The sequence below is a fragment of the Dasypus novemcinctus genome, chromosome 4 (assembly GCF_030445035.2).
Source record: "Dasypus novemcinctus isolate mDasNov1 chromosome 4, mDasNov1.1.hap2, whole genome shotgun sequence".
Lineage (NCBI taxonomy): Eukaryota > Metazoa > Chordata > Mammalia > Cingulata > Dasypodidae > Dasypus > Dasypus novemcinctus.
Window position 1 is genome coordinate 35947804 of NC_080676.1, and position 144179 is coordinate 36091982.

Below are 144179 nucleotides of genomic sequence, written 5' to 3' on the forward strand. Positions count from 1 at the left end.
TATAGCAATCACATTTGATTTGTTACCAATTTTTCTTCAATAGCATACATATATGTTTTTCCCACATTGCTCTTTTCCCTAAATTTTCTGCCCTTGCTACCACTTATATATTTGTACATTGTATACCTGGAGCAGTAAATTTATTGCTACAATTTATGCATTTTTATTTAAGCACTAACAGGAATTAACAAGATGAGTTACACACGAAATAAAATAATACACCAATACTGGCATTTATAATTACTTAAATGGTTAACTACCAAAAGTCTTTATTTCTTTATGCCACTTTGAACCAATGTCAAGGGTCCTTTCCTTTCAGTCTGAAGAACTCCTTTAGCATTGCTTGTAGACCAAGTGTAGTAGTGACAAACTCCTCCAGTTTTTTTAAATTGGATTTAATATATTTGTTTTGTGTTTGCCTTTAATTTTTTAATTAAAGAAATTGTACATTTGCAGAAAAATCATGTAAAACTTACAGAATTCCCATATACTTTACTCCCCTATTACTAACACTTTGCATTAGTGTGCTACCTTTGTTATGATTGATGAAAAAATATTATAATTTTACTATTAACTATAACTCATACTTTAAAATAGGGTGTGATTTTTTCCATATACCAAGCTGCTATGAACACCTTCCATTAGAATGGTATATTTGTTATGATTCATGATAGGACATTTTTATAACTTCACTAGTAACTATAGTCCATAATTAACAATAGGGTTCTATGTTTAACTATGTTTTATCTTATAATTTTTATTCTAGTAACATATACATGATATAATGCTTCCCCCTTTGACCACATCTATATATATAATTCAGTGCTTTTAGTTACACTAACAAATAATATGCTACCATCAGTTACACTCTCAGTAATGTCCTACTATCACCACTATCCATTTCCAAAACTTTATAATCAACCTGAATAGAAAATCTTTACAAATTAAGCATCAATTCTTCATTCTCTAACCAAAATCTATGTCTGGTAACCTGTCTTCTAGATTCTAATGCTATGAATTTGCTTATCATAATTATAATAGTTCATATAAGAGAGATCATACAATATTTGTCCCTTTGTGCCTGGCTTATTTCACCAAACATAATGACTTCAAGGCTTATCCATGTTTTTACATGAACCAGAAATTCTTTCCATTTTAATGCTTAATAATCCATTATATTTATAATATACATCTTGTTTATACATTTATCAGTTGATGGATTTGTGATGTTCCCATCTTTTCTCAATTTTGAATAATGTCACTATGAATATTGATGTGCAAATATTTGTTTTAGTCACTGCTTTCAATTCTTTGGGGTTTATGTCTACTAGAGGGATTGATGTGCCATGTGGTAATTCTATACTTAGCTTTCTGAGGAACTGCCAAACTGTCTTCCACAACAGCTACACCATTTTGATTGTTACAACAAAGTATGAGTGTATCTATTTCTCCACATTTTCTCTTAACACTGGTAATTTTCTGCTTTTTATTTGCTTTTTTTTAATATTACTCATTCAAGTGGGTGGGAAATTGAATCCCATTGTGGTAACTATTTGCATTTCCCTGATGGTTAATGATTTTGAATATATTTTCATGTATTTGCTGGCCATTTGGATATTTGCTTTGGAGAGATGTCTGTTCATGTCTTTTGTCCATTTTTTAATTGGGTTGTTTGTCTTTTTATTCTTAAGTTGAAGGATTTCTTTATACATACTGGATATTAATCCTTTATCAGATATGTGGTTTCCAAATATTTTCTCTCATTGTGTAGTTGTCTTTTTACTTTCATGATAATATCCTTTGAGGCACATTTTTAAAAAAATCTTGGTCAGGTTTCATTTAACTATTTTTGCTTTTGTTGCTTGTGCTTTGGGTGTAAAGTATAAGAAACCATTACATAACACAAGGTCCTGAAGACACATCCCCACATTTTCTTCTAGGATTTTGATAATTCTAGCTTTTTGGTTTGTTCGTTTAGGTTTTTGATCCATTTTGAGTTGATTTTTGTAAATGATATGAAGTAAGGGCCCTCCTTTTTGGCAAATGGAAATCCAATTTCTCAAGAACCATTTGCTTTTTCAATTGTATTCTGAATCTTACAGGGATTAAAAAGTAGAATTGAATATTGAAGATAAAGTACCAATGGTTTTGCATATACTGATTTAGCTACCCTACTGAAGATTTTCATTTCTTCATGCTATTCCAAATCACTCTGCCCTGTCTTTTCTTTTCAAACTGCCAAACTCCTTTTAGTAATTCCTGTAGGGCATGTCTTTTATTGATGAACTCTCTCAGTTTCTGTTTGTCTTTCATTTTTGAAGGGCAGTTTTTCCAGATAAATAATTTTTTGCTGGTAGTTTGTATTTCTTTCAGTACTTAAATTTATCATATCAGTGTTTTTTCACACCTGTAGCTGAGCGTGGGGGTTTTGTCCTCGCTCAGGCCCCAGAGTCGGGGGGGCTTGCTCCTGCCGAACAGCCAGCGGGGGGTGCTCCAAGAAGGAGCACTGGTTCTCCAGGCGTGGGGGACACGCGGTTGAGGAAAAACCATGGAGACCGCTTGAGCGCAAGAACAGGTCTGCTTTATTACGGAAGTACACTTAGCTATATAGGGTTGGGTAGAGGGAGGGGCGTGATGAAGGGAGGGTTGGCTAAGGGACGGCTGTGGATAGGCTGAAGCTGATGGATAGACCAGAGGTAAGCAGTTACTGGGGAAGAGGGCAGATTGTAGGTTGGCAATATGGGCGGGACTGGCGGGAAGGGCGGCGGGGGCTGAAAGGGGAGGAGGGGTGGAGAGAGGCGGTAACAATTGCTCCTTTTGTTTTAAAAGGAAATAGAAGCAACAAGTTTTGGCGCGCACGGTGGGTGTGAATGGCTCGGCATGCGCAGCAACAAAGACAAGGATTATGAGGAGGAGGAGGAGGAAAAGGAGGTTATAGGGACGGGTACTGGAATAGGATGAGGGGTGGGGGGAGACCACGAGGACCGGCTGGCCGTGAACGGATGACATAGCATCTGGTCAGGACGCATGTGCCCGCCATTAGGGTCGGCACACGCCGGCGCCTGGTGCGCGCCGAGCCTTGCCAGCGAAACAGGCTCGTGATGTCCCCGGACCCCCCACCCGAGGGGGAGGAACAGTTGGGGAGAAGTGAGGGGAGGAAGACAAGAAGCTATAGGCATGCGGTCTGGAGTAGGTGGCGTGGGCGGAAGGGGCGTGGTGGACGGCGGGGGGGGGGGACTCAGCCGTGGCGATGCATTGGTAGTGAACTTGTACAAAGGAGAGGACAGTAATAGTGCGCTGGGTCATGGCATCCTCTGGCGGAGGATGGGCACATGTAGAAACCTGTGGCAGCGGGGTTGTGTCCCCCCCACTCATAAGACAGAAGGTTCGTGCGTCCAGTGAGGTTGGCGACATCAGTAGTGAAAGAGGGGGTGGAGGCGGTTACGTTCGAGGTGAGGAGCCTTTTTGTTGCCAGAGGGAGAGGGTCCAATTGAAGGGCTGGTGACTCGGGTTGGCGGCGGCTGGGAGAACAAGGGAAGCCAGGACGAAGAAGATGGCCGCGAGGCTGTATGGAGGCATCATCTGACGGTGCAGTATCTGGCGGCTTGACACAGAAGCATCAGCGAGGTCATTCCCTTGAGCCAGCGGTCCTGGTAGGCCAGAATGGCTTCTGATATGAGCAATGAACCAGGGCTGTTGCCTCGCTTCAAGAAGTCGCTGTACGAAAGCGAGCGCTCGATCAATGTTTGAGTCACCCAGTAAGAAAGTGGCAAGCGGGAGGCTGCGGCACACTTGAAGAGTGTATAGGCTGTCAGTGAAGATGTTGAGAGACTGGTTTGGGTGGAGGTTAAGGACTGCAGCGACAGCTAGAAGCTCGCCCACTTGAACAGAAAAGTCATTTGCGAACAGCAGTTGCCGTGGCTCAGGATTCCCAGGAGTGTATATGATGGCAGCAAACGCCATTTTTGAGGCATCTGTAAAGGCAGTGATGGCTGAAGGGATCGGGTTCCGTGCGGGCAATGGACGGAACGGGTTGGAAAACGCCAATTGAGACATTCCCTGCAGCAATCGGTGATGAGGATAGTGGTTGTCAAAGGAGCCGCGAAAGAGCTCTATTAGGCTTTGCATTTGGGCATTGTTCATGATGAGGGAGGTAACTTCCTTGGCATCTAAAGACCAAACAATAGTGTGTGGCGGGATGCCATACGTTTGTATGGAGAGAAGTACTAAGTCAGTGGCCAACGCGATCCAGGCCCTTGTAAAAGGGCAGATTTTCGGGAGTTTGCTCTTTGACGTATGCAGAAAAAGGAGAGGGCCATCTTGCCACAAGAGACCTGTGGGAGTGATTGGCGTTGGCAAAATTGGAAGGTTAGGGGAGAACCGCTCTAGGCGGCATTGCTGCAGAGCGGCGCTGACCTGTTGGATGGCTTCTCGGGCAGCGGGGGTGATGGTGATGCTGCGAGTGGCTGCAGTTGGTGGGCTATCCTTGGTCTGCAAGAGCTCGAAGAGGGGCTGCATTTGCACTGTTGTGATGGGAAGCACCGAGCGAAGCCAATTGATTTGCCCGCAAAGTTGCTGGAGCTCGGTTAGCGTCATCTTATCAGAAAGGTGGATTTTTGGGCTTGCGGGTTGGATGAACCGATGAAAATGAAAGCCTAGGAATTGAAAAGGAGGCTGGAGGCTTATTTTGTCAGACTGCACAGTAAGCCCGAGGCTGGAGAGGTTTGTTATTATTGCCGAGAGCAGATCATTGAGGAGCGCACTGGAGCTTGCTGCTAAAAGGAGGTCGTCCATGTAGTGGAGGATGTATGTGGGCTCCAGATTGAACTTGGAGCGCAGCGGCTCAATAGCATGGTTGACATACAGTTGGCACATAGTCGGGCTGTTGCGCATGCCTTGAGGCAATACTCGCCACTGAAATCGCTGAGCTGCGCCTTGGTTGTTGATGCGTGGAATCGTGAACGCGAATCGTGGACAGTCCCGGGGGTGAAGAGGAATAGAGAAAAAGCAGTCCTTGATGTCGATGGTCGCCGCATGAAAATGCTGGGGGACTGTGGTGGGATGCAGGCATCCTGGCTGAGGTGACCCCATTGGCTTGATATGCTTGTTGATTTCGCGGAGATCGTGGAGGAGGCGGTATTTGCCGGTGTTCTTTTTGGTAATGACAAAGACCAGTGAATTGTAGGGACTAGTGGACGGCTCTGTATGCCCTACTTGTAGCTGTTCTTTGACGAGGGCAGAGAAAGCCTGCAATTTGTGAGCTGGCAAGGGCCACTGCTCGACCCAGATGGGCTCCTCTGTGTCCAATTCCAGAGGGATAGGGTAAGGTTTTGAGATGGGAGCAGTGGCCCCTAGAAGGGGGGGGGCAGCACAGCTGAAAAGGCTTCTGTGGTGATTCGGGCCTTTAGCTGGCTGAGGACTTCTCTCCCCCATAAGATGGTCTGGACTGATGAGAGGACAAGTGGGTGAATTTGGCCTTCGTGGCCTTCTCGGTCGCTCCAATGCAGAGGCTGGGATGATTTCCAGGAGGTAGCGGCTCCTGTGGCGCCGATGACTTGAGGGCCGGTCTCTAGGGGCCAGTGATTGAACGCAGCGACTTCGAAGGGAACACAGGAGACTTCAGCGCCAGAATCTAGAAGTCCATCGAGCCATTGCCCATTGATTTTGAGCTCCAGTGAAGGTTTCTGGCGGCGTGTGATGGGCATTGTCCACATTATGGCTTGGGAATTCTTCTGGGGGCCTCTTGGGGATGGGGCTGAGGCCTGCCCCGCTGGGAGTTTAAAGGCTGCTGAGGACTTTGGGCAGAACAGCAGTCGCGGGCCCAGTGATATCCTTTCCCACAACGCAGACATGGTGTAGAAGGGCCCCTTGGCCACCGCAACGGCGGGTCTGAGCGAGGCGCTGGGCTTGGTTGGGAGCACTCGCGGACAAAGTGGCCAGGCTGGCCGCACCAAAAGCAGACAGAAGTGGGGCTGGATGAAACAGCCATGGCAGAGGCAAAGGCAGCGGTGAGCGTTTTGACTTGCGGGTCGATGTTGCGGCAAGCAAGGACTCACTGGTGCAGAGCTTTATCACGTATGGGAAGGACTACGGCTCGGAATGGCGCAAGGCACCCATCTATGATAAGTTCTTTGGCCAGCGCAAACTGGGCATCCTCGCTGGAAATCTTCCGCTGACAAACTTCCAGGACGCGGGCGACAAACGCTGGGAAAGTTTCATTGGGGTCCTGAAGCAGCTGCGCGAGCTTGGTGGGCTGCTTGGTGGAAACTAGAGAGAATGACCGCTGGACGAGGACTTTTACCCGATGCCAAAACCCTGGGTCAATTTCGAGATAAGAACGAGGGTTTGCATAATTGTTGGTACCCGTGTATGCGTCGGAGGGATCGAGGACACCGGCTTGGGCATTCTCCACGATTTGCCGGTCAACAGCCGCTTGGTAATGGGCGCGCCATTCAATAAATTGACCCAGCGTCAGGATGGTACGGGCTAGTGCAATCCAGTCATATGGGAGAATGAGTTGGGTCCCCAACTCCTCAAGTAGTTGTTGCGCATAAGGGCTGCCAATCCCGTCTTCCTTTACAGCTTTGCGGAGGGTTCTGACCTCTTCCGCTGTAAAGGGTAACCAAGTTTGGGGTCGCTGCTGTGTGGGCTGAGGATTCAACGGATATAGCTGGGGGGCTTGAGAAGGCGTGGCACTGGGGACTGATGGAGCAGCCAAGGCAGGTGAAGGGCTATTGCCGTACGGCGGCGGCGAGGTATAAGCGGAACACGGGTGAGAAAATGGCGACTTAGCGGCTTCCGGGCGACAACAAAATGGCGGCGGGACCCTTCCGGGCACCGGCCAAGATGGTGGAGCAGCTACATCCGGTGGCGGACAAAATGGCGCGAGGGGCGCTTCCGGTTTAGTGGAAGATGGCGACCATGCAGCTTCCGGGCCCAAACCGGATGCTGACTGGGCAGGAAGAGGCGGGTAGAGGCGGGAGGAGGAGGATACCGGCGGAGAAGAAGCCGGATGTGCACCATCTTGGGCAGAAGTGGGGGAAGAAGGCGGAAGTCCGCCATCTTGGGGAGTGGCAGGAGTGGTTTCTGTCGGCTGCGGGGAGCTCGGGCGGGGAGGTTCGCGCTCAAGAGCAGCAGCAAGTTGGTCAGACAGAGAGTCAGTGTCGGCGGGCTCATTGGGATCACAGTCTAGAGGCTGTTTGGGAGAAGCTTCATAAATGGCCTCGGTTGGAGCGCCGAGGAGACAAGTGCGAATGGCAACGAGAATGGGTAAGAGGCCTGTTGGGAAGGTGCGTTTCTCGTGCTCCATGGCGGAGGTGACTCGATCAATGAGTTGAGAGTATGTGTCCGGGCTCCAGAGTTGGCAGGTGGCGAGCCACGGATTAAAAGGGAGCAAGAGATCCCAGTACTTTTCGAGCTGCCGCAAGGAGACGTGGACTCCATTGGCATCGAGCAGGGCAGCGAGGGCCCTGACCTGCGGCGCCTGACGCAATGACAAAGAGGTGCCCATGACGGGATAGGAACGGGACGACGGCGAGGGGTCCCTTGGGGCTCATTTGGGCGAGGGGTCCCTACCTGGAGAGGAGGACGATCACAGCAGCAGCAGCAGCAGAGAGGGGCCGGGGGAGAAGCTGCCATGTTGGGCGCCAGTTGTAGCTGAGCGTGGGGGTTTCATCCTCGCTCAGGCCCCAGAGTCGGGGGGGGCTTGCTCCTGCCGAACCACTGGCGGGGGGTGCTCCAAGAAGGAGCACCGGTTCTCCAGGCGTGGGGGACACGCGGTTGAGGAAAAACCACGGAGACCGCTTGAGCGCAAGAACAGGTCTGCTTTATTACGGAAGTACACTTAGCTATATAGGGTTGGGTAGAGGGAGGGGCGTGATGAAGGGAGGGTTGGCTAAGGGGCGGCTGTGGATAGGCTGAAGCTGATGGATAGACCTGAGGTAAGCAGTTACTGGGGAAGAGGGCAGATTGTAGGTTGGCAATATGGGCGGGACTGGCGGGAAGGGCAGCAGGGGCTGAAAGGGGAGGAGGGGTGGAGAGAGGCGGTAACACACACCCATGGTTTCTGATGAGAAATTGCACTTAGATTTATTGAGGATCCATTTGCATATGATGAATTGGCTTTCTCTTGCTGCCATCAGAATTCTCTCTTTTTTGTTGGCATATGAATTTTGAATTATGAGCTTCAAAGTAAGTCTATAGGGTTTAATTCTGTTTGGAGTATGTTGTGCTTCTTGTACATGCCATTATTTCCTCAAATATTGTTTCTGCCCCTTTCCCTACCTTCTCCTTCTGAGACAACCATGATGCATATGTTTGGAGTTTTCATGCTGTCACTCAAATCCCTGAGACCAAATCAATTTTACTATTCTTTTCTCTATCTGTTCTAACTTTATGGTTTCAAGTGTCCTTTCTTCTAGTTCACTGATTCTTTCTTCTGCCTGTTCAAATCTGCTGTTGTATGCCTTATTTATTTCTTCTCTTTCTTTCTTTTTTCTGAGGTACTGGTGCTGGGAATTGAACCTGGGACCTTATATGTTGGGAAGCCAGATATCAACCACTGAACTACATAGGCTCCCCTGATTTGGTTTTTTTGTTTGTTTCTTTTTGTTTTTAGGAGGCACCTGGGATTGAACCCAGAACCTCCCATGTGGTCAATAGGCACTCAACTTCTTGAGCCACATCTGCTCCCTCTAGTTTTTTTTTTTTAAACACTACTCTTGTGTCTTTCATCCTAATAATTTTTGCCAAATTCATCTTTATACTCAACACATTCTCTTCTTAATATCTTTAGCTCTTTGTCCTTATTTTCCTTCATCTCCTTAAACTGATTTAGAGATTTGCTTGAACATCTTTGACTAGTTGTTCCAACTTCTGAGTCTCCTATGAAGTTTTAATTTATTCCCTTAATGAGCCATATCTTCTCCCCAGCTCCTACAATTTGTTTAAATTTTCTCCTACTTTAAATATTTCAACACACTACATTCTTTCCTCCATGGTGTCTGATGAATAATTGGAACTCAATCTAATTGGGACACATTTGTACGTATCATGTTGTTTTATTCTTGAAGCTTTCAGAACTCTCTCCTTGTCCTTTTCATTTGAGAGCATGGTCTATATAAGACAGGGTGTAAATTCATAATTTTTATTCTGTTAGGAATTCTCTGGACTTCTTGGATATGCATATGAATGTCTTTTGCTCGGTTTGAAATCCCTCTGCCTCTTTCTCTCTTTCTTCTCCTTCTGGTACTTCCATGCTATAAATATTGATATGAATGATGGTGTGCCAGAGGTCCAGAGGTGTCTTAGCCTATTTTCACCTTTTATAATTCTTTTTTTTCTGCTTCTCAGCCTGACTCTTTTCAAGGTTTTTGTCTTTGAGTTCACTGACTCTTTTTCCTCCCAGTTCCAATCTGTTCTTGAAACCCTCCTGTGAATTTTCATTTTGGTTATTGTGATCTTCGACTGACATAGTTCTGTTTGTTTCTGTCTTAAGATTTCTACCTCTTTATTAATATTTTCATATTGCTCATTCACTATGTTCCTGATATCCTGTAGTTATTTCTTTGCATTTTCCTTTATCTCCTTGAGCTTTTTTTAAGATCATGTTTTTAAAGATGTCCATATTTCAGTATGTTGACATTCTGGTCTTCTTTATTGGTGTATTTTCTCCTCACCATTTTTATGGGCCACCATTTCCTCTTTCTTTGTTTACCTTGTACTCTTTGGTTGCACACAGTACATTTTAATATTTTAAAATGTTAACTGTGGAAGTTATTCCCTGATATGTCTGGTGATAAGACAGAGATTTTCTTGAGCTGTAGGCCTCTTTTCAAGATGGTGGTCTGTCCAAGATAATGCAGAATGGAGGATTTTTGCTGTCCTTCTGAGTCTCTTTTCTGGGGTTTTGTTAATAAGCCTTTTGGAGTTCTCTTGTTTATAGGAGTTTGGTTGTCACTTCTGCTTCCCAGAAGAGAGCCCAACCTCTACTGGGTTTTTGAAGCCTGCAAGCCTTTACCCCAGATTGTCTACCCCTTGATTTCATGCACTTCTTTAGTTCCCTCAAGCTGTTTTTACCTGGGAGGCAAATTCTCAGATAAGGGCACACCAGAAAGGTGTTTCCCAAAACAGTCTTTCCTAGCTGAACCAGAGCCAAGAATTCTCAAAAGAGTTGCATACTAGTTCCAAAGTGCCCCAAGGAGGGGATCAGCAGGGCACCATGCAATTCTCCCACAGTTCCCCAAAGCTGAGTTTCATTGGTCTATCCATCATCTTTTCAACTAACTGTCCCCACATGTATGAGAAAATGGAGCATGTTTAAGTCTCTTCTACCACCACATTTGTTCAGGATGGATTCAAACAATGGTCACTCTCAGAGCTGGACCCCCAGTGATCCAATGTTGCTAGTCAAAAGCCATGAGTACATTTTTTTTAAAAAGAAAATTATGAAAGAGTATTGAAAATGAAGATGAGAACTAAGATTAAATTTGTAAAAATAATGGAAAAAAAAAAGGAATCCCAATGTATTATACAGGCAACAACTTTTTCTTGCAGTCATTTAAATGCACATTATATTTTAATTTAAAAAGAGATTCTGAATCAGAATCTGTATACCTCATAACTAGGAAATTACTTGTGAATTTCAAAGACAAGTGTGGCATTCATTAAAGTTCTAAAAGTTTTGCACTTCAGTAATACAATATGCAAATGGTGAATTATTCCAGTAATCCTTTCAACTCATTTCACAGTGGTTGCTTACTTGACCTCTCGAATTGTCAATAGCATTTTTTGATGAGAGGGGAAATAACTTCCTCTTGAAAATTTTTCACTCAGCTTACTCTGCTTAACTAATATGATTTTTCATTATTGCATATATGCATTACTAATAATTCTCATTATTACAATAGTAACTACTAATAATTTTCTCAAAGTACTAGCTGCTGTATTTAATTATATGCATATATCCATAAAGAAAGCAAAAATAAGCAAATAATTTTAGAGTAGGGCTAGCTCAGGATAATTCCTGAGTTACCATTTGATGCTACAAAAAGTTCATTGTCAGCAAATAAACTAATTACCAGGTTACTTGATTAATTAACATTGTTCATGAAAAGGAATGTCCTTTTAAATTTGTATATAGGGTGAATTTTTGATGAACAGAAACAGAGTCATCTTGTAATTTTGTGGGTTTCTTTTTTTACCTTTCAGCTTATTTAGTACAAACCAGTGTTCAATACATGTTTGTTGAATTAATCACTCAATCTATAGGCTAATTTGATATGATATTGAAGATTGTAGTTTAGTAAGAAGAATGCTTATTTGGAATAAAAATCTCTGAATGTGAGGATTATGAGAGCTTAGAGAAAGCACATAAACTCTTTGATTCTTGAACTCCTCATCTAACAAATGGGGTCAACAACCTTACATCAAGGTTACATTACACATAAAATAAGATGTTTTTTGTTTTTTTAAAGATTTATTTATTTATTTATTTAATTCCCCTCCCCTCCCCCGGTTTTCTGTTTTCTGTGTCTTTTTGCTGCATCTTGTTTCTTTGTCCACTTCTGTTGTCGTCAGTGGCACGGGAAGTGTGGGAGGTGCCATTCCTGGGCAGGGTGCACTTTCTTTCGCCTGGGCGGCTCTCCTTACAGGTGCACTCCTTGCGCGTGGGGCTCCCCATGCGGGGGACACCCTTGTGTGGCAGGGCACTCCTTGCGCTCATCAGCACTGCGCATGGGCCAGCTCCACACGGGTCAAGGAGGCCCGGGGTTTGAACCGTGGACCTCCCATGTGGTAGACGGACGCCCTAACCACTGGGCCAAGTCTGTTTCTCGAAAATAAGATGTTGTATGCACAATTACTTTAGTAGATTTGAACGTATTGATCAATAAGAGTAATGCACAGAACTGACTCCAGATGTTATATCATATATGATACATCATATGATGAGCAATAGATTCTCCCAGTGCATACATGATAGAGATCGCATGGAGAAAACAAAATCAAGGATTTTATGATTTTATGTGTTTTTATCATCACAATATTTATCTTTTCTAATACCCTTACAAACTCTGAAATTTGTATTCTTTATTTGCACAAAAAGAATATTTCTACATGATCCTACTTGTGCTAGACTCTCAAATATTCTCTAATGACCATATTAATTTTAAAATATGTATGTGTATTTATAAAATATATTTTACATATTTTGACTTTATAATAATGAGAAAAAATTTATAACATTAAAATATAAACATATCCAGATTATTTTTCTCTTTCAAAATATTTCCCTTTAAGACCACACGTTTCTTTAAAGGAATGTCACAAGGACCCAATGCTCTCCTCTTTTAGTCCAATAAACTCAAATACCACTGTATTAGTTTACCAGGCACTATGACAAATACCATACAGTGTGTAGGCTTAAACAAAAAGCATTTATTATTTCATGGTTTCTGAGGGTATAAGTCTCAAATCAAGGAGTTGAAAAGATCATACTTTCTCCAGTCTGTAGCATTCTTTTGCTGACTTGTATCAATTCTTGGGGTTCCTTGGCTTACATCTCTGCTTTTCATTATCTGGTCATCTCTCTCTTATGTCTGCTCTTTCATTTTTACTAATTTATGGTTTCTGATTCCTCTCTGTGGCTTTCTCTGGCTTCTATTTTTCTACTTCTCCTTTTTATAAGGCTTTCTGTAATGTGGCCTTGGACCCCCTCAGAGTCAGCTGGTCACAAGTAAACTAATAATAACATCTTCAAAGGTCTTATTCAAAAATAAATTCACATACACAGATACATAAATTAATTTTACATCAAAAGCAAAGTGATTATGTTTGACTATTTTATTAGACTGTTTTAGTTATTAACACAATTTGTTTGCATCATGTATGAAATACATTACATATGATATGCCTATATTTAGGTTCTCTATATTTCCAGGAGAAATCTCCTTTTCCTGAATTATTGCCATCTATGGCAATTGTGAGACTTATAGGATACTGGTGGCTTATAAAACAAAATTTTAAAAGTGTTGGAATCATTAAAGCATATTTATGGCAACAATAAGTCTAAGAAATAGATCTTTTAAATTATACTTGTGTGCTTTGACTTTTAAAGATGAAAGAGTAAGCCATTAAATGAAGAAAATCATTATAGGGAGGACAGAAATGAGACCCAGGGAATATGACAGGAGCTTGATTTCTCTGAATATTTTCTGATTTATAGATTTGAATTTGGAGGCATGTAAAAATTTTACATAATTATAAAATAAAATTAAATCAAAATAGAAAAAATTAAGTAATTCCTAAAGCCCATGAGCAAAATAAAATGGATTAACCTGAGTTGATAGCTTTATCATGCAGAAAGAAAATACTTTAAGTGAATTTAAAGAGCAGTAATCTGATTTTACATATCAGTGGATAAAAACTAAAAAAAAAATACTAAAATATTTATTACTAATCTTGTTAATTATAATTTTGATATCTTTATTCAGAATTAAGTATGTCAAATAAATAATTACATTAACACATAGGAACTAAGAATTTTAGAATAAGAGAAAAGTTTTTAAATAATAAATTATAAATAAGTAAAATCTTTCGATCTTAAATTTTAGGAGGAAATATTAGTATAGTTCTTAACATAAATACTCTTTTAAGTTGTACATATTCCCTGGCTTTTTCACTGAAAAAGTCTGGAAACAATGGCCCAGGCATTAACAATGGGCACCCTAACATCCAGATATTAGGCTCAAAATATTATTTCTTACCAAAACGAGTTATGATGCCTTGGAGAAATGTAAAATTCATGGTCAAGGGATGGAAATGTAGAATGATTCCTGGCATGAATTTTTCCTTCAAACCAAAGGAAATTTGAATTTAAACTTGATCCTGAATCAAATAAACCTGATCTTGAATTTAAAATTTCCTAGGCTTGCATTTTTATTTTGAATTCCTTGTTTCTATCTCCAATCCATTACCAAATTAGAAATAAAAGTTGGGAAATTCAATCAATTCTCAATATATTTGTAATTTTTAAGAAGTAACTGAACCTTTCTAACAAAAATAAATTCTGTAACACATTATCATGCAAAGGATGGAAATACCAAAACACATTTTAATATTAGGCCATAATAAATTATCTAGAGTAATGATGCCCGGTATGTTTTTTTTCAAATTTGACTAATGAATCAGAAACTACATATAATTCGATATTTTATGTGACCTTTTTTCTTTAAGAAAGCATCATATTAAAGACTCTTATTAAAATTGGATTTCACAGTTTGTAAACTTCTTAAACATCACTCTATATATCAAGGGGCCTTACTATAGAATCTAATATTATTTTGTTTCTTATAAAATCATACTTTAGATTGTTGTCAATATAACTCTTAACTTTTCCTTTTCTGCGTAGTTACAGCAGGTTGTTTGGTAGAAAAATAGCTTTCTATGTAATTAATCTTATTTTGTCTGGCAGGTGTTACACATCGGTTCTTTGTTTTCTCCATAGTCTTTTCTTACCCTAAATCATAGATTAAAAATAAAATAACGGGCCCCACACAAAGTTTTGAACAACAAACAGGAGCTGGCAGAAACATCTTCCTTGAAGTTGCAGAAAACAGTTTATAATTGGAGCAACAGAGAGAACACTGAATCAAGAAAAAGTCCACTTAAAAGCAGTAGAATTCCCTCATGACCTGGCTGTCCCTCCTTCCCCTCACCAGCTACACTGTGGTCCCTAGTCCAAGTTACAGAAGGAGTAGAGTAGTAACACATTAGTGCATATACTTGGAGCATGTATGTCTGGACCAATCTCTCCAGTAGTGGTGTGAGAATTTGCCATCCCAGAACTTGTCCAGTGTACAGAAGGTGACTCACCAAGCATTCCTGCAGAAAGTTGAGGGAGAGCAGTCAAGTTATGCTGCCTGGGACATAGTGTGCAATGCATAGGACCATGATTAAACTATTTCCTAGGGGAGAGGGGACATTTGTAACCCTGTCACTGGGGGAAATCGTAGGATAACATGGTCATGCCCAAGACAAGAGGGCAACACAGAAAGGACCAGGTAGACCCCTACATTTTGACCCAGGGCTGTTCTCTAAAATCATTATATGGATAAGCAATTAAGGAAATCACTTGCATGGGTCAATCTGTAAAACCTTTGAAGTGTGTCTCTTATTCCATTTTTTGCTGTTATCTCCTGGCATCCAAGAAAAGTTCAGCCATAACATTAGCTGAATACAAGCTTAAGGAACAGATACCTCAAAGTCTAAATTCTAACAATAACACATGAAAATATCAAAACTTCCTCCACGTTTCAGTAAAAGTTACAAAGCAGACAAAATATTGGAAGTGAAGGTCTAGGCAAAGGAAATTAAGCATTAAAAACCATCAATGAGGAGGACCAGATGTGGGATATACTAGAAAAAGTCTTAAAAAAAGAAAAAGGTCCTAAATATGATCAAATAGTTAAAGGAAAACAGGGGCAAATAACTAAAAAAAATCAGGAAAATGATAGATGAGCCCAAAGAGAATATCAATAGACAGATTAAAAATATGAAAAAGAAACAACAAGAGCAGATGACCACTGTAACAGAAATTAAAAATTCCCTAGAGGGGTTCAACAGCAGATTGGAACTAGCAGAACAAAGAATCAGAGAACTTGAAAATAAGACCATTGAAATCAGTATGAGAAGCAGAAAAAAGAATGAAGAAAAGTGAACACAGTCTGAGGAACTTGTGGGGCACCATCAAGTGTAGCAAGATTCATATTGTGGAGGCCTAAGAAATAGTGACTAAAAACTTCCCAAATAACCAAAGATATAAATACACATTTCCAAGATGTTCAAAGACCACCAAACAGGATAAACGCATAAACTCTTGCTTTGGCATGTTATATGCAAACTATCTAATGCTAAAGATAGAAAGAGAATTCTAAAAGCCACAAAAGGCAAGCAATATACCACATGCAAGGGAACCTAAATAAGATTTCTTATCAGAAATCACAGGGAAGGCAAGAACGCAGCCGAAAATATTTAAAGTACTGAAAGCAAAACATTGCCAAACAAAAACTTCTGTATCTGCCAAAACTCTTTCAAAAAGTGAGGGAGAAATTAAGATATTCCCAGATAAACAAAAGCTGAGGGTGATCATTACAACCAGACCAGCCCTACCAGAGATGCTAGAGAGAGTTCTGCAGGCTGAAAGGAAAGGACAAAAGACAATAGATCATAGTTGAAGGAAGAAATAAAATCTTCAGTGAGGTTGACAACATAACTAAATATAAATACCAGTACTATTGTATTTTTGGTTTGTAATGCCACATTTTACTTCCTATAGGATGGAAAAGGCAAATGCATAACATAAGGTTGAATCAATGGTATTGGGTTCATAATGAATAAAAATGTAATTTGTGTCTACATAAAGGTGATGGGACAGAATTAGTGTATACTATTGATGATAAGTTTGTAGCAAAACAAACAAGTTTACTATAGATTTAGCATGTTATATTTAAGCCTCATAGTAACTACAAAGAGCATATGCAATATCGTAGAGATAGAAATTAGAGTAAAGGATGCCAGGGAGAAGAGTCAGGGAGAATAGGGAGTTAATGCCTAAATTGTAAGGTTTCTGTTTGGGGTGATGAAAGGTAGAGAGGCAACTGAAATATTGTAAATGTGATTAATCCCATTGAATGGGAAAGTTTATGTTGTATATATGATCCCAACATTTTTTTTAAAAAGCAGCCTTGACCCGTGTGGAGCTGGCCCATGCGCAGTGCTGATGCACGCAAGGAGTGCCGCGCCACGCAGGGTGTCCCCCGCGTAGGGGAGCCCCACGCGCAAGGAGTGCACCCATAAGGAGAGCCGCCCAGCTCGAAGGAGGGAGCAGCCTGCAGAGGAATGGCGCCGCCCACACTTCCCGTGCCGCTGACGACAACAGAAGCGGACAAAGAAACAAGACGCAGCAAAAAGACACAGAAAACAGACAACCGGGGGAGGGGAGGGGAATTAAATAAATAAAAATAAATCTTTAAAAAAAATAAAATAAAATAAAATAAAATAAAAAGCAGCTAAAAGAGACAATGATGGATGAATGCAATAAATAATCCTAGATGGCATCTAGGAAAAAAGGCTTAAAGGGGCATTGTTGTGAGAAATGAATAAAATGGAATATAGACTGTAAGCTTTGTATCAATATTTAGTTTCTTGAACTTGATAACTGCACTTATGGTGTTTGCATAAGTAATTACTCTTGTTCTTAAGAAATGTACAAGGTAGTGTTACTTTGATATGGGCTATGGGTGGGGGCTATGTGTCTCTTCAGGAATATTGTGGACTGTGTGTATCAAACAATAAAAACTGCAGCCCCATCTTTCATAAACATGCCAACCACTCCAGTCCTGGAAAGCCAATTAAGTGATATAGGCTTTACAGACTTTAAATATTCAGTAAGGATGCAAACTAAATATGTTAATTCAAGCTTAACTGGAATGTGGGAAATATGTGGTAACTCAAACTTATCTAGCACTCAAACAAAGCACCATTTAACTCTTTCTCTCATATCCTCTGTATAAAAAGAACCCAGAAATCTTATTCAGGGCTTGGGGTTTTCAACAAGAGTTCCTGAGCCCAGCTGGTTGTTAATAAATTTTCCTTCCCAAAATTATTGCTGAGTTCTGGCCTTCCATACATGATCATTGAATCTCTCTGCTTCCACAAAATTTCTGGGCGCTTGTCCAGGATTGCAAAGAAGGCCAGAGATGGTGTCACTTCACGGCTCCTTTTGAATATCTCCAAGGAAGCCAGGAGGGCTCACGTGAACCCCAAATCTGGGCACCCCTGACTCTTTTCAGTACAGAAAGAGGATGTAGGCCCCACCTGAGTCCTCCTGGAACAATCGAATGCAATGGAAGTTCTAAAAAAAATTCTGGATGAAAAACTCAGAACACAAAAACAGTAAGACGGGCGGCGGACTTGGTCCAGTGGTTAGGGCATCAGTCTACCACATGGGAGGTCCAAAACCCTGGGCCTCCTTGACCCATGTGGAGCTGGCCCTTGTGCTGATGTGTGCAAGGAGTGCCGCGCCACGCAGGGGTGTCCCCTGCGTAGGGGAGCCCCACGTGCAAGGAGTGTGCCCTGTAAGGAGAGCCGCCCGGCGTGAAAGAAAGTGCAGCCTGTCCAGGAATGGTGCCACTCACACAGAGAGTTGACACAACAAGATGATGCAACAAAAAGAAACACAGACTCCCATGCTGCTGACAACAACAGAAGCAGTCAAAGAAGACAATGCAGCAAATAGATACAGAGAACAGACAACCGGGGTGGCAGGGGGGAAGGGGAGATAAATAAATAAATAAATCTTAAAAAAAAAAGGGTAAGACTCCTAGGATGGGGGAACATAGTGTCAGGAAAACCTAACTTTAAATGTTAGAAAGGGAGCCTGATCAACTCCCAAGAGCACCCTAGCACCTCCAAATTTTGGGAGGAAGCTGTCTTCTCCAGGTCTGAATGGAAAAAAAAAAGCCTGATGTTTAAGTTTAGCTAACTGTAGGTTGGCATCTGGTTCTGCCTTCACTAAGATAGTGAAGGTTTCATTACAATGGAAAAAGACATTGATGGGTTTAAGTCCTAATGCATCCTGAAAACTTGGTCTGGATTTGAAAAATCTTTATTACAGAAAAGTGGATTAGCTTTGTAATAAAAGCTTGATCTGGATATAAGTTAAACAGTGAAAAGGCTTAGGCAGAAATAAGTCTTTGTTTTTGTGCTGGATTGCAAATCAGCTTGCTTTGTAAACAGCAAGGGTAAGCAAAAAGTCCTGTTCAGAGTTTGGTGTTGGAAGTTCCCTCTTCCTAAGGTTGCAATAGTTGCTTGGGGTGGCCACGCCGAAGAGATAAGAATTATGAGTCATATTGATGGGCTCTGTGCTTCTCTCTATGCTTATTCAATGCATGCCTGTGTTTTCCCTGCCTCCAGATAGTAATGTTAAATTGTGTGATTGTGTAAAATAGTGAACTTTAGTTAAACTGGAGCCCTCCCTTGCCATTGGCAAGGGAGTGGAATGATTGTAGTTTATAAAGAAGACCTGGAGTCTAAACATGCACATACTCAGGAATTCTCCACATCTGTGGTTGCACTGCTAACCCAGGTTTATTAAATCTGGCCCCAGTCAGAATGGTTGATAGAACAGCAGCTTGGATCATGGCCTTGCCAGGACAGAGGTCCCCCAGAGGGGCACCAAGCCCTGGGAAGCTTCTTTGGGCTATTTTGGCAGCCTGGGGCTTGCCTCCCATTACCTTCTCCTGCCTCCTCCCCTAGGGGGATGCATGGCAATCATGGCGAGCCAAGGCCTTACCCCTCCCAGTGGGTCCATACCTTTGTAAACCTCATTCCTGTCTAACCACACCCAGCTACCTGAGAAGAAAAAAAAAGGTGAAAAAAAGTGCCGGGCAGAGCCAACATGAATGCAATGAAAGTTCCTTCTCAGGGCAGTCAGCAGATCTTTGTTAAAATGCTTTGAAATGTTTTAAAAACTGTAAAACTGGCAAAGTGTCTTTGTCTAGGAAAAAAGAAAATAAAACAAAACTATTGCCTAGAACAATGAACCTCAAATCACTTAATGGCCTTTTTGATGGCTGGTTTAACTGGGAAACTGTCTGACAATAAAGTCATGAAAAAACTGCAGAGGAAAAAACAGTTCGGCTAGGCAACATCATGCTAAATTTAGTCAGCCTGTTTTCAATGCCCTGGAAATGCAAACAAATAAAATTCTTTTGTTTTAATCTGTGCTTAAATTTTGTGTTGAACTCTGAAATCTACTTAACTTATTAGTTTGCTTGTGCCTAGAAATCAAATTTAAAATCCACCTGTTACAAGTTGGATAACAGTAAAAGGTAACCTGAAAATAAATCTTTAAATGCCAATACTGTCTTGTTGGTAAATTTAATACATAACTCATGAGTAAAATTTATTTAGTTACTGAAAAAAGCAGAAAAATTGTACAGAATTGTTACTAATAAAATTATTTTAATTGCATAATTGATAAATAAATGTACCCAAATTAATTTTGAGTACTTCCTAGAAACTATGAGTTTAAATCATTTTATAAGTACCTTTATATATACACACAAAAACTAATAACTGAAATTATTACAGTGGAGTAAATGTAGCCTAAACTTCAGCTGTTGTAGTGGTAATCTTAAACTAATTTACCTCTGTTTATGGCAACTTCAAGTTTATCTAGTGCTTACTATAATAATAGTAATTATAAATTAAATTTATCTTATAGTTGTTTTATAACTAATTTCACCCCTAGACTTCACCTATTTTAATGGTAATTATAAACTGAATTTGCCTTTGCTGACAGTTACTGCAGGTCTGGCCCACTCCTTGCCTCTGCTTATTATTCTAAAGCAAAGGAAAAAGTGTATCATTGCATTAGAAACATTTTGGTTATCAACCATTAATTAAAAGAGCCACAAAGGGGGGAAACCATGAACCCCTAACCTGAAAAGCCAGCAAAAGAAAGCCTTCAGAAAAATCTTTCAAATATTGTTTCACAGTTAAACTTATTTTATAAAAAAGGAAGGAAAGTTTTAAGTAACTAAGTTGTGTTTCCATGTGGGGCTATTCATATCTGCCTATTTGCTCAAATTGTTAAAATTAAATATGCATTTACATAAGTAATAAATATTCCTAAAACCCAAATTAGACTAAGTGGTATGGAAAAATCATATAGAAATCTGAATATAAAAACTATTGGGAAAGCTTTAAAAAAGTCCTTATTAAATTATAATGGAAACAAATTAAGTGATTGCTTTATATTCCAAAGTGTAAAAGTCAGTATACTTTTAAAGTTATTCACTGCTTTTAAAATTTTATCAAAAACAAAAAGTTTTAAGCCCCTGTAAAGAAAAAGATACAACATTCTTTGTTTAAACTATAACAATTTAAACTTATTTAACTTAAGTGTTATCTGTTTGGTTTATAAGATGCCAGGTTAATAGGTTAACATTATATGTATTGAATCTTTAAAATGATAGAAGCTTTAAGCTTGTGTTTAATAAAATTAAGTTAAACATAGGACTGCCCTCTCTTAAATGCAGAGAGTAAATTCCATTGGTTGCTAATTGTAATATAAGGTAAATTTGCCAGTCTGTGATTGTTGTTAATTATAAAGAGTTTGTAAAAGCATCTTCCAAACTGAAGCATTTAAATGGCTAATTTTAAAAGGCCATTATTAATTAAAAATCTAAATTGGTATTAATGAAAATAAATAACTTCATAACAATAAAACATGTCTAATGGTCACCTCAATGTGCATATTCAAGTGATGGTAATGAAAAGTTACCTTGATTTCATTGGAAATCTTCAGTTTTCATTTTAAAAACAGGAAAAAGTTATTTTTCCCTCTACTACTAAAGTAAAATACTTGCTAATTAACATCTTCATAGTAAAAGTGTAAAAATAAAAAGCAAAGTACTAAAAAAGTTAAGTTTATTTAATATGTAACACACTGCATTGAAAATGTTTAAAAAGTATGTAAAATCAAGAGATAAACTTCAGCATTGTCAAACTCTCTTGTGCATTCAAACCAGGCCTTGAATACATTGCAGGTTGCCTCCCTTATGAGTTATTGGCTAGTTTGGTCACTGACCCCTAAAACAATAAAAGTATCTACTGCATCTCTGGCCATGCTCCTGAAATGGAAGGAAATTACTTGGCAGTTTTGAGCTCCTGCAGCAGCCAGCAGTGGCTAAGTAACAACCAAATGTACAATGACTATCATCTCCGAACTGGCACTGTTTCATAGTGCCAGAAAGCGCTGTGCACCAGGCTGGTAAAATCCACTCCCTATTTTCTCTCTAGAGTCAACAGTGCTGCAGCTTCTGTGAAGAACATACCAAGTGGAGCCATAATCATCAGAAAGCTAAGGAGAACTTAAACACAAGTTGGCATTATGGCCCGCTCCCATGGAAAGATAAAATGTAAATTATTTCAAACGTGAAACTTAAATCTATTAATTACAGCTCAAAACAAATTATGCATTGAGTAATAAATTAATTAGTATTAAGTACTGTACCTTTATCCTGTTCTAAATATATGCCTGATTTATCTAAATATATGCCTAATTAATTATAGTGTTATCTTTTCTATTCTAAATCATGTGCAAAAATACATTAAACATGTTAAAAGTCCTGGTAAACTTCATTTTCTGAGTAGATAATAAACATGTCTATAAAATAAATATAGCCATCTTGCCTGATAGCAGTGGAACCAATGGCCCTTTTGATCTAAAAAGCCACAAACTGGTTTGGGAGTAACCTTCACAGTCTTCACCCTCTAGCAGGTAAAGAATGTGCTTGAGGCCAGGGGAACCAGTGGCTTACAGGTCACCGGTTAATTAATACCAGGCTCAAGTACTAAAAACTCCCAAAATGCAAATAAAGGTGTGTCAAACTCTCAACCCAGCCTCCCTACTACCAGTAAAAGGCCCAAAGTCAGATCCTGAGGAACCCCTTCTCTACTCCTGCCTTGAAACTCTTAACCAAAACTACTCAAACAGGCCAGACTTAAAAGATAAGCCTCTTGTTAACCAAAACATTAAATTGTTCACAAATAAAAGCAGTTTTATTTTTTTTTTAAATGTAAAAAAGCAAGCCATGCAGTGGTTTCTCAGTTTGAAACCATAGAGGCCAAAGCTCTTCCCCCTGGAACTTCAGCCCAGAAAGCAGAGCTAATTGCCCTTGCCCGAAGTTTAAAACTAGCAGCTGGGAAATGGGCTAATATTTACACAAACTCTAAGTATGCTTTCCTTATTCTTCAAGCTCACTCTGCTGTTTGGCAAAAATAAGACTTGCTTACTAACAGTGGGTCGCCTAATAAGCATTAAACAAATTCTAGATTTAGTAAAATCTGTACTCTTACTTCAAAATATAGCAATTACGCATTGTCCAGAGCATCAGAAAACAAACACTGCTGTAACAAAGGAAAATGCTTGAGCTGATGCAGCTACTAAAGTGGCAGCACAAACCCAGACCTCCCTTCTACCCCTATTCCAACTCCTGTACCAACACTTAAAGTTCCACAGTATAACCAGGATAAAGAAACCAGGGCAGCTAGCCTAGAGTTCACCCTGAAAACTGATGAGTGGTTTGTTAAGGATATTCAGGTCTACCTGCCAGGAGCAGTGCAATGAAAATTCCTTCATGGACTTCACCACGCCACTCATCTGAAAAAGGGTGCCCTATCCAGCTTAGCCAAATGGATTTTCGAAAAAAAACAAAGCCCGGTAAAAACAGCCAAAAATTTACCAGGAGTTATTCAGCTAAAGACAAAATGTAAAAAAAAAAAACAACAACAACAAAAACTTTGTAGTTCTGATCACTCCCACAGTTATTAAAGCTAAAAAATTTTCCAACTTGATGCACTAATCCTGAATATAACCAGCTCCCCAAGAAAGTGCCAGTTCACCAGAAGCACCTGATAAAACACATGAATGTCAATCATTAAGCAGCCTGAAATACATCTTCAAAAACAAAGCTAAGTACCTAATATCATTATCTATTACAATTTCTCTCTGGGAATTAACCAAGAACATAAAATAACTTAAATATATATAGTGTCCCCCACCAACTTTAAAGGGGTGCCATCTTTGCAGGCACCTAACCTTTTCCACCTCTGTGATCCAATGTTCTCTAAAAAAAACATGTATTCCATAATTCAAATTAAATTTATTCTTTCAGAAGGGGCATCTTATTAACCTTGTGAAAACTTCATCCAGGTTCATACAGAACACCAGATCTGTCTTCCTCCAGCCAAAATAAAATAACAAAGTTTTTATACCTTATCAGGTAGGGACTTCAGCCCATGGCCAGCAGGAAGTAGCTACAGAAAAAAGATGATCTCCCTTCAACACCCCTTTAGACTAAAGGTGTAAACTCTCTAAAGGGAAAATAAAAATGAATAGATGGATCTGAAGTCTGGCAAGAAATCCATGTAAACACTGGTAACCCCCAGGATGGCTGCTGGCGGGGTCCCCACTCCCAGGATTCTGCTATTAGGATGAGGACTTCTGAAAACAGAAAAAAGCCCTGGATGTTGCCCAGGGGTTTTGTCTTTAGGCTCTCACTGGGAAATTAATGAGTGGCGTAATCAATCAAAACAACAAACAGCCACCCACCTTATAACTCCAACAATAGTAATGCTAAAGCTTAGCAAGTTAAGCTGTCATAAAAGGGGGGATGATATGGTCTATGAGTGGGGGCTGTATGTTTCTTCATGAATAACCTGGGTTGTGTATATCAAACCATAAAAACTGCAGCCACCTTTCATAACAATGCCAACCACTCCAGTTCCAGAAAGTCAATTAAGTGATATAGGTTCTACAGATTTGAAATATTCAGGAAGGATGCAAAGTAAATATGTTAATTCAAGCTTACTTGGAATGTGGGAAATATATGTTAACTCAAGATTATCTAGCACTCAAACAAAGCACCATTTAAATCTTCACTCCTATATATCCTCTGTATAAAAAGAACCCAAAAATCTTATTCAGGGCTCAGGGTTTTCAACAAGAATTCCCAAGCCTGGCCAGTCATTAATCAATTTTCCTTCCCAAAATTATTAATGCGTCCTCACCTTCCATACATGATCGTTTAATCTCTCTGCTTCCACAACAACATGTTTAAGGAGTATGGTGTATACAGCCTACACTCAAGTATTCAGAAATGGATAGACAGACAGACAGACAGATAGATAGATAGATAGATAGATAGATAGATAGATAGATAGATAGATAGATAGATAAAATGGATAGATAAACAGAATGATATGACAAATGCAGCAAAATGTTAAAATTGGTGATCTAGATATCTGGGAGCACAAGGGTATATTAAGGTTCTTTGTATGGGATTTGTATTATTTTTATAACTGTCCTGTAAGTTTGAAAATATTTCAAAATAAAAAGATAAAAAGATAAAATTACTTTTACACAGCAGATCCAAAGTTTCTATTTCTATTAGTCAAAATAAAAAATCCCAGTACCTATTTCTATTAGCCCAAATCAAAATTAATTAAAATTGTAATTTATAGATAAGAACCTGTCTTCTATATGAAGTAATAAGCTTAATATTGCACAGGGTTTTGTAAAGTGGTTGTTTTATTTTAGCCTATTGTTTCCAAAATTCTCTCAAAGCAAGTTATCAAGAAAGAAGAAAAATCTATTTTCATTTATGTTTACATATACTTCAATTACAATTCAGTTTTCAAAGTGAGAAAATAAACTATGAAAATAAACTTACTCTTGAGAAAACAAACAGAAATGACCTTAATCAGTAATTTTCCAATTTTTCAGTAATATTAGAGATCATTAATTTCAGAGGACTTTATTTTGCAAATTATAAAATTGAGCTTTGATGAAATGTAGACAATATTAACTTAATGTTTCACAGGATTTTAAATAAAGGTATTAAAATATTTCCCAGTGAAAATATTCTAAAAATTACCAAAAAAAAAATTCATTTTCATCTATATTTACCCTAATTTGACATTACTGCTTGAAAGGATGAGATTTAATAATTAGAAGAGACATTTGTTCCCAAGAAAATGCAATCAAAATGAATATACCTGGAATTAACTTCTTAAATATATGTAGTTACAAAAAAAATCAAAGACATTAGAGATCATTGAATGCAGAGGGCTTCACTTTACAGGTAATAAACCCAAACACAGAAACTGAAGTAACTTATTTGTCTTACATTCTAAGACCTCACTATCAGCTAAATAATATAGAATTCTTCAATTTTATATATATTATGTATAGTTTAGGTATAAAAAGAAATAAAGGTTTACAAAATGGCAACAATTCTTACTTTCAAGTGATATGTGCATACATCTACATTATAAACACAGACATATATACATTTATATACATTTATATATGCCCATATAATGCAGAGACACACATATTCATAAATATATTATAGAAATAAAACAACTGAGACTGAAATCAAGATTATCATTTAACATCACTAAAAATATATTTTTGTAAGTTCATAACAATTGGAGATATGGAAATATAACAGGTTAAATACAAACAGCAATGTCTACTGTACCCATTACATAACTGGACAGACTTCGCTTTCCTTTGAAAAATTCCATGGCCGCGTGATTATTTTTATAAGGAAGAATAAAAAACAGAGGATTTTTTATTCTCTACTGAAACAGAGGATTAAGAGTTTTAGGAAGCACTTTACCATTCAGCTACCTTACAAACAGTTTCTCAAGTGGAATAGAATATGTCACCAAGATATTTCCTGTTCTAAATTGAAAAGAACAAGAAGGTACCGAGTATTATGGTAGAGTTAAAGGCTAAAGGCATACAAACAAATTGGTTTGAAGTCAGGAGTGATTTGAAATGTAATTTCATTATACCATTGACAACATTTAGACAATTTACTACTACTAATAATAATATTTAATATTTGTATACTTCAAAAATAAAATACTAATAACCTCATTTGATCGATGAAACTTCTTGATAAAGAAGAAAAGACAAATAGCATTATCTCCATTTGCATATTAAGAATTAGCCTTAAAGGGGGTAAACTGGCTTCTTTTAAGATTCTATACAGAATATAATGTTAACCCATCTTATTGAAAATGTATTACAAGCATTAAAAACCCAGAGTCGAATGTGTTTACTCCTGGAGACAGAGGCAATGGATCCCAGGCCCGGGTCATGTGCACCACTTGTGCCAGAGTTCCCAGCCGAGACCAGCTGTTCAAGGAGCAGTCCATGGGCAGCTTCAGAGGAAGAAAGCTGGTGACCTCTTGCAGTCTGGGGGCCATGTAGGAGAAGGACCGAGGGCAGCAGAGTGCTTGTGCGTGGGCAGTTTGTGCAACCCAGAACTCTCTGGTGGACTGCTGCTTTCAAACTAGGTGCCACTGCCCTTCCCCTCCTCCACGCCTTATAGGGGGATTCAAGACGCCCTGATGGACTGTTGGAGAGAGGCGATTATCTGATCTCTTCCCATTAGGTTGTAGCTGGAGACTTAACTGGGAAATCTGAGAGGCTCTGTAGGAAGTAGAACCAAAGAAGGGGAAGGAAAAGGAGGACTAAAGACAGGGGACACTTTCAGGCTCTATCTCCATAGTCTCCAGCTTTCATGGACAAGGACCAATGGCAAAGCTTTTGCTGACCAAAGGCAAAAAGCTGGCCACCCCTGTTAGAGATTTCAGAAGAGGGAAACGGCGCAGCAAGAGGGTGTTTGGGCAGGAACCCTAGAGGGAGAGAAGGAAAGAGAAATGTGAAGACGGCCATTATGGAAGTGTGATTTGTGACCACTGTGCAGGGGAGACGCCAGGAGCCTTCTCCTGTGGCCTTTGAGGAAAGAAACCCACGATCCATCAGCCCTGCCTCCTTACTGTCGTTTATGTGCTCCCTGTTACCACTTTGGCGATCTCTCCCCAGATGAGTAGGCAGAGGTGCCCTGTGCCTCTTTTTAGGTCAACAGGCGAGCATTCCCCAAATTCCTTCTCTATGCCAGGCTTTGGGCTGGAAGAGTCAAGGGTGAATAAGCCCAGTTCCTACGGGGAAGGAGCTCTCAGACCAGGGCAAAGTTTTGTGCCACACAAGATGCCAACCAGATTGGGGTCATTGCCCCAACCTTGTCACGCATTTCCCAGAGGTAGCAGAGCAGAGGGCCTTGGGATGCTGGGGGTGGCCAAAAAATGGTGTGACAGTGCACTGCTGCCTCTTAGAGGTTACCACAGAGACTATGAACTGCGCCAGGCAGAGGAGATGGATCTGGGAGGCCAGGGCAGCTGGGCAGGACAAGGTGAGGACCTGGGCATGGCAAAAGAAGAAAGGGAGGAGAAAACTTATTTCTGGGCTCAAGGACTAAAGGGTAGTTCCTTGGACTGTGCTGTGTCTTGGAGCAAAACAACATTGAGAAGTTTCTGGAGGTTTGATGGTGAGACCTGAGACTGGCACATGAATGCGCAATCCTGCAGCACCAAATAGGTATTATTTCTATTATGAGTATAATTTTTATTCTATAATCATGGTTCATGATGAAGATCTGTGCTTGAAATACCAAATGGACAGCCCTACATTTCCACACTAGGGATTTTCTGGGTTGGTAGTGGACATTCCATTGATGAGTCTGGTGATGAACTGGGATAATCTCTTGCCCCTCCCCACCTCCTACCTACTATTTCTCCCCAGACCTGGGTGCAGAGGGACCCCTGAGGGAGACCATGCCTATGTCTCCTGGGCCCAGGAGGCCCCTGCCTTCTCTGTGGACCCTGTAATGCTAACAGCTTCCTTTGAAGTTTGTTATTAATACCATTGTCTCTCACTGGCCTGGTACAGTGACCTTGAATGAGCCTCTTGTGTCCTTGCCACACTTGGCATCATGCCCAAATTCCCTTAGAAACTCAGGTGATACAGCCACCCACTGATAGTCACCATACCATACTCCCAATCTAATCATAACAACCAGATCAATAGGAAAGGAGGGAAGGAAGGTGGTGAGCTGCGTGCAGGCCAGCAGCTACCCAACAGCTCCTCCCTTACTGCATCTCCACCCACATTGAAACTGATCATAGAGCTTCATTCCTCTCCAGTCCCAATGGTCCTCACAGTCACCTCATGGCCCTCCAATTTTTCATCTGAATTCCAGATAGGAAGAAGGGGACTGAGCCAGTGGAATCTACCCTTCTTTGAAGGAGTTTTCAGAAGCTCTGCCTCACGACTGCTGTTACAGAATTCAACTACTTAACAGTGATTTGCATGCAGATTTAGGTCAGGAAATCCATATTTGCTTTGATTTCTTGTAAAAATTCAAGGATCTCCTGGCTACAAATCCTGGAAAGAGAGCAGAAAACCACCTGAGAGTTTTTCCAAGCCAACTCCTCCTCATTTTATAGCAAACAATTGAACAGTCCCAGAAAAGGAAAGTGACTGGGAGACCGTCTGAGTCCCCTTACTCCCAGAGAATTTGCATTCCATAAGTGATAGAGTGAACGATGCTTAACCCAAAGAAGTACACTGGTACATAGGGGTGAGGGGGTGAGAGGGAGGGTCTCAGCAAGGATACCTTTCTAAGACCACCCTTATAATCATGTCTCCTGGAGGCCAGTGGCCCTGCCCACTCCTCAGGCTGGGGGAAGAGATTCATCCACAAGTTGGGCACTTGCTAAATGTACCAAGGTAAAGTGAGATCATCCCAACTCAAGCCTTGGTTGTCAGTCAAGTAGCTTTTTTCTTATATTTATCTGCTGTGAGATAGTATCTCCTTCTGGGCCTTTTACCATGTGCTGAAAGGAGCCCAGACTTCTCCCACTCCATCCTTCTGGGTTCAAATCCTAGCCTCTTCCACCTGAGCCTTGGTCCTCACACTTGCTGCCAGGACATCACAAGCTTCCACCACAGAACAAAATGGGCATCATATTCAGCACAGAGCCTGGCACAGTGTGGGTCTTGGACAAATGCAACTTCATTTTCCTACAGAGAACTCTTTCCAAGTGGAGTAAAGGTGCTTCTCTTGGTCTCTGCCAACATGAACTGGTGGAAGCTTCATTCTGAAGTCTTAGGCCTACACAGACACCTTGTCTGGCCCTTGTGCCCAGATCTCATGGTCCTCGCACATGCCAGGCCATTGCCAGTCCTCTTTCCCTGAAACAGCACCTTGCTGCCCCTGCATCACCCACACCGGCCAGGCCAACTCAGAGGGAGCAACCACAGCAGGGACACTTTGTTTATCCTTTCCAGTAGCCAAAGGGCTTTAAAGCCAGCCATCATTTTTCTTGGTTTCAATGCACAAGAGAAACTTCCTATTCCAAAGTAGGAAGAAGAGGAGAATTTATTTTTAAAGAGAAATTAAAAGTCAGAAGCTCATGGTCAGAAAACCAATCTGTCATCAGAGCACCCAAAGCCTTAAAGCACAGTCAGCAGGATTCAGCATCCTCTCACGTTTGCCTCTTGGTTGTCATGGTGACTTCAGAACTGTTAACAGACTAGCAGCCTCATTGGCCTCTAAGATTGGTACCCAACCCTCTTGACCAGAGGGTCTCAACCACACAAAGGGACATCGGATCTCAAAAGGACACTGAACTTCTGGACTTCCTATCTGGAATGTTTACTTCTGAGCTCAGTTACTAGGAACACCAGCTAAATCCATTTCAAGTACCTCTGTGGGAATGAGGAACACAAACTGGCAGCCCTCTTCCTATTCTGATGACAAAGGTAGGGAAGGGGTCATAATTGAGGCCCTGCAATATTGCCCTTACTCTCTCTAAACGTCTGCTTTAGGGAGTCAAGATCTTGCTCCTAGATACTGCTCGAAGCTTAGCAGCCTCCCTAAAAGCAACCAGCTCTTCTGTGAGTGGGTATTTAAAATTCAAACCCAGGGATGATTGACTTCAAGTATCTAATTCTTTCTACCACTCCATTGAACATTCATTTAGCCTCAGTTGCTTTGTGGGCTGCTGATACTTTAGGCTGCTGGGAAGCTCATTGAGGGAGGAGGTGAATGGTCCAGGGCAGGGACAGCTAATCTCCTCCCCGTGCCCACTGCTTTGGAGGATTTATTCGACTACCACCAACATCAGGAGCCAGCAAAACCAGGATAAAGTGCCAGAGATGGATGCAGGTGCTCACTGTCTGCCTGCCCACCCCCAGGAGACAGGTTGTCCCTTGCAGGGACAGGTTGACAGCATCTGATTTTGTGAAGTCACTGCTTAGAGAGTGACTGAATCCTTCTAGAGAAAAAAGAGGTGCTTTTTCTCCAGAGACAGTAGTTGAGAATGTTCTAGAATTTTTTAATGGAGAAGGAGTTAGAGGAGGTTGTATATATGTGCAACCATGGTATGTGTGTGTGCGATTGTGGTGTTTGTGTATACACTTGTGCGTGCACACTTTAGAAACATCTTCATCTAGAAACATAGCTGGGAAGCCTTTGTTTCCAGTGCTGGACTTCAGGGTAACAAAAACCACTAGCCTCTGATCTCCAAGGACCTTGGAAAGGCTACACTGGCCCCAGGATATTTTCCTTGAGGTCCACTGTTCTACATCTTGTGAAAGCATCTGACATTCTCTCCGGGAAGAAGGCCATTGAACCCTCAGACCTTCATCACCTGGGAATTTCCTTAGGCTGGTTTAGAAATGAAGCCCTCTCTTTTTCTTGCATTGACAAGCAGAGACAGCAAATTGTCTGCTTGTGAAGGAAGTCTTAGCTCAATTCTAAATTGGCCTATTTCTTTCTTGGTTCTTAGTTTGTGTGTTTCAGAAAACAGTGATATTTGTAGCATTTGTTGAGTGCGTAAGGTACCAGAAATAAGGAAAATGACGTGTCTAGCAACAGTTTGGAGGAACATATACTTTCCCCCCCAATTTCGAGTCCAAAAGATGGCCTTCCCATGCTAAAGCATCAAACCCTGATGCATTTGTTAGTTTCATTTGTCTTTTCTTTCCAGGGAGGGCTTGGGAGCCAGAGGGTCCCAGGCCTCCTTGGAACCCACATGACATGCCAGCCCCACGCTCGCATATTACCCTACTTTCGCACCTGCCCACACTACCCTGAAGGCTGCTGTCCTGATACTGCCTAGTTGTTTATCTTGATGGAACAGTGTGCATGTGTGTGTGAGTATGCACATGTGTGTTTGTGTGTTTGTGTTTGTGTATGTGTGTGTGGGAATATGTAGATGCTGCTTAGGTGGGTTTTGGTGTCACAGGCAAACTAACTTCATTGTTCAAATGCTCTCTCCTATAAACAGTGCAAACAAGGAACAAAGCCACTCTCCTACTATTATTTGTGATCATAAAATATGCATTTGCAATAAGTTAAGCATTATGGAAAGGTAAACAGCATTGGAGCCAAATGACAGTCAGGCAACATGTGTGATATTTCATTCATAGCAAGTTCAACCCCTACTCACGGCCTTCCCTGCTCTGTTGGGAGGTACATGAGAACCCAGATAGCTTCTTTTCGGATGTTTATTTTAAGCTATATTGAAGTTTTCATCTTCTTCCTGTTGTTCAAGTTGGAAGTAACCATGTTTAAAGGTAGTTTGACATCTCTGTTCTTGTTTTATGGTGTGTTTTTTGTTTCGATGTATCTGTTTTACGTTTGGAAATAAAAGTATGTATTTTGGTTTATGAAAAAAATGTATTCTGAAACTTAATGTATCCTATTATCAATGGAAATTTCTTGCAGTTTCATAATCATAACATACTGCATCAGGAATATAGGCATTTGCTGACCTTGCACCGAGAAATGAAGTGAAAGCAAAACAAAGCAGAGTAGGGATAATGAAAATTACTCATTCTTTATATTAACTTAAATTCTGGTTCCAAATCAAGATGACAATGAAGCATTTCTAAGGTAATTTTCTTCTTGAGAATATTAAATCATGTTATAACAATAAAAATCATTATATAATGAGCACAAACTGGAACTTCATCCTACCCCACAAAGTACTCAGCTTCTAAATCTATATGATTATGGTAATAAGGTCACAAAGCAGACATCTATTGCATACAAAACTCATAACCTCATACCTCATGTACAAACTTTGTTCCCAGAAGTCACATTCAGAAACCAATTGATTAAACATTGGTCTTCATTCCCTTAAGCCAAAAGGTGAAACTTTTTCCCAGTTGTCCTTTTGTGAACAAAAGAACTGCCTTTATTAAATTATCCAATAATTTAATAAATAATAAAATTATTTTTACCTTGCTTTAATATCAATATATTTGAAACAGCTTACAAAATGTATCCAGGAAGATAAAAATACATTAAGAAAAATCAGGTGAAGAAATAAAACAAGGTTATTAGGGTTAAAAATAAAAATTATATGCCATGAACTTATAAAAAGTTGCTAAAGAAAGGCTACAAATCTTTGAAATTCATAGTTAGCCATAACAAAGTAGGAAATATAAATGGCTAGCTAGCTTTACAACCATAAGATAAAAACCAGTTAATTAACAGAGCACATTTTCACCCAAGAATACTCATGAAATTGTTATTATATATCATAAAGGAATATTTTTAATGATAAGCTTGCCGAAAATACAACAAAAAACATCATAGGGTCATTATCTGAGACAGAGTTCAGCAGATGTGAAACATAAATGACTCAACAAGCAACAATCTTATCATCTGGCTGAACGCAAGTTTCACTTTACACATATCTCAAAAGGGACAGCTGCATTTTCTTCAGGTTTTCCTCTCTAAATAATATTTTTCCCAGTACAGCTTTTGTTAAGGTCGAGCCACTCTTAAGTTCAAGGTTATGTCCCAGATGCAGGATTATACTACTTTCTAAGAATTTTCAGGCCACAGTATTAAAATATCAATAGCAAATGAACAATTGAAGGTCTTCTACAGCTAAATTTACTTTATTCTTACCTTCAAAGATTTCCCAGGATTTTAAGTGAGAAAATCGGAGATACATAGTGTATATATCATAATCTTAGAAAAGATAAAAAGTTATTAAAAAGTAAACTAAATAAATAACCCATTGCGTGCATTTTTAATTAAAAAGCCTAGCAGTATATTCAGTGATAAGTGAAAAGTAGCTCTCTCAAGCTGGGAAGATTACAGAAGTTCCTAACAATTTACTTTATTGCCTGATTTAAAATATATATATATATATATTTTAATATCTTATGAAATCCATTGTAACATGGTGTGAGCCATAGCACACAGATCCAAATAAAACCAATACGATATATTGATAATAAGTATTGAAAATTTGGCATATATTTACATATGCATTTAAAAATTCTTTCTGGAAAATTTCCAGAAGTTGTGGAGCAAGTTGCTATATGGAATTGCCTGTGGTACAGGAACACAGGATCAGGCAAAATAGAAACTTTCAGCAAATGACTGCTTTATTACATATACAGCACAAAGGTTTTCGATTATTTCCCCTAGAGAAGATGACTGGCTGAAGTAGAGATGGAAATTCTTCCTTCCGACTCCTAACATCCTAACTTCCCCTTTTTTAAAAAAATATATTTTTTAATCTTTAAAGTTTAGATTACATAAATGTATCACTTCTCCTTTTAAGGCCTTCATCTGATTAGATGAGACATGTCTCATTGCTGAAGACAATCTCCTCAGTTGATTGTAGATTTAATCAGCCATAGATGGAAAAAGTAAAAAACTTACTAATGATTTAAGTCCAAAAAATGTCCTCACAGTAACAATTGCCAGTACTTGCTTTACCAAAAAACCGAGTATCATTACATGGTTAAGTTGACGCAAGGTCCTAACCATCACAGTGGGTCATATTCACTCTTGATCGCTCAGTTACAAACACTATGATGTACTATAAGAAAATTATTAAGAATTGTGAATTCATAAGCTTTCTAATCAATAGTCTCTGCTGTTTTAGCCTAGAAATGTGAATGATTAACGTGTCCTTTGTCCTTTGTGATGCTATAATGCTGCTATGCAGGCAACCTCATCATCCACTACCCAAAAAACAAATGTCTAAGAAGAACTAAATACCAGATGTGGCATTTGCATGTTCTGTATTCCCTGTAAAACTAAAAGCTGAAAACCTTCATGTTCCTGTTCAGTGTACCATAAACAGAACAGAAGACCCCTCGAGACACTGTGTCTCTCCTGTGGAGGGCTGGCCACCCCCCACCAGATGGACTTGGTTACTTCCAATGAGGTCATTCCTCAGGAGTTGCAAGAATCATTGGAGTTCTGAGGTTTGGAACCCCTTAAAAGGGATGGTCCCCAAGCTGCCAGTTGAAAACTCACCCAGGAGGGGATGCTCTGCCTGGGACCATTTTTCCAATCAGGACTTGATGAGGTGCAAAAGAGACTTCTCAGCCTCTTGAGAGATCATATGTTGTGTTTTTCCCAATTTGGTGAGTGGTTGTATATACTTTCATTCTTTCCTATGTCTTTAATCACTTACTCTTCTTTTCTATGATTGTTCAATTGTTATAATCATTTGATAAAACCTGAAACTCATTTGATTGAATAAAGCTGCCCTTGCATAGGATTTAGAGTTTCTGTGCTTCTTAAGCAGAACACCCTATCTCTCCAATCCAAAAGGAGAGATGATGCACAAAGTACAAAGACCTACATTGTACATTTAGAATGATATTTATAATATTTTGCTGGATAATAGTTTCAAATTTGTTGCATGCCACCAAAAGCCTTAAAAGATTGCCACTGGCTACATTAATTTTTAATTTATAATTTCTTACTAATTGAATATACTTTAAAAATGAAATAAATTTATGAATACATGACTTGCTCATGAAAGTATGGCCTTAATAACATGTCTTCATTTGTGTGAGCTTTATAAAACAGGTACAGAGTTAGAACATTGTATAGCAAATGATCAAATAGTGCTTGAATGTGTTAGCCAAAAGTGATATTTTGAAAATACGCCAAATCTTAAAGTTAAAAAAAACACAATATTTACAGAAGTGTGATGTCTCATGATGATGGAGGAGGTTGTTGTTATGGGGGGAGGAGTGGGGTGAGGGGAGTTGAGAGTCTATGGGGACCTCATATTTTTTTAAAGTAACATTAAAAAAATAGAGACAAAAAAAAATTCACCTAATATATCTTTAAATATATTTGATTAGGTTATTTAAATTTAGTTTTGAAAATTCTTTATTTTACTTAAAAGTATGAATATTCAAATAGAATTTGAATTTTATGATTCCCTTTTAAAGGTATATATGACATGTAACTTTAACCCCCAGAAAATGTATTTATGCAAGCATTTTATTTTTAAAAATTATTTTATAGATTGATTTTAACCTTTACATTAAGAATATTTAAAATTATTAGGACTACTAAAAGCAAAAAGTATGAAATATTAATGCCTAATTTTGACTATATGCTATAGAAGTTCACCAAAAATTTTTTTCAAAATTTGTAAATCTGTATTTAATTCCATTTCTAAATATTAAGTAGTAAACTTATTTTATGCTGAATGCATATTATTTAAAAATAAAATAGTCAATAACAGTTTCCTCATAATTAGAAATGATACCTTTTTATTGATGGATTAAAATCTTGATAAAGGGCTGCATATAATCTAGACTTTTGTTATTTGTTTTTTGTTTTAACTTTTTGACTGATATAGATATACTCCAACCAAAATAAGGAGATTGATTATTGTTGTTTCCATTAATTAATATACTGCATACTTTCTTTTACCAAGGCATTATTAGTATCTTATTTCTTAATCCACAAGGGTATTTATTTCTAATTTTATTTATGCCCAAAGTTAGCAGGTACACTAAAGATTAGTGGCAATTTTATACATCACAATGTGCAATTTGCACTAAATATGGTTCTAAATTTTCAAAAAGTATAGAATTAAATAGAAATTGTTAGATAAGAACTTTAAGACTCAGCTGCAGTTTTTCACCAAATGGGTAAAATGTTTCAAGTTGTGTCTATAGTCTACAAAGTTCTGTGGTAGCATAAAGGAACCAACAAATATCTGCTCCAGCCTGGGAAGGCATTTATTTAAATGCTTTCTATTAGAAAAGTTCAAATATCTTCCATTACTCCTAAGACCTTATGTATCTATTTAGCTTAATTTAATAGTACATTTTAAATTCTTGTCTCTCTTATTTTTAAATTCTCTTTTATATTGACACATTTGAATTCGTTTCCAATTCCTATCATTACACTACCTTTGCCATTAATTTCACTTTTACCTAATTTTAAAACATGGAAAACAACAATAAGTAAGGAAATCTTTCATGAAACACAATATTTGAAGAAGAAGCATTCAGATTTTTTTAAGTACAATTAGACATCATAATTCATTCACTGTGAAAAATCCTATAAATTTCTAGGCCCAGGCTATATACTGGGAAGACAAAAATAAAACACTTCTTTCCTGCCCTCAAACACTCCAAAGTCTAATTCAGAATTGAAATAAAAGCAGGTGATGATCACCTTGTACAAAACAGCTGCACCTACCACCAGACAATCCCATTAACTTCTCTCTGAAATTGTATCATTTATATGCATTTATATCATTTATATGCTGGTTATTTTATTGTCTCTCCTACTAGAATGTAGGCAGTACAAAGGCAGACATTTCATAACTGCCTGTACTGTCACAACCCATGAGAGTGCCTGGAACTCAATGATACTTAATTTAATGAATAAAAATTCTATTAGGAGCATTTTCTAACATTACTGTAATCCATATAAGGAGCATGTGGTCAAGACTAGGAAAAGATCATTTCAGTAGGGAATGAAAGTTTGAAAGTAGGGTAAGATTTAACTCTAGAATAACTAGCTTATTTGTTGTAGGAAGTAGGAAAATAGTTAAGTCTAACTTAGAGATGTGGGAGAGTATGGTGCTTATCAGAGAAATGTAAGCACTTGGCACTTGACAAGGAAGGAAGGTAACAGTGAAAGTTCATACGTCTTGCTAAGGATGGTGATTGTTTGTCTGAAAGCAACAGGAAGCTACTGAAGCATTTAAAGCATGGGAAGAAGGCAAATTATTAGATTACGCTTTTAGAAAAATTACTTTGGAAATAATGTAGAGGATGAATTAAAGATAGAATGACCATGCTTCTCATTTTGCCTGAGAGAGTCCAAGTATATCATGTTGATCAAGAATAATTATTAATAGCTCCCCTTGAGCTGTCGAAAGTGCTCAAGTGTAAATAATGCTTTAAGATAATTAAGTTAAAGGTGGTACATTTGGGGTAGGGGAGGGTAAGCCCAGAAGTAGAAAGATCAATTAGTAGTTGAATGCATTAATAAAGGTAAGTAATGGGAAGTGACTGAAATAGAGCATGGTACATTTGATACAATGAAGGTTCTGTACAAAAAATAAAGATGAGAATGTTGAGGTGGGGTAGAAGGTCATTAGTGGTCTTGTCAATCAAATTAAAATATTTAGATTTAAGGGAAATGTAAAACAAATGAAGGGCTTGAGAATTAGACATACATGATTATATGTGTGTTTTAAACTGAACACTTTGGCTTAAGGATGGAAATAAATTTATGAGAATAAGACAAAAGGCAGGGAAACTGTTGAAATGTTGAATTCATTTAGAAAATAAAAGAATAATAGACAAAGGTAGAAGTACTGGAGATAAAGATCTAGATTTATTCAAGAAAGTTCTCTGGAAAAAAAAAAAGGGATTTAGGGATCAACTGAAAATGTTAAATTGAGGGGAGCAGAAGGGATTCCGGATTACTCTCAGGATTTTATCTTGACTAACTGTTCTTTAATTGAGTCACTGAAAGGGAAAACCCTGGGAGTAGAACAAATTTCTGAGGTAGGTGATGACTTCTATCTTTGAACTGTGGTATTTTAGATGCTTTCAAGACATATGAATGTGGAAAACAATTGAAAAAAGAGATACAGAATTCTGGAGAGATGTGAAGAATACATATGTAATTATTTCGGTTATGAGCATACAGAATGAAACAGAAGATCTATGAGGGAACGGGATTGTTCAGGAATGCCTTTCAAATGGTATATAATTAACCAATGAAAACTTCATCATTGAGATGACTGTATTAAGAAAACAAACTTAATATGAAACAAACAAAATTATACTTGCATAAGGTATTACGTAAATTTTATACTTACATAAGGTACTCCAAACAAATTGAATTCTAGTAACCCAAAGACTGTTCCATGTGCTTTCACAAAACATCATTGTCTCCTAAATAATTGCGCTGCATATTTTCCACATCCAGCAAAAGTTGAACAAGAAATCATCATGTCTCTTTTATTAGGATTTTTATTTCAGAACTCTGAAAATAGAATGACATCAATGAATAAGAGCTACACTCTGGTTGTGTAGACAGGACTGAAGATAAAGAATTCCTAACATATATATTTAAGTTAAATGTTCAAAGCTTGATTGGAAATTCTAGAGGTTGTTATTGTTTTTAATGGCTTCACAAGGAGATTTTTTATGTTTTTATTCTTCAGCTGCATTTTCAGATATGTCAGCATAGAGAAGTTACGTATCACAGAAAGAGGAAACATTATGAGTAATGCCTCACACTGATGCAAGGACAGCATAATGTTCATATTAAGTATTAAAGATCAATAAGCCAGGAGAAATGATTTTGTGTCAGATTATGGGGAACCTTAAATATGCTTAAGCTTTATTCTGTAGATATTTTGGGCCCATTGAAAACTTACAATATCTATTTATTCAACAAGTATGCATGGAACAACTGATAGGCAACAAGTGTTCAAAGTAAATATTTGACAAAATGATAGGTAGGTACATAGATAAAACAAAGTTTATCATATAATGAAAATGTTGAAGCTAGGGGATGAGTAAAATAAGTTTATTTTGCTATTTTTTCTTATGTACATCTTTCAAAATTTCACAATAAAAACTTAAAAGTTTTTTTTTTAAACTGTTAGACACTAAAGAAGATTGTAAAAATAAATAAAGCAAGCCCTTGGTCTTTAATGAGTTGGATGTCTAATGGAGAAACGCTCTCATACAATACCTGATGAAATAATTACTTCAAGTAAAACAACCAACAAAGAATTATGGTTAAAGAGAGAGAAACAGTTATCATTTTTTCTAATGATGGGTAGAGAAAGATGGCATCCAACGAGACATTATAAGGAGTTAGAATTTAAGCTGGGATTTCAATGGGCAGAAAAGGAGAGAAAAGCTGAGAAGACAGCTAGGGGTGACAGGGACATTCCGTGTTCAGAGCAGAAATTGTTCTGGAAATATTCTGCAGAGTAGAGCAAAGTGGCAGAAATGTGAGACACAGAAAGCAGTAGGGGAACAATTAAAGTAATCTAAGTGAGTAGCAATAAGTACTGAATGAAGGTGATACAGTTGAAGAAAATGATAAATATTAACCAGTTTGTTAAAACTTATTAGAAAGGATATAGTCAAAAAATTGAAAACTATTTGCAGTAAAAGACTTGCAATTCAAAAGACCTTCAAAGGTCGTTTTATCAAATACACATCTAAGGGCTGAACCACTGTGAGGTCCTCAGCATTGATAAAATTATTTAGAGAAAACCTTCAGAGCCAAAACAAACAAACAAACAAAAAGCAAATCAAATAAACAAAAACCAGTACCCTGATTCCTCTGTGAATTCCCTTTTATCTCTTTATCTTTTGAAATCTGATATTCTCACCAAGGCAGCTTACCCAGATAGGCAAACAAGACCTTAGGTCATTATGTTTGACCCCATACAAAATAAAATCCATGTCTTAAACCCACCCCTATAGGACAGACAACACCTCATCCAATCACTAGAAGTCAAGCTAACTTTCTTTATATGTCTGTAAAAATCATTTGCCATCCCTAGAACCCTGAAGTTACTTCCATTCTTCCAAGTGATCTGGTTACCTTTGCTGCAGCAAAACTTTCTTGTCCTGATTAAAATGCTGTAATCTGCATATTCCACTCTGATTTGTCTTTAAACAAGTTTGAGATATAGAAGTTGCCCTCTGGGGCTGTGAGCTCTCCGTCCAGCAGCAAATGAAGTGATGCACCCAGGAAAGACCCCTTTGTGATTGCTATCTGATTACCAAGACTCTGCATCCCCAGATAACCCTTTCTCATTTATGAACGCCACAATTTGGGATGAGTTCAATTGCTTTTTTATTTAAGACTTTGGTTTAGGAAACTTTGGTTTGGGTTTGGTTTCAGTTCTATTGTCAGATCTTCCATTTGGTTTCATTTCATTTCTCTCTCCAGCTCTCTAACTGTCTCTCTCTAGAAACACAGGATTTAGGAATACATAAGGGATGCTAAACCAACTCCAAACTTGGGTCACATGGTGTGGGGTTTGCCAGTCCTCTTGGTCCTGTGTAATGGTCCTCCTTTCTATCCATTATGCTGCCTGTGCTCAGTTCCAGACACTTGTCTGGAACTTCTACTCACTAGGGGATTCTGCTAAAGTCAAAGCAGTATCCAAGTGGCTGAGCACACAAATTACTATAGAAAAGCTTTAATCCTCATGTTAAATATTAAATAATAACCCCATTTGCCCCATCTGACAAGAACAAAAAATACGATAAAAAAAAAAAGAAATATGAGTGGAGCAAGGAAGGAAAACCAGTTCTTTTATAATACATAAACTAGGGAGTTTTTTGTGTTTTTGTGTTTATGTAGTGAATTATGGTTGAAAAAAAATCTGATTGAAGCTAAAGCTCTTTATTTGTACCTGTCAGTTTATTTGATATATATTTTCTTACTTCCAGATTATAATACTAAATTAACAAATAAAAGTCCCAAGAAAAACTCTATGGAAATTGAATAAAGGTAAATACGGGGTTATATATAAATTAATACTCCAAAAGTCCCAGAAATTAAGAAAACAAACCCCAATACTTCCAATATAAAAAAAAAAAAGTATTGTAGGATCAAATTGAAATATTTTGAAAATTCAAGTGCACACAATCAAGGTAAACTCTGGCAACAAGACTAGAGTAATATTATTAGTTAAAAAAAAAACTATGTCTTCTGAATTATCAGCATGAAGTACGATGTAAGCATAAAGTTTTATTCTACTTTTGTATGTTCTTCTTAAATTTATTTAGGTTTCCTAATCAAATATACTAGCATATATCTCCTAGATGTTTAAAATAATGAAAATGTACATTTACATTTAACCAAATTGAGTTATTTTTCTGACAAACTTTATTTCAAGAGTTATTGTGTTTTGTAAGATGTTGGCTTTAAGACAATTTCCAAGATTGTTTTGGGAACTTAAGATGCAAGTTATGCACGATGCATTTTAATTAAGGAAAAAGTGTAGTTTTGTCCTAAAGTAATTTGCCTATGTATTGCAGAATGAAATACAGAAAGTATTGGACAAAATCAAAATGGATATAAAATGTTCTAGAAGGTTAGTAGAAATGCATTTTACTTGTCATGATCAATGCCACGATTTGATTGGCTTAGAAATTTCTAAGAGCTTTCATATCAAAATTACATTCATGCAAAACTAAAATTTGCTTTTCTTTCTGTTAAAATTAGATATTTTCTTGGATTATTGGTCTGCCTTTAGGGAGAGGTTATAATCTGCCTAGAAGGTAAAGATTCTGTGGCATATCAGAATTTATTCCTCACAGATACTTCTATTGATTTTATTATCCTTTGTCCCGGCCCACGGGACGGCAACGAGGGCTCTAAACCTGCGAGAAAGAATGGTGGGACAAGAGACACGAAGAATGACAGCAAGACAGTGTTCTGATCAAGCTGCGAATTTTATTGAGGGAACAAAGCATATATACTCTTGGGAAGGGGAAGGGCGGTGGGTGGAGGTGGAAGCTAGGGATTGGCTACTTCTGTTGCTGAGGTAGAAGGCGGACTTCAGTTTCACGTCTTGCGCCTGCGCACTATCTTATCAGTCTGGGCAGTGGCGGGAAACGGAGAACAAAGGAGCAGGGAGGGAGAAGAACAAGGAAGTGACAGGGCAGATTTGAGTTCTGCCATGATGTGGGACCCGCCATGTTGTGGTGAACTAATTATAGTTTACTCAAATGAGAAAGTTGGCTCCTCTCTGGCAGCCGTGCTGCTGGCTCTGCTGAGTTCAGCGTGTACTTTATTTTGACTGCTCCCAACAATCCTTTGTTTTTATTTTTTGTTTTATCCTTTGATTTTATTTTATTGTTTAAGAGATCAAACTTTTTACTTGGAAAAAAAGAAACAATTAAATTTTTGTGTACTGTTTTACACTCTTGTTTCCTCCTGTACTTACTTTTAAATTCTTTTATTGTTATTTCCATTAGGTAGGCAACCAACTATTGTTTATCAGTGATTTATAATCCTATTTAGCCAAGTGTTCAACTCTCCCAAAAACTCTTGACATTTTCCCTTCTCAAAATAAAATCCTAAAGGATATTATTATTTTTTTACTTTATTTTAAACTCTTGGATTTTCCAGGGTGTATTTGTTCTTTCACCTTATAAAAAGAGAAGTGCTAAAAATAGTTAGATTCATTTGATATGTTATGAGTTGCATAGGAAGTGTTGTCAAATTAAATGTGTTTTCTAACCTACTGCTGGTTAAATTTGTATGGGTAAAATATTATTCATATACATATTTAGAGATTATATTAAATTTTTAAAGATGTGACAATGCTGTCATTGTCCATGGTATGCCCTGTACTAATCTGCATATTAGATAATAATAAAATATTATTGATCATAATTTTAGTTATTCTTTAAAAAGAAAGCTATGTGCCACAAATTAATCAAATTTCCTTTTCAGTTACATTATTTTACTCTGATGCTTCTCTGAATGTGCTACAATTCTGAGTTTCATCTTTAGGGAAAAAAAAAGAAATTTAAAGTAGAAGCAAGGTGAATATATAAATTATATTCTCATCAGTTAACATAATCCTGGTCTATTAGTCAGGGTCCTCTAGGGAAACAATAAAAATAAGACATATCTGTAAATAGTATAAGATTTTATAAAACTGTCTCACAGGACCATGGGGATTCACAAGTCCAAATTCCATATGGGAGGCTGTAAGTCAGTAGTTCCAGTGAAAGTCCCCAGAGGACATTAACTGTCTGAAGTAGAGATGGAAATTTTCTCCCTCTGAAACCTGAAATCACTTCTCATTTTAAGGCTTTCAACTGGTTAGATGAGCCATCATTCATTACTAAAGGCATTCTCCTTAGTTGATTGTAGATGTAATCAGCCATAGATGCAATTAACTCACTGATGATTAAAGTCCATGGAATGTCTTTGCATTACAATAATCCAGTGCTTGCTTGACCAAACAGCAGGGTACCATTACCTGGCTAAGTTAACAAAATAGCCTAATCATCTCTATCCACCTCTTGTCAACTTGGCAGTCATACATATCACTTTAAGCCATACATAGTCTCTAAATAAAAACAGCAGCAGGCATATGTTTTTTCCTTTAACAATACTCAACTGTCCTGAACCAGAAATGCACTAAATCCCTCCAGAATAGGTTGTGAGTCCTTGGTTAATATTTACTACTAAACTTGACATCTTTAAGTACTATGACATGAAACTAATACAACTTACATCATATGACAAGGTGATAAGATAGGGAAGAAAACAAAAATATGTACATAAACAAACATCATTGTAACAAAGCAAGGAAGAAATCTTCATAACCATTTCAGTCTTCATTTCTGTAACTAGTCACATGGTCATTACTAACTTCTTCCACTACCTATCCATGTTGCCTTTACTCTCAGCAAGAACATCAGCTTGCTATGGTTTTTGCCTGGTGGGGAGACTCAAATTTTCATTCCTGAGGAACTGGGGCCATTGTTAGTCCTGCCAGGATTGGGTTGTTGTAGTTTTCCATTGACTTTAAAAAAATAGGGCATGGTAGTACTGAAGCACCCTAGGGGACTTTCTGTATTCCAGGCAAACTGTTCTTTACCTTCATTGTGGAGATGCAGTTCTATTTACACTTGATATTTAGGATCAATTACCCCAGCCAGTAGAATAATCCCCTTCTTTGCCTTTGATTCAGAGGCCTGAGGAGTCCAAAGTGGCTAGGTGGCTGGCTTAACTTCCAGCTCAAAGGGATCATTGTGGTATGTCTCGAAGGAAGCACTCCTCCTATTGAAACTAAGACCTTTAAACCAGCAAAGCTTAAGGTTTCAGGGACAGGAGGCAACACTTTCCTAGTGGATTACTAGGGATAAGAATGAGTGGTGTCATTCCCATTTCCACCTCTTGATTCCTGGCTATGGGAGAAAGAGCACCAAAGAGTGGACACTGATTTAGAACACTGCCCCAGGCCTTTAAGATATTGACAGTCTCCTGGAGAACATTGCCCCAGCCCTTCAAGGTATTGACTCCTAATTGGTGCCATAATTGTGTCTTCAAAAGACCACTCCACTTTTCTATCAATCCAGCTGCTTTAGGATTTGGGGGAATATGGTAAGATCAGTGGATTCTATGAGCAATGCTTCCTTTGATCAGAAGTAATGCTGTGTGGAATAACAGGATGATGGATAAGACATTCAGTAAGTTCATGGATGACAGTTTTGGCAGAAGCATTGCATACAGGAAAGGCAAACCCGTATCTGGAATATGTGTCTATTCCAATTAGAACAAACTGCTGCCCTTTGCATTATAGAAGTGTTTCAATAAAATCAACGTGCCACAAGGTTGCAAGCTGATTACTTCAGCAAATGGTGCCATATCAGGGGGCTGAATGTAGGTCACTATTGCTATAGATTGGGAACTTAGCAGTCACATAGCCAGGTAAGCCTTACTGAGGGGAAGTCCAACTTGCTGAGCCCTTGTGTAACCTCCATCCATACCACATGGCCACTTTGTTCATGACCTGACTGAGCAATGACTAGAGTGGCTGGAGAAAAAAGGCCTTTCTCCTTCCAAGAAAAATGAGCAGCCAGGTGCACTGCTCAAAGTTCTTCCCCTGGGAAGATTCCCCCTCACCACTGTCCTTTAGAGGTGTCCCAGAAAAGGATTGCAGCTCTGTTCACTTTTAGGTGGTACCTGCATATTGTGCACAACAATCTGCAAACCAGGCTTGAATCTTCTCTTCCTCAATCAACTGATTGTAAGGAACTCCCTAAGATGCCATAGTTGCAGACTGGGAATGAGAAGGTAATTTTTCAGGAGTGGTGGTCATGGACATTTGTGCCATGTTCTCATATAAGTTACTTGTGCCTTTAAGACCTGTTTGAGTCCTAAATCATATATACCACTTCCATTTTATGATGGAATGATTCTGTGCTCAACCAACTTTATGGATTGGTGGGTCAGACAACACCCAGCTCTAATCAGTTGAAGCATCATGGTAACTTGGTGGCCCATAGCTAAGCATTCAGTCTCTAAGGCCCAGTAGCAGACCAAAAACTGTTTCTCAAAAGGAGAGTAGTTATATGCAGAGGATGGCGGGATTTTGCTTCAAAACCCTAAAGCTCTGTTTTTTGATTTTCTTATAGGAGCCTACATACCTAGAAATTTCACTGAGGTAGAAGTCCCCTAAATTTTTGTTGTGTTTATATCTCATCATCTTACATGCAAATGCCTTACCAATAAGTACAGAGTAGTTGTTACTTCTTGTTCACTAGGCCCACTCAACATGATATCATCAATATAATGGACAAGTGTGGTGTTGTATGGGAGAGATAGATAATCAAAGTCCCTGAAGACAATATTACGTCATAGGCCTGGAGAGTTGATATACCCCTGAGGTAGAACAATGAAAGTATTTTGGCTGGCTTTGTCAGCTGAAAATAGACTGTTTCTGGTGTCCTTACTTACAATGATTGAGAAAAAAGCCTCCAAATCAATAGTTGAATACCAAGTATAGGGCATATATTCATTTCATCAAGCAATGATGCCACATCTGGAACTGCAGCTGTAATTGGAGTCACTACCTGGTTAAGTTTATGATAATCCATTACCAACCTCCAAGATTTATCTATTTTCTGCAGAAGCCAAATAGTAGAGTTGAATGGGGATGCATTGGAAATCACCACCCCTGCATCCTTCAAGTCCTTGATGGTGGCACTTATCTTTTCATTCACTCCAGGAATATGATATTGCTTTTGATTTACTATTTTGCTAGGTACAGGCAGTTATAGTGGCCTCCACTTGGCCTTTCTTACTATAGTAGCCCTCACTCCAAAAGTCAGGGAACCAATGTGGGAATTCTGCCAGTTGCTGAGTATGTTTATTCCAATTATGCATTCTGGAACTAGGGAAATAACCACAAAACGGGTTCAGAGACCCCCTGGACCTACTTTGAGAGGGACCTGAGCTAAAGTTCCATCGATCACCTGACCTTTATAAGCCTCTGCTCTGACTTGTGGACCAAAGTGACATCTTGTGTCTCTTGGAATTAATGTCATTTTTGAGATGTCTAATAATATTTCCTTGTCACAAGGCTACTGCCTTCACAACAGCTAGGAAATTCTTAGACTTTGCTTTTTCTACCTGGGGAATTTCTGCTTTATCTCAACAGACACACTTTCAATTTACTGGAACTGTAATCAAGGAACTTTGCCCATCAACCAAAAGCTTTACTGTCCCTACCTTCCTCAACAGTTGGGGAAGGGGGAATGAACAAATAGTATCTTAAGATTTAATTATCTGAATCTTCTTTCTCTACCTTGGCTTTTGGTTCTTCCTTTTGTCTTGATGGCTATTAGTTCTAGCCCACTGGGAAAACACTGGCCAATCCCCTATAAAGTCATAATGTGAACATCCTTGAGACTTATTATTGCTCCTGCTTTATCAGGCTCCAACATATTATTATATGAAATAGCTAATTATTTCAAGGAGCTAATCACCTATACCCAGTTCCTCCATTCACAGATCTAGCCTGCCTTCCCCAAGATTGCTCTACAGCAGTCTCTACGTGACATTCAACCCAGAGCTTTGATATATTGGAAGAGAGGTCAGTGACAGAACTGCATTAAAACATTGATGAAAAGAACCTTATTGAGTCCTATTGACCAACACTACAGCAGTAAAGTTACAGGGAATTGAACCCTGGGTTCGCCTGTCATAAGTAAAATGTACTTCAAGCCTTTAAGAGGTTACTTCCATTTTGGATCTCAAACTAAAATTGAAATAATAATTCTACAAGCAGATGATGCAGAAGATGTAGGCAGATTCTTCCCAAGATGTTAGAACAATTAAATGATGCTGTGATCACATATGAAAACACACCTGAATTTTCTTATCTTAGTCTGTTTCTTCCTCTTCACCATCTGTGTAAACATTCTCTTATTCATTACATTCCACTTACAATGCCCAATATTTATCCTCAATAATAATACCCTATCTTCACCATAATTTTCTTTTATCTTCCCTTTACCCTATTTCTGCTATGTACTCCTACCTTGAACATAATTCCTTAGTCCTTCTTGTACACTATATAGTGAATAAAACAAATCAGAATCACTGCTGGGTCTATATCTATCCCCCACTATATTAGTCAGCTGATGTAAAATACCAGAAATCAGTTGGTTTATATAAAGGATATTTATTTGAAGTAAAAGCTTACAATCCCACTCAAGGTACCATAAAAGCTACTTTCTCATCCAGAGTCTGTTGCCATGTGTTGACACAAGATGGCAGATGATGTCTGTGAGGGTTCTGTCTTCCTTCTCCTCCCAAGGCTCCCTGGTCCATCTTCTTCCAATCTCAGCCACAGGCTGGGACAAGTTTCATCTCTCTCCTAGGACTCATTCCTCTCTGGGTTCAGTTGCTCTGTTCTCAGCATAAGGTCAGCTGCAGACTATCAGGCTCTTTCTCTTCTCAGGACTTCTACCATATCTGTGGAACCATCCCTATTCCTCTGTGTTCTTCTCCTATGTATTTACTTCCTGGGGCTCTAGCTCAAAACTCCAATCTCCCTTCTCTGCGGTGAGGCTTCTCTGTAAGTCTCTGCCAACCAAGGGGATAGGAGACTCAACATCCTACTGATGTGGCCAAATCAAAGCCTTAATCATTATTTAATCAAATAAAAGTAAAACCTCTGAATCCAATACAATCTAATGTACCCAGAGGACCAGACCAATTTACAAAGAAAACCCAATATCAAGTTTTGAAATTCATAAATAACAACAAACTGCTATGCCCACTAAATCATATATCAGGAATTCTTCTAATAACCACCCCTCTCTTATAGTTAGAGACTTGCACATGACAGAAAACATTGTATATCCCATGAGATAAATCTCCTTTTTGGAATGATTCTGGGCTGTGCCTTAAAAGCCGGAGATTATAATGTGCTCTCTACGAACCAAAGAATGTGATATTTTCACTAGAAACCAGACAGAAAAAATTGTTACTTTGTAGGACATAGTAAATATTCAGTTTCTGTATGGCAAGACTCCTTTTACTTTCATGAGCCAGAAGTACACTGTGGGTGGAAGACCTCCTTTAAAGACATCATTTTTCTCCAAGTACTCAGAGAGTTTAATAACATAAAAAATTTTATTCCACTCAAGGCACAAGTTTCTGGTGTGCAAAACAGGTCAGGAAAAGGAAATTGTTGGTAAATGGGACTAAAGTATCAGATAACAATGATGATGATAATGACTATGAATCTTTTTTAGGAATGTATACCAATTAGCTCTACTTGCCAATATTCCATTCCTTAAATATGGTAGGTAATTGTATTAAACTCTTCAAGGCTACTGTTTTTTGTATGAGGACAAAAGACTTACAACTCACTATCCATTAAATGGGTTAGTTCCTGTTATACCACTTATGCTAGTCCTCAAATGGCTATATATAATAACTTTCAAAGGTGAAAGTTAGAAATATGAAGGCTTATATGACATCTTCCTATACCATTAAAAACTCATGAAGAGACTATTGCCAAATTAGAGACAGCATTAAATGGATCTTGGAAAAACCAATAAATAAGGCTAAATTCATGGGGTATTCTATTTTTGGTATTGTCCCCCTTGTAATTGGGGCAGGTATCTGTCGCATTTGTAGATATATTATGAATACAGATGATACTTTAAAGACAGATAAATCTACTTCCCATCTAGAGCAGACGATCAGCTCACCAACTGATGAAGTATTGGAACTTTGCAAAATGACTCTACAAAATTGATTAGCATTAGACTATGTTCTAGCGTCCAAAGAGATGTGTATGCACAAGCAGGGACCCAGTTTTGTGTTTTTGTAAATGGTAGTTAAGAACTTGTTTGCCAATAGGTATGGGCAGCATAAGCCCTTGCTAGAGAATCAATTAGGTTTACAAACATTCTGAATCTAATTGATCTGAGTCTCTTCCTGGATGGCTTCTAGGGTCATGGGTACTCAGGCTCAGAGATGTCCTAATACTGGCATGTATTATCCTCATAACCATATTCATAATATCTTTCAGTCATTTTCTGATCTCTCTACTCTCAAATACTACTATGCAATCACAAACTTGAAGAATGGTACAACTGAGTATGCAAGACCACTGTGAATGTAACAATGACTTTCTCCAACTTCAGCTAAACTGTGAAATCAGAGGTGAAACACGAGAGAATTTTACTGGTGACTGAGAGACTAGCAACACCTTTGGTCAAGTCCTCATAACCAATGAATGACAAAAGGGATAAAACTGATAAATACTGTATAGAGAAATCCCTGAGGATATCTCAGAGTCAAAAAATCATCCATATTCTACTATGTCTGTGAATTCTCTCTTGAGTTTTCTCTTTCTCTTTTGAAATTTGAAATTCACATCAAGGCAGCTGACCCAGATAGACCATCATGACCCTAGTTCAATACATTTGACCCAATAAAAATACAGCCCACTTGCCTAAACTCACACTTATAGGATAGATAAAATCCCATCCAATCCATAGAAATCGAGCTAATTTCCTTTTTAATGTCTGTAAAAATCATTTGCCATCCCTGGTACCCCAAAGCTCCTTCCATTCTTGCAAGTGATCTGACTTCCTTTGCTGCAGAAAAATTTTGGTGTCCCAAATAAAATGCTATATTCTACAAACTTGACTCCATTTTGTCTTTTTGACAAGAATATATCTAGGAGTAGGCCTTTTGGGATTTGTACTGTTTAGCATGCACTGTGCTTCCTGCACATGTATATCTATCTCCCTCAATAGGGTTAGGAAGTTGTCAGCTGTTATTTCCTCCAACACCCTTTCTGTCTTCTTTCTCTTCTCTTCTCCTTCTGGAATGCCTATAATGTATATGTTTGTGCATTTTGTGTAGTCATTCAAATCCCTAAGTTTCTATGTGAATTTTTTCTATCTTTTTATCTATCAGTTCTACTATCTGATTTCAGATATACTGTCTTCCACATCACTAATTCTTTCCTCTGCCTGTTCAAATTTGATGTTACTTGCTGAGAGTGTAGTTTTGATTTCTTGGATTGTGCCATTTATCCTCATAATATCTGTTATTTTTTTATGTATGTTTACAATTTTTTCAGTATGCTCTCCCAGTGTTTTCTTAATATCATTAATCTCTTCTTTCATTTGACTCAGTTGGTCCATGATATTTGTTTGGACAACTTTGATTAGTTGTTCGATGTTCTACTTCTCTTCCTGGTTTTTGGTTTGTTCATTGGGTTGGGCCATGTCTTCTTGTTTCTTGCCTTAGTTTGTATTGTTTTTGCAGTCTAGTCATCCTTTTATCTTGAAGGGTTTGTTCAGCTGATTAACTTCTCCCTCCAGTCTAGGGTTGTATTTAATTGCTGTTTGTGTGTTTGTGTTACATTTTCTCTTTGACACATTGTTCTTCTTATTCTATTTCCTTGTTGTTGTCTAAATTCCCTTGAAGGAAAAAGATTAGTGCCAGGAAAAGCAAAAGAAATAAGAAAGGAAAAAGGATAATAGTAGTATTGATAGTAAAAGTTAGCAGAATAACCACATAAGTCCTAGGGAAATTAATATTTAACTCATGTAAGCCACATAGAGTTATAAGAATAAAAAAAGTGGAAGACCTACAATGAAATGGGAAACTGAATATGGAGAAGTATATAGTATGAATTGATAGGCCAGAGTGATGAAGAGAGAGGGAAAAAGAAAATAAAGGACAAAAAGAGAAAGAGTTAATAAAAGAAAGAAAACAGAATAGAAGAGTTAGAAATAAAAAGCCAGAAAAATTGGGGGTTTAACAAAGAAAGGTAGAATGTAAGAGCTACAATAGAAAGCAGAAGGCACAAAGATTTAGGAAGGAAAAGAGTTAGCATTGCCAAAATTATTTTACATGCAGAAAAGAGGAAATTGAGTAAGAGTGAACACAGCAAACAAGAAACAAGCTGGCAGCACCTAATTAAAAAAAGAAAATAAAAAGAAGAAAGGGAGGATAAAGAGGAAAGAAAGACAAGAAAACAAACAAACAAAATCCCAGACAAACCCACAAGCAAGGAGTCAACTGAACACTAAGGAAAAAACAGCCTTCCCTCTTAAGCCCTTGAGGAGCATCTCAGGCTGCCAGTGTTTAGCAATCGATTACTCTGAAGCTTTCTCATTGCAGATTTTGAAGTGGGTTTTAGTGAGTAAACTAAACTAAATTACAAAACAAAGGTAACATGTTTTTTTTGTTTTTTTTTTGTTTTTTTTTAAGGAAAAATAAGAGACCCAAGGGAAGCTAATACAATAATAATGTCCGTGTTTTCCCTGTCCTAAATTATCAGCTAGATGTTTAACATCCCAGTGCGCTAATACTCTAAGTAGAGCTGGGAATCAAACTAAAGACCTTGTATATTCCAGATAGAAACTTTTCCACTGAGAGAAACTTTCTTGCTGGTTTGATTAGTTTTTCAGAAAGCTATCATCCCTTTCCCTTGGGCAGGATTGACTCTATGCAACTGGATAAACTGCTGGTTAGGAATCTGTCTTTCCCCCTTTTTATTCTAACTGCTTTCTCTCCCAAGGCAGCAGGACACATGAGATTTCCCTTTTGAAATTCATATGGGACCCTGTTGACTTAACTCACCACAGAAAAAAAAAATGTGTCTCAGCCTTTTTGAGAGCACCCACTCCTCTCAGGGAACCCTAAATATGCTCTTGGGAGCTTATTAAGCACTTCCTACTGACCTCTCCTTTAGGATAGTTGCACAGGATTAGTTAATTGCCTGACTCCACCTTCTCCCAGACCAATTTTCCCTATCCCAGGATGGTTAGGTAAATCAGACTGCCTTAGGAGATTTCCCTTTCTCTTCTTCCTGGTTTCTCTTTGAGCCAGCTGGTGTGTTCCTCAAAGCTCAAAAAAGGGAGTCCAGACAATCAAACCCACACAAGGTAGACACCTCTCCACCCTTCACCAGAACCCTCTCACTCTCGGAGTATGCCTCTGCTGGCTACATGTCACAAGAGTCTGGGATCACCACAGCTTCCTCCCCTGAGGGTGGGGCTTAGCCATTCCATAGTTCCAGCTTCAAGTGCCAGAAACTAATGGTTTTACATTGATCAGTCTTTTTGTCATCCTCTCTCCATATTGATACCCTGCAGCCTCCTCCTTTGTGGGTTCCCAAAACAGCTCACTCAAGCAGGATTTTGCGCCCACTCAACCATTTTTTGTAAGAGAGATGATGTGGGTGCACTTAATCAAATGTTATCTTCAACATGGATCTTCCAGTTTGTCTTTTCACATCTTGGAGAGCGCTTTTGACAGGAGCATCACTATGTCCTGTGGTTATTCATTTCACTTTTCAGCACATTTCCTCAGAACTCACAAAGTCCCACACAGTCCTGTTTCTTTTCTCAAAAATCACAACAAATCCAAGCTTCTTTTACATAACTGTTTCTCAAATATTTTAGAATTGTCTTCACATCCTGCCATAGCCATCCCAATTGCAGACATTTTTCATATTTGTGTTTAATAGTTTATGGTTTACTAACAGATTCTAAAAAATTCAATAATGTAAAAATTTTAGGTGCCAAACAAAGAACCTAAGTAAAAAATTCCCCTTATATTTCATATGCTTGAATGTCCTAGTGCTTGCCCCAGTGCAAGAATTCCATACAGAGTTCTGAAAATATGACTTCCTTAAGGATAATTTAGAGAAAGCAATACTGTTACACAGTGTGTTTTTACTCATTTATAGAATATGGAACAAAAGGAAAAGTTATTTTCACTTTCAACTATAATGTTCTCTATGCCACAAATTACAAATATTATTTCCTACTTTGATTTATTAAGGAGATAATCACAAAATGATGAACACCAGAATGGATATGGCCTTAAGATATTATATAATCTAGCCTTTATTTTCAAAATTAACCAAATATCACAATTTTATTTTCACAGTTGAAATTACAATGGCCCAGAGAATTGAAAGATACAATTAAGATCAAAGAGTTGATGGTGAATCATGCTCCCTAGGATCAATTATGGGTCCATGCAGGGCCATCCTATTCCACTTAGGTAAATTAAATTATAGCCAACTAAATTTAATTATCTGTGTTTCAGTACTGGTTTTTAAATTCTTTCCCCCCAGTTTTCATTTTGAAAATAATGAGCCCCATTCTAATTTTCACCCCTTTACAATCTCCTCCCATTCCTCTTTCCACTTCTACTGTGAGAGACCACTAATAAGACTCTGAGCTGGGAGAGGAGGAAGAAAGAAAAATATGCCATTCCCTTTACTTCCACACTCAGGTTCTGTCCCAAGTAAACAGGTATCTTTTTCTTTTATGATTCTTACTGGCTAAAAAACATTGTGAATAATCATATAATTGCATTGCTTCTACTAACACTAGCTATTATTAAATTTAGCTGCTTAGTGTATTCTTTAAATATAACTTGTTAATTCATTTTTCTTAAGGATTTATTTTATTTATTTATTCCCTGTCCCCTTGCTACTTGTGCTTGCTGTCTGCTGTCTGTGTCCATTCACCACACATTCTTCCACTTGTCTTCTTTTCTCATCTTCTTTTTTAGCAGGCACCAGGACCTGATCCTGGCACCTTCCGATGTGAGAGAGAGAGAGAGACACTTAATCACTCAGGCCACCTCAGCTCCCTGGTTTGTTGTATCTCTTTTTTGTTGCATCATCTTTTCACATCAGCTCTCTGCATGGGCTAGCCCTCCACGTGGGCCAGCTTGCTGTGCAGGCAAGCTCACCTTCACCAGGAGGCCCTGGGAACCAAACCTGGGACCTCCTATATGGAAGATGGGAGCCCAATCACTTCAACCACATCTGCTTCTCTAATGTATTTATTCTTAAAGCCATAAATAACTATTGTAGTGACATAAGTCAATACTACTAATCAAAGAAACATTACAAGAGTGACCTAAAATAAATGTATTTCCTGGTCATATATATTTATGAAAATACACAAAGCATGTACTTCTTGGAAATTCACAGTGCACATTAGCATAGTAGCATATGAAGATGAAAGAATTTTATAAATTCTTCTGTAATAAACCTCCTTAATTCTTTGTAATTCAGTATTTTGTTAACATGTTGAAACACAGAACATCATTTTATTAAGTCATGTCAGTGTGCGTGCATATAAAAATTTTTGGTTTGCTTGTATATTTGTTTGTCAGAATTTTTGTTGTATTATTCCCCAAACCTAATAATGCCAGTTTGGTCCACTGTTCACATCATAGATAAGTACAATAATAGGTAGATATGAATGATTAAATAATAACTATTATCAACATTTAAGAATTTATGTTGTATTACTTGATTTATCATGTTTAGCAGTTTTCTTCCAAAGTTGTTATTCTCTCTCCTACAGGTGACTAAATGATGTCTACCACCACCACCACCACCACCGCCACAAGGAAGGCACGATCCCTTCTCAGATACCTTTATTTGATTGCATAATGCTTACTTGCAACCAAGAAAATTGTCTTTCAAAAATAAAATGAATTCTCCTGTCTTAATTTGTCAGGGTTGCTATGACTAATATTGTACAACTGGTTGGCTTAAAAAGAAAAGAATTATTGTCTCATGGTTTTGGAGGCTAGAAGTTCAAAATCAAAGTCATGATGGATATTCCTCCTCCCAGGGTCTATTTTGTTCTGGTCCTGGCTTGCCACAATCATTGTGGTTCCTTGGCTTTCATCACTGCCTCCTCAATCGCATGACTTTTCCTTCCCTTTCACAGGCATGTGTTCTTTTCTTGATTTCTTCTCCTTATAAGCACTTCAGCCATATAGATTAAGGCACATCCTCTGTCAATTTGACCTCATCTAAATAGGATTTATGAAGATTCTTTTCACATATGAGTTCACACCTTAACTAATAGTACCTTCAGAGTACTGTTTAGAAAAGGTTTCACTCCCACAATGTGGTAGTTGCAACACTATTTACCTTTAATCACTCTAGCCTGTACAGTCATTTCTTTCTTTGCCAGTGATTCAGAAGCATTAAGAACCCAAAGAGGCGGCGGACTTGACCCAGTGGTTAGGGAATTCGTCTACCACATGAGAGGTCCGCAGTTCAAACCCCAGGCCTCCTTGATCTGTGTGGAGCTGGCCCATGCACAGTGCTGATGCATGCAAGGAGTGCCCTGCCACGCAGGGGTGTCCCCCGCATAGGGGAGCCCCACATGCAAGGAGTGTGCCCTGTAAGGAGAACCGCCCAGCGTGAAAGAAAGTGTAGCCTGCCCAGGAATGGTGCTGCACACATGGAGAGCTGACACAACAAGATGACGCAACAAAAAGAAACAGATTCCCGTGCCACTGACAACAACAGAAGCAGACAAAGAAGATGCAGCAAATAGACACAGAAAACAGATAACCAGGGTGTGGGGGGGCGGGCAGAAGAAGAGAAAAATAAATAAATAAATCTTAAAAAAAAAAGATAAAAAGAACCTGAAGGAACCAGGTAGCAGTCTTAACTTCCAGTTCAGTGGAATCATTGTCGTATGTCCTGGTGAAAGTGCTTCTCCTTTTGGATCTAAGCCTGCAGACCAACAGAGCTTAAGGCTGCAAGGACAGGAAGCTAAAATTTTCCTAGTAGATTACTAGGAGTAATAGTGAGCTGTGCCATCTCCATTTCCATCCTTTGATTCCTGGATATGTGAATCCTGGCTATGGGAGAAATAGCAACATAGAGTGGATGCTGATTTAGAGCATACAGAGTCTCCTGGAGAACACTGCCCCAGCCTTGCAAGGTATTGACACTTAATTGGTGCTATAATTATGTCTTGAAAAGGCCATTCCACTTTTCTATCAATCCAGCTGCTTTATGAATTTTGGGAACATGGTAAGATCAGTGGATTCCCATGAGCATATGCCAATTCCTGCTTATCATTTGCTGTGAAGTGTGTTCCTTGATCAGAAGCTTTGTTTTGTGGAATACCATGGAGGTCGATAAGACATTCAGTAAGTCCATAGATGGTAGTTTTGGCAGAAGCATTGCATGTGGGAAAGGGAAACCCATATCCAGGATATGTGTCTATTCTAATTAGAACCAATTGCTGCCTTTTCTATTATGGAAGTGGTCCAATACAATCAACCTGGCACCAGGTAGCAAGTAGATCACCTCTGTGAATGGTGCCATGTCAGGGGCCTGAGTGTGGGTCTCTGCTGCTGCAGCTTGGGCACTCAGCAGTGGCTGTAACCAGATTGGCTTTGGTGAGTGGAAGTCCATGTTGCCAAACCCATGCATAATCTCCATCCCCACCTTCATGACCACTTTGTTCATGAGCCTATTGGTCAATGATGGGAGTGTCTGGGGAAAGAAGCCAACTGGTATCCACAAAATTGGCAATCTTACTCTAAGCCTTTTGTAGACTCCAGTAAATTATGGTCTTAATTCATTCTTGTGGGTATGAATCTATTGTAGTTAAGAGTTTTTGATTAGGTTCAGTTAAGGATCTTTTGATTGGATTACTTCAGTAAGGCATAGCCCATGATGGGTCTTAATTCTCCCACTTAAGTCCTTCATCAATGGGATAAATAAAGAGAGAGAAACAGAGAGAATCCCACAGATGATGCTAAAAAAATTTCTGGGAGTCAGAAGCTGAAATCAACAGCATCCAGGAGAGTGAAAGGCAAAGGAGCAGAAAGGAAGTGAGAGGAAGGCAGAAGCCGGAAGCAACAAGACCCAGAAGAGAAGGGAGAGACAGCAGACACCACCATTATGAGTGCCTTGCCATATACCAAGAGTCCAGGATTAGTGGCAGCCATGTGTCTGGAGAGAGAGCGTTGCCTGATGCCTTTGTTTGGACATTTTTCTTAGCCTCAAACTGTAAGCTTATGAGTTAATAAATCCCCACTGTGAAAGTCAACACTTTTCTGGTATATTGTAGCTTTTAGCAAACTTAAATGCACAAGAGCATGGATAAGACTTTCTTTTGTCTTTTGGGGAGTACATGATTCAATTGCAACAGCTCCATTCTAAGCTATCAAGGAGGAAAAACACCTCATTTATTCATGATTGTTGAACAGTGATTTGCTATTCATTTCTAATTTATTTAAGTCTAAAACTCTTACTGTTTTAATTTTTTTTCACAATTTGCTTTTTTTCCCATTTTTAAAAATTTATTGAATATATCATTCATACATAAATATACATAAACAATAAGCATATAATAATAGTTGTGAACTTACAAAACAAACATATATAACATTGTACAGGACTCTCATAACTCACCCTATCACCAATAACTTGCATTGTTGTCAAAACTTTTTAACTAATGATAAAAGAGCATTGTCAAAATATTACTACTAAACAACGTATTTCCCCCAACCAATCCTATTATTATCTTTATATCATTTATATATGAACATACATAAACAATTAAATGTATAGTAAAAGTTGTGAACTTACAAAGCAAACATGCATAACATCATACAGGGGCCCCATACATCAACCCTCCACCAACACCTTGCATTGTCATGAGACGTTTGTTGCAAATTATGAAAAAATATTGTCAAAATCTTATTACTAATCATAGAATATTTGAAATATAATTAATCATTTCTCTTATTTTTCTAACAACACATGACATAGTTTTTAATTCCCTTATGACTTATTAAACTTATCAACTGTCAACCATTGTTATATTGCAGTAATATCATAAAAAATAGTTGAAAAATATTTACTATTGGGACTCAAATAAACCTATGCTGATAACAACTCTTGGCGCCCTGCTTTCAAATTTTCATGTTTGCGTCTTCATTTTCCATTTTCTTCAGTTAACTATAACTAACAGTAATCATGAAAAAATCTTTCCATGAATGACTGCGGTATGTTTCCCCAGTTTTCCCAGCCACAAAACAGTTGGGGGTAGGGTAGGGATTGACCCAGTACCAAAACAGAGAATGTAAGATGAATATATAAAATAAGATTGAGATAGTTTGGGAAGAGGATTTGAAAGGCTCTCCCACGCATAGACATATTAAGATATTTGATAACAAATATGGTGTGGGCACTGCCTAAAGAGTACAATATCAGCCACAGAATTCAGTATTCTGGAGACCTCCATCAATATCCTATGGCTTCAGCATTAGTAGGAGGACTGAGGTTCCTTGGGTACATGCAAAGTGCAGCTGCAGGTAACAAGGGCGTTTGGGCTACCCATCAATCAGTTAGGAAGTCTTTCAATACATTAACCACTACTGTGGCCAAACCAGTATGAACCAGCTGAGTATCAGGACTGCTCTCTTGAACATAAACATGGGACATGAAGTTGGTGACATCTATTTTGATTGCTCAGTCATATACATATAACAATTTGTATATCTGTGTGTGCTTTTATAAATATATATTTCTTTTCTTTTCTGATAAATTTTGAATGACAGAGGTGTTGAATAAGAAGTCTTCAGATATTTTATGCATTTCTATTACTATTTCTATTATTAAGTGAGTTTACAATAGTATTACTGAAATATGCATTTTTATATATTAATTATAACATTATTGAGAAAAACATATCATGATTGCCTTTGAAAGTCAAGAATTGTTTTATAGTTATCTGAACAACTGTTTCTATTAAGGATTTTCAAAATAGATCTTAAAGTAACAAAAATTACAGACATATCCATTTCAATTAGAATAATTCTTTACAAATTTGCTTAGTCCAGTAAGAAAATATAATTAGATTATCATGAATACTGGTTATTCAGATGAGATCATTCCACACTGTTAAAGAAAGCACACTCACAAGGTGTGAAAGACATATAATTCAGATTTTTGTCATTATGTCCTTTCCTTCAGTCTTTAACAAAAGTTGCACTTCAGACTGGTTTTTCAGCTGCTTGTCTTGTTTTATTATGGAGGTTAATGTCATACCATCAAAATTGTAAATACATTAAAGAAATAAATGGTGCACACAAGAAAACTTAAATTCATTTCTAGACTTGAATTCCTAAAAGACAATCAAATCATTACATGTAATATTTTTTGCTTTTTATTTTTAAAGAAGCATTACATATATGTTACATAAAAAATATAGGGGATTCCCATATGCCTCACTCCCCAACATGTTTTCCCAAATTAACAACATCCTTCACTAGTGTGGTACATTTGTTACAATTGATGAACATATATTGAAGCATTGCTATTAACCATCAACTATAGTTTACATTATAGTTTACACTCTATCCCACACAATTATGTAGGTTATGACAAAATATATAATGATCTGTACCTGTCATTGTAATGTCATACAAGACAATTCCAGTGTCCCCAAAATGCCCCCATATCATATCTTTTCTTCCCTCTCCCTCCCCTCAGAACCTCTAGTGGTCACTGCCCTTATACCAATAATAGAAGTTCTTCCATTGCTAGAATAATAAGAAGTCTATAAGAGAATAATAATAAGCCTACTTTTGTCCATTGCTCATTCTCCAATCTTGAGGAGTTTGGCTTGAACTCACCCAGAACAAATAATTAGGAGATGATGATGGACAACACTCATCGCAAGGAACAAAGAATATCTGCAACTGCAAGCAATATAGTTCCATCCATCTGATCCAGGGGACCGAAGCCTCCTCTCAATTAGAAACACCATGGCCATCACCATCCCATGTATTTTAATTAACTATATTCATTATATGTCATCTATGATAAATATTCACAGTCATAATAAATAAATGATGATTTTTCTGAGTTATATTTGTCCTATTCTTACTCTATAGTGGAATTCATGTACACAAAGATAAAACAGTTTTAAAAAACATCCTAACCATTTTATATATATATATCAATTGGCTTGGTTCATCTCTATGGCTATATGAAATTAATAGAGCCTGAAAAGTGTTATAATTTTTGGAAATAGGAAGAAGTTGCCTTTACTTTTTGGACAGCACCTTGAAAGAATAATGTTTTTATTGCATATATACATACAGTTCATCTAGTTACAGCCTGAATATTTCCTTCTCTAAAGTTAAAGAGTCAAACTTTCATAAGAATTTCTTAGTCTTTTTTACAAATAGCAATCATTTGCTAATACAAATTTTAAAATTTCCATTGTGTTCAGATTTTATATTTAATGAATTTGATTGTAGAACTATTTAATGATCTATTTTTTTCTATTTTAAGATTTATTCTGGGAAGTTAAATTGATTTGAAATATATAAATCATGCAGTTCTTAAAAAATTTGGTCAAGCAGAATTAATATGGCTGAAAAGAATGGTTGTAAGAGGCTTTACTAGATTAACATAAGTAGGAAGAAGAGCCCATTATGTGTTTCAAAACCCTTTCACTATTTCAAGGAGTAATTCCCTGTGACTTAAAATATTAAAATAAATATACAAAGTTAGTAAAAATGTAAAATCTATTCATAAAATGCCTGATCAAAACCAAATAGAACATTTTTCAATTACTTGGATCAATAAAGTTCCTATAAATTTAGTATTAACTTTATTTTTGTATTTCTTAAAAGCTAAAACAAAATGGAAGATACTTAAGATATTAAATTATCATGATTTTAAAAAACATTATCCTGGGCAGACAAATCTTTTACCCTAATATTGTGATTAAGACATTTATATACATGGCTTGTCATGTAAAATACAGTGACTAATCTAATGGATAATACTTTTGGCCTCAGTTTTACAAAGAATACAGAATAGTCCAAGAAAAATTCTTACATCATCTCTCCACAAAATCCAAGTTCATAAAAAGAAACAACTCACTAAATGATTTTTGTGACACATAAGATGATACAGTAAAGATGGTGTTTTCTGAGGATAAAACTAGAAAATTGGAATAGAAGACAGGAAATATAGAACACGTGATTTTTTAAATTAAAATAATTGGTTCCTATCTTGCTACTCACACCACTAAAACACAGTTACAGTGTAGAAGGTCATTTTAGATTGCTTTTAAGTTTTTCACTGCTACTTCCTAGGAAATACCAGGTACACACAAGAATAAAACCAAACAGAAACAGCCAACCATGTGTGTATCACAAGACTTTTGCTCCTTAAATGAGCAGTGAATCCCTGAAGTGTCCTGGATATTAAGATAGGGATCCACAAATTTCCAGTAATGAGGGATCTTCTGGTATGAATCAGTTTTTTTGGCCCAGGTAGCAGAGGAAGCCTGTCAATCAGACACACACACTTTCCAGGCACTTTGTGACATCTAGATTGATTATTGTCCTTTGTTCTGCATAAGAAATTCTCCAATCTCTGCCTTTCATACATTTCTGTTAATTGCAAGAAAAGTCTTTAACTTATTCAATCTATTTCCCAATATATGAAGAAGTGATTATGGTGCCTCACTATCCTATGGGGCTATTGTAAAATGAAATAAAATAATCTACTTAAGAGTCCAGTGGCTTTTTGTGCTTTTAGAAGATGCTTAGTAAATATTAGCTTTCTTTTTTTCTTTTTTAACTTATCTCCTTCTGGAAGCTAATTAGATAAAATCAGAATTTAATCCAAAGCATTTTTAAATCTGGAAGGAAACTTAAAATTATGTATCTGAAGCTGGGGATAATCTCTTATTCATCTTGTGTTACTAGAAAACAATCAAATTTAGTTTCCTTAAATAATATTCCATAATTCAAATCTTATTCTTATTCAAAGAAAACTTCTCTTGAGTAAGTACACATTACTTATAAAGGATTTGCATATTTAAAGGCTTAATTTTTATGCATCACTAGGGATTAATTCAGGTTTTAGTCATCAATAAAAAAGGATACGGACTGTTTCTTTGTGCAACCTAACTGACTCTCTTTCCCTGTGTCATTGGTACTTGTAATGTAACTCTCATAAAACTATTTTAAGAAAAGGAAATAATGACAAGTAGATTCCATTATTTGCAATATTCATTTCTGTGGTTATATAGATGAAACCATATGTAAAACTTAATCACACTGAACAATATATATATAAGCTATACTTTTCAAAATATATTAAATACGCATTTTTCTAAAAGTAGTCCTTTCCTTACTATTGCTCAAAACCTACTCTTTGTGATAATATTATGCTTGAAGTGTTTATAATACTCTTGTATCCTAATATTTTGTCAGATATCTTGGATAGGAAACTGAGCCTGCTAGTAACAGGACAATTATTGTCTCCTATATAATAAATGCAATTGTAAACAATTCCATTTAAAATTTACTTCAAATTAGAAATCACCTTAGCATGGCAACCATGATTTTCTTTAAGTAATATAACTTCATAGGTGTTCACAGAGAAAACATATATTTTTGTTTCCTAGGATGCTTAAATAAATGGTATGAAATGCCATGTAATATATTGCATATAGTAATGCTTGTATGCATCAAATAATTACACAAGGAAATAAGTCAACTTATTAAGGGGGAAAATAACAACGTTTTTAAAAATTAAGATATACCATTATTACAGAATTTAATAGATTGTAGGAAGAAGACATGAAATGCAATATAATATCTAGAAAACCAAAGTGTAGTTTTCTTAGAATGATAATCTCTGTAGATATTTCCTAATTTTCTTTTATCAGATTTTTTCCTTTCTTTAATCAGAATTGTTTTTAGTGACTTAATATAATGCATCCATATTAAATGATATAGCAAATGATTTATATCATTTACATATTTCAGAATTTTCCATTAATTTTTAGAATATAAAAATGTCATGCTTCTAAAATAGTTGGACTAATAGCTAATAATTATTTAATGCTTATGACCAGATACATTGGATTTCACACGTGTTAGTGGGAATCATTAGGTTAAGCAATTTTCCTATATTTTATAATTGATCATGTTTAGAAATTATATAATTTTGATGGCAGATAGAACTTTAAATCTCAAGGAAATGAATTTGCTTGATATATAATAATTATGATGTAATATATGATATGTCAGGCAATGCTTCTCAGGTTAAGATCAGACAGAGTTTCCAGTTTGTTTAGTGACAAAAACCATATATGAACGTGTTCCCCAAACCTATACTTCACTGAGAAGTATGGGTGAGATTTTTAAATAATGATCAGAGTAAGCTAGAAGTCCAACGCTAGTGTCAAACTTACATCATGAAATAAATAAGACAAATTGCACACACACGCACATATACTTATTCATCTTTATCTTAAAATAGAGTTTCTTTATATAACATGTGGTAGAGATCTGTCCATCAAAGATTCAAAAATCAAACTACCTACTCTGTATCTCTCCTAAGAGTCAAAAAGGCAATTCAGACTGACGGTTCCCAATATCCACCCACCCACCCAAGTCAACCAAAACTCTGATTTGAACCTCCAAGACTATCACATTAAGGCAATTCACTTTGCTTATTGCAATAGAAGCCTATCCATATTCATTGCTTATGCAGTTGCTCTACTTAGATATTTTCCTACACAATGATCAGATATCATTCACCTGCCCAAAAGCCATGTTGTCCACAAACCATTGCAGTTAGAGTAAAAGCCAAAAACTTTAAACCGGCTTCCACTGACCAGCACAACCTGCCCAAGCCCTTTTTTTTCATTATGTCATCTAACAATCTCCCTCTTTACCAGTGACACAAACCAAGATCATCCTAACTCTTTTATCTGTGTCCTTGCTGATCATTGTGTCTGGAAATGCTCTTCCCCAGATGCCTAAATGTCTCACATACTACAGGTCAATGTACGTATGTCATCATGCCAAAGAATTCTCTGCCATTTTATACTCTATCTGGAGTACATGTATAGGAAAGACCATTACTAGGTGACTGGATCATTTAAGCTTGAGCCTTGATCCATCTGTAAAAGACCACACTCTCCTTTTATGTCAATATTTCCTATAAGTGTGTCTAGAAGAAAGATACGGCAGAGTGAATTAAATGAGAAGCTACTTTTTAATACAAACAGGCCCTTGGAAATCACCAAGATAGGAATTCTTATAACTGAGAGGAACAATATGAAAGAAAGACAAATTCAGTAGTTAGTACTAAAGTCAGTTAAGTGAAATAGAAAATTTGGAAGTTATCTGTGACCAAACAGGAAATAAGCCATGTTGATTATTTTGAGAACTTGTTAAATTTTCAGAATTCATTCTAGAGTTAAGAATTGCCATATTTAAATGCATAAAGCTTTTGAAGACTATTTTTTCCCACAGTTATTGCTAATACAAGGACATTAATGGATTTTAGTCATCAGTGAGTTAACTGCATAGAAGGCTGATTATATCTACCACCAACCAGGAGATTGCTGTCAGCTATGAGTGATGTTTTATCCAATCAGTTGAATGCCTTAAAAGGGGAAGTGATTTCAGCATTTGTGGGAAACAAAGGCATGTTGTTTCCATGGAAGCAAGTTACTTTCTGACCACAGGGTCATGCTGTCCCTAGAGATATATGTGCAGGTGGCTAATCTCTCTGGGAAACATAACATTCCAGCAGAACCCAGGCTTCATATCTCAAGTAACCTGGGCAACAAGATTAATGAGTATATTTGTTTCAATAATATAATAGAACATTATGAGCTTTGGTAACTATCTTATCCACTGTGCACTGTGTTATTTAGAATGAGGTAATGGGAATAGTTAGCTAGAATAGTGGCTGGTTCTCACAACTGCTTGGGGTATATAAAGAAGCCCCTGAGATTAATAAACTTGTCTAATGAGCTTGAGGCTTCAATGCTCGCAGATCTCCTGAACCCAATCTTTCTTTGTCTTTCATTCCCGATACCCTCGGGTCCATCAACTCTGACAATTGCATTCAGAGAGAATTTCTCAGCTTGTCCTTGGGCAGTCAACATCTCCCAGGAGCTCATAAAGGATATTCTGTGGACTATCATTGGAGCCCCTGGTTTGGAACTTGCCTGTGGAATCTGGATGTATGCTTCCCTACGGTCATATGAGTGAGTTCTTTAAAATCTCATACTATTCCCAGGTATCTCCTTTTGATTCTGTTTCCCTAGAAAACCCTTTCATTTAATTAGGAAAATTATCAAATACAGAAAAGTTGAAAGAATTTTGCAGTAAAAAGCCATATATCCATAACCTAGGTTCTATAGTTAATATTTTACTGAATATGCTTTATCACATCTCTCCATCCCTTTATTCATCTTTCCATCCTGTATCCATCTCTCTTCTTAGTATCCATACATCAATCTGCATAATTATTATTTTTAAGATGAGATGATTATATTTTAAAATATCCTCAAAATAAATGAAGGGAGGATTTTGAAATAAATTGTTCCTGTACAAATGGTTATTTATTGGAAATAAAATAGAGTTAAATCCTTATTTTGACACACTAATTACCATAGTAAATTGAAGTTGGAAGGAAGAAAGATAAATAGCATACAACTTCTAGGAGAATGTATAGATTAAACTACATAAGCATAAACCAAGATGACTAATATAAAGAAATAAAATATTGAACACTATTGATAGATTCATGCTCAATAAATATTAGATGTCAAAGACATTATTGCAAAATGACCAAGATTTGAAAAAACTAAGGAATCTATTTAGAACATGAATATAATGTATGGCATGTTGGACATTACAAATCATAATTATGTACACATTTATAATATTTTAAATAAGGGTGAAAATATTAAGAAGTTAAATGATCAAATAATGTAAAGAAATGGCTCATACAGAAAAAATATAGAAAACTTGCAAATGTTAAAATATGCTCAGATTGATGATAAAGAAATTTACTTCCTGGATGTTAATTTCTTTATCATCAGTCTTTCAAGTAATTTAGAAATATCCAGGCGTGGTAAGGAAGTGTTAAAATAGGGAAACTGGATTGCCAGTGAAAGGTGTCTTATTCAAGTAAGGGTCTTACTATTTGGTATGTTTTGTTTCAAGGATGCATCCACCAGAGACAGATCTTCCTTGTTAAGAGAACAGACTTCCAGGAGTAGGAGTTTTAAGCAAAAGGGCTGCCGATTCCTTTGAGGTTTAACTATTATTATCATCATTTTTTACTGGAGTCAATAGAATGTGATGCCTAAGGGAGTGCCTTTGCTTTAGACAACCCTGGGTTTGAACCCTGTCTCTACATTTTTACCACCACTGTGACTGAGCTAGTTACCTAAGTTCTGTAAGTACTTACTCCCTCATTTCTAATTTTTAAAATTATTATTATTTTAACTTTATTTTTGAAAAAGTTTTAGATTACAGAAAAGTTACATCAAAAATATAGGAGATTCCCATTAACCCCACCCCATTCATCACCTTCTCACATTTTCCCTTATTAATAACATCTTACATTAGTGTGGTACATTTGTTACAGTTGATGAACAGATATTGAAACTTTGCTACTAAGTATAGTTTATAATTTATGTTATGATTTGCTCTTTACACTGTAAAATGTATGGGTTTTTATAAAATGTATAACAACCTGTACCCATCATTGCACTATCATGCAGAACAATTCCAATGTCATAAAAATGCCCTTATGTTCTGTCTATTCTTCCCTCTCCCTCCCCTCAGAACCTCTGGTAACCACTATTTTTACATCAATGTTACAAGTTCTTCCATTACTACAATAAGTCTCCTTTGGTCCACGGTTGCATTCCCCCCTCAATCCATATTATTTAGTTGCATTTCAATGTAATTTATACATATCAGTAGTACATTTTCCCTTAAATATTTAAGCACATATAAAATTAAGTAGAGTTTAACATTTGATCTGGTTAAATTTTTCCTTTCAGGTAACATTTACATACAATAGACTGCACAAATCTGAAGTGGATTCTTCCATGAGTTTTAATGAATGTGTGCACCTGTGTAACCCAAACTCCATTCACTCAGAACATCACTATCCCTCCAGAAAGAATACTTTTATCCTTTACTGAGTACATTGTCATATCTGCCTCTTTATGTTCAATACCTGACAACTGGATAGTTTATGTTTATTCATTCTGAACTTACCCCACTACGTCATTACCCCTCTTTTTACATGAGTTTTTCATAATGTTAACTCTATTCATGGTAAAAAAAGGAGAGTTTAATATCTAATAATGCTGCTATTTTCCATATATAAACCTGTACTCTTATGATTATTTTTATTTCTTTTCCTTTCTCCCTTCTTAGATTTCTTGTTTTTTATTCCCTGCCAGAAATTATCAAAAGACTTAAATGACAAAATTTTACACTGAGGATAATGTAGAAGCACTTTCATGTTTGATATAGAAGTACCTGCTAGAGGAATAGTAGAATCTCATATTTTGTAAAAAGAAAAAAATAAGTTTGCCAGAAAGGGGAGTAACCTGTGGCTTTTCTACATTTGATTTCTAAATAACATAAGGGCATTTTTATGACATTGGAATCATTCTGCATGATAGTGCAATGATGGGTACAGGTCGCTATACATTTTATAAAAACATGTAGGCGGTGGACTTGGCCCAGTGGTTAGGGCATCCGTCTACCATGTGGGAGGTCCACAATTCAAACCTCGGGCCTCCTTGACCCGTGTGGAGCTGTCCCATGTGCAGTGCTGATGCGCGCAAGGAGTGCCCTGCCATGCAGGGGTGTCCCCCGCGTAGGGGAGCCCCACGCGCAAGGAGTGTGCCCCGTAAGGAGAGCTGCCCAGCATGAAAGAAAGTGCAGCCTGCCCAGGCATGGCACTGACCCCACGGAGATATGACGCAGCAAGATGATGCAACAAAAAGAAATGCAGGTTCCTGTGCCACTGACAACAGAAGGAAGCGGACAAAGAGGACGACGCAAATAGACAAAGAGAACAGACAACCAGGGTGGCGGGGTGGGGAAGAGGAGAGAAATAAATAAATAAATAAATCTTAAAAAAAAAAAAAACCTATAAAGGTCAGACACATGTTTGAAACCAAGAAATGGCAAATTAAAACTCATATATAAAAGGGGCAGAATAGTCATATGTAGAGAACCTCTAAATGAGTCTAACTTTGTTACACTGGGGAGCATAAATTCCAAAGTAAGGCCTACTAACATGGTTCCAAATTCCTGAACTGTCTTCCCTGCTAATAGTTTCTGGATATCTCTGAGCCCTCAGGAGCCCCACTATTTGAGGCACTGCTTACTGTGGCAGTCAATGAGATCCTGCTGAGATTTGCATAAGTGAGTAGAAATGACCTCCCTACTCACTTTGAAATCTCTTAGCCATAAAAACTCATTTATATTTAGCACTATACTTGATAAATATATGTCCCAGAGACTTAAATCTTTGGTCCATCCATGTGCTAGTTGAGCCTTGAATTTCAACAGAGTTGCAACATCTACTCTCCCATTCTTTGGACTCACCCAGGACAACTAACAAGGAGATGATGATGACAATGTCCATCCCAAGGAACAGAGTGTCTGCAACTGCAAGCAAGATAACTACTTCCATCTGTCCCATTGGATTTAAGACCCCTCTCAATTAGAAGCAGAGTGGGCATCACCATCCCCAAATCCTCAAGATTGGGAAATGAAAAATGGACTAAAGTAGACCTATTAATATTCTACTATAGACTTATTATTATTCAAATTATAGAAGAACTATTATCACTGATGAAAAGGCCCTGGCTGCCACAGGATCTGAGGGATGGAAGAGGAAAGAATAGGTGTAATATGGGGGCTTTTCAGGGCATTGGATTTGTCCTGCATGACATTGCAGTGACAGATACAAGCCATTGTGTATTTTATCATTACTTACAAAATTGTGTGAGACAAAGTGCAAACTATAATGTAAACTGTAATCTGTGGTTCATGGCAATGCTTTGATATGGGTTCATCAATTTTAACAATGTACCACACTAATGAAGGATGTGGTGAATGTGGGAAAGTGTGGGAGGGAAAGGGAGTGGGGTATATGGGAATTCTTTATGTTTTTGTGTGTGTGTGTGTGACATTTATGTAATCTAAAGTTTCTTTAAAAATAAAATAAAATAAATTATTTTTAAAAAACTCATAAACTTATTGTTACTTTTTCTGATCACTTTAAGGCTGAATGGACTATCATTGTCTTCAGCAGAATAATGGATGTGAGAAGATGTTAGTCCACTGAATTTTTTAACATATTGATGATAGACTTTATATCTTTTGTTACTGGGATCTGAAATCTAAAAATCATTAAGATGTATTATAATTATTTGTTGAACTTAGACATTTGTTAGTTTCCAATGGTCATGTGTTTATTAAACATAGAATATTTATGTCACACACTTGTTGTACACAATTAGTGAATTATCTATAGCTAAAGGAACACATTGTGGAATATATAAGAAATTATCATAAGTTTTGAGATTTCTAGAGTGAGGTGGGCATTCAGTATTTTCTTTAACTTGCTGGTCAGGTTGTAGATTAAATTATGCTAAAACCTAAGTACCATTTTTGAATTCATATAAACCTGAATCTATTGGTTTATGTTATTGGTATCTTTTAGATAAATTTTTGTTTTAGCATAAAAATAAACAAAGTATAAAATTATTTTGCTTTACATGATTTTACAAATTAGAATTCCCTCTCAAAAGCACACTTACTTTTAAATTGATAGACTGTTCCAGTCATTAGTTTCTGCTGAAATTCAGATTGCTTGAACTGAGTATTTACAAATGTAATCTTCTCTTCTAATTTCATTCATCATTATGTTTATTTTTCAGTTCAATGTCTTTTCTGCATACTCTAAACATAAAACAGTCTTGAATGCATTCCTGTATTTTGGCAATTTAAAAATATTATTTGATCATTTTCACTTGCTAATTTTAAGGTACAAAAGTATTCATATAAGATTTTGGCAGTTTGCGTATAATGAAACACTCACTGTCTTCAGATAAATTAACTCTCAGAATGCAGGGATAGTTCATTTGTTAATGAATGTTTTTCTGCGTGGTGAATTTAGATTGAAATAAGTAAAAATGAATGCAATCTTACAAAGTATAGGATGTATATGAGGAGGTATTGTTAAGTGTCTTGACATAAAATGGCCACTGAAATGGATATAAGAAATATAAAAGTTTTGCGAGGTTTATGTAAATATAATGACATTCTACCTGCTATGTAATAATTGATAGTAGTATACATGACTCATGTTTGTGGTAGAATAGGAAAAAAAGCTCTAGGAGTAAAATACAGATGCTAGTTTTAAATGTTGATGCTAACATTGTGTAATAGATACAACATCTTCTGGAATTTCACTTTCTTTGTCTAAAGCTAATTTGATTTGAGTAAATCAATGGCTTTCAACTGGAGAAACTCAGAACCCTAACATTTCATGGGTGAGTTTCAATGAAGCCCCTAACACTGTATGCAAAATAGTTTGTACATGCATTTTTTTACAGAGGAGACATAGCCATTACTGGCATCTCAAGTGTTAGGGGTTTCAAAAGGAAAAGGAAGGAAGGGAGGAAGAGAGGAAGGAAGGAAGGGAGGAAGGGAGGAAGGGAGGAAGGGAAGAAGGAAGGAAGGGAGGAAAGGAGGAAGGGAGGGAGGGAGAGAGGGAGGGAGAAGGGAGGAAGGGAGGGAAGGAGGGAGGGAGGAGAAAAGCAAAAACCTTGAAATAGATTATATAGTACTTTTTATTTTCAAATTTCTGTGATTCAGTTCTAAATGGGGTCCATGAACAACCTCTGTTTTGGAAATAGCATTAAACAAGCATTGACATAAATCTGTGTTATAAATGATTTACATGTGTAAGAAAAATCTACTTTGGATCTTTCTGACTTCAGGTCTGTTGCTAATTAGCTTTTTTAGGAGTGGTAGAGCAGAAACGATTGACTGTCTGACTTTGTGTTATGAGAAGCACACTGCTAATATCATTTCCAAACAAAGTAGGTGAATTTATCCTGATGACTTTGGCTTCAAGAATTTCAAAGATAATAGATAGGAAAAAGAGCGAAAGGGAGAGAGAGAGACAGCGTGAGCACTACTGTAAGAACGTATAAGTAAAAGAATATGTCAGAAAGTAGATGTGGCTCAAGTGACAGGGCCTCCCCCTACCTTATGGGAGGCCCTGGGCTCAATCCCTGAGGCCTCCTGGTGAAATAGAAGAGAAAGCATGCCTACATGGTGAGCCAGTGCCTGCAGAGTGAGCTGAGTGTCCACGTGGTGCGCTAAATGCCCAAGTGAGTGCCCACGTGGCAAATCAAGTGCCTGTGTGGTGAGACAAATGCCTGCACGAGGCCCATGTGGTAAGCCCAAGAGGGGAAGGGGGAAGGGGGGGGGAAAGGGGAAAGGAGGGGGAGAAGGGGGAAGGGGGGAAGGGGGGAAGGAGTGGAATAAAGGGGAAAACTGTAAAAAAAAAAAAAGAATATGTTGTTTTTAGAGAAAAATCTACCTTACTAAGACTTGTAGTTGTCTTTTGGTCAGCTTTATAGACATGATTATCTGCAAAGAAGCATCAGGAGAGGAAAAATCATTCCATGGCTGCCAACCGCAGCTGTGCTATCTACACATTCCCTGCTTAAGCATCACAAAGCATTGCATTATTTACCATTTGCTATTGTGTCAATCTCAAATTTTCACTTAGAGTATCATTTGACCAAAGACACTGAAAATTCACATTGCTTTTTCACACAAAATATGCTTTATCATGAATTTCAGCAGCGTTTAGTAATTAGAAAGCACATTTTTAGGTAGAGAACCAGGGACTAAATTGCAATTCCACCTCACTGGCAAACATACAGTTTAGTTAAAATATCGAAGCCTCTGTTACAACAGTTGAAAAAGAGTTATAACCTTATCTACTTGAAGCAGTTAGTGTGATAATACATGTAAGGGTTAGCATGTTACAAGGCATATGATATATGATTAGCAATTGATAATCATTAATCCAACACACATACAACTAGAAATTGGAACATTTCTGCAATCATACATAAACACTAAGTTGCCTATATTTATTGTCCTTAGATATATAAGTAAATAATAGTCAAGGTGCTAGTGGTTAATTTTTGCAAATTACTTGTTTTTAAGGGAAAATACATTCAGAGCCAGAGTCTCGTGCTTACACAATCTATAATACATTCATATATTTATAGACCATACTTTAATGAACAGAAAGAATGGCCTTTACTAAATAGAAGAGATTTTATAGGAGAGGAATTTAGTGTGAAAATGCACTGATTATACATCTAAATTGAAATGAGAATAAATGATAGATATTGAAAAGCAATACTCTGTATACTTTGAATGTGTTCTAAAGAGACAAAAGCAAAATAAAACAAATGGGACATGGGTGATCATCATTTAAACATTCAGTAAGCCTTTCTTTTAAATTTCAGTTGAAATTCATTCATTTTCTAACACTTCTCATATTAGGTGTGTGTGTCTATATGGGGTGTGTGTGGCATGTGTGCATTTGTGTAGCAAACTCTGGTCTTCTATCACACTCCTCACTTCAAAATAGTTTAAACATTTCAGATACAAATTACATTTGCATTATTCTAAAGTAAACAATAGGAAACAAAATGGTAACCTCTTTTTTATATGTTATTAAAATTGGCAATTTAATTTCACTAGATATATAAATCTTTACTTCGATTTCTAATTTTAGTAATCTGACTGGCAAGATATATTTCATAGTTTACATCTCAATTTCTCTTTTAGTTCCTTTAAATGTATTTGACCTACAGGACTGTCTTTGCCAATTAGATTATGCTGTGAACATTTTACACTAATCAAATGAACTAAATCTTTAGTTACAGTGTTTTCATGAACTTATATCTGAGTCATGTGAAAAGATAATCAAATTATTAAAATAGTAATTATTTATTACAATTAGCAATATTTGTGTTTTTCAACCCCTTCTGAGAATATTGTGTTAAAGTATATACCCCTAAATTGAAGTGCCGTTTGCTAAATCTTGGCCAGGTGTTATTGGTGAATTTCCTAGAATTGATAAGCTGAATGACTCTATTCAAAGAGTAACAAATATGCTTGAAGTGAAGTATTTTAAATCATTTTCTTTTCACACCCACAAAAAGAAGGAGTACAGAAAATTGCTGAATGATATTTAAGAAAAAAGAAAAAAAAAGAACTCTTTTTGTATATAATTGCATATTTAATATTTGTTTCTTTTTAGTTCATTTTACTTGTTACTCAGGAAAGTTTAAAGAACAGAGTGACCTTTGCTGTAACAAAATCCTTTTAGTCACAGGATTTAAGCAAACCAGAACTTCTTCAGCTAGAGGCCTAGCTTGCTGGATGAATGATAGTTTTTATAGAGCCATAGCATAGCCAGACTATCAGCTAGCATGTGCTTCATGAGACTCCAAGGATTTAGTATAGCCTGGGAAGCAAGAGAAGGCCCAGCAGAGGCTAAACATGATTCCCTTCCAGCTCCACAGATTAGGGAATCAGGGTGTGTTAGGGAATCAGGGTGTGTATTTAAGCTGTTTAAAGGAAAAATACAGAATGCAAATATGTGTAATTTTTTTTAGAGGCCAGAGTTAGCATAAAAATCAGATTGCTTACATTCCTTAATTAGAATATATTAGTTTAAAAACCAGCAGTGGTAAATGAAAGTGGCCATAAATTTTTCTTTTAAAGAAGATTTTGTTATTTTACAATATTTCTACTCTTTGATGAGTGAAACAAGGGAATTATACCTCTGCCTCTCCCAAAAGTGACTCCAAAAATTATTGATATATGAAAATATTTGCTTGCACAGTCATGTATTTGGACAGTGAGAGAAGTCATAATTTGGAAATTCAATTGAATTGCCATGAATTGTCTCTTTTATTAATTCTCTGTCAATATGCAGAAATGTTGTCTCTAGCTGTCTAATTTTGCCTTTGCACTCCTTTCTAGACTTCTGTCTTAAAAATGTTTGTTCCATTGTACTGAATTACTTTTTTTACAACTACCTGATTTGAAATACCAAGATTCAAACTATTTCATATATCTGCACACTATCACATACACATGCATACATATGTATATATTACATACACACGTATGTGTGCATGTAATATATTACAATTTAAAAATAAACACAAAGAGGAAATGATAAGTAGTCATAATTTTGTGCTATTTATAATCACTTAGATTTATCTGAAAGCCCCTAGATTTCCAAGTCTTCCAGCAAACTTGCCATCAAAAGTCCAGGAATCTGCTAAGGAGAAGAACATAGCAATATTCTTTTGGTTATTGTGGTTATTCCACCCACAGAGACAATGTCTCATGAACACTTGAACATATCCATGTGTCTTAGAGGCATGCCCCAGATGAACTCCTTCCCATTTGTCACCGTATCACTGACATCCCACACCAGTGATCCACCTCCACCACCATTCTGTGATCCAAAACCTCTCCAAAAATGAAGCCAACAAAATAACCAAAAAAAATTAAGAAAATGAAATAATAATTTTTAAAATAACCAATAAAAGTTAGAACAAAAAATTAAGCGTTGTGTCTTTTATCACTGTAAGATTTGTTGTCTTATATTTACAGTGGCATTTTCTTCCATATATTCCCCAGTGCTTTTTTTTTTTTTCATTTTATCTTCAAAGGATCTTTAGGATACAGAAAAGTCACATAGAGAATACAAGTGATTCCCATATACCCAATGCTCTCCCCCTGTTCCCCTCTCCCTTATCAATATCATTTTACATCATGTATTGATTTTTTATCAAAAAATCAGTTTAGAACAGAAATAAAAAGGCTAGTGTTTCTCAAAATGTGACTTGTGAAACACATGACATTAGATAAATGGGATATGTTTATTTATAGTGAAATTCAAGGTCATTCACCAGAGGGGAATGAGGCCCCAGCAGCGATTTTGAGCTACCCGCATTACCATGATACTAAAGTTGGAGAACCACGGCAGTGAGGAAGCCTACTAGTAAAAGTAATCTGAAGACAACTAGGTTGATTGTTCTTTAGAAGTTTTAGAATAAAGCTAGTGGTAAAGGTATGTTCCCATTCCCACACTTCCAACCAAGTCTAAAGTTACCTCATCAACAATTTAACTGTTTTAGAATGTGGGAACGGGGAGAAACTGTCAATGAGAAGAAAAAGAGAGATGTGAAAAGAGGTACGGGGGATACGTGAAATTGTAAATGGAGGGGAAGGGGGAAGAATGTGAAAAATATGGAGCAAATATGAAAAAGGTAAAGAAGCAACAGAAGAAGAGGGAAAGAGGCAAGAAAGCAAGAAATTTAAGCATGGGAAGAGACACAGTGAAATGTAATAACAGAAGCATTTATTTGGAAATCCTGCACTCACACAAAGGGGAGAAATTATGTTTATTCTGCTAAGGACAATCACACCCTTTGTTTTTCATTTACCACTACAGCACTTGTTCTCATTTTACACATATTGTATCACAAGAAAATATGCACTTTAATGCTTCTGTACATTTTTAGTCTTATTGGTGAAGTGGATAACAGAAACAATGCAATGAAACTCAATCTGTGACAGACTTTTCACATGTGGCTAGTGGCTACAAAATTGGACAGTGAGGTCTATAATATGTAGCTTATTATGTTAAAAGAGCTGAATAGTAGGCTCCACTGACAGTTGTTTATATGTTGTAAAATATTTATTCAAATAGTGCAACAATAAATATGTAGTATGAATAATTTAATAAACTGAAAATAATTGTCAGCTAAATTTGCATAATGCCTTTCATAGAGCAAAATTATGTGCATTTTACAATTTGATAGGTACTGGAAACTTTCATAAAAAGTTTCACTTTTCAAATGGTCTACAAAATTAACAATTTACTCATACCCATCTCATTACTGACTGTTATCACTCCTTATATCTCTGTCAAAAAAAGAGGGAAATGTCCTAATATTATTTTCGGAACATTAGTGAGATTCAGTAATTCTTTGGGGAGAGTTCGATAGCAAATTTCATAGATGCTGCTTAAAGGACAATGTAGTTCTAGAAAAGGAGGGAAAGGGGCAGCAGTCTCTGGGAATGACAGTGCTGACAATAGGCTCAGGGTCCTAAAGGTGATGGCAATGCAGTCAAGTTCAGACGCATTCTATGTGCATAACACAGCAGAATCGTGGAAGCCATGGAAAAGTAAAGTCTGGACTGAGGTTCAATGAAGTGGCCACACAATATAATGAAGATAAAGCCACGCAAGGGGGTGACTTGGTTGGATGACCAGAGGGTCCATGGTAGGACCATTTCAAGAAGCAGCATTTGCCTTGCCTGTAAGTAGATTAGATAAGCCTATGTTTACTAACCCTCCAGTTAAGACAAAATTTGGATATCATATTATTATGGTCGAAGGGAGAAAATAAAATCATATGGAAGACTGAAAAAAAAACTAATTCTTTGTTTGTTTTTAACCACTTGGGTATTCTTTTGCCTTATTTTCCTATTCATGCATTATTCTTATCCACCCTTGCTTAAATTTGTAGAGCCTAGTGAGTTGGAAGATTTACAAATTTAAGGGTCTTTCAGATAATTTGAAGTGATTTAAAATAATGCAAAAATACATCTCTTAAATTTTCTGTTTGTGCTTATCTAAATAAATGACGTAATTTTGAAACAATCATCATAAATCAGGTACTTTTGCAAAAAAACAGAAGTTAATTAAAACTTGTACACAAAGTTTTAAAGTGCTTACATATACAAAGAAATGCATAGGCAAAATCTGGAAAAAAAAAGAGAAAAGTCCACATTTTGATGGGATAAGAATAGTGGAAAGGGTTGGATGGGAGGAATTAGATTAATAAAATAGCTAATTCATGGTAACTAGAGGAGTTTCCAAATGTTGGCTTCATTTGGTATCCAAATACATGACTGACTAGGCAATAATTTGCACATGCCAATCTTTGGAACTATTCCTGGGAGTATGAGCATACTTGAAACTGATTTTTTTTTTTTTTACTCACTCATCAAAGAGTAGAAATAATAAATAACAAAAAGTCATTCATAATAGTAAATTTTTTCCCAAATTTTTTGTCTTTATTTTTTTAATATTACATTCAAAAAATATGAGGTCCCCATATACCTCCCAACCCCCTCACCCCACTCCTCCCCCCATAACAACAATCTCCTCCATCATCATGAGACATTCATTGCATCTGGTGAATACATCTCTGAGCACCACAGCACCTCATCGTCAATGGTCCACATCATAGCCCACACTCTCCCACATTCCACCCAGTGGGCCAAAAAATTTATGTCCATTTTTATTTATCAGTGTTGCTGGGTTTTTTATTTTATATTAACTCCTGAAAATTAAAAGTTGCCAATTATTAAAATATAATAAGAAAACCTATAATCCAATAAATTTAAATATCTCTATTTTTGGGATATTAACAAACTCTTAGCTTATGAGTATAGTACCTAATGAATTCTTCAAATCAGTTATTCTTAGCCAATCAGCCAATGTTAATCTAGAAGAATGTAGAAGTTGACAATGTTTAATAATGTTTTCAGATAATATATTTATAAAATTGGTCATCTGAAACCATCTAATATATTTTGGCAACATATATGTCATTTATATGACAGCACAAGTATCCTGGCCTTTTTTTGTGTGTGCGTACAAAACTGCATCTTCTTTATTTGGTCACACTTTAATTTCAGAACAAAATAAACAGAAAAATACAATACAAAACATCCAACCCCATTGTCAAATGGGACAGAGCTTGAGGCCCTTGCATCCTGCCTTAGACTCAAGGATGGGAGAGAGGGGAAAAAAAAAAAACAGTAGATACCAATAGATGGTACCAGAAGAGACAGGACCACTGAGGCTACAGTGGGACCCAGCGGGACACTATGCAGTGGGGACATGTTTGTGGATAGAAACTCCTCATCTTTGTTCATTCAAGATGTATCTTCATCACCCTCAAGGACATGGCGGAGATCTCATCAGGGACAACAGCACTGGCTTTCTCTGCTTTCACTTCATATTCATCAATGCCTAAGCCTATTTTGATCATGCAGGACATGTGGTTTGACTGGGTCTGGGGATCCTCAAAGGAGAAGCCAGAGGAGAGCAGCACAGTTTCAGACAATAGCTCCACCAGGTCGTTGACTGCCTTGCCATTCTTGTCTACCTCAGCATCCAGCAACAACAGAGCCTCCACATTAGGGTGGTCACGGTTAGTCTGCAGGTGATGTTTGGTCATCATGTAGCCAAAATGCTGGGCTTTCATGATCTGCTCCATGGTGGTCATTCTTATATACATGCTAGTTACAATGCATGGGTGAAGACACAGACGTAGGAGATTGTCACTTTCTCAACCTTTTTATTCAAGGTTTACTTCATGAACTTGCAGAGGTTCTCAAACTTGGCCTTGCTCTTCTCCATTTTCTTCTTCTACTTTTCAAGCTTAGGTAGCTCCAAGCCCTTCTTGGTAACAGAGACCAGACTCTTCCCATCAAACTCCTTGAACTGCTGCATGCAGTACACATTGATAGGCTCAGCTTCCACACTCCACAAAAGCAGAATTGGCCACCTGCTCTTTGCTCTCACCAGTGATATAAGAGATGGAATTCTGGGTATCTTTGATGCAAGAGGCAGACTCAGAAAAAGAAGTCATCTCATCTCCAGACTGGAAGGTATGAAAGCACAGAAACTCAGAAAGGCTTTGCTGGTTAGGGCAGTACTCATAGATTCCAAGCTTCAAATTTTTAGAGAAGGTCTCATAAAATTTCTTGTACTTATCCTTGTCTTCCACCAGCTCAGAAGAGCTCAAGGCACTTCTAACAATGTTTTCATGAGTGACTTTCAAGATTTTGCTTTGCCGCAACATTTGTCACCAGAAGTTCATGGGCAGGTCCTCAGCATCAACCATACCAAAAATGAAGTTGAGATACTCTGGTATCAATTCATCACAGCTGCCCATGGTAAACACGTGATGGATTTAAAGTTTGATGCTGCTCTTTTTCTTTTGTTCTCACATAGGTTAAAGGGAGCACAGTGAGGATTAACAGTAATTCCCTGAATTCTAACAGACCTTCCATAGAGAAGTGTTTGCCTGCCAGCTGGTCTTCTCAATCATTGGTAAGATTCTTGAAGAATTTTCCAAATTCCTCCTCAGTGATGTCATCAGAGTTACTCGTTCAAACGGGCTTGATCTTGTTCAGTTCTTTTGGATCAATGTATTTCTCCTTGAGCTTCTTGGGTTTTTTTTTTTTTTCTCTTATCCTTCCCACTATCATTCTTCTCACCTGAGCCCACCTCTTAAATCTTGGGCTTCTCTTCATCATCCTTATCTTCTTTCTTATCTTTCTATTCTTCTGCCCCATCATCACTGATTTCTTTCTCTCCTTCCTTCTCCAATTAAAGGGTGATGAGGTAGACTGTGAACTGTGTATGCTTGTTCACCACTCCTCTGACCCATCTTTCCTTTTGGGTGTGTGTTTAGAAGGATTTTATTGCAACATCTGTTACAGGAATATTGCAAATCCAAGTCTGACTACAAAGCAGGGTCACATGTTCAGAGGTAAGAGCTGTGTTTATGTCCTGAATGCCTCCACCACGCCATTGCTGCTCCATAGTCTGTACATATTCAATAACATAGCTATAGACAGGGCACCCTGTGAACAAAAGTACACCAACCCATGGACTGCATGCAAACTTGCAGTTTGTCCTTTGGCAAGAGAGGGTGTGGTATTGTCACAACATCATGGTTCTTTTCAGTTCTCACAAACTTAAATGAGTAGCCAATGTCCCATGCTATCACAGGAATGGACATTCATACCTGCTTTAACTCCATTAGACTGAGAATTGAAAGTTTCTAATTTAACACTGGATATCCAGTGGTGATTATAGGATTGGAAGCACTACAGGTACTTAAATATTTGTCTGCTTAAGAGACTGTAAGGAACAGGGCTAAGAGCACAGACTGGGGAGAATGACTAAGTTAAAATATCAAGTTTAACCCAATTCAAATCAAGTGAGATCGAATTGAAATTAATTAATTATGTGACCTTGGGGATATTACTATATTGTGATTTCCTTATCTATAAATGAGGATGACAGAATCTACCTTAAATGGCTACTAGGAAGACTAAATAAGTTAAAACATATAAAGTACTAAGAATAAGGTTTAATACAAAGTAACCACTAAGGCTTTTTTGTCTGTTTGTGTTTCAATACAAAATATTCATATTATAAAATTTGGGGAGCAGATGAGACTCAAGTGGTTGAGTGCCTGCTTCCCACAGGAAAGGTCCCGGTTTATTTCCTGGCGACTCCTAAAAAAATTTATAAATAAATGAATAAAGTACAAAACCAGCTCAGGAAAGCAGATGTGGCTCAATGGTTAAGTGCTGGATTCCCACATATGAGGTCCCAGTTTCAATCCCTGGCTCTGTTACCTCAAAAACAAGAAAAAGAAAACAAAACAAAGTGAAATAAAACTTGGAAGCCAAAATTTAAGCATGGTTTGCACACATTTTTGGAAGGACATACAGAGTGAATATAGCCAAAGATATTAAATGGTTTCAATTACCATCATTGAAATAAAGTTAGTGAAAAAAAAAAAAAAGCCAAATATAATTACACAGATCTAGGCTCTTAGATCTTAAAAATGACTCTTTAAAACCTCTTGCATTGTTATTCCAAGTGAAAAGTGACTTTAGCCTTTTCTTGCTTCTTGGTTAGTATATCATAAATCTGACTCTAACCTCTCAGAGGAACAACATGAACATCACAGTAGAAGGTCCCATTTCAGACAATCTGATAAAAGAGAAATCACAAGTCAGTGTCAAAGGAACTATCCTATGGACACCTTAGAGCACTGGTACTTTGTAATGGATAGTTTTCCTAGAATAAAGAGAAATGCTGAGGGCTCCATCCATTTCTCCGGACACAGTTCTGGCTGTGGATTGCTCTATCCAGATATTCAGTTTTTACAGTGTGCTCAAAATGAATTCAACTGAAACCTAGATTTGAGGACTGGCAAGTCGAGAAACAACCTGCCAACCTGCCACCTGCCCGTGCTTTGCTATGGCAACTTTCAGTGGGCTCTACAGCAAGTGCAAGTTTGCTAGAGGTTATTTAGCTTATGCTCAGACTGTGATTGGAGACTCATTTAAAAAGTTTTTAGACTGAATTGACTGATCTTGGCATTTTCAAGTTTGGATTTAATGTATGGTGGCATTATATATGGGCAAATCCAGTCACACATTTTGCTGATCTCTTGATCATATTTTTGCATCTAGAAGAAACCTGATACAAAGATACCATCTTATAAATGTAAATTGAAGGAATATATTAATATTTATCCATCTATATTTAGTTTTTGATTAGACATAATGAATTAATAAGTGAAGTACATAGAACATGACACCTATAAATTTTTAGTCCATTGCAATTATGTTTGATAATTTATAATTCTTGACAAAATTATCTAAAGAATTGTGATCATTCTAATATTTTCCTTCATGTCATATCTTGGCAAAAGGCATGTTGAAGTCTGAATTCTGAGTGGCACCTGAGATTCTTTCCTGTTTTTTTGTTAACATTATAAGAGATATAATTTGTATTTTATAATATTCATCCATTTAAAAGTGTACATTTCAATTGTTTTTATATATTCACAGAGTTGTGCACTGTCATCACATTCAATTTTAATTTAAAATATGGTGTTAACTTACATTCCTGGGCAGAATTGAAATTGGCACAACCTCTAAGGAAGATAACTTGGGAATATTTATCAAAATAACATAAGTACGTGTAGCCTCTGTTCCAGCAATTTCTACTGTTAAAATTTACTCTGAAGTTATTAAGTCATAAATGTGAAATAATCTGTGCATATTTATTTATTGTAGAAAAATAGCAACCTAGATGTTTATCAGTAGATGACTCAGCAATTAACATATACTTACAGAAGAGACTATTTTTCCTTTTAAAAAGGAGATAATCTCAAAAATATATTACTGAATTACAAGAATAGACTAAGAACTGGGTATAATAAACTAGTTTATCTAAAAATGATCTTCAGCAGGATATAAGAGAGAGTGCTAACATTGATTATTGCTGGTGGGTATGGTGGGAGGAAAATGTTTTACAGAATGTTCTTTGTACTTTTGCATTTATTAATATTTAAGTGAATTATTGATTCAAGTATAAATTAAAATAAAGTAAAACATGATATTAAAAAACTGGTTGAAATACTGCAAAAATAGATTGGTCAGTGTTTAATAAAGAAGATCTAATATTCAAGACGCCAGCTTTATATCATTATGGCATAGTGGGTAAATAACTAGACTGTGATTCAGAACCCTGAGTTGGTATCCCAGCATCATCACTTCCTAATACACAGACTTTGATAAACTTCCTAACCTCGATGAGCATCTTCATATCTAGTTGGGAATTACAACAGCCCTTGGGGCCATAAGATTACCAAAAGAAGTAAATACAATAACACATGCTAAGGACTTACAATTGCTGGCATTATGAAGATGCTAACCAGATATTAGCTACTTTTATTATTTTATTTTTAGCTTCCCTGAAGACAAGTATCTCACATTCCTCACATTTATTTTTAAACTAAAGATGGATTTTTACATTTTTTCCTTCAAAACGTCACATTATTCTGAGAATTTTTTTTCTGAGATCATTCAGACTTTAAAAAAATTTTTGTGTAATATTCACTTAGTAACAACAACCTGTCCTCCAGTGTGATTTTACTCCAACTGTTAGAACAACTGAGAGCAAAAAAGAGTTCTCGGCATAATATTTGAAGAAAAGTCAGATAAGCCAGAACAGCTGTAGGGTCTAAAGAGGACAATAATGAAGATATTTGAAGAATCAGACTAGGGAAACTCTGTAATAGATGTTTAATGATTGAATACAATTTCAAGTGAAGAGGAAAACTTGTCAGGGAAAGTGATCCACACTAGGTATTAAATATTCAGAGTGCCAAAGTCCCGAGAAAAATTCTTTGAGCATCTGAAGAGTCCCTCCATTAAGCCATTAACCCAGGGCATTCCCTTCAGGCCTGTAACCCTTTCCCAGTGCATAAAATATAACTGCATCTTTAAAAAATGGAATTTATTTGGATTATAAGAATACCAGCATAATTTCCATTTCCTTTAAAATGTTACTTGATTACCCTATAGTTAATGGTGAAAGCCCCTTCTTGGAGTCCCAAATTATTTTATTGATTATGTATATTAAGTTTTAGCCTATAAATTTGCAATATAAGATAAAAATAACAACACAGACAGTTTAGCTGGATTTGTGTCTATGGACATGAGACACTTTAGTTTGTTCTCTTCAGACAAAGGTCAAGTTTCTAAGATCTAATTTATTGTAATTAGTAATCTAATTATTTATGGCAACACAGTCTTTTTGCTGAATGATAATATAGCATGAAGGCATCAAAGAGAGACTCAGAATAAGATCTCCCTATTATGAAATACTCGGACCACACAGAATTTAACTTAATATACTGCAATAAGTCCCATGAATGGTCATTTCTAGTTTGCAGAGTACAAAAACAATTGAAAACATATTTTCTAAACTAAGTATTTCCAAAGCTGACATGTAACAGTTAAACTAGGACACTGGAGCAAAGAGAAAATGAAAGTCGGAAAAATGAGAAGAGGTTGAAGAAAGTTTATGAAATACAAGACCCTGAAGAAAAACTGAGAATGGGCTATAAGGTTGTCATTTTCTGACAACCAAACCAAAGATTTGCATTGTTAACTGTGTCTGCAATAGCAAACAATCTTTCTGCCCAAAAGTACCACAGATATTGCTGGAACTATTTCAAAATAGTATTATCTTTCCCAACTATCTCAAACTACATCGGAAGAATTTCTTCCAGGAATTAATAAAACAATGAGAATCATAGAACTGTGTATTTTAATCCTGCTTATAATGATGGCATAATACCACAAGACAGTGCAGAAAGAAATCAGTTTTGTGAGAAACCAAAATGCCATACCAGGTATGCAGCTGTTTTCATGCAATGGCCTAATTAAGTCTCAGAATAGAGAGAAGACAAACTGAATATCCTTCAACATTTCTTTATAGTTATTATTTTCCTTGTCAAAGGGCAGGTTTCCCCCCCCCCCACTGATGGCTCCCTTGTCTGTTTGCTTGTTGTTTTTGTTCAGTGGCTGTTGGTTGTTTGTCTTCTTTAGGAGGAACAGGGAACCAAATCAGAGATCTCACGGAGAGGGCAGATATTTTGATGCCCCTGAAGTGCATACTGTTATGTAAACAATCTATGCCTTGGAATAATAATTTCTTATGAAAATTGGGGATGCTTTGATGGGCTGCTCCTGAATCTAAGAATATCCTACATTCACTCAGAAGTAGTCTTTCCTGGGCAGAGTAAAGATTTTCCTCAAAACATTTTGGATCTTTTTCAGCTTACATAAAGATGAAAGACTGAAGTCCCAAAGTTATATGCCTTACAGTATAGTTATGAAAATAATAGCTGGAATTTTTTAAAGGCCTTACCAAGTGATTCCCTTGCCAATTATAAAATTTATGACTAAAGCATTGATAGAAAATGTAAATAATGACTAGGAAACTGTACCCATAGTTCATGAACCATTTAGATTTTTAGTTATAGTTTATTTGAATATGGGACAACATATTATGAGAATTTTATTTGTGCACTTGAAATTGTTGAAAAGAATCTTTCTGGCAGTAATGATACAGCACTAACTTGCTTTTCAGTTAGCCCTATATAAAATTTCAAGAAAAATTGTTATATTATCCAGTTGTATTAGCCAGGGTTCTCCAGGGAAACAGAAACAACGGGATAGATAGATAGACCAGACAGAGATATAGGTATAGATATTAAGAGGTTTATTATAAGGTATTGGCTCACTCAACCATAGGGGTTGGCAAATTTAAACTCTGTAGGGCAGGCCTCAAATTGGAAACTCCAATCAAGGTGATGTTCAAGTCCTTATTTCCCAGGGAAAGCTGGCTAGATGGAAATTCCAGCAAGAGCCAATGCTGCCTTTGAAGTAGAAATTTTTCTGACCTCTGAAACTATCTATTCTGGCTTTTAAGACTTCCAAATGAATGGATAAAGAATCTTTCCACATTGCTGAAGACATTTTCCTTTGTTGATTTACAGATAAATCAACTGATTATAGATGCAAATCCCCTCAAGGAAATACCTTTGCAGTAACAAACAGGTCAGTACTTGACCAAACAACTGGAAAGCATAACCTAGACAATGAAATTAACCATCACACCAGGGTATCTCAATCTCAGCATTAAAACATACCCTTGAGGATAAAATTACACCCTGCTCAAAACTACTTTATTATAACAATATGTTAAAATAAAAATTCTAATTATAATTTTAATTATAAAAAAAATTCCTTTCCATTTCCCCCTAAAATTTATTTTATACATATATTATTCACAATTTAGGTATTCAATGAATTAGTGGGATCAATGAAAGTATAGTAATTTAATGAAAAAATAATCAGTAATACATATTTTAATTGTTCCAGAAAATATATTTTACTGGGAAATTGTTTTTAAAATTATTCTTATGCTTTCGAAAAAGGAGATTAATCCTACTCTATAAAATTAGCACACCAATATAAATTTACAAATGTAATACGACCCTTTCCAGTTGAATAGACCCAAATTTCTATTAATCCATTAACATGAATTAAAGAATGCCGAAGTAAAGTGTTCCTAAAAATTCAAAAGAACAAAATAAAAGTGACAAATTACTTCATAGATGCCATTTTTTTCCCAGTATTTTGGCTGCCAGTATGATGGTTGCGTGAACATATAAGTGTATACATTGGCAGTTGCCATCATTTTATTGTTCTGTTATCAAATCTATTAATAGAAAATATAAACATCTTCATCACAGAGATTAAAATTTGTCACGTCTCCAAATAAGGTTACCATGGATGACTACATCCAGAAATCTTAGTTAACGGTTAATTCCTTTGTCATTTCTTCTTTATTCGTTTTTTCCAGTTATGTTTTAACAGTTTGTAGATTAAAGCAACTGTGCTTAAAACATAGAAGATGTTTTCCTTTCAGAAAAACAAATTTTATTTTCTTAAAGTCTCATTTAGGATGTTTAATGAATAAATGAATTCAATGTAGGAAAAAATGCCATTAAGAGAAAAAGAAATATTTACTTGTGAATAAAACCAAACTGTTTCATTTTTAAAATTAAAAAGTTCAGTTTTTCAAACTAAAAAACTATATTAACTCTTCAGCTCAAATTTGTTTTGCAGCAAACTGGGAGAAGAAACAATAAACCTTTCTTTGAAATTTCAACAACTGATGAATTTAAATAACTAGACATATATTTCTTTGTATAGTTTGGAGCCAGACAAGTCTGACATTCTCAGTTAGATTTGTTGACTGAGGGCAGGTTGTTCTATTTACCTCAAAAAATCTCTCTTTCAAAATATAGAGAACATAGATACTTTCATAATCACAGTTCCGTGATTCATGATGGCTGTGTTCTTTCAGCTATTCATATTTAGGATGGAGTTCCAGTCTCTAAATCTACTACACATGAATTTCAGAATATGTATTTTGGAATACATGAATATAGCGTAAATAAAAATTACAACAAAGAAGAAAAACGGGCGTAGGGCAAAGCAGAATCTGACATGAATCTAAAACTTAATCTACCATGGTAAATGATTGGTCCTTTAACTGGATGTAAATTTGGTAAACCTTTCTTTGTACCAGCCAATTTGGAAACGGACAACTTTGCAAACACACAATTCCCATTGTTCCCGAGATTAAAAAATATATTAACTATGCAGAAGAATTATATGCATAGGAACAACAGAAAAGAGTCTTTCTCACATAAAAGAAATAATGTTCTATAGTGAAAAACAAAATAAAACAAAACAAAATGGTCTTTTCAGCATTCCTGAGAAAAGCACAGCTACTTTCATGATTTTTTTTTCCTGTATAATTGAACTCTATATAAACCAGTAGTATTCACCAGGTGTATTTCAGAACTATTCTGAGAACAATAGTAATGTCCTACCCCTATTGATCTGGATCCCATAATACCCTGCTCATCAGATATTTTTACAGACCTACCATACGGCACTCTTATATGTGTTAGTTCTGACTATGTAACCTGCAAGACTGCAAGCTCCTAGAACGCTGTAACTGAATCTTAATACAGTCCTCGTAACTCAGAGACTTGAAAAGGGTTGGGAAAATGTTAAATAAATGATAAAAAGATATAAACTCATGGATGTTTAATTTTTTTAAATATTTCATCTAATATTTGATAATTTAATATGTCAAAACAGATTTGAGTTTTTAAATATAAATGGTTATTGATTAATTTAATAACTTATTTTAGGTCATTTTAAAAATGAAAACTTGTTTGCTATGCCTTGGATTTCAACCACATAATTTAACAATCTAGGGAAATTTAGCTTTTCTTGACAGAACAAGCCACACTCTGTCATTCAAAGTCCAACTTATCCTTATACGATGAATTAATTAAAAAGATACCTTCTTTCATAATATTTTTAACAACCAACACCTGGTTTTTGTGATCAAAACAAACCTTAGTCTTTGCTGCTGCTGCTGCTTCTCTATCGTTGCTCACTGCTAGATGTTGATTAAAGGTAATTTAGTTACAGATTGGGTCACAGTAACACTGAAACATGAAGCAAAACTGTCTAAATTAGCCTGAGTATGGCCCTTTAATTATATCACATCTATCAGCCTTGTGTACTTTTTAATCAACTAATATTTTCAATTATGTGTGTAGTTTCTTTATTCTGATATCATCTTTGAACTTCAAATTTTATGTTTTTAATAGTTTTGTTTTCCCAGACAATTTGGAAGGGTGTGTGTTATGTTTTGAAAGCAATGAACTTGGGAATATATTTAAGACTCACATATTTATTCAGATATTCAGATTATTTATTCATGCCTGTCACCCTAGAAAGAGATAGACTCTATTAAATATCACAAGCTTCCAATACACTTTCTCAAGTTTCCTCTGAAGACAGAGGGATTAGCTGAAGATTGTGAGACTTGATCTGAGTGAGTGGGCCTTTAAAAAGGTCAGAAAAGAACAATAAAATACATCTTGAGCACTAGGTTTATTTTAAGTTTAAAAATAGTTTTACCAATTTTGCAAATGATCTGTTAGAAAAGATGACATTTGAGCATTATCACATCACTGCAATTCCCTTTTCTACCTACGTAATTACACGTTTTTTGTTAGCTGAATATTGTCCATCCCTGACATCTCTATATAAAATCACCATACTCAGTCCATCATGCTCCATCTCCTTTCCCAGCTTTAAAATTCTTCAGAGCACTTATCATTACCTGATATTATATTTTGTGTTAATTTGTGTATTTACTTATTTTCTGCCTTTTCTTATTAAACATATCTAGTAGGGCAGGGATTTGTCTTCTGAATTTCATTATCTCTAACACTAAAAACAGTCTGGAAGACAATATTCAATAACGTTTTGTTGAAAGAATAAACACAAATCACTCTTGAAGTCACCTCAATGCACAATTGAAATTTCTTTTTATTTTAACATTTTTAATGAAATATAAAGTGTGCATTTTTCGCTGCGTCAAGTACTCTTTTTCACCAAATTTTCTTGTTTTTTAGGTACTTATCATGAATTCTTTAAAAATTCTGCAATAAAACTATAAAATATTGTTCAATACAATTTTAATATGGTTGAGTACTCATTTTCTTTCTCATTTTATGCAATGTCCATTCTGATGCTCTCGATACACACAACTCAGCCTGAGCTGATTGCTTCATAGGCCAGATGTACAGCTGTTGTCCTGATCATATTGGGAATTCTATTTGCCTATTTCTCTGCATCGTATTCCTTGATTCCATAATGCCATGGGTTTGTCTTTTTACCTTGTTGTGTGATGCATATGCTCTATTTTTTCTTGAAAAATAGCCAATGGTAAGTGTGATAGAGAGACTCTAGGGTGACCCCCCAATGAGCCCTATATCTTAGTAGTCACAACTTTGTGTAATATCCTCCCTTTAATGTGGACAGGAAGTGTGACTTACTGCTCACCCATGAAATATAGCAAAGATATGAGATAGGATGTACATTAATACATACAATTGTAGAAACAATCATCCTGTTTTTGTCTTTGTCTCTTTGCTTGGTTGAGGATATAAGCTGCCCTTTTGGGGAAACCTATGAGGGAAGAAACTAGGTGGCTTTTAGGAACTGCATGCCACGACTAGGAACTGAATTCAGCCTCTGGCCGACAATCAGCAATAAACCGTGAAGCTCTCAGTTCTACACCTGCAAGGGAGTAAATGCTGCTTACAACCGTTTGAGCAGGGAAATTGAGCTTTCATATAAGAACCAAGCTCTGGCCAACACTTTGAGTGCAGTCTTGTAAGACCCTGAACAGATGACCGGTATCCACCAGGTCTAGACTTCCTACCAAGGGAAACTGTGAGATAATTGTGTGTTGTTTTAAGCTAATAATTTATAATAATGTTACACACACCATAGAAAAATAATGCAGTAAGTAACCCTGTGAGATCTATCCCAGAGAAAGATCCATGAGCACTTGAGAAGTAAGAATAACCTGCTGATTTGAGATGCAACCTTCGATATGTCTGTTAGGTCTAGCTCCTTTGTTATACTGTTCAAGTTCTCTGTTTCTTTGGTTATCTTCTTTCCAGTGATTCCTTTATAATGATGTGAGTGGTATGTTGAAGTCTCCAATTGTGGAGATGTCTGTTTCTTTTTTCAGTTTTGCCAGAGTTTGACTTATATATTTTGGGGCATCCTGGATAAGTGCATAGATATTTATGTCTCTTTCTTCTTCATAGTGAATTGTCCCTTTTATTAATATATAATGGCATTCTGTATCCCTTATAACTTTTTTTGTATTTAAAGTTTGCTTTGTCCAATATTAGTATAGCTACCCCTGGTCTATTTGGGTTATGGCTTATATGGAATATCTTTTTCCAACCTTCTACTTTGAACCAATTTGTATGCATGAGTCTATGGTTAGTCTCTTGTAGACAGCATATGCATGGCTCATGTTTTTTGTATCTTTTCTTTTAGACTATATCTTTTAATTAGGAGGTTTAACCCACTCACATTCAATGATATCACTGTAAATACACTGTTTACTTCCACTGTTTTCTCCTTTGACTTTCTTATGTCATATCTTATTTTTGTCTTTTTACTCTTTTGGTTATCCTTTATGCTATTCTTCCTTCTATATTCTCCTCCAAGCCTTTCTCACCTGTCTTTTTCTTTCTGGCTTTAAGGCTCCCTTTAATGTTTCCTGCAAAGGTGGTTTCTTTTTATGAACCATCTTAGTTTCTGTTTATTTGTGAATGTTTTAAACTCACCTCCACATTTGAAGGACAATTTTATTAGATAAAGAATTCTTGGGGGACTTCTGGGAAGGTGACATCACAGTAGGTAGGCAAGGCTCAACTCTCTCATAAAAACAACAGATGAAGGGCAAAATGCTATCCGAGAGCTGCTTTGGGGATCTGCAAACCAGGAGAGTGTTACACATCATCCAGGAGGGAGAGGGATAGAGAGACAAAAGAGGCCAAATGAAAACCATAAGTTACTCACCCTTGCAGCTGGGAATGACATATATATGCCATCCTCAAGAAGAATAACCTCAGTAAAACCCTTGACTCACTGCAGCCAACAGAGAGGGAAATGGGACCCTCTTCCCTGGGAGAAAAAGGAGTCTGGAAGAGGGCAGAGTGATTTCTCTTCAGTGAGTTTGGCCAGATGAACCCACTTGGATCTAAGCTAAAGCCAGCCTAGGAAGTGGAGGTTGAAAGAAACCAATCTGTGGGGGAGCAGAATAGTTGTGGGACTAGTACCTAGTAATTTCATAAAGGAAGAGATATAAGTGTGAGGAGAGATAGGGTGGGCAAAGCAGAGGTAAAAAAAAAGACCCCAGGTAGAACTAAAGTGACCTCAGGGGTCACAGATTTTTGCTGAAGTGATCAGGCAGGCTGTCATACCCATCCATCCTGGGAGAGAGAACTAGATTAGTGAGGGAGTAGGTAGACAGGTGGCTAATAGCCCTGGAGAGAAGGAAGATAAGAGAGATAGCAGGCAAACTGTTAGAAGTCCAACTCACCTGAGGGGAAAGAGGACAGGGAGAGCCAGATAAGTTTTGGAGCTGGTAGAGTGGGTGCAACTCAGTAGAGGAATGCCAGTCTCACATATACTAGGTCGTGGTTCAATCCCCAGTACCTTCTAAGAGAAGGGATGCAGAGAATGATCCAGTGGGTTGTCAGGCACACAACTAACACCTCATGACAGGAACTTACAGATTGAATTTTTTGTTTTAGATTTTTGATCTGTTATTTTCCATTTATTTTTTGTTTTTATTTCTTTATTCTTTATTTTATTTGCCAAAACCAGGTACCTTACTTCTGGAGGGCGGGCTGCAGGGTGATTGACTGACACACACTGGCTGCTTAAGATGGTTCCTAGGGACCTAAGAAGGAAGCCAGTTTTCCTGTGTTGTTTTTGGTATTTGCTTTTTCTCTTCTTTATTTCCCTTTTTCTTTTCCTTCTTTTTTTCTCCTTAGTTTATTTATCTCTTTTCTTTCTCTCTCCTTCCTTCCTTCCCTCTTCCCTCTTTCTTTTTCTCTCTTTTCCTTCCTTCTTGCCTTCCTTCCTTCCTTCCTTCCTTCCTTCCTTCCTTCCTTCCTTCCTTCCTTCATTCCTTCTTCTGTTACTTTATTTCATTCCACATTCTCTTGTTTTGTCTTCTTTCTTTTCTTTTGTTCCTTCTAATCTTTTAAGTCCTATATTTTTTTTTTCATTTGTTTATTTTCATTTTTGTTTCATTTTTTATTCCACCTTTTAAATTTATATTCTTTTGTATTTTTTATTTTTCACCCATTATGTATTTATTTTCTTGGCTATTTTATGGCTTCTTTTCTATCTTTTAAAAATTATTACTTTATTCTTTCTCCTCTCTTTCCTTTTCTATGGTCTTAATATTTTTTCAAAGAAACATGGACAGCTACAAGGATATAGAATAAGTGGAACCAAGTGACAAAGAGGAACCTTAACACAAAACAAAACAAAATAAAATCATGGAATAGAAAGAGAAGCTAAACTTCTGAGCTAGCCCATCAAGATAAGCACAAGCTTAGACACCAAGAAAATTACAAGCCATACTAAAAAACAGGAAGACATGGTTAAGTCTAATGAACAAATTAAAAAACAGAAGGGGATATGGAATGTGGAACAACTAATCAAGGATGTCCAAATAAATATCAAATTAATGACTTGAAAGAAGAGATAAAGGATATCAAGATATGGCATAGCCAAAAGAACAAAGGAAATATCTTGAAGAGATGCAGGATTTAAGAAAATTAATCAGTGATAATCGCACAACTCTCCTAAATCACATCAAAGAATTTAAAGAAAATATGACTAAAGAAATAAAGGGTATTAAGAATACACTGGGAGAGCATAAAGTACAAGTGAAAGCCCACAAAGAAAATAACAGACTTTTTGGGAATAAAAGTCATGATGGATGAGATTAAAAATACATTAGAGGCACATAAGAGCAGACTTTAATTGCTTGAAGATAGAATTAATCATTTCAAAGATAGAACATCTGAGCTGGAAAAGACAAGGGAACAGAAAGGGAAAAGAATGGAATAAATGGAACAGAGACTCAGGGAATTGACTGACCATGCAAAATGTACAAACATTATCATTATTAGAGTCTCAGAAGGAAAAGAAAATGGAAAATAGGTAGAAAGAACATCTGAAGAAATAATTTTAAAAATCTTCCCAACCCTTATGAAGGACATAAATATGAATGTCCAAGGCAGCACACCCCAAACAGAATAAATCTGGATACACCTACACCCAGACACCTACTATTCAGAATGACAAATATCAGAGATAAAGAGAGGATTCTGAAAACAACAAGAGAAAAGCAAAGCATCACATGCAAGGGAAACTTGAAAAGGCTAATTGCGGACCTCACATCAGAAACCATGGAGAGAAGAAAATGGCATTACGTATTTAAGGTACTAAAAGAGATAAAATGTCAGCCAAGAATTCTGTATCTGGCAAAACTGTCCTTCAGAAATGAAGGGGAATTCAAAGTCTTCACAGACAAAAACTAATAGAATATGTTACCAAAAGACCATAATAAAGAGGGTGCTGCACCCTGAAAGGAAAAAAAATGGGGCAAGAGATTTGGAGAAGAGTTTCAAAATCAAGATTAGCAGGAAGGGTAAACTAAAGGATAAGAAGATAGACAGTGTTGATATGACAACAGATAGCTAAAGGGCAAAATGAATGAAGTAAGCAATTCCTTTACAGTAATAACAATGAATGTTAATGGACTGAACTCCCCATTGAAAAGACATAGACTGATAGAAAGAAAAAAAAAAAACAAAACCCAGAGCTGTCTACATGTTCTATACAAGAGACATACCACAGATGTAAAGACAAAGCCAGGTTAAAAGCAGAAGGTTGTAAAAAAAGGTATTCCATGCAAATAGTAGTGAAAAAAGAGCTGGAGTAGACCAGATAAATATAAAATAACAGTATTGTATATGAACAATAATTACTCAGTGCAACTGGCAAATTGTTTCTGGTGATCAGTATTCTGTAATTATTTTCATAGAAAATAAACACTTGCTTTTAATTGAAGAGGGCTGAAAGAGAGTTAAATTTTTGGATACTTCATTTTTCTTTAACTTTTTCTTATTCATACTCTTTAATTAAAATAATCTATCTGGCTCAATAATGATTCAGCATGACTACTATTGAACAAGATTTTGATTTTCTCTGCCTCATAAAATTATGAATTGGCAAATTGCTATCTGCTGTAATTCAGTCCAATAAGATGTGATGAAATCCCAAATAGAAATTTAATTATCTAGAAAGAATTGTAGTATAAATGGACATTAAATAACTAAACCAATAATTTATTTCATTCTTAGAGATTATTATGTCCAATAGTTAGAGCTATAATATAAAAATTAGAATTATGTTATAATTAATTTATATTAAATTAGAATTATTATTTACATTTATAAATGTTTGTTGCTTTGCTTTCTATTTTTAAATTGATTATATCAAATCTAACCTGGCCTTGCCCTCTTTAAAAATTTGTAATTTCTTTCAATCTATTTTTCTATTTATTTTACAAATTTTACAATAAAGGACTTTTTAAAACCTAAAAAAGAAAAGACTTGATTTTATACTATGGAAAGATCATATGGTATGTGAACATATCTTAAGAAAACCGCTTAGTAGCATTTGATATTGCTCATGAATTCCAAAACTAGATATTGGATTATGTTTGTAAACTGGTCTTTCTGAGTTTCACTTTCACTTAATTAAATTATGATTAGGGCTTTGATTGGGCCACATGAACAGGGTGTTAAAAGATATGACGAAAGACAGAGTGGCAGTTTTTGATCAGAGACTAGGAAGTAAGTACACAGAGGAGCAAAGCAGCTGATCCTGGAGAGAACCAAGCCCCGGGGAGAGAGACAGAGCCAGTCGCCTGATAATCTACAGCTGGCCTTGTGGAGACAGGTAAAGCCTAGAGAGTTTCATAGTCTACAACTTATCTTGTGGCAAAAACACAGGTGCTGACCCTGGAGAGAAATGAGCCATGAGAAGAGAGGAATCCAGGAAGCCTGAACCCTGACACCCATCCTGCTCCAACCTGAGGCAAAAGACTTTGGTGAGGAGAGTAAATTATACATTATGGCCTGGTAACTGCAAACTTCTACCCCAAATAAATATTTTATAAAAGTCAACAGATTTCTGTTATTTTGCAACAGCACCCCTTTGACTGACTAATACAGTAAATAAATATTGTGCAAGAATAGTCAGAAATAACCATTATGTTCAGATGGGGAAACAGAGAGGTTGAAAGGTGAGGAGTTTTCTTATTTGTTTGTCTATTTTTCTTTATTATTATTATTCAAATAATGAAAATACTTTAAAATGAGTGATGAATGCAGAATTATGTGATTATACCAAATACCACTGATAGTACACTTAGGATGAATTGTGTGCTTTATTAATATGTATCAATAAAATTGATGTGCTTATAAAAAGAAGAATTTTAAAGTATACATAGCAAAATAGCAGATCTTATGGGAAGGAAAGCCATAATAAATGAAATAGAAAATACACTGCAGGCATATAACAACAGATTTGAGGAGGTAGAGGGAAGGATTGGTGAGCTTGAAGACATGGCCTCTGAAAGCAAAAATACAAAAGAACAAATGAAGAAAAGAAAGGAAAATATTGAACCAGGCCTTAGGGAACTAAATGATGGCAAGAGACATGCAAACATACATGTCATGGGAATCCTGGAAGGAGAAGAAAAGGGAAAAGGAGCAGAAGGAATATTTGAAGAAATAGTAGTAGAACATTTCCCAACCCTATTAAAGGACATAGATATCCATGTCTAAGAATCACAATGTACTCCCATCTGAATAAATCTGAATAGACCAGCTCTGAGACACATGCTAATCAGAATGTCAAATGCCAAAGACAAAGAGAGAATTCTGAGAGCAATAAGAGAAAAGTGATGCATAACATATAAGGGATACCCACTAAGATTAAGTGCCTATTTCTCATCAGAAGCCATGGAGGCAAGAAGGCAGTGATATGATATATTTAAGATACTGCAAGAGAATAACTGCCAAATAAGAATCTTATATCTGGTAAGATTGACCTTCAAAAATTATAGTGACCATAGAGTATTTATTCTTTTGTGTCTGGCTTGTTTCATTCACCATAATATACTGCAGCTTCATCCATGTTGTCGTATGTTTTAAACTTCATTTCTTATTACCACTGCCTAATATTCCATCATGTGTATACTCCACGATTTGGTTATCCATTCATCATTCTAGTAGTTTTGTTGTGTATTTCTCAGGATTTTCTAGATATAGGATCATGTCATCACTGAATAGTGAAAGTTTTGTTTCTTCCTTTCCTAGTTGTGTGCCTTTTATTTCTTTGTCTAGCCTAATTGCTCTAGCTAGAACTTCTAGTACAATAGTGAATAATAATGGTGATGGTGGGCATCCTTGTCTTGTTTCTGATCTCAGTAGGAAAGCTTTCAGTGATTCACCATTGAGTAAAATGCTTTATGTAGGTTTTTAGGTATGTACTTTATGTTACGTGAAATATAAATATATTATGTGAAATATGAATATAGAAAAACTGCATTATAGGACCTCTTATCCTTGAAGCTGAACAAATGTAGGTTAATACCACAAATTGTAAATATCAGACAAAAAAGTTATAATAATTGATGATGACCAGACACAGAGTACTACATTATTGTATGATTCCATTTATATAAAATATAAATATAAATCATTTTATAAAGTTGAAACTAAATTAATAGTCATGTAAGGCAGGGAAGGAATTCTATGGAGTATAGAGTCTTTCTTTTTGGGGTAATGAAATTGTACTGTATTTCTTGAGATGATGAATATACAATCTTGTGATTATATTAAAAGTCATTGATTATACACTTTGGATAGATCATATGGTATGTGAATATACCTCAATAAAACTGCTTAATAAACAAAGAAATAATTGTGCAAAAATAGCTAGAAATAGGAGCTATGTATAGCAGGGGAAACAGATTGAGAGGTGAGGAATTTTCTTGTTTGTTTCTCTGTTATCTTATTATTATTACTGAACTATCAAAAATGCTCTAATAATGATTGTAGTGATGAATGCACAATTATGTGATTATACCAAACACCATTGATTGTACAGTTTGAATGAATTGTTTGCTTTATTAATATGTATAATAAAACTGAATTGTTTAAAAAATGATGAGTTTAGAATATTCACAGATAAACAGAAACAGAGTTTATAACAAAGAGGCCACATTTACTGGAAGTACTAAAGGGAGTGCTACAGTCTGAAAAGATAAAACAGGGAAAAGAGGCTTGGAAGTGTGGAAATAAAGATTATATCATTAAAAGTAACTAAAAGTGTCAAAAGAGTGGTGAAAATAAAATGTGACAGATAAAACCAAAAGGTAAAATGGGTAAATTAAGGACTCCCTTTACAGTTATTGAATGTTAATGGCTTAAACTCCCCAATCAAAAGACACAGAATCATGAAATGGATGAGAAAATATGAGCCATCTATATGCTGTCTGAAGGAAACTCACCTTAGACCCAAAGATGCCATTAAATTGAAAGGGAAAGGCTGAAATAACATATTCCACATAATGTGTAGTAACCAAAAATTTTTTTTTAATTAAAAAATAAGCCAGAGTAGCTATGCTTATAGGGATGGAAAATACGGGAAGACATTATATATGAATAAGAAATAACAATCATAAATGTATATGCACCTAACAATGATAACCCAAATTACATGAGGCAAACACTGACAAAACTGAAGGGAAAAACATATCTCTACAATAATATTTGGAGACTTCAATACACCAGAATATCTGGAGAGGGGATCAATAAATAAGCAGAGGGCTGGAATAATATGATAAATGACTAAACCTAATAGACATGTACAGTACATTGCACCCCAAAACAACAGGATATACATTCTTTTCAAGTGTACATGCACCTTTCTCTAGGATAGACCATATGTTGGGTCACAAAAAAGATCTCAATAAATTCAACAAGGTCAAAATTTTACAAAACACTTTCTCAGCTCATAATGGAATAAAATTGGAAATCAACAAAAGATGGTAAAAGGAAAGGTTCACAAATATATGGGGACTAAACAACACACTCTTAAATAATCAATGGGCCAAAGAAGAATTTTTCAAGAGAAATCAATAAATATCTCAAGATGAATGAAAATGAGAACACAACATATCAGAGCCTATGAGATGCAGCAATGGCAGTGCTGAGAGGGAAATTTATAGCTCTAAATGCTTACATTAAAAAAGAAAAAAAAAAAAACAGGTAAAATCAGTGACCTAACTAGACAGCTGGAGGAATTAAAAGAACAGAAAACTAATCCTAAAGCAAATTGAAGTAAAGGAATAACACAGATTAGAGCAGAAATAAGTGAACATGAGAATATAAAAAAGAAAATAGAGAGAATTAACAAAACCAAAAGTTGGTTCTTTGACATGATTAATAAAATCAACAATCTCTTAGCTAGACTGACAAAGGAAAAAGAGAGAAGATGCAAATAAATGAAGCAAAATAAAGAAAATGAGGACATTACTATTGACCTCAAAGAAACAAAAGAGATCATAAGAGGATACTATGAACAACTGTATTCCCAAAAAACTAGACAAATAGATGAAATGGGAAAATTTCCACAAATATGTAAGAAACCTATACTGACCCTAGAAGAAAGAGAAGACCTCAACAAACCAATCACAAGTAAAGAGATTGAAACACTCAAGATTTAATACCAATCTTACTCAAGCTCTTCTGAAAAATTGAACATGAAGGAATGCTACCATACTCATTCTATGAAGCCAATATTACCCTAATACCAAAGCCAGAAAAGATATTACAAGAAAGGAAAATTATAGAACCAATTCCCTAATGAATATGGATGTGAAAATCCTCAACAAAGTACTAATCAAATCCAAAAATGCATGAAAATATTCATCATCATTAAGTGGGTTTTATACCAGGCATGCGAGGATGGTTCAACACAGAAAATCAATCAGTGTAATGCGCCACATTAACAAATTAAAGAAAAATCACATGACCTTATCAATTGATGTAGAAGAGGCATTTTACAAAATACAGCACCTCTTATTGATAAAAATACTATGAAAGAAAGGCATTGAAGGAATCTTTCTCAACATGAAAAAGGCCATATATGTAAAAACCACAGCTAAAATTCTAATCAATTTTGAAAGACTGAAAGCTTTCCCATTGAAATTAGGAACAACACAATGATGTCCACTGCCACCAATATTGTTCAATGTAGAGCTACAGGTACTAGCTAGAGCAATCAGGCAATAAAAAGAAATAAAAGGCATCCAAATCAGAAGAGAAGAAGTAAAACATTTGCTATTTGCAGATGATATGATCCTTTACCTCGAGAGACCTGAAATATCTACAACAAATCTATAGCTAACACATGATTTCAGTAGAGTGTCAGAATACAAAATCAATATGCAGAAATCAGTGATGTCTCTATATACTAGGAATGTGCAATCTGAGAAGGAAGTCAGGGAAAATTTCCATTCACAGCAACTACTGAAAAATCAAAACTTAGAAAAAAACTTAACAAAGGATATACAGCACTTGTACTCAGAAAATTATAATGCATTATTAAAAGAAATTTGAAAAAGACTTAAATAATTGGAAGAAGTTTCCATGCTCATGAATTGGAAGACTAAATATCAATAAGATGTCAATTCCACTCAAATTGATATACAGATTCAGTGCAATTATGACAAAACTTCCACCAGCATTTTAAAAATAAATGGAAAACACGATTATCAAATTTATTTGGAAGGGTACCTAATAGACAGAAACATCTTAAAAGTTTTCCCTTTTAAGCAAAGTTGGAGGACTTACACATCCAGTCTTTAAATCATATTACCTAGCTATGTATGTAAAAGCAGCATGGTACTGGCTTAAAGACAGACACATAGACCAATGGAACTGAACTAATTGTTCAGAAACAGACCCTTACATCTATGGCCAAGTGATTTTTTTGACAAACCTATCAAACACATCCAACTCAGCCAGAAAGTTCTATTCAACATATGGTGCTGAGAGAACTGGATATCCATAGCCAAAAGAAGGTAAGAGGACTAATATCTCATACCTTATACAAAAATTAATTCAAAATGGATCAAAAACCTTAATATAAAAGCAAGAAACATAAATCTCCTAGAAGAAAATGTAGGAAAACATATTCAAGATCTGGTGGTAGGGGGTGGATTCTTCAACCTTACACCAAAAGCATGAGCCATTAAAAAAAAAACGTGGATAAATTGGACCTCCTCAAATGAAAATGCTTTTGTGATTCAAAGGACTTCATCAAGAAGGTGAAAAGGCAGCCTACTCAATGGAAGAAATTTTGGAAACCACATATCCAATAAGGATTTGATTTCCATGCTGAATAAAAATACCATTCAACTCAACAATGAAAGACCAAGTAATCATTTAAAAATGGGCTAAATACTTAAATAACATTTCTTCAAAGATTAAATACAAATGGCCTAAAATCACATGAAAAACAATTTCCATATCACTGGCTATTAGGGAAATGGAAATCAAAATTACAATGAGGTAACATCTAATACTGCAGAGAAAGGTCATTATTCAAAACAAAACAGTAGGTACTGGAGAGGATGTGTCCAAATCGGAACACTCCTTCACCATTGGTGACAATGTAATAATATGGGGCAGCTTCTGTGAAAGACAGTTTGGCAGTTTCTCAGGAAGCTATGTAGAGAACTTCCATATGATCCAACAATTCCTCTCCTGGGAATATATCCAGAAGAATTGAAAACTGTGACACGAATAGACACCTGCACACCAATATTCATAGTGGCATTATCCACAATCGCCAAAAGATGGAAACAACCCAAGATCCATCAATGAATGAATGGATAAACAAAATATGGTATATACATATGATGAAATACTATACTACAGTAAGAAGAAATGAAATTGGGATGTATATGATAACATGAATGACTCTTGAAGATATTATGCTAAGTAAACCATACACAGAAGGACAAATATTGTATGGTTCCATTAATATGAACTAAATACAAAGAATAAACACATGGAGTTAAAACTATACTAGAGTATAAGTTAGCAGGAGATAAAAAGAGGGTTGAGAAGGATGACTGATGCTTAATATATGTAGAAGTTTTAATTAACTTGACTGTAAAAGTGAGGCAATGGATAGGTTTATTAGTAAAACATTATAGTGAATAGCAGCTGGTTTATAAATGGGAATGTGTGTGGAAAGGGTGGTTTAGGAATGTAAATGTCAACTGAAGGAAAGCTAGAGAATAACCTAAAGTTGAATGAGAATCGTGGTTGATGGTACAGATGCAAGAGTCTCTTTCTGTGAGCTATAGCGGCTGTATTGCAGGGTGGCGGGACTGCAGAGGAGCATGGGAAAAATACAACTGGAGTGACATATATACTGTGGTTACAGTAGTAATGTAATATTCATGCATCTATGCCAAAGATGTGCTGTGTTGACAATGGGGAAGTGAGGAAAAAGTGTGCCAAATGTATGCTAAGGGCCTGATAATAATCTGACGATATTATCTCATAATCTGAAACAAATGTTCCACCACAGTGTGGCATGTTGAGGAAAGATGTTTTATGGGAATTCTGAATATGTGCATGATTGTTTTATAACTTTAAAACTTCTGTAATGAAAATGTATTTTAAAAATAATAATAGGGTGGGTTGGGAGGGCAATACACCAAATGTAAGATAAGGACTATGGTTAGTAGTAAGATTTTCACAATATTCTTCCATAATTTGTGACAAATATCTCACAACAATGTAAAGTATTGATGGTTGGTTGATGTATGGAACCCCCATGATGTTATGAATATTTGGTTTGTAAATTCACAGCTTTTACTATACACTTATTTTTTTAGGTATGTTCATGTATAAATGATATTTTAAAATAATAATAATAGAGTGGGTTGGGGGAAAGATTTTGGTTAGTAGTAACATTTTGAGGATGCTCTTTAATCATTAGTTTAAAAAGTTTCACAACAATGCGAAGTATTGGTGACTGGGTGAGATATTAGACCCTGTAGGATATTACATATGTTTGTTTTGTAAGTTCACAACTATTGCTATATACTTATTGTTTATGTATGTATATGTATGTGTGATATACTTCAATAATTTTTTTTAAATGGGAGATAATTCGAATATTCACAGATAAATTGTTAGCATTTGTCAACAAGAAATCTTCTCTGCAAGAAATATTGAAGGGGGTTCTGCAGGTTGAAAAGGAAAAAAAAAGAATCAAAACAACATTTTACATATGTAAACTTAAAGAAAAAATGGCAAATTTAAGTACTGCCTTGAGAGTAATAACATTGAATATTAATGGATTAAACGCTCCAGTCAAAAGGCCCAGACTGGCAGAATGGATAAGGAAATAAGAACCATCTATATGCTGTCTAAAAGAAACTCACTTTAGACCTAGGGTCACACGGAGGTTGCCAAGGAATGGCTGGGAAATGATTTCACATGACAACTGTAACCAGAAAGGGCAGGAGTAGCTATACTAATATTGGACAGCTTAGACTATTGCGAGAGACAAAACTATTGCAAGAGACAAAGAAGGACACTATATATCAATAAAAGGGGAAATTATCAAGAAGAAAGAACAATCATAAATATTGGTACCCCAAAATGCATGAGGTAAACATTGGAAAAACTAAGTAGAGAAATAGATGCCTCTGAAATTGTAATGGGGAACTTTAATACACCAATATCACCATTAGTCCAAACATCTCAACATAGGGTCAATAAAGAAATAGAGATCTTGAAATACATTAAAGGATCTAAATCTAATAGACATATACAGAACATTACACCCAAATACAGCTGGGTATACATTTTCCTCAAGCATACATGGATTATTCTCCAGGCTAGACCACAGAACACAGGTAACAGAACAACTCACAATGAATTCAGAAACATTAAATTATATAAAGTGTTTCCTCTGATCCAGTGGAATGAAGCTGGATATCAGTAAGTGGCAGAGAACCAGAATAGGCACAAAGATATGGAAAGTAAACAATACACTCTCAGACAATCAGTGGGTCGAGGAGGAAATTGCAAAATAAATCAATAACTACTGTGAAATAGATGAAAATGAGAGCACAATATATCAAATATATGGGATGCACTAAAAGCAGTTCTGAGAGAGAAATTTATAGCCATAAAGACCTATACTGAAAAAAGAAGAAAGAGCTAAAATCAAGGACCTAACTGTGCATCTGGAGAAACTAGAAAAAGAAGAAAAAACTAATCTCAAAGAAAGCAGAAAGAAGGAAATAACAAAGAAGTGTAGAACTATATGAAATTGAAAAAATATATATTAGAAAAAATTAACAAAACCAAAAGCTGGTTCTTTGAGAAGATTAATAAAATAGACAAGTCCTTAGCTAGACTAACAAAGAAAAAACAGAGAAAATGCAAATACATAAAATAAAAAATGAGGAAAGGAATATCACCACTGATCCCACAGAAATAAAGGATCATAAGAGGATACTTTGAAAAATTGTATGCCAACAAAATGGATAACTAGATGAAATGAACAAATTTCTTGACATATAACAGCAATTTACATAGATGAAAGAACAAATTAATGAACTCAACAGACCAATCACAGGTAATGAGATTGAAATAGTCTTCAAAAACTTCCCAACTAAGAAGAGTCCAAGACCAGATGATTCATAAGTGAATTCTACCAATCATTCCTGAAAAAAAAACTAATACCAATCTAGCTTAAACTCCTCCAAAAAATAGAAGTGGAGGGAACATTGCCTAACTCATTCCATGATGCTAACATCACCCTAATACCAAAGCTGCGTAAAGAAGCCATAGGAAAAGAAAACTACAGACCAATCTTTCTAATGAAAGTGGATGCTAAAATTCTCAACAAAATCCTTGCTAATCATATTCAACAACATGTCAAATAAATTTGACACCATTGGCAAGTGGGTTTCATCAGTAGTATTCAAGAATGGTTCAACATAAGAAATTCAATATAATACATCAGATTAACACTGAATGAAAAAAATCACATGATCATCTCTATTGATGGAGGAAAAGCATTGGACTAAATACAACATCCCTTCTTGATAAAAACATTTCAAAAGATAGGAATCAAAGTAAATTTCCTCAACATGATAAAGGGTATGCATGAAAAACACATATTTAAAATCATATTCAATGTTGAAATAGTAAGCCTCTCCCTCTAAGATCTGGAACAAGACAAGGATTCTCACTATCACCCCTTCTGTTTAACATTGTGTTTAAAGAACATGCTCAAGCACTTAGACAAGAAAAACAGAAAAAGGCATCCAGATTGGAAAGGAAGAAGGTAAAATTTCACTATTTGCAGATGACATGATCCTATATATGGAAAGCCTTGAAAATCTACAGCAAAGTTTCTAAAGCAAATTAACAAATTCAGTAAAATGGCAGGATATAAGATCAATGTGCAAAAATCAATAGCATGTTTGTACACCAATAATGTCAATCTGAGGAGGAAAACAATTTCATTTACAATAGCAACTAAAGTATCAAATATCTAGGAATAAACTTAACTAAAGGGGTAAAGGACTGTACACAGAAAATTACACAATATTTTTAAAGGAAATCAAAGAAGACCTATGCAAATGGAAGAAAATTTCATGTTCATTAAGATGTCTGTCCTAACCAAATTGATTTACAGATTTGACACAATCCCAATAAAATTACTACAGCATTTTTCACTGAACTGGAAAAACTAATTATCAAATTTATTTGGAAGGGCAAGGGACCCCCAATAGCAAAAAACATATTGAAAACAAAATTGGAAGAATTTTAAATTTTAGTATGATTTTAAAGCATACTAAAAAGCCATGGTTTTCAAAACTGCATGGTTTGGCACAAGGATAGACATACTGATCCATGGAACTAAATTAAGAGTTCTGATATAAATCCTTGCATATACAGTCATCTGATTTTTGACAAGGTCACCAAGCCTACTCAACTGGGATAGAATGGCCTCTTTCAATAAATTGAGTGGAGAAAATTGGATGTCCATATCCAGATCATTATTTCAGGCGCTATACAAAAATTAACTTCAAATGGATCAAAGATCTAAACAAAGCCATAAATGTCCAAGAAGATAATTTAGAGAAAGTTCTATGAGATCTTGTAATAGGAAATGGTTTCATAAACTTTAATACAAAGTTTGAGCAACAAAAGAAAAAAATAGATAAAAAGGACCTCCTCAAAATTAAAAACGTTTGCGTTTCAAAGGTGTTCATCACAAGATTGAAAAGGCAGCCTGTTCAATGGGAGAAAATATTTGGTAACCATTTCTCCAATAAGGGCCTAATATTTAGCATATATAAAGAAATCCTAAACCATGAAAATAAAAAGACAAACAACCCATTTAAAAAATGGGCAAGGAATTTGAATAGACACTTTTCCAAAGAAGAACTACAAATGGCAAAAACTTTCATGAAACTGCTCAACATCACTAGCTATTAGGAAAATGCAAATCAAAGCTACAGTGAGATATCATCTTACACTAGGTTGGCAGCTATTAAAAATCAGAGAGCAAGAGTTAGAGAGGATGTGGAGGAAAGGAAACTCTCATCCACTGCTGGTGGAAATGTAGAATGGTGCAACAATTGTGGAGGATGATTTGGCAGCCCCTCAGGAAGCTAATTATAGAACTGCCATATGATCCAGCCATCTCACTGAATAGACTCACAGAGCTTAAGTCTGGAAGATAGGTTATCAGGAGGCAGAGAGGGAGTAATGTGACAAGCTAATGCTTAATATGGATAAAAGCAATTATAAGGTGGAAAGGGGTGGTTTGGCAGTGGATGAGGGTGAGAGTGCTGCAAGGATGTGAGTGTGGTTGATGGTGCTGGAGTGTGAGGGTGAGCAGGGTGGGAGGGTTGGTTTGGACTCTCCATGGACCTGGGAGGAGGGCTGGAGGAAGGAACAGGTGAACTCTGGGGATTTGTAAGTCTGTGGTTAAAGCTACAATTGTGGGAATGTTCTTTTAGCAAATACGGCAGGGGTGGATTATTGTTGCAGGGTTATTGTTCCAGAGAGATATAGGCAATAGGGTGCACCTGATGCATGCTTCTATGAAAGTGTTCTTCTTGTCAGAGGATGTTATCTCAGTGGATAATGACCCCTGCAATATAAAGCAATTATTAAATTCCCATCCTGGATGGAATATGAATGTGTTCAAGTAGTCATGGGGTATTGACTTGGTGGGTAGAGATCTACACAATAACCAAATGAATACTGAATTCCCATCCTGAAAAGTTCTGCTACATTCTGTAATAGAGTGGCAAGAATCCCTGGAGTACATGGGCAGTGCCTAGCAAAGGAGGGTAGACCAATATCTGGGCCCTTGCTTTGGGCCCAGATAATGAATACGTTATTGTGGAATTGAAACTTAGCCTAATAGTATATATTTCCTAAAAATTACCTCCTTAAAGCCTCCTTGCTGCTCATGTGTGGCATTTCTCTAAGCCAAACTCAGCATATAAACTCACTACCTTCCCCCTAGCATGGGACATGACTCCCAGAGATAAGTCCCCCTGGCACTGAGGATTATTAACAAGTGCTAACTAGCAATACATTAGAAAAAAGACCTTGACCAAAATGGGGAAATATTAAATATAAATGAGTTTTTATTGCTAAGAGATTTCAAAGTGAGTCAGGAGGTCATTTCAGAGGTTATACTTACGCACATCTTAAGAGGATCTCACTGACAGCCATGGTCCCTCAAGCAGGGAGGACTCCTGAGGCCTTTAGAGACATCTAGACACTAATTGTAGGGCAGACAATCCCAGGAATTCAGCAGGCTCTCAATGGACTTTACCTTGGAATATATGGCAACCTATCCCCCAATGTATCAGAGTTGGACTCATTTATAATATAATGTGTTCATCAATTGTAACAAATGTACCACATTAATGAAAGATGTTGTTAATGGTGAAAAGTGTGGGAAGAGGAGCTTTGAAAGCATTGTTTCATTTTCTTTTAGCGTTCATTGTTTTTGAGAAGTTAAAATAGCTTTATGTATTCTCCACTCTACTAAATTTGTAATTACCTTCTTATTTACTTCATACCCTTCAAAAAGGTTTTCATATCTCTCATCCTTTATTGCCTCTCCTTTTGTCCTCCTTATTCTCATGTGTTTATAATATTTTTAAATTTCGTTACTGTTTTGAATGAGAATGAAGAAAAGCACATCTTTTCAATTCCTCTGCTTAACCAGCTATTTAGATACTACTTTGGGATATTTTATTTGTTTGTCTATCTGAGTCCTATTGGATGCTATAATCAATTTCACTTTTCTTATTAGCAGGGGGAGAAGGCTACATTTCAGGAGATGAGTAGGACATTTTAATGCCTTGGTTGTATTGACATAACTTATTGTCTAGACCTTTTACTTTGAATGTCTCTGTCATTGACCATCCTGTTTACGTTCTCATACTTATTTTTGCCTTTCTCTCTTTGTTTCTTTCTTTTCATTTTGAGTGTATCTTTCTTTCTATTGTACACCAATGAGAAGAAAGAAGCTTGTAAAAGCACATACAGAAGACAGGAACACTCAGAGAACAAGTCCTCCTTTTTGTTTCAAAGATTTATTTTTTATTTACTTTATTTATTCCCCTTTTCCCCCAGATGATTCACTCATCTGTCTGCTCATTGTTTGCTTGCCTTCTCCAGGAGGCCAAGGGACCAAACCAGGGACCTCACACATGAGACGCGAGTGCCAATGGCCTGAGCCACAACTGCTTCCCTTGAGCTGCAGGTTCTTCTGGCTTGTGGATGTGATGATAAGCAGCATCTAGCTCTATTGTGGCAGGAGGTGATGTCTAGCTCTGCTGTGGTGGGAGGTGGCATCTCCTCATCTTCTTTTAGGAAGCACTGGGACCTGAACCCGGGGACTCCCATATGGTAGGTGGGTGCCCAAGTGTTTGAGCCACATCCACTTCCCTCACATTCCTAATAGTCATTTCTACCTCAATAGCTGTGATTCTGAATTTCAGTATAATTTATTTTACAAACAATTCGGAGCTGTTAACAAAAAGAGACTCTACATGTGCTCATTCTAAGAGAAAGGAAAAATAAAGAACTTTTTCTTTTTTGAAAGACTTGAAGTTTTGAATGTTTTCCAAGTAGTCCAGTCACAATTATCCATGTTAAATGGAATAATGTTATGGTTTACCTAAATGAAAATATTAAACAATTTAAGATATTACAGTTATCTTTGTGCTTTCACAAGAATAACAATTAATTCTTTTGTGCATGTACTGAAGGTAACCAAAATATGAAAAGGAAATAATGTGTAGATATTCCATGAAGCTATTAAAAGTGAAGTTGGAAGGAAAAGTAGAAGAAAGCCATAAATACTTCACATGTATAAAGTCAAGTCACATATCCACAGTATGAGCATAAATTGGTCACAAACTTCTCAAAGTTAAGTTAGTACTGTTCTCAATGGTATGGATAATCACCTAACTCTAAGAAAAATTGCAGTTTTAGTTCTTGATCTGTTTTTCATAAATTATTTGGATGCCAATGGAAAATGCATAATTCTTAATATTAGTTGGGTTCCTTTTGTATACAACCTATTTTGAATGTTCAGGAAGCACACTATTCTTATACCTGAATAAAATATTGATGTAATACATGAAAATTCATGTAGCATGATTCGAGATCTCCAGAAACGATTTTGTTTACTAAATGTTGACGTTTAGTATCTTTCCACCTCTAGTTGGTCAAATATTAGTTTTATACTTATGTAAAATGTATATGAATATATATTTATATTCATTCCATCCATCAAGTTTTCCTCAGGTTGTTATGAGTTTTTCCTTTTAGTCTAGATTGCATGATAAAATAATTTCAAAGTATGGACCAAATAGCATAACTACTATTGCATTTTCTCAGCTTATTTTGCCAAAGAGTTCAGATGTGAAAATATTTGACCTAAGTCACGCAGTAAATTAGTGAACCAGGCCTAAATCTGTGACTCACATTCCTGATCCATTATATCTAACCTTTTTAAGCAATACTTGAGTGCTTTAAACATTTTTTTAAATGTTCCATTCTTTATCAGAGCATTCTACTACTTATCTTCCCCAAACGTTATCTGTTCCCTATCATTAAAGTCTGTAGATAATTACTACTATATGCAAAAGCTTTGTTTTACTGTTTTTAAAGAGGATTCCTTTGTGGGTTATATTTGATTTTCACTGCTGTGACCTTGTCTTTTCTCCACAAATGTGCATAGATGCCATAAGTCATTCTACACCCTTTCTCACTAAGTATATTGCTGTCTTTCTAATTTCTTTCTATTGTCAAGGACATTTCTGTATGTCCTTTACAGTAATGAAAAGAGTGTAAAAAATACTGAAATATAAAGTATATATAAATAAATCCTTTTAATCTTTAGAATTTGTAAGCAGTAAGGAGATACAGAGCCTGCCTTTTAAACTATGTATATTTTGTATCTCAATGTTTTTCATTTGTTGAGTAAAGAACATGTAAATAATTACTACATTGTTAAGAAAAGTATATGATCACTTCCCTAACTTTTCAGTGCATGTACCTGCCAAATCCTAAAAGTAGTATAATATAGATGCATAAACTAATTTTTGACAATGAAATTAGGGAAAATCAAAGAACTTAGAATGATTTGAATGTGCCCTGCCATTCTTTGACCTTAATTCATAGGCTAACCTGGAGCAATGTAAGTTATACAGAACTTAGTGTAACTGTTAAGGTAGTAATATATTTTGTTTTGCTGAGGAACAGATAAAATTTATGAAAAAAAGTGTAGAGGGTATGTTTCCTTCTTTTTGATGCTAGTATTTCCTGATATCAGTTTAAGCTTTTCTGCTTGGATAGCAAGGTTATCCAGTTTTCCCTAAACATACTCCACTCTCAAAATATGTATTCGCCGCTCTCTTGAGGCCAGATTCTAGACCCCCATTATACTGGAGTGAATATCTGGTATTTTTTGAATCCCTAACATTCTCTCCATTTGGGAAATTCATTTTTCCACAGGAATAGTTGTCAATCACATCCATGCCATCAATTGTATGGCCCTGGTTTACCCAAACATGGACTAAACATTTGACAAATATTAGTCAATCAGTAATTTCTTCCTGGACACATTGCTTGGATCAGAGTTGTAAATTGATCCAAATGAAGTTATTAGACATCTCCCTACTGTTGCCAAAAAAAGCATGTATGTTTTCTTTCCTCTGAGATCATTAACCATATGGATAATAAAAGCATTGAGATAGACATACTTCCCATCTACTGCCATATGGAGAAACTTGACTGAACAAAAGTAAGGAAAGCAAACAGCTGAAAAGAGAGAAAGATCAAAAAACTGATGGCATCCCTTGACTCCCTGAATCTTCCTTTGTATGTTTCAGTTATAGGAACAAATAGATTCATACATATTTTGTGAGCTTAAGACAGTTTGAGTTGTGTTCCTTTTACTTAGCAATCAAAAAGCCCTAACCAATTCTTAGAGGGAATAAATGTCCTGGGTGCACTGGGACAGTTTCAATTAATAACTGTTTTCCTAGCATTCCATCCAATTCAGTATCCCTTCCAGATTACTCATTTTCTTTAATACTTGCTCTAACATTCACCAGAAAAGATTTGGCAGACCTCCACTGTGTGCTTCCCTCTTTTGCTGTCGACTCATCATTTAGAATGTGAGATGCCTGTACGGTGTACAGTTTTGTACTTTCACATCTACTTGAATTTGAAAGATGATCAGCCTATATCAATTTTCTTCTGTTTTCCAGACACAATGAAACCCAAACTTCATTTTCAAGGGCAGAACACATAGCTATAGCTGTGGATAAAGTCATTTGACCACAGATCAAATGGTTAGCAAAATCTAACTACTTAACTCTCCAGTGTTAGTGAGACAAGAATTCAATAGTGTAACCCCTGCCAGGCATTGTGCCATTGCCCATATTATGGTTTGCATAAAATCTGAGATACCACTGGGTAATTCTGGAAATTCTAAATGGGATGTACAAGATATATGTCCTGGAAACAGAGGCTCAGCCATTCAGTGGTACAAGGAGTCAAGCTGAACATTCTTAATATAATGCTTTATTATCTCTTGGTATCTATAATTATTTATTTTATTTAAATTATCCTGCGTAAATTGCAGAACACTTTTTTTTTTCAATTTGAGGGAAATACAATGGACTCAAAATATCCTAACTATCTGTTCAGTGAAAAATTAAGTATGCTAAGTTTCTATTCTATGATTTTGCAATCTCTAAATTTACCATTCAGTAGAATCATAAATAAACCAAATTTACTTCATGAGGTTTGTCCTCTAAAAATATTCAAAGAAGAAAGCCACTCTGAACGAGACAAACGACAAAAAGACAGTGCCCACAAAAATATTTGAGCTGAAATATTTATAAATTCTAATACGAACAAGTAGAATTGAGTATATCTTCCATTTAGCAGAATTGGCTCTGAGCATATCAGGTTCCTTAGAATCTGTACCAAAAGCATTTTGTTAATGAAAAATATTATTCCCTATAGAAAAGAGTCAATGAAACTGTCAGCAATTTCAATTTTAGAAAATAAAATAAATATTGAATGAGACGATTTTTTAAAACCATCTTCAAAAATTATTAGTTTCATAAAGTTAGTGACAAATATAGTTAAGAAACTGAATAAAAGATGTAAATCTGTACCAACAATAATTATATTGCATATATACATAGCTGGTGTTCAAATAATTAATATAAGCATGCATACTTTATTTGTAAATAAAAACTCAAATTCTATTTCTGAAGATTATATTTGAATATAGCTATTTTATTGGGTCTTCAATATGATAAAACTAATGTTTTAGTCAATAAAAATTTTTTTCAAAAAATACTGTATAATTTTAATTAATTTTAGCTTCCTCTTTCCTGCCCCTTTCATTTTTAAATAGCTCTTGCCTTCATCAAATGAAATTGTCACCCTACAAACACTGGGTGTTGCTTATGTTGCTTCCGTTTCAAGAAGTGGCCCATATGTGGAAATGTTACTCATACTAGCTTTATGAGATTTTTTAAAAAAATAATTTTTATACTTTTTCATGTTCTCCAAATTATCTGAAATATACATGTATAACTTCAATGTTCAGGAAAAATACTCTGCAAGATAAATATATAAATCCACATTTAGAGCTTAATCCATGCTGGAGTTATGCAAGCCCTTCCTTGTGAAAAGTGGAATTCAACAATGTATCCAGAACTTCTCTTTCCAAAAGTCATGCACTGTTACCATACTTGATCTCAGGGGAAGTGGGGAAACTGATTTGGTGACCGCAGGAAGTTTCCACAGAAGTGATATTTGAACTACATTTTAAAGAATAACTAGAAACAACACATTCAAGGAGAAGAATGTGAAGGAGGAAGACCATTTTAGATCATGCTGGGAAAAAATACAAGGTATGAATAAATAATATTTATTAAGAGTAAACACGCCCATATTTTTTCCTCCATAGTTCCCTTCCCTAAACCACTATCCCTTACTAGTAACCCCAAATATGAGAAAATTGGGCAGATTTTTTTGCTTACCATCTGGGGAAATGGTGGCAGGGAGGATATAACTCAAATATTTCATCTTGACTTTTTACTGCCTAAAAAGCATAAACTCTAGAGACAAAAGAGTAAGACACAGGATTTTTTAAGAAGACAGATTGCACCTCCCCTCTATCCCACACCTTTGGCTGGCAAGCTAGAAAAAAAATTTGTGGAAAAGGAGAGACATAGAAGAAGCATTAGAGACGTCATGCTTAGGCACACCTCAGCAGGATCCCAGAGACAGCCAAAGTAGATAGAAGCCCAGGTACTGGTACTCCTGAGGGTTCAGAGGCACACAGGTTCTATAGTAATGGCAGTTGACCATGGAGTTCAGTGCCTTGTCAGTGGGCCCTACTTTGGAATTTGTGCTCCTGAGTGTGATGGACTTGGACTCAGATGTGACCTTTCTACACATGCCTCTCTTGTCACTTTTCCTGAACCTGTGGTTGGCAATGGGGTTGGTGTACACCAGGAGACTTGAATCTCTGGACTGGCCATGTGCCAGCTGGACCCTGAGCCTCAGTAGAGTTGCAACTCCTATTCTCCGGTTTGTTGGACTTACCCAGGTCAACTAACAGGAAGGTGAAGATAGTCAACAACAACAGGGAACCGAGAGTACCTACAACTCCAAGCAGGAGAATCATATCCATCAACCATGTGGGATCTAAGCCCCCTCTCGATATAGAGGTGTAGTGGACATCACCATTCCAGGGTTCACATGATGGAGGAATAAAATATGGATTAGAGTGGACTTACTGGTATTCTACTATAGAACTATTGTGACTAATAATGGAAGAAAATGTAGCATTGATGTGGAGAAAATGGCGACAGTACTTTTGAGGGCAGGGAGAGGGAAGAAGAGTTATAATGTGGGGGCATTTTTGTTACTTGGGGTTGTCCTAAATGATATTGCAGGGACAGATGGTGGGCATTATATATCTTGCGATAACCCACTGAATGTAGTGGGGAAGAGTGTAAACCGCAATGTAAACTATAATCCATGTGGTGCAACAGTGCTCCAAAATGTGTTCACCAAATGCAATGAATGTGCCACACTGATCAAAGAGGTTGTTGATGTGGGAGGAGTGACGGGGGTGAGGTGTGGGGTATGTGGGAACCTTATATATATTTTTAATGTAACATTTTTTGTGATCTATGTAACTTCAAAAAATTAATAAAAATAAATTAATGCTCAAAAAAAAAAAAAGTCAAGGCATTTGTTTCATATGAAAAGGCCCTGCTCCTCTGCCTTCCCAAGAAGGTAGGACTCCCAAGGAGACCTCAAGAAGCTGAATGGTATAATGTTGTTTTCAGAAAAAGGCTTAGGACATCTCACAGACATTTCCCATGACCCAGTGTAACATGAAAGGGGATGTATGATGTCCATGTCTTCAGGCATAGCAAGCTGTAACAGAGATTGCCCAGACCTCATTGGGCAAAATGGAAGAATAAAGGACAATTTGGAAGAGACTTTCCAAAAGCCATAACCAGGACCAAGGGAAGATGCATGACTGAGCAGATGCATGAAGGGACTGAGAGATCTACTGCCAGATGGGACCGCTACAAGTGTCTTCAAACTATGAAGGCCCCAGAACTTAGGCATAGCATTGGAGACCTGAAATTGTTACACCTGGCATTCAAAGTTATGTCTCAAAATAGAAACTAAACAAACTTGTGATAATACATTTACATATTTGCACATGAATTTGTGGCCAGGCTTTATGTGAAAAATAATATGTATGTTCTGTTCAAAAATATGACCATTGTATAATGTGTGTGAAGGAATTACAGGAGAGGAGGCTAAAGAAATAGTGTGTGGGTCAAATTGAGATGGGCTTTACAGTGTTCTTCTAATCTTTAGAATTTAGATAGAGGCAATTAATGACCTCTTGGGGATTTTAAGTAGCTGAGTGATGTTGTTAGAATACTGTCCTGATGGACTATGTCATGGAATTATATTTAACTATTATTATATATTTTTCTCTAATGTTTTACACATGGAGTAGAATCATCTTAGTTTTATGGGATAATTATATTTTTACCTCTTGGAATATACATTAAAAATTTATCCTTGTCCTGGTTTGAGTCCTTTGTGAAGCCCAGAAAATTACACTGCCCACATCATTGAGGACCCATTGACATGATTCCTTGTTTGCTTTTCACTAACATATGCAAAACTAAGGAAGCAGGACAGAAACCTATGGGAAACTATCTTCTCATATGATAAAGGCATAAACAATCCAGTTGAGAAAATTCGTATTTATAATCTGCTGTCCAGAAAATTAAAATGTATTTAGTTTCTGCTTAACAGAAAAAAAAATTTTTTTAAGTAGAGTGAGAGATTGCTCCCCTGGGATGAGTTTCTGGTAAATTACAGGTAGTTTTTGGATGTAATGGCAGTTTTCTTGGATGGAAAGTGAAATTCTGTCACTGTTACAGCTGGGCATTTGCATACTAGATATAAACAGTTCAGTTATAGTGTCCTGCCTCATCATTTCTATGAAAGGAAGAAGGATTATTTTTACCATTCCAAGCTTTAGTATACCATGCTAAGCAGAAGAGATGAGACAATCAATACATACTTTTGGATAGCTGAGAAATATTGCAGGAATAAAATATCTAGACAATAATAATAAAGAAACAAATTAGTAATTAACTTGCTTACTTCTACCATTATCTTCTGTGATTTATGCCAGCTCCTAAGAGGCACTGATCCCCAGATAATAACTCTAAAGTAAACAAAATTGAAATTAAATGTCATGATGCCAAACATCTAGATTTGGCAAGTAAATGCATGTAGAGTGTGGTAAGGGCACTAAAATAACTTGTCAGTGATTAATGTCACAGTGCCCATCCATTTCCTCTTAGAAACATATGATTTATTACACCCTTTCTATTTGGAAAAGCAAGACTTTAAGAGTCTATGTTCATTTAGTCCATTGTGTTAATGCTGCAAGAACAGGAGCCAAATTACATATATTGTGAAAACCCAGTTCAAAAAGAGTAGCTAGTACAGTATAGAAAGGGCACTGAACTTGGAGCCTCTAGAACACATTCTAGTTCTATTCCCGAGTACCTGGGAAACACAACAAGAATGAAAACCAGTAAATTACTATTAAAATGTTTACTGTAGACTCGATATGAAGGCTTGTGATGAGAGGAACATTATAAGGGTGCAAGAATTAAGCCATTCAAGCATTAATTGTGAGGATCCATGAAGAAAAGAACACTTGTTTCTTCCATAAAATGAGTCCTACACTGCTTGGGTCAGCCAGGTTACCAGGGAGAGCTTCTCAGGAACTCACAGAATTGGCTTTTTTAAAAGGGAGAAGAAAACCCCTTTATCCTCGCCTTGGATTTACATATCCTATGTCTTGTGGCATATTATTTCTCTTTTGAGTTTCACAGATCTTTTAAGAAAATTAATTACATATTTACCCCCTTTACACATACCAAACTAAATTGCCACAATTTCCATAAAATTTTGACAATTCTTTACAAGGAAAATAATCTCAAATTATCACTTACCCTTTATGAGCTTCAATATCACATTTTCTATGTATTCTAACCCATTAGCCTTTTATATCACCAACCCATGAGTTGTAAATTCTGTCCTGCCATAAGAATTTGTATTTATGCCCATATTGAATGCTCTCTTTTTTAAAATTAGACTTTGATATACTTATAGATATATCAATCACTTTCCCCAATATGACTAAATATTATCCATATTCTTTTAAAATATTGTTTATTAATTATCTAAACCTTTTTTACCACAAAATAAGAATAAAGAAAATATGTATCATCGTCTACTTAAAATACTCTATACCTTCTCTCAGTTGTTTTAGGCAGATCCTAATCTTATTTATACACAACTGTGCACTTTGTGCTATTTGCATAGGCATTTCCAAGTTTTTATCGTGTTAATTATAATATGGCATTTTTTGTATGTTACTCCTTCTTTAATTGCTAGGAAATATTTTTGGTTCAAATATAATTTTTTAAAATTATATGTGAAAAATAGGTGCTTTTTTTTCTTTTGAGCTACATATGTGGGCCATAATACTAAATGAGGAATTATTAGGCAAAAAGATCAATTATATACCCCTTTCAAGGGAAAAGTATATTTCCTTTCCCACATTTGTGCATCCCGTAAGCTGCTTTAAATATTTTCCTACTTTAATAAGTGTTCGGATTTAATTTTAATTATAAGAGATTTTTTAGTTCTGTGCATATTTTTTCAGCTATCTAAGCAAACTTCAAAGATGGTTGTGGCAGTTGATATTATTTATGATTTCCAAAAAGAGATATTGATTATGTTTGTAAACTGGTCTGTTTCTCTGTACCCTTTGATTGTGTTAAATTGAAAGGTTTTACATTTACTTCATTAAATCAAGATTAAGGCTTTGATTCAACCACATCATTAGAGCATGATGGGTTGAGTCTCTGACCCATTGGTGGGCTATATAAAAAGACATTCAATCAAGAACAGTGAAGTAGATATGCAGAGAACACAGAGGAAGAGAGATGACTCCATAAACATGGCAGAGGGCCCAGGAAGAGAGATGAGTTAGCAGCTAAAGAAAACAGAAACTGAGAAGCCCTCAGAGATGTGCCTTATGCCAGCCTATCGCTCAGATTGGAAGAAGATGGGACCACAAAGCCTTATGAGAAATAAGGAAGGCAGAACCCTCACAGATATTGCCCACCATCATGATTCAACACATGGAAAATGACTTTGGGTGAGAAAGTACCCCTTATGGTACCTTGAGTTGGACTCTTTAGGACCTTGTGTCTGTAAGCATCTATGCCAAATAAATACCCTTTATAAAGATCAACTGATTTCTGTTATTTTGCATCAGCATCCCTTTTGGCTGACTAATTCAATGGTCCTAATTATTTTAAACATGAATCGGATCATATCATTTCTGTTTTCCACTGCAATTAGAATAAACAGATTCTCATTTCTGTAACTTAAAAAAAAACAAACCTGAAATGGCCTATGCCTATCTTTCCCCCATTATTTCTTCCCCTCTCCACTTCAGTCTCACCAGAAAACCTAAAAGCTTCTGGAAGAAATATATCTAAAATGGGTTGGCTTTCACAATGGGGATTTATTAGGTTAAAAGCTCTCTTCTGGCCTAACTGCTTTCTGCTTCTAGCTAAATTGGTTTCCTCTCATCTTCTGTGTTCCATTAATTTCAGCATCTTGGTTCCTCTCTGCTGCTGCAGCTTTTATCTCTATATCTGTGGCTTCTTATTCCTCCATTTATGGAGGACTCCAATAAGAGGGTTAAGATGCACCCTTAGTCACACAGTCTAATCAAAGGCCCTTAACTGAAGTGATTTAATCAAATTCTCCCACCTTCAATAGGTTTACATGCACAGGACTGGATTAGCTTTAAGAAGAAGTATTTCTGGGGTCCACAAAAGCTCCAAACTGCCACAACTTGTAAAGAGAAAAACCTATCATCTAACTATCTGTAATAAAAACACAAATTAAAAAGTTCATGGTGGAGAGCAGATGTGGCTCAAGCATTTCAGCACCTGCTTCCCACCACGATGTCCCGGGTTGGGTTCCTTGTGCATCTGAACAACAAACAAGCAAACAAAATTCATTGTGATTATCTTTTGATTAAAGAATTATATATATTATAATTTTGTATTTCCTTTTTCTCAATTTCTATTATAAACAACCATGTGATATATTTGACATTAAAATTTGGGAGTCTATATGAACCAAATACATTTCAATTCAAAATAGTTTACATAACTTTATCTAATAAATTTATCTGTATATATTTATTCAAAGCTAAGTATTTTCATTTTTTCTTCCCAGAATTTATTCATAATTTTATATATGAGGTTTAATCATTGTATATTTAATAGTTAGAGTTTTATTCAAATTCAGTTTAAAGACTTTTAGATATTACTAATCTTTGTTTTAACATGGGTAACTATTACTTAACCATCAGGTAATTTGTAAAAAATTATGATAAATTATCAGGAGCAATATTGGTAGGTCAAATGTTAAATAAATTTTATGGACCTTAATATACATTGCTCAATTGTACATGTTTCTTTACCTAATGGCTTTGTGTTCTTTTCCAGCCTCAATTTATAGTAGTTTTGACTTATTATGACAATGATTGACATCTTCACAATTTCTTCTTTACCACCACATTGTTTTGAGTAAGAAATATCTCTCACCTAGAAACTTTTAAAAGTGTCATTTCTTAAGTGAGATGTAATATAGTTCTCCCCTATTTTTTTCTTAGCATCCAAATTGTGGATGATCTTAATTTATTTTACATATGTAAAATTCCCTTGTAAAATACTTGACTAGCTGATAATTTAGTGTCCTCAGTTTTGCTACCACGTTCAAATTATTTTCATTTTTAAATTAATACTAAAAATGTATTAATTTATTTTATTTCTGTCTAATGAGTATTGAAAATCTCATCTTTTTCAGTTTTCTGCTTTGTATTTGTCATTATTTTTTTCATGTAAATCAATAATCAAGAATGGAGAGCTCTATACTCAGTCTCTTCTTTCTTTTGTGTGCTTTTGTCTTTCATATATTTTTTCATTAACATTATCATAAGTTACTGTCATATATTATTTGATTTATTTCTTTTATCCTGATTGAATTCCCATAGTACACTTTGCGATGTAAATTCAGACCACATTGTACTCCATTTGTTTACTTATTTCTGTTTCAGTTTGATATATATTGATCTGAACTCTTAAGATTTCCTTCTTCCAGAATAGTCAGTTTTACCTCATAATTTTCTTTAGCAAGTAATTATAAGACTACATGCTAATCCTCCTTTCTGATTTCTTCTATCTTGAAAATACATAACTGTATTCAATATGACTATATCATATTTATTTTTCTTTTACTCCATTGGTAAATATTTGTAATGTTGACATTTTAGGGTCATCACCAACAAGATGAATTTTTTTTTTTCTGGAAATAACTGTTTGGGCCTGCTGAAAAGCAAGGAAAATAAAATTTGTAAATATAATAGAATTTATAAATATTTATAGATGAGTTCGTGAATTACCATTGCCAAGAAAAATTAAAAATCCATTTTCTTGGCCAGTGTACTCTATGATATAGTTCCTTACTATCATAATTTAGACTGTAACATTATCTGTTCAACACATTCCTTCTACAGAGAGCTTTGGCTAATAGCATACTACAATTTCAGGTTGGAGGTAATACGTACATTGATATAACAAGAGCCAAATATTTTGTAATTTTAAGTTCCTCACTAGTTTTCTAATTCTGGTTTCAAAATGTATACAATGTTAAACTAAACCTAGATTTGTACATCCATGCAGACATCCCATGAAGAGATCTGAAAAGCAGATAGGTAAAAGTTTCCCCATAGTCCATCTCAAAATAAATTCAACAGCACATGTGCACACACACACACTAAATTTTGGATATAGAATAATACACAATTTTGTATTACGGAACAGCAAAGTTGGAATTACTTGTTCCAGAACAATGATGTTCAATTATTGAAAACAAAGAAAAATCAACTGAATTAAATCCATGTATATTTTGTTTTAATAACAAGATGGTTATGTTTGTCAACTCATATTTTTTTTCCAAATCCAAAAGAATGTTTTCGATTATTAGGGCATCTCAACCAATATGACTCAATATTATTGAGAAGTAATTTAATGTACAACAGCACTAACACGAAAGTATGCTTTTACGAAGTGAACCTATAACCAATTTTAAAAGAAATTTACTTTTATTTATTTACTTATATTGTATTTTTTACATTTAGAAAAACTAAGGATTACATAATAAGAAATGACACTTGACTTTCTTGTTATCTTCTGAATTTGGTTCTTAGAAGTGAGATAAAAATAAGAGAGAAAAAAGAAAAAAATCTATGATTCAATTATCCTGTAACAAACACAAGTTAGAATGTTTTTAATAGCATATTAAGAACTCTCAGAAATCATACAGCTTAAAAAATGTTTCATCTTTTAAAATCCAGTGTTTTCCTTTACCAAATAAGAAGCAATCTTGGAGAATATAAACATCTGCACAGTACATATGTCCTTCGTATTGTAACAGATTCCTATAACAATAGTCAAAGAAACAGAATGGAATTATTATTTTATATCCCAGGGATGAATGGACTCTAACAGATGGGAAAAATGGTCCAGCTTTCAATTGCGTTGAAGAAAAATGGACTTTAGTTCAAAATAGTCTAATATTTTTCCATGTTACTCTGAGATATTAGTCTTCTATTACTAAAATGGTGTGGTAGTTTATGATTGTTAGAAAAATAAAATTCCAAATGTATGAAATTGTGGCTAATAGAAAATATCATTGTAGAGTTTATTAAATTTGAATATACAAATAATCTGTGCAATACAAATAATAAAGCTAGGAATTTCAGAAAATGGTTCCTTTGTCTCCCCCAAATGGTACATCCTAAATCTAGGTAGAATAACTAAATTTTTAGAAGAGGCATGTTCCAATATTGTACTATTTAAATTCTTTAAGCCAGTAATTCTATTCAATGTGAACAGTTATTATTATGGAAAATAGATTTCATGGACACATACTTTTAGAAATCAGTTATATAAACAAAACTTCATAAGGTTCAATACTTCAGGATTTCACAGTGTATTTCCTTTGCTAATTAGCATTTTTAAACTCCATAAGGAGGTTTATATAGAAAATTTCTCAATTTTTTTTCTAGGATCAACTCCTAAAGCAAGTATTCCTATTTTGTGTAGCAATATAGGTTAAACAATCTCATTTTTGGTTAAATTTTTTTAAAAAATCTATCACATTTTATTACAGAAGGAAAATTTAGGAGAAGTGCCATTTTTTAAGAATATCTTAAGAAATATGCCCTTTATATATAATTTAAAACTGTAGCATATTTTATTGCGGATAAGAATGGAATAATATAAACAATGATTAGAAGTTATTTTTATTGTAAAATCTGACCTTACTCACATACAGGAGATATTAAAATGTCCCCAAGAGAATAACCATGTTGAATCTTAATCATTTTTCAATATCAATGAGTAATCTAATTATTACCCAGTGTTTGCTAACATGGCAGTTTATTTACGCCATTGAAATTTTATTATTCAGTATCTCTAATCTATTCTATTTCTAGTAAGTATTTGCTATGTAATTATGTACAAAATCAAATCTCTGATAGGATGAAATATTCTTAATGTAAAAGTCAGGGGAAAATTGTACAAACACAAAAGAAAATAGAGTCTCTGAAAATTTCAGTAAATTTTCCTTTTTATTCTTTTGAATTTCTTTGTTTTCCTCTTTGCTTATGCAAATGTCATTTTGGGGCTGATACAGATTGGACATTGCAATGCAATAGGTATATTTTTATTGAAATAAATTAGCTATACAGTATGTACAAGTAGGGGACTATGAAATAGCTCTAATTTGAAGTTTCTGTAGTTACTCATGTATTTTAGAGTTCTGCTAGTCCTTAATAAAATTAAATATAACATTTCAGTCTTCCTAAAGAAGTGTTTTTTAAAATTCTTCCTGGCTTAGAATGAATATGATAATGACAACCAGAGTGGTTTTGTCTATAAACTGCTCACTTTGCAAGTGAAAATGCTGAGGCTTGGAGAAAGTTACTGATACAGCACAGACTGTTGGGTTTTTGGCTCTCAGATTATTTTTTTCCCACTACATTGATCCATTACTGATGTTGGATGACATGCTCTAATTTCTTATATCCTGTGTCTCTCTGATGATTTTTTGTACTTCACCTTGGAATTGTTTTCTACTTTGACTTCATAAGAAATATGAATTAATATCATCCAAACCAATTCTAAATGATCTCTCAAAAGTTACTTACTCTCTCAATTTAAAATTTTTATCTTGCCCAGAAATCTAATCTTAGCCTGTTCTTTTTCTTATGAGGCATGTCATTCAAATGTGATTTCATCTATACCAGTAGCCACTAGACTGGGTAGTTGAGTGACTTTGGAGCCAGAAAGAACTGGATTTGAATGTTTAATCTACCACTTTTGACTGTGTGACTTTAAGAAAGATGGCAAAATGTTTGACCACTTCCTACCCATACTCCTTTTCCCTTGCAAAAAAAATAAATAAATAAAAGGTAATTGAAGCCAAGTAACTCCCCTTCTATAATTTGGAATTTTACCCAAATTCCCAACTTCATTATCCTAATATATGATTGGATGGTACTAGTATTTTCTTAGTTATTCAAGCCATGAAATATAATCACATGGGCATCTGCTGAACTCCCATGCAGTTCAGTGCTCCTCTCTGTACTGAAGCTGTCCTCCACTTCTGCTGTTCTTTTGATGCTCTGCACCTGCCATTTGGTCATTTTTGCTCCGCAATTCTTTATGCCGCTAGAACTCTCAATACTTCAAAGTAAATATGGAACACTATGTCAAAATGGTTTCGAAAAATTCAAAACATTCAGATATTTTTAACCTCTAAGTTTAAAGATTATTCTCAAGCACAATAAATTCATCCAATAGTTTATGGTGCTTAAGTTTAAATGCACAGTTTCAGATGGTAAAAAGTTTTCCACTCTGCCCACAGTGATTCAGAAATCAGTATTGTAGCCACAAGTTAGGGTTTGTTACTTTGTAGAACTGGTCAAGTCCTAGGACCTTCCCAGCAATCCTGCAAGCTCAGAAGAATGATTTTTATCTAGTTAACCAAGAGTAGATTTATCTTTCATAAGCAGTTCAAAAATCAGAAGTATCACCTTCTTTAAGTAATCCAAAGGAACTCCTGGAAATTAAAGCTGGCAGTACAAATATAAATATCTGAAATAAAATGCCATAAAACATTTCATTTGCATTCTTGGTTTGGGCAATTTATGAATGACTTAGAAAGTCTATGACACGGTAATTTGCACTTTTGCAGTAGCACACATTTTAATCATACATACACTGAGATGGAATTTATATGTAGAAGGGTATTGAAGAAATGAACCTAGTTTTCTATATAGCATTGAAAGCTCAATGCAGTTTCCTTCCTTTTTAACTTGGTCTGCGCCCTCAATAAGTTCAGACATAAATTTATCTGAAGGATGTTTCCTAATTTTTTTTTTATAAATCATATAAAATTTGGAAATTTGAATGCTGGGAATGGGCTTACATATTTTCAATTCCTAACAAAAATGGAAAATAAACTGTTTTCCCAAAATAAGCAAATAAAACTATGTTGTGGTAGGAACACTAGAGAAGAAAGTGATTTTTGTTTTCTTATGCAAGTAAAAGAATAATACCTTAATTGTATTTTCTAACACTTTCTTAAAAACAATCTAATCAGATCATTATAAAATGACAATTTTTAATGGAACTAGAGTGAGTAACCCCTAAAATTACAAATCTAAGCACTTTCATAAGACAGTGCCAGTTATAAAATGTATAAGAACAGAAAGAAGAGTAAAAAAGCTAGTGGGATTTTTGTGCTCCAACATTAACAATGAAAATGAAATAGTCTATGAAAAAAACAGTTTTTGGTTTCTCTCTGTATATATAAATACTGAGATCTCTAGAATAGTGGTCATCAAATATTAAGGATAGTCATTTTTAAAGTGGGGTGATTTGGAGTGATTTTTTACTTTTCATAATTTTTGCTTTTGCTTCATTTAAAAAATGGCAATGCCCTTTATTTTATTTAAATAATAGACTCAATTAAAAATTTTTAAACAGACTTTTAAATGCCTTTAAAATATTAAACTAGTCATCCTAAAGATGATTTGTTTTAATTTGTGCTTTCTATCATGCTCTAAACACAGTAGAAAGCCAAGGTTTCAAGTCCATTGGAATGAATATGCAATATATTTGGCTGGTGGAATAGGGAGGAAATGCTCCATTTCTACTGCCATAAATCTTCTTTTTTAACATCTCTTCTCTAGCAAATTTCACTGGTGAGATGTTTTTTGTTGTTACTGTCTTTCAATTTACTACTGAAAAAATGATATGCCAGTTTAAGAACAATGTCCACAGTGATCATGGGATTAAGTGCAGTAACGTGTTCTCTTTTCCAGTTAATTTATTTCATTGCAGTCTCATTTTTGGTGTAAAATGATTGTATTAAAGTTCACAATATACTGTAATAGTCTAATATTCATTATGTATGTCCATAGTAAAGAAGAAGTTAAGCCAAAGACCCGTAAAATACTTACTAAAGTGATATTAAAAGATAGATAATATAATATGACATAGGAGAGAAATCTTAACCAAACACACATCAATAACATAAGTGAGGAATAAAATGTCAAAGCCCTGAGTGATTAGGGAATAATTAAATGATCGAAAGGCTGATATTTTCAAGTCAAAAAATATGTCAAGTCAAAAAGAAAACAAACCTTTACCCTGCTATCCAGAGAATTTCCAAGTTTATTGAAATATCTAGGAATATGACAAGCAGATCGATTTTTTTAAAAGTCAAAGGAACAGAATTTTATAAAATATATATTTTGAAGGATATAAAAAATAAGAAAATTGTGAGTAAGCGACTACAAACTATACTAGCTAATAACCACAAGATACTATATGTGCTCTAAAGAGATATTGTGAGAGGATTTCTTTATTGATTATCTGATCATTTCATTCAAACTCTGTTATCTATGAGTTGTATATTAAAAATAAACATATAATGGGCTATTAGAGCAATTATTTATTTCTCCCAAAGCTATGTAGCCTATATTAAATTTGAAACATGCATTCATTAGAAAAAGTATAATGACCCAAAGATAAAAGCACCCAGTTTTCTCTGCAGTCTTGCAAATTGCTCAAAATGTTATCGTCAACACTTTCTACCTAGCTGCTTTAGTTTCCCAAAGGCCTGCCAATGTCAAGCACCAGGAATAGATTAGCTTTTATAAAGGGGATTTGTTTGGGGTAAAAATTTACAGTTCTAAAGCTTTGAAAAATCCAAGTCAAGGTACCATAAGAGGTGCTTTCTCACTAAAGTAAACCATTGGTTCTGGTGTCTGGTCACATGGCTAAACAAGATGACCTCCAATCTCTGCTGAGTTCTCAGCCTTCCCTCCGGAGCTCACCTTTTCCTCTTAAGCAGCTCCATGGACACAGCCTCTTGCGGGCTTCATGCTTAAGTGATCCTCTTGTCTCTCACTTGGCGGGATCAAAAATGGTGAATTCCTTTTCCTGCGTCTGTGTGTCTCTCTCTATTTGTCTCTGTTTTTATCAGACCCAACAAGAGGGTGAAGAGTCAACATGAATCATGCTGCACTGACCAAGTCCAATCAAAAGTCTAAAACAATCTTATTAAGTAATCTAATCGAAGGGACCCCAACTGAATTTATTGGAATTAAAGGGTATCATAGCCACAGTAATACATTAGTTTAAATATATAATCTTTCTCTTTTGGGGATTCATAAAACAATTTCAAATGGCTCCACTAGCCAAATCAAAAGATCTCCCATGGAGATAGTCTTCTGTGTGCACAGTATGCAACTGTTCTCACACCTTTGATATAAGTAAATATTAACTTCAGATAGATTGCTAAACACATTATGTCTCCCACAGAGAGCATGCTACCCACTGTCCCCTTAACTTTGGATTTCTCCTGACCTCGAATGACTTTATCGAATATGTGCAAAAAAAAAAAAAGAAACCATTTTATGTTTTTTCATGTACTTAATATCCTATCTCTTTTTTTCCCTAAATAACTACCCAACCAACCACTATTTCTATTTATGTGAAATAAAATTTTGCTATTGAGTGGCCTAATAAGAGAGAAATAGATACTATATGACTTTTAGTTACATGTTTTATATGGGTGACAAATTTAGAGGAAAACAGAAATGCACACAATATTTATATAATTCAGGGTTAATTACACATAATTGCTACATTTATTTTTATCTTTTTGCATTGTTATAGTCTCCTTAAGACTCAAATTATTTGAGAGAGATGATTGGTGTTTAAACAGGGTATAAATTAATTTACTAGTAGAAATACCTTGATTAATATCTGAAATAATACAATTTTTAAAAATGTAAATCCCAGTGAAATTAATACACAGAAAGCAGTAAAGATTTCCAGTGCTATCAGTGATGCAAAATACATTCAAGAGAAGCTGGAGAAAAATGATATAATAGTCACAGATCTGGTAACTTATCTCCAAATATGGATGCCATCAATATTTTCCTCATTATATTTGCATTGTCTGTTCCTTTACCTTCTTGAATCTGGGAGTGAGCTATGACTGTTTTGACCAATTGTATCAATTGGAACTCCAAGCTGCTATATAAAAAGTCCCAGTAACTCAAATGTAGAGAGAGGTCGTATTGATGAGCACTGGGACACCACACAAAACTGAAAATGTGATTTTGGAATTCCAGGCAATGAAACCTAAAAATGGCTCCAGCCTTTATCTCACCGTCGTCACATGACACACCCAAAGCAGGCTCATAGATTCAGGAAAGATGGCAAAATTGTTGTGTTAAGCCACAAAATCTGGAAATGATTTGTTACACAGCAACAGATGGCCCAAACAAAAGGTAGCACCATTTTTCTTTGGGACAGAAACCAATAAATGTAGGAAGAAGATTGAACATATAAGCCACAGGAAAGTAAAATGCAAAAGTTGTAAAAGAGAAAGGACTGTAGAAATACAGTCCTAAAAGAAAGTGGCATACTATTAAATCAGCTAATTCTTGAATAAGTCTGCCTTTTTTCCTTCTTCCTAGGCTCTCTCACCTCACTGAGCATCTTACTTCCCTTTATTTCTTATAAAGCCCATTCTCAAGTTAGTGTCTTGCAATATGAAAGAATCTACCAACGCAACCATAGATTCAAAGTTGATCCATCAACTAAGATGAAAAAAATCTGTGCTAATCAAAGTTGATTGCAAAAGTTATTGCAATAACCAAAATTCTAGTTTCTAGAATAATTGGAAATAACTAAATTGTTCTCTATATATTCACCTCCAACTCCCCTGAAATTCACAGAGGCCTCTGCCACACAATCATCCTATGATTTATCAGAATTCAATAAGGGAAATAAAGAAAACCTTCACTATTACACTAGACATCCAAATTCAATAAACAGTGCTAAATTGGCAGAAAATTATTAACTTTTTAAAATTTAGACTAGTGGTCTACTCTATTTCATTATATATGTTAATATTAGAAATCCATTTCACTTCACCCCTGTTTTCAGGATAGTAAAGGTAGAAAGAGGAGTGTATAAAATATGTAAGGGATTAAGTTCAGAAGTGGGAACTGTACATTTCTTCAAGTTTGAGAGACACCTATCACCATATAACAATCACCAAAATTAAGATATAGAAAAATTCAATTTAAAGAATTCCCCTATGCCCTTTTGTAAGCAATCTCTTTCTCCACTTAAGTTCTCTGAAAACTACTTTTCTATCTTCCGTTTCTATTGTTTGCTTTTACAGAATTTCTTACAAATGGAATCTGAGTACATGGCATTTTAAGTTCAGCTTCCTACAGCTGGTATAAAGCATTTGAATTTTGTCCATGTTGTTGAAGGTATCAGTAACTTTTTTTTTTTTTATGGCTATAGAACAGTTTGCCTATGGATTCCCCATTTGAGGGACATTTGGATAGTTTGCCTGTTTGGGAAATTAGGAATAAAGTCACTGTAACATTCACATGCAATTTTTCTGTGAACATATGTCTTTATTTTTAAAAATTCTAAGATTGGGATTGGCTAGACAATATGGTAGTTGTATATTTCATTTTATAAGAAATGCCAAACTGCTTTCCAAAGTTAAGTATCATATTATTTTCCCATCAGCAATATTTGAGAGTGGCAGTGGCTCTGCATCCTTGTCAGCATTTAATATTGTCAGTTTTTTATTTTATTTTAGCCACTGGGTTTTAGGAACCCAGTATTGATTTAATTGAATTTTCCTAATGTCTACTATTGAGCATATTTTCAAGTGCTTATTTGTCATCTATATCCCTTCTTTTTGAGGCATTAGTTCAAATATTTTCCTATGTTTAATTGGAAAAATTAAATTAAACATAATTTTATGTTTCTAGAATTCTTTATATGTATTTTGGATATAAGTTCTATATAAGATACATGATTTCCAAATATTTTCCCCCAGTCTTTGGTTTGTCTTTTCAATGGCTTGTCTCTTTCACAGAGCAAAAGTTTTAAATTTTTATGAGGACCAATTTATAACCATTTTTTCCTATCTAGTAACTTTGTAATATGATGGAAGACATGGATTGGAATTTATTTTTTATATGCTGGTCCAATTGTTCCAGAATTATTTATTAAAAAGACAGCCTTTTTTCTACTAAATTGCATTTTCACTGAAATTAAAAAAAAAAAAATTAGCCATTTATGCGTGTATCTATTTCTTGGACTTTTTATGAATTCTTTATTTACTTTAATGCATGCACGTACAAACACTCTGCACCTATCAATTCTTTTAATGTTCTTTAATTAATAATGCATATTTTCTCTATAATTCATTCAAATAATTTATATGGTGAATTGTATGAAAGGATGTCTTAATATTGAAAATCACATATTGTTTGAATTAGAGGTTTTTCCCTTAAAAGGTTTAAAATGATTATTAACTTATCACAATGTTTACAATGGTAATAAACAGTAACTTGCATTCTGATGACATAGAACAGCCCCACATGCAGAGCCTACGTGTTCAGATACAGTTCATTTCCTCATAAGAATAGGCAAAGGAGCCACATGGCACTACCAACCCCTCCAACATTCCTAAAATTCACTACCCCTAACCCACCACCCCCTAGCCATCTCTATTGGCCCTTGGATCTTACTCAAGTACCAATCTCCTCCCACTGACTAACCATCTTCCTCCCTATAGATGTACTGTATAAATTCATGACTACCTATGTCTGAGGCTAGCTGAAGTCTCTCTTCAAACTGCCGCCATGCCGGCTGGGTGCTGACATCTAATCTCCAGAACCCCTCCATCGGGAGAGCATCCCAATATACTTCCTGCCTGCCATCTGTGCCCCAGTGAGTGCCATTTTTTCTGTAACAGTTTGCATATTCTATTGCGCACTGAACAATATACTTCTAGATTCTTTTTGCCACAATTTGATTTATGACTTTATACCATTTACAAATGAAGTTGGTCTATAGTTTTATTTTTACTCTGAGATGCATGGATGTTAAGATGTTATCAAAAATATAATTTGTCTGCTTTCCTTCTTTCCTTATGTTCTGGAAGGGCTTCAATAGAATCAGAATTAGTTGTTCTATGGAAATTCGAAATAATCTATGAATGAAATAGTCTATGAAATTTCTTGGGCACTGTTTTTTAATCAAATTTTTAAGAACTCTATGAATGAACCAAAGGCTCACAACAATCAAATGAGTATTTATTCAAGAAAAAACTGTTGAATCTCAGTAATAGAAGAAAGCTTTTTGGTGTTTTAACACAAAATACTATCCTCCTTCTTTAAAACTCTCCAGCAGTGTCACTGAAAACCCGCAGCTCTGAAACCATGGCTGCTGTGAAAATTAGCAAGCTAGATGCTATTGAGAGGACATATTAGGTTTGGGAGCACCTCAAGAAGCCCCTTTCTGAGATAATTGTCACTATTCGACCTTTTTGACAGGCTCTTAGGAAAGACTCATTTACAGGGTATATCATTAATGAGACAGACTCAGGGTTCATTCTGTAAAAATTTCTCCCCCAGGATATTTGTCAAAACATTGAGAGGTCGATGTCACTAGGATGGCAGAGTTAGATGCTTCAGGGTTCTATATCCCCACAGAAGTTTAAACAAGCAAAAATTTGCAAGAACCATCATTATTAAAGCCCCAGCAGAAAAATTCAAAGGCTGAAATAATTGGATAAGCACCAAAGCAGGAAAAAGGAAACACAAAACCAATAGGAAAAAATAATGGTGCCACTGATGGGCTTTCCCACACCACCTCTCCAATACAGTTCATTACCAGCTCATACTTCCAGCTCCAGAGGGAGCAGAATAACCCTTTTGCACACATCAGGATGTATTTATACTGTACCAATCTATTTGGTGGGAGCTTGAGAGACTCAACTGGACGGTCATCAGTGGCTTGCTTTTTCTAAATTTACCCTATACATAGAAGTGGCATTACAAGGCAGGCAAAACAATCAAATAACAGCTGATGGGGCAAAGGGTTAGTGGTTTTAAGATTTACAATATACAATATACAATATAACATCAAGAACCAAGATAGAGACATTTCCTAGGGAAAAAGGGGCATTTGGATCTGGACATGTGTAAATGGAGGAATTCTTAAGGCCACGTTCACATGCCCAGGAAAAGAAGCATTCTCAGAAAACACTGAAGAGGGCTCCAACCTTTTTCCTCAGGGGAGTCTTTAGACTAATTTGGGGGCAAACTAAACTCTGCAGGTGTGAACTCAAGATGGGAAAGGTGTTTCTTTTTTTCTCTTCTTTTTGTTAGTTCCTACCACTCAAAAAAATTCCTATTACCATAGTAGATAGATACAAGTTAAGGAGATAACACAGTGAATAAAATCCAGAAAATATGCAAAAATATGAAAATGCCCAGTATACAACAAAATATTTCAGGGCATTCAAAGGAATTGGGACAACTGAAAAAAATGGAATACAGATTGTATGTTTTATGTCAATATTAAATTTCTTGACCTTGATAACTCTACTAAACATGGTTACAGAAGTGAATAACCTTATTTTTAGGAAAGGCACATAACAGTTTTAAGTAGTGAAAGTGAATTATATGTGCAACTTATTCTCAAATGTTTAGAAAGTAGATGAATGGATAGATAGAATAATATAGGAAACATTTCCAGATAAACAAAAACTGAGATAATTTTTTGCTAGCAGAACTACTTCACAAAAAATACTAATAGAAGCCTACAGCTGAAATGAATGCCACTAAAGAGCCATTTGAAACAACATGAAGAAATGAATTATACTGGTAAAGTTAACTAAAGAGGTAAACATACACGCTAGTATAAATACTTTATTTGCAATATTTTCCTTTCCCATTTGCTTTGAACTATAACCACATAAGGCAAATAAATATAAAACTGTGTTGATGATCATATAATATAAAGATATAATTTGTTTAAAAATAGCACAACAGATGGGGAGATAGTTTTGTATATTATTTCAATTATGATGTTTATACATACACACATATGAAAAAAGTTGTTATATATTATTGAAATTAAGTTAGTAACAATCTAAACTAGATTTTTAATTAAGTTGTCCATTTTAATTTTATTCTCCAAGAAGTCCACCAAGAAAATAATTCAATATAGATAGTAAAAGGAACAGTAAGAACATTAAAATAGTACATGAGGAAAGCAGTAAGAGGAATAAAAAATAAAACATATGGCAAATAAAAAATGGTTGATGTAATCTAATATTATCAAATATTACATAAAATGGAAAGGCATTAAATACTGTAATCAATATTTGGAGACTGACAGAATGTATAAAAACAATATTCAACTCTATGATGTCTACAAGAGACATACTTTAGAATCAAAGTTAGAAATAAAAGTAAAAAGATGGAAACAGATATACTCTGCTAACACTCAGTAAATGAGAGCTGGAGTGGCTATACTACTATCATCCTAACTGGATAACAATATAAAAATTGTTTCTAGAAATAAAGAAGGATGTTTCATAAAACAAACAGTCCATGAGGAAGACATAAATATTATAAACCCCTATGTACCTAATATCAGAGTTCCCAACTACATGAAGCAAAAGACAAAATTGAAGGGAGAAATAGACTATTCAAAAATAATTCCTGGTATTTCATTACTCCATTTTCAGTAATGAATAGAACAACTGGATGAGAAAATGAGGAAAGAGAAGAGATGAGCAAATTATAAATCAACTAGATTTAGATATCTGTAGAACACTTCTCTCAACAATAGCAGAATATACATTCTTCTTAAGTACACATGGAACATAGACATATTGGGTCATTAAACAAACCTAAATAGATTTTAAAACCTGGAGTCAGACAAAATATGGTCTTCAACCACAATGGAATTAAATGAGAAATTAATATCAGAAAGTAATTTGGGAAAGCCACAATATATAAAAACTAGACAATTCATTTCTAAATGACAAAAGGATAAAAAAAAATCAAATGTAATTAGAAAATACTTTGAGATGAATGAAAATGAGGATACAACATACTAAATCTTATGGGATGTCTCTAAAACTGTGTATAGAAGGAAATTTACAGCCTATATAGCTATCCTAGAAATAAAGAGAAAGATCTCAAGTCAATAACTTATTCCACCTTAGGATGGTAGAAAAAGGAGATCAAACTAAACCCAACGCATACAAAAAGAAAGAAAGAAGCTGAGGTGGAAATCAACATAATAGAGGATTTAAAAATAGTCAAAATCAATGAAACAATGAGTTTCTTCTTTGAAAGCATCAAGGAATGGTAAGCTCTGCTTAGACTTCTTAAGAGAAAAAGAGAATACTTGAATTACTAATATCAGGAAAGAAACAGCATGTATTACCATCAACCTTATGGAAATAAAAGTGATTATAAGAGGACATTAAGAACAAAAATTAGGTAACCTAGATGAAATGGACAAATTCTGAGAATACAAAAGCTACAAAATCTGACTCAAGAAGAAATGGAAAATCAGAACAGACCTATAACAAATAAACAATTTAACAATTATTGAAAGATTCCCATGAACAAAGTCCAGGCCTAGATGGTTTCACTGGTGAGTACTATCAAATATTTCTAAAAAGATTAACACAAATCCTTTAAAAAACACTTCAAAAAAATAGAAGAAGAAGAAACACTTCCCAGTTCATTCTATGAGGCTGGAATCACCCATACTAACATAAGAGAGAGACATCACAAGAAAATCAAACTAATCAAACTACAGTTCAACATTCTTATAAATAATGACACAAAAATCTCTGTGAAATATTAACAAACTGAATCTAGCAACAAATTTTCACACTATAAATATTCCATACCATGACTAAGTGGTATTCTTTCTTGTGTATAGATTTGATTTAACATACAATATTCAATTAATTTAATATACCACATTAATAGACTAGAGGGTAAAACACACACACATAGTAATCTCAGTAGATGCAGTAAGTCATTTGACAACCTATATAATTTCTTGATAAAAATCCAGTAAGAGAACAGACTTTCCTCAACCTGATAAAGGGCATCTACAAGGAAAAAAATCAAGACTAAATGGTGAAATACTGAATGCTTTCCCTTTATGATCAGAAACAAGACAAGGATGCCTGCACTTGCTACTTATAGTCAACATTGTTTTGGAGGATCTAGACAGTACAATTAGGTAAGTAAAAATATATGAAAGAAATCTAGCTTGGAAAATATGGTAGATTGAATCATGTCCTCTATAAAGACATTTTCAATTCTTAACCTCTGGTCCTGTGGGGTTTGTTAATATGAACTTTGAGGAGGTTGACCTTAATTCAGTATGACTGGAGATCTTATAAGCAGATAAATTCAGAAGCTTACAGTCAGTAGAAGTCACAAGAAAAGCAGGATACAGATTTCCATATGACAGAGGCAGGGATTAACTGTCAACAAGCCACAACCAGAATGCTTCAGATTTTGAAAACATCGTGCATTGTTGTCTTGATTTTATACTTTCAGTCACTAAGCTATGAGCAAATAAATTCCTGTTGTTTCAAAAAAACAGTTTGTTATTGTTATAGCAGCTACATATTATACAAAGCATCTGACCATAATGGAATGAAAGTGGAAAATGATAAACTGTGGAGAATTGGAAAATCAAAATATATGGAAATTAAATAATGTTCATAAACAAACAGTGGGCCAAAGAAGAAATTACAAGGAAAATCAATGAAACTAATGAGAACAAGAGGACAATATACCAAAATTTAATGGATGCAGCAAAGACATTGGGAAATCTATAGTCTTAAACACTTAAATTAAAAAGAAGAAAACTTAAATTCCTAATTTCACACCTGAAGGAACTAAAAAAAGAACCAAAAAAAAGAACAGAAGAAAACAAATAACGAAGATAAGAGCAGAAAGAAATGAAATTGAGAATTAAAAAAAAAATAGAGGTGGGAGGGGCAAGATGGCACCAGATTAAGTGCACCCACATCTCCTACCAAAAACAGCTGAGTTGGGCAAAATCCTGCCTGTCCTGAAGGAAGCTTCAGGACATTGATCTGGAGAGAGCACCACAAAAAGAGTAATTGCTCAAGGTAAAACTGTGAGTTTCTGGTGCTTGAGTATGGAACTGTGGGACTGCTAAGCCTCTCCCTCAGGACAGGAAGCTGCAGCATTCCCTGAACCTTGTCTGTCACTCAGCTGGAAGAGACAAACCCTGAGAGTGGCAGGGTTCTGGTGAAGGGTGGAGAGAGAGCCCCTGAGTGTGGGTTCAATTGTCTGGACCCCTTTTTTTGAGGTTCAAGGAGCATACCATCTAATATGAGGAGAAACCAGGATGAGGGGAGAGGAGAATCTCCTGAGGCAGCCTGATTTACCTAATCTCTCTGTGATAGGGAAAATTCGTCTGCGAGAAGGTGGAGTCAGGTAATTAGCTAGTACTGTGCAGCACACCTAAGGGAGGGGGATGGTAGGAAGTGCTTAATAAGCTGCCAAGAGCAGATTTAGGGTTTCCAGCAAGGTATGTGGGCTCTCTCTCAAGGAGACTGAGAGCCATATTTTTCTGTGGTGAGTTAAGTCACCAGGGTCACATTTGAATTTCAAAAGGGAACTCTCACACAGGCTTCTGCTATCGTGGGAGAGAAAGCAGTTAGAAAAAAGAAGTAAGGGAGGGAACAGATTCCTAATCAGCAATTTATCCAATTGCAAAGAGGCAATCCTGCCCAAGGGAAAGGAACTCTTTCTGAAGAGCAAATCAACCCAGAAAGAAAGTTTAGCTCAGTGGAGGAGTTTCAACCTTGAATGTGCAGAGTCTCTGGTTTGATTCCTGGCTCCTGTTAGAGTAGTGACCCACTGGAATATTAAACATCTAGCTGATACAAGGAAAACATAGACATTATCCTTGTATTAGCTTTCCTTAGGTCTTATATTTTTCCTAAAAAAAAAAAAAAGTTACTGTTGTTCTATAATTTAATTTAGTTTACTCTCTAAAACCCACTTTGAAATCTGAAAAGAGAAAGTTGCAGGGTAATTGACTGATAAACACCAGCAGCCTGAAACACTCCAGAGGGGTTTAAGAGGGATATCTGGTTTTTCCTAATGTTTGGTTGACTCCTTGCTTATGGATTTGTCAGGTTTTTTTTTTTTCTTGTCCACATTAGGTGCTGCCAGCTTGTTTCTTGTTTGCTGTGTTGCCTCTTCCTCAATTTCCTCTTTTCTGTGTGTACTGATCTACCAATGCTATCTCTTTTCCTTCCTACATCTTTCTATCTTCCACCTACTGTTGTCCCTCTTACATTGTCTCTTTGTTTAGCCCCCATTTTTTCTGGCTTTTCATTTTTAACACTTTTATTCTGTTTTCTATCTTTTATTAACTCTTTCTGCTTATGTCCTTTCTTTTCTCTTTCCCTCTATCCTCATAATGCTGGCCTTTTAATTCATACTATATCCTTCTCCATAGTCAGTTTCCCATTTCATTGTAGGTACTTCACTTTTTTATTCCTATAACTCTATACTGTTTACATGAGTTTAATATTCATTCTCCTACATCTTACATGATTTTTCTGCTAACATTTACTATCATTGTCACTATTATACTTTCTCTTTTCTGACCTCTTTTGCTTTCCCTGGCCATAATCTTTTTCCTTCAAGAGAACTTAGAAAACAAGGAAATAGAATAAGAAGAACAGTGTCAAAGAAAAAACATAACACACACACACACAAAACAACAACTAAATAAAACCCAAGAATAAACAGAGAAGCTAATCATCTGAACAAATGCATCAAGATAAAATGATGATGAGACAGCAACAAAAAATTACAAATGATGAGGTTAAGTCAGGTGAGCAACCCATGTAACTAGCGCAGCCACTCAGCACATTGTTGGATGAGAAAACTCTCTGGCAAGCACATGCTTTGGGGAATACCCTAAAGATGGCACTGAAGCCTGGGGCGAAAGCATCCGGGTCTGCCCCTGTACCTGCCTCATCCCCCAGCAACAAAAGCAAATAGCATAGCCAATTAGCTATAGAGAAGCTTGCTAGCAGCATATAAAAGCTATAACACTTCCTGAATAAACCAGACCTGCATCCAGAACCAGCGTCTCCAGAGCATTTACTGAGTGGTCTTTTCTCCGTCGTCCTTCCCTCTGCTAGGTCACTGTTCTAACCATCATCCTTACTTCTGCTAGGTTCCTGTTCTACAACAAAATGTTACCAAGAAACAGGAAGATATGGACCAGTACAGTGAGCAAACTAAAAACCAGGAACAAGAACAGAACATTGAACAATTGATCAAAGCTTTCCAAATATCCTGGGCCAACTTAATGAAGTGAAGGAAAGAGATTAAGGGCATCAAGAAAACACATGGACAGCATACTGAAGAAATCATAAGCATTCTCAAAAAAGATAACAGATATGATGGTGATGAATGGCACAGTCCAAGAAATCAAAAATACACTCTCTGCAAATAACAGCAGATTTGAACAGGCAGAGGAAAGAATTAGTGATGTGGAAGACAGAACACCTGAAATCAAACAGATAGTAGAATTAATAGATAAAAAGATAGAAAAAAATCCAGTAGAGATTTAAAGTTTTGAATGACAACACAAAATGCACAAGCATACATATTATAGGCATCCCAGAAGGAGAAGAGAAGGGAAAAGGGACAGAGGAGGTGATGGAGAAAATAATGGCTGAAAAATTCCCATCCCTATTAAGGGAGATAGACATACCTGTCCAGGAATTGCAGCACTCCCCAAACAGTATAAATCCCAACAGGCCTACTCCAAGACATATCCTTGTCAAATTACCCAATGCTTAAGACAAAGAGAAAATATTGAAGGCAGCAGGAGAAAAGAGAACCATCACATACAAAGGAAGCTCAATAAGATTAAATACTGATTTCTCATCTGAAACCATGGAATCAAGAAGGCAGTGGAATGACATAATCAAGGTACTAAAAGAAAAAAAAAATTCCAACCAAGACTACCCTATCCAGCAAAGATGGCACTCAAAAATGATGAGCAGCTCAAAATATTCATAGGTAAGCAGAAACTAAGAGAGAATACTAATAAGAAACCTGCCCTTCAATATTAAATAGAATTCTGCAAGAGGAAAGAAACAAACAGAAGAGACAGAATTGGAGAAGATTGTAATAACAGCTAAAAAGACAGAAAAGAAATAAAAACAACATACAACATACACAAATCCAAAGAAAATATGGCTAATGTAAGTAATTCCTTGAGAATAATAACATTAAATGTTAATGGATTAAACTCACCTTTCAAGAGACAGAGATTGACAGAATGGATAAGGAAATAAGATTGATCTATATGCTTTCTACAAGAAACCCAACTTAGACCCAGAGATTCAAGGAGGTTGAAAATGAATGGCTGGAAACTAATCTTACAAGCAAACAATAATCAAAAAAGGGCTGGAGTAGCTATACTAACATTGGGCAAAATAGACTTTAAATGCAAAACTATTGTGAGAGACGAAGATGGAGAGTACATATTAGTAAAAGGGATAATCTTTCAAGAAAAAGGAACAATTGTAAACATTTATGCACCTAACCAGGGTGCCTCCAAATATGTGAGGCAAACACAGAAAAATCTAAGTGAAGGAATAGATGCCTCTACAATTATAATGGGGGACTTTAATACACCATTATCACCATTAGACAGAACATCTCAACAGAGAATCAATGAAGAAACAAAGGCTTTGAATAATATATTAGAGGATCTTGAACTAATAGACATATACAGAACATTACACCCAAATAAAGCAGGACATACATTCTTCTCAAGTACACATGGATCATTCTCCAAGATAGACCACATGCTAGACCACAAAGAAAGCCTCAATGAATTCAGAAAGATTGAAATCATACAAAATAATTTCTCTGACTATAATGGAATAAAGCTGAAATCTGCATGGCCAGAGAACCATATTACACACAAAAATATGGAAGTTAGGAAACACACTCTCAGACAAACAATAGGTCAAGAAGGAAATCTCAAAAGAAATCAGTAACTACCTTGAAATTAATGAGAATGAGAACACAACATATCAAAATTTATAGGATACAGCAAAAGCTGTACTGAGAGGAAAATTCATAACCATAAATTTGTATAGCAAAAAATAAGAAAGAGCTAAAATTGAGGACCAAACTGCACACTTGGAGTAATTAGTAAAATAACAACAACCTAACCCCAAAGGAAGAAGAAAGAAATAACAAAGATCAGAGCAGAAATAAATGAAATAGAAAATAAGAAAGCACTAGAAAAAATAAACAGTTCAATAAAATTGACAAATCCTTAGCTTAACAAAGAAAAAGAGAAAGAAGATGCAAATACACAAAATAAGAAATGAGAAAGAGTATATCACCACTGACCCTGGAAATAAAGAGTATCATAAGATTATACTCTGAAAGACTATATGCCAACAAGAAGGACAATTTAAGGAAAGGGGCAAACTCCTAGAAACACATAAGCAGCCTACATTGATGAAAGAAGAAATTGAAGATCTCAACAAAACAATCAATAATAAAGAGATAGAATCAGCCAGTAAAAACTTCCAACTAAGAAGAACCCTGGGCCAGACAGCTTCACAGGTGAGTTCTATAAAACATTATGGAAAGAACTAACACCATTCTTACTTAAACTCTTCCAAAAATTTTAAATAGAGGAACATTGCCTAACTCATTCTATGATGCCAACATTACCATAATTAAAAAACCAAACAAAGACACTGCAAGAAAGGAAAATTTTAGACCAATCTCTCTAATGAACCTAGGTACCAAAATCCTCAAGATAAGACATGCTAATCACATCCAACAATACATCAAAAGAATTATACACCATGACCAAGTGGATTTCATCCCTGTTATGCAAGGATAGTTTAACATAAGAACATCTATGTAATACACCACAAAAACAGATCAAGGGGGAAAAATCACATGATCATATCTACAGGTGCAGAATAAGCATTTGACAAAATGCACAATGCTTTCCTGATAAAAACACTACAAAAGGTAGAAATAGAAGGAAACTTTCTGAACATGATAAAGGGTATATATGAAAAACCCAGAGATAACATCATTTACAATTGTGAAATCCTAAAATTTTTTCCTCTAAGATCAGGAACAAGACAATGCCCACTATCACATCTCTTATTTAACACTGTATTAGAAGTACTTACTCAAGCAATGAGGAAAGAAACAAATATAAAAGGCATCCAAATTGGAAAGGAAGAAGTCAAAATTTCACTATTTGCAGACAACATAATCCTATATATGGAAAGACCTGAGAAATCTACAACAAAGATTGTAGAACTAATAAATGGGTTCAGTAAAGTTGCAGGTTATAAGATCAATGTGCAAAAATCAGTAGAATTTCTGTACACCAATAATGAGCAATCTGAGGAGAAAGTCAAGAAAAAATACAATTTACTATAGTAAATTTAAAAACCAAATACCTAGGAATAAATTAAACCAAATATGTAAAAAATGTATACACAGAAAATGAAACAACACTGTCAAAGGAAATCAAAGAAGGCTTAAATAAATGTAAGAATATTCCCTGTTCATGGAGAGGGAGACTAAATACCATTAAGATGTCTAGCCTATCCAAACTGATCTACAGATTTAATGCAATCCCAATAAAAATCAACACATCATTTTTAAATGAACTAGAATAACTTAACTATGAAATTTATTTGGAAGGTAAAGACTCTGAATAGCCAAAGACATATTGAAAAAGAAAAATGAAATTGGAAGAATCACACTACCTGACTTTTTTTCTCTTTTTTAATTTTCTTACTTAATTGTCTTTTTTTAAACATGCATAGATCACAAAAAAAAAATGTTACATTAAGAAATATAAGAGGTTCCCATATATCCCACACCCCACTCCACCTCACTCCTTCCATATCAACAACCTCTTTCATCACTGTGGAACATTCAATGCATTTAATTAATACATTTTGGAGCACTGCTGCACCACATGGATTATAGTTTAAATTGCAGTTTACACTCTCCCCCAGTACATTGAATGGGTTATGGAAGAATATATAATGCCCAGCATCTGTCCCTGCAATATCATTTAGGACAACTTCAAGTCTGAAAAATGTCCCCACATCACAACTCTGCTTCACTCTCCCTGCCCTCAGCAACTACCATGGCCACCTTCCTCCACAATAATGCTACAATTTCTTCCCTTGCTTGTTACAATAGTACTATAGAAGAATATCAGTAAGTCTACTCTAATCCATATTTTATTCCTCCAACCTGTGGGTTCTGGGATGGTGATGACCACACCACCTCTAAATCAAGAGGAGGCTTAGATCTCACATGGTTGATGGATATAATCTCCAGCCTACAGTGGTAGGTACTATCAGTTCCCTGGTATGGGGGTTGACCATCTTTACCTCCCTTTTAGCTGACCTGGGTAAGTTCAATGAACCAGAAATTAAGAGATACAACTCTACTGAGGTTCAGAGCACAGTTGGCACATATCCTGTCCAGAGATTCAAGTCTCCTCAGTATACACAAAGCCAAGTGTCAACCACAGGTACAGTAAAAGTGACAGAAAGTCACATCTGAGTCCAACTGCATCACACTCAGGAACACAAATTCCAAAGTAAGGCCCACTGGCAAGGCACTGAACTCCAGAGCCATCTGCCATGACCATAGGACCTAGGTGTCTCCATAGCCCTCAGGAGCACCACTACCTCAGGTTGTAACTACTTTTGCTGTCTCTGAGATCCTGCTGAGACATGTATAAGTACAACCCCTCTGATGACCTCCTGACTCTTTTGACATCTCTTAGCCATATAAACTCATTTGTCTTTACCATTTCCTCCTTGTATTCAAGGTCTTTTTCTAGTTGCATCACAAGCTAGTGCTTGGTAATAATCCCTTGGCACCAGGGAGTCTCATCCCAGGGAGTCATGTCCCGTGCTGGGGGGAAGGTGATGCATTTATATGCTGAGTTTGTCACATTTGAGCCACATTTGAGCAACATGGAGGCTCTCAGTGGGTAACTCTTAGGCACTATGCTCTAGCCTAGTTGAAATTTCAGGCACATGGTCTCAAAAGCATAGTCATCAGTATCAAGGGCTCATCATTGGACCATCCATCTTCACTGGTATTTGTCCTTGCACTTGGGGAATTATTGCTGTTCCATTGGGGAAAGTAACAAGCTCTTCAGGATGGGAACTCAGCGCTCCCTCAGCAGGATCTCAGAGACAGCCAAAGTAGATAAAACCTCAGGTAGTGGTGCTCCTGAGGGCTATGGAGACACCTAGGTCCTATGGTCATGGCAGAGGGCTCTGGAATTCAGTGCCATGTCAGTTGGCCCTACTTTGGAATTTGTGTTCCTGAGTGTGATGGAGTTGGACTCAGATGTGACTTTTTTACACATGCTTCTTCTGTCACTTTTACTGTACCTGTGATTGACACTTGGGTTTGTATATACTCAGGAGACTTGAATCTTGGGAACATCCATGGGTCAACTGAGCCCTGAACCTCATCAGAGTTGCAAAACCTACTCTCTAGTCCATTGGACTTAACCAGGTACTAACAAGGAGGTGAGGATGGTCAACCATTACACCAAGGCCCATAGGAAGGAGGAATAAAATATGGATTAGAGTAGCTTACTGGTATTCTATTATAGTATTTTTGTGACTCTAGCAATGGAAGAAATTATATCATTGATGTGGAGACAGTAGCTACAGGAGTTGTTGAAGGCAGGGAGAGGGAAAAAGAGGTGTGATATGGTGGCATTTTGTGGCCTTGGAGTTGTTCTGAATGATATTGCAGAGGCTGATGCAGGACATTATACATCCTGCTGTAACCCATTGAATGGACAGGGAAAGAGTGTAATTTACAATGTAATATATAATCCATGCTGTGTGGCAGTGCTCCAAAATGTATTCATCAAATGCAATGAATGTACCACACTAATGAAAGAAGTTGTTGATGTGGGAGGAGTACTGGGTCTGAGGAGTGGGATATATGGGAACCTCTTATAATTTTTACTGTAATATTTTGTGTGATCTATGTATCTTTTAAAAAAAGATGATACAATTCTAAGAAAACAGTAGAGAGAATGAAGAAAATCAATAGCTGAATTTCTGAAAAGATGAATAAAATCCTTAAATGAACTAATTAAGAAAAAAGATAGAAGATGCAAATAAAATCAGAAATGATGTGGAACATTACCACTGACCCCACAGAAATAAAAAAAGTTCGTAAGAGGAGTGTATGAATGACTGTGTACCCACACATAAGGCAACTTAGATGAAATGGACAAATTCCCAGAAACACAATGAAAAACATACAATGACCCTAGAAGAAACAAAAACAGCAATAGTCCAATTATGAAAAAGAATTTGAAGCAGTTATCAGATATCTCCCAACAAAGAGAAATACAGGATATGATGGCTTCGCTGGTGAATTCCACCAGTCTTTCCAAGAAGGATTAATACTACTACTGCTCAAACTCTTCTGAAATATTGAAGAGGAGAGAACTACCTTAATCATTCTCAAACACCGTTCTAAGTGGCCAAGAATGCAAGGGTGGCAAATATCAGAAAGTAAATTAATGTAATAAATCACATCAACAAAACAAAGGATAATGTGCACAACCATTTCCATTGATGGAGAAAAAGCATTTGAAAAAATTCAGCATCAGTTCTTGATTTTTAAAAAGTTAGAAAAATGGTAACAGAAGGAAACTTCCTTAATATAATAAAGGCATATATGGAAAACCCACAGCTAACATTATATTCAATGGTGAAAGTTTGAACACTTTCTCTCTAAGATCTGGAACAAGAAAACAATGCCTATTCTTACCACTGTTATTCAATATTGTACAGGAAGTTCTATAGAGTATAGATAGGAAAGAAAGAAATAAAAAAAACATTCAAGTTAGAAAGGAAGTAGTAAAACTTTCACTATTTGCAAATAAAATGATCCCATGTATAGAAAATCCAAAAAACTTAACAACAAACCTACTAGGGCTAATAAATGAAT

At 35.9% G+C, this 144179-nt stretch overlaps 1 long non-coding RNA gene and 1 pseudogene across 3 annotated transcripts; one reads left to right on the top strand and one right to left on the bottom strand.

Moving 5' to 3' along the window:
• The first annotated feature begins 30068 nt into the window (after positions 1-30068).
• On the top strand, positions 30069-55325 carry LOC131278334 (uncharacterized). 3 transcript variants are annotated; one of them, XR_009185677.1, is made up of 5 exons: positions 34740-34888; positions 41816-41871; positions 53739-54109; positions 54372-54455; positions 55178-55325. It is a non-coding gene; the product is annotated as an uncharacterized lncRNA (long non-coding RNA). The 3 variants fall into 3 exon arrangements; XR_009185680.2 differs by lacking the exons at positions 34740-34888; positions 41816-41871 and adding an exon at positions 30069-30247; XR_009185678.1 differs by lacking the exon at positions 41816-41871.
• A 23199-nt stretch (positions 55326-78524) lies between these two features.
• On the bottom strand, positions 78525-90972 carry LOC101433012 (heat shock protein HSP 90-beta-like; annotated as a pseudogene).
• Between the last annotated feature and the right edge of the window lie 53207 nt (positions 90973-144179).